At 37.3% G+C, this 144,179-nt stretch overlaps 1 protein-coding gene, 1 long non-coding RNA gene and 1 pseudogene across 3 annotated transcripts; 2 read left to right on the forward strand and 1 right to left on the reverse strand.

The window, feature by feature from the left end:
* The first annotated feature begins 1,970 nt into the window (after positions 1-1,970).
* TMX3 (thioredoxin related transmembrane protein 3) lies at positions 1,971-44,332 on the forward strand. Its single transcript, XM_032470647.1, has 16 exons — positions 1,971-2,213; positions 3,197-3,251; positions 8,916-8,955; positions 10,161-10,284; positions 19,009-19,054; positions 20,399-20,479; positions 22,517-22,616; positions 23,376-23,453; positions 25,066-25,132; positions 28,070-28,168; positions 30,982-31,039; positions 31,236-31,289; positions 34,336-34,392; positions 38,027-38,156; positions 39,401-39,469; positions 40,916-44,332. The coding sequence occupies exons 1-16, from the start codon at positions 1,973-1,975 to the stop codon at positions 41,168-41,170; spliced, it is 1,554 nt and encodes a 517-aa protein (XP_032326538.1). The 5' UTR covers positions 1,971-1,972; the 3' UTR covers positions 41,171-44,332.
* On the reverse strand, positions 23,625-87,946 carry LOC106730651. Of its 2 annotated transcripts, none has more exons than XR_004316253.1 (3): positions 87,834-87,946; positions 73,115-73,186; positions 23,625-23,719 (listed from the first exon to the last, which is right to left on the reverse strand). It is a non-coding gene; the product is annotated as an uncharacterized LOC106730651 (long non-coding RNA). The 2 variants fall into 2 exon arrangements; XR_004316252.1 differs by lacking the exon at positions 23,625-23,719 and adding an exon at positions 45,147-45,327.
* A 6,627-nt stretch (positions 87,947-94,573) lies between these two features.
* On the forward strand, positions 94,574-95,464 carry LOC116660611 (annotated as a pseudogene).
* Positions 95,465-144,179: the final 48,715 nt, after the last annotated feature.

The following is a 144,179-nucleotide window of genomic DNA, read 5'->3' on the forward strand; positions in this document are numbered from 1 at the left end:
TGTCCTCTACCTGCTAATTTAAGCTGTGATAAAAAAATTTTTAATATTTTCTTTTATATGCTGTAGAAGACAATTTTAAAATGGATAAGAATGAGAATTTTTTTAGTCTACTTCTTTTGAGGGGATATCTTTGAACTTTTCTCTCAATTACGCTGTGAACCTAAAACTGCTCTTAAAAAAGTTAAGCTTTTTTTTTTTTTTAAAAAACAAAGTGCAACATAGGAGATTCTGGCTGAGACAGCAAACATGCTGATGGTAGATCCATTCAGTCCAATGGATGAAGACTATTTTACAAAAGGTACAAGGGATGAAAATAGCACCACTAGTTCTGCAAAGAACAGTTGCTAGAGGTGCATAGTTGGGGGGAGGGGAGTAATGGGAGAAAAGTTAGAGAAAACCTCAGACCATCAGACATGTGTAGATCTATGATTTTGTTCTGTAACCCAGGGAGTAGTGGTAAAGGTTTTAAAGTAGTCTGATTTTGTATGAAAGTTCTGATTTGTATTTCTGAAACACCAAGCTAGTGAGTGCACAGGGTGACTTAGAGGTGAAACTAGAGGTTAGGAGACCAATTAGGAGGCTTTTTCAATCATCCAAGCAAAAGAAGAGAGAACCTGACCTGGGGGTAATGGAGATGGAGAAAATGGGGACAGACTGAAGAGATATCTACGCGATAAAAGCAACAAGATGGGGTGACCAACTGGATATGAAAAATATTCAGTTGGGAAGCACCTAGCATAACTCCCAAGGAAATCAGTCAAATATGTGTACCATTAGCCAAAATAGGATGACTGAAAAAGGAGACAGAGAAAAGGGACGGAGATAACTCTAGGGCAGAAAGAAATCCTATAGGCAGTGCCTTCTTACAGGAAGAATGCCAGCTCTGGAGCCTGAGACTTTGTTTCAAATAGCAACTTCATCATTTTACATTATTAAGCAAATTACCTTCTCTGGGTCCCTAGATCCCCATTTATAACATTTCTTACTTTGAGAAACTTCATGAGGATTATATATATACGTTAAACTCTTAGAATAAAGTACACGCTTAATGTGAAAATACACATATTTGAATCCCTTGAAGGCTTGCACTGGATACTAGACACGTGTGCAATAAAAGGGGTGAAACTGAGGGCTTACTCTCAATCAGATTATACCTTAATCTTCTAGTCATTAGGAATATTGGTGTTTTATGAGTTTTACCTATTGGAATTTTGAACCTAAGGTGAATGGGCTGACATCACAATCCATCTCTGTCCTCATAACACGTTCGATAACTGACTTAATGTAAATCCTCTGGCATTCCATCTCCTATACAAATTTCATCTCAATCGGATATGGTTCTTGCAGCAATCACTATGGTATAACACTATATTGCTTTATAAATTTCGTTCTGTAGAAAAACAGATAGCAATATAAATATTTTATACTAAGTACTTATTTCAAAAATCAGAAAACAGGAACAAATCATCCAATCAAACCCCATGATCTACTTTATGTGTTCAGGTTTCAAGGCAAACAAGTTTTTTTTTTTAAAGGGACTCATGTTTGGCAAAAATGCATTAATGGAGCTTCCTACCCTAAGGCATATCTCCCATTTTGCTAAGACTGTCCAAGATTCCAAATTCATTCTGGAAACGTATGGAGGGTCACGGAGCTTTCCCGCTTCCTACCCACTACTAACACCCACCTCTTTTCATGAATTTGTGCTAACTGCACAAGAGCAGCAGGGGAAAGGACTGGCAGAACTCGACCTCAAATGCTGTCAGTCTACCTCATCTTCCGCCCTAAATTCGGCGGGCATCCAACTTCCCGGAAACGCCCCCGCCCCCTTGATCCCGACACGGTGCTCCGCCCCCGCAGGCAAGATCCCTGCACAGGTTCCCACGCTCCCGGAGGCAGTTCCGGGAGCAAAGGCTTTGGGGACGCGACCGCGCATGCGTTCCCGTCGCGCGCAGGCGCCGTAGTTCCGCGCATGCTCAGAGGCGGGGGTCGGCGGGGTCCTGGGAGGGTAGCGGAGGCCGGCTTGCCCCGCCCCCGCCCTCAGCGCGGAGCTTCCCTTCCGCGCCCAGACCTGCCCGCTGCCTTTCCGCGAGCGCAGGCGGCGGCTGCTGGTGTGTCTTTCTCTCCCCTCCGCAGAGGCCGCTTTTGCAGCTCTTCCGCGGCGAGCATGGCAGCTCGGAGACGCGGGGCCGCCCTGGGACTCTGCGCCACAGGTAAAGGCCGCGCGGGGGTGATGCGGACGGGCACTGGGACCCTCCCCCGGGTGGGGTCGGATGCGGGGCGGGGGTCGGGAGGATAGGGAGAGGCCTTCGGGACCGCCGACGTACCCTCCGGGCCCTAGGCCCCCTGGCTGAGCGGACGCCGTGGGGTCCTTCCCCGGGGCCGCTTTGCTGGAGCCCCGCGACTGCCGTTGGTTCTGGTCTCTTGAGGCAGGAAGTTTCAGGGGCCCAGCTCCATCCGTGGGCAAGAAGGATGCCACCTTCCAACTTGTGGCCAAACCTTATTTTGGCTTTAGGTTCTGAGTCGTGTCACCCACGCGGGGGCTAAGAGAGAGGGGGGCCGAGGGCGGGTCGTGGTCAGGCCCCGGGTCGGGCGGTGTGAGAAGTGACCGGGCGTGTGTTGGCCTTTCCCGGCCTCGTGCCGGCGTCTGGCCCCCTGGTTCTCACGGTGATGAGTTCGTTTACTCAGCAGCGATGTCGTCCCCACTGCGTGCCAGGTGCTGTTCTGCTGTCAGGGTTAGAAGTGTAGCTCGCGTCATTTCTATCAGTTTGGGCGGGGGCGGGGGGAACCGCTATTTTGAACGGCGCTTGAAGTTTATACTGTGGAGGTAACTGGCTACTAGAGAAAAAGAAATAGGGAAGAAGTTTTCGTCTTCTACTCCAGAAGGATGGAGTGGTAAAAAGGAAAAAACAGGATGAAAGTAAAAATATATTTAAAAACAGTTTCTGCGTCTTACAGTTACTACTCTGCATATAATTTGCTACCACAGTGTGGCTGCATGCAGAGTAAATATTTGTTACACAGACGAACTACTTATGCTTTTGCATCATTTGTGCCGTGGGATGGATAAATGATGAATTTTTTGGTAGGTTGTAAAAAAAAAAAACCCAAAACATTACGTAGGTGACTAAGCATATAATAAAGCCAAAAAATAAATCAGCATTTATTGTGTACACATTTTGTCTTTTTTTTCCAGTTTTTTTACTAGCTATGGCTTTCTGTAAAGGATTTGTAGAAGACTTAGATGAATCGTGAGTATATATGTTTTTAAATACTGTCTTAACTTCTTCCAACTGTGATGTTACCTGAATATTTGTATCAATCTAGTATTTTTTAAATAATGCTTGCTTTATTGAGCACTTAATATACGCTACATAGTTTACTTACTCCGTGGGGAGGTAGTTTTTTTTTTTTTTTAGTTGATTTACAATATTATATTAGTTTTAAGCGTACAGCATATACGACGTAGTGTGAATTTAATTTTTTAATAGAGTCAGTAATGGCCAAAGCTAATAAAGCACCAGTTTTGTTTTAGGAGTTGCTCTTAAGTGCTGTATGTGTACAAAATGGGATTGTGCTCAAAAGAGTTTTAAGAACAGTTATAAGATCAAAAAATTGGCAACCTCTCCTATTTTACCTTTACCTTGTACATTTGTTAGTGTTTTGGCTTTAGTCACTACTGAGTGGGTGCTAGAATTTGATAACCATATACATCTTCATCTTCATAGTCAAAGCATTAATCACAGGACCTTGCTTATAGTAGGTGAGGAGTCCTGCTTCAGACCGAATCCTGTGTGTGATCTTTCAGACAGTAGGCAAGTACAAGGCGTTTCTTGGTAGCCCTCCAGGGGGAGTGCCCTCCCCACCCCGACTTGGCCCACAGCCAGTGCACTGCAGTCTGGAGGGAGTTGCAGTTGGTCTTAGACTCAGACCTGGGCCAGCCATGCTCACCTGCATATCTGCATTCTTAGCCTGGTTGCCTTTTTTGGCGGCCTCCTTATGGGGCCTCACCTAAGGACTTTCCTGGGATCTCTGCTGAAACCTCCTTATTGAAAGGCTTGGTTGCACTTTTCTCCCCTGGGACTCGGTACTTTTCCATGCCTATCCCTTTTCCTTGTCTGTCCCTCTGCCCACGGGTCCAGAGAGAGGCAGAAGCCTTTGCTTCCATGCTCCTCAGCAGAGAGATGAACTCCTTTGTCTGTGCTGCATTCACCTGACTCTCGCCTGTTCAGTTCCACTCAGAAAAATGGAACAGTGAGGAGCTGGCACCTTTACTGATTTGCCTCTTGGCTTGTATTGTCGCAGTAAGAGAATAAAGCTTTGATTGTTCCTTTCAGTTTGGCTTGTCCTAAATAACCACCTCTACACAACAGAGTGGGTGCACAGCAGGGTGGTCAGTTGAGCTCAGGGCTGCTCTGGAAGAGCAGAAAGCTCAAGAGTTCCCACAGGGCACCCACCAGCCTTGCCAGCCGGGTTGGGGAGCACCAGTGGATTGTTGACAGACACTTTTTGATTCTGAAGGAAACCACTGTTAACACAGAGGTGATTTTGTTTAACTTAGTGGTGCCTTGGAGGGTATGTCACTGCAGACCTCCTCCTTTAGAATGCCCTAACAGCACAACTTTGCTTAGGAGGAGGAGGAAGGGGGATGAGCAGGCACAGACACCCAGGACCCTCACCTGCCTCAGCTGGGTGCTATATGGACTAACAGGTTTGGCCCACCTGTGATGAGTTTCCTGTAACCAAAAAAAATGTCTGCCCCCTTTCCAGAGGCCCTAGCGGCCCTGCAAGCCATCCTGGTGATCTCTTGGGTCTGCAGGGGAGGATTAGGAACAGTGGATAATGAGACTGTTAACCAAACTCAGATTCCTAGGTTTGTCCTTGCTCCTCCTGTTTGTCACCTGACCCACTTAAGCCTCCTCATGAAGTCAGGTCGGTCAGCCTGTGACACAGTGCATGTTTTCACTGACATTTTTGGACATGGAAAAAGCAGTCACCATGAAGAGAGTGAAGATTGACCAGCACAAAGAATGACCATGGGTGGGAACTGGGTACCCTCTCCTCGGCAAGTCATGCAAGAGCCTTTCCAGAAAGATCTCCAGGTGTGGTTACGCAGTAACGGGGTCTCAGGGAGGAGATGGGTAGGCTCCTCACTGTGGGCCCATGGCCAGGAACCCACCTGTAAGGAGTCTGATGGACACTGACCTGGGGTCAGCACAGTGACAGCCCTGTGACTATTAGAATCAATCTGCCAGCCTGCCCAGTGAGTGGAGACAAGTCAGACAGCCCAGAACCTTGCCCCAGACCCTGACTAGGTGTCAGGCTGAGGCCTTTCTCTCCCCAGGGAGGCTGCCGAGTTCACGTTCACCGGGGAGGTGGGGAGAACTGTACTTCCTGGGCCCTCTGGCTATCAGTGAACAGGTGAGAATGGGCCCTGTGGCCCCAGCTCCCAGGAAGAGGAGGACACGTACAGCGCTCCTCGGCTTTGAGCCAGTGCCGACCAGCACCAGCAGCCTTGCCCAGGCCCTGTGCTGGGTGAGCGCACTTCTGGACCCTGACTGCCCAGTGTGCTAAATTGGTACAGATGTATTACCTACATGTACTTCTCACCTTTGTCCCCAAGCCCCCGTGGGACTGCTGTCCTTGGGGCCACTTTGCAGAGCATGTGGAGAACTGAACCTACTGGGCCATCAGCTCTTAGTGTGATTGTGTCCCAAAAACAGTACTGGCTGCCTGGCGAGTAAAAGAAAGAACTGAACTGAAGGAAGCCGGAGTGCCCTGTGAGACTTTCTCTCTCAGTAGCCGCATCTGGCCTGTGCACAAGGCCTGGGCTGCCGGGGGACTCAGCACTGATGGGAGCCCGGTGCCGTGGTGCCACCCTTGACACTGGTGGTACCTGACATCAGGAAGGTGCTGCTGGAGGGAGCTTGGTCCGTGGCACTTGTGATTTCACATGCCAGCATCTCCCCCCACCGGGCTGATCAGGATCAGTTTCCTTCATTTGGAATGGATTCTGTCACACCTTTAATGTCTCTCTATGGTTATCTGACTTCCCTCCCTGTCTGCTCTCAGTGGGTAGGCCATGACCTGGAAACACTAGAAACATGGTCCCCGTGCAGCAAGGACTGGACACCGTGACAACTCTCAGCTGGCACCAAGGCTGGGCTGTTACTGCCAACAGCACACCAGGATCTAGTACCCAGCTGGTCTTCCTGGTGTAATCTGGGACCAGCGCAGCATCTCGCTCTAGAGGAGATCGTTACTAAACCTTTGGCCCTTTTTCACCCAAAATAAAAAAGGCCCAAGGATTAATGGACTTACTGGGCTACAGATGCTTCATATAACTCATGCAGGGATCTGGGATCCATCTCCCAGGTACCGGAACGGCTGCTGCCTTTGAGTGAGGCCCCAGCCGACAGGATGCTCTGATGGTCCTTAAGCAGGCCACGAGGCCTCCCTTCTGCTGGGCCTCACTGGTGCCCATCTGCCACTTGAGTTGCACATCTAGCAGCCTCTCAGTTCAGTGATTGGAGCCCATGGCAGAAGGACACCACCACAGACCAGCATTGACCTGAGAAGCACCCCAAGTTGGCTGAAAGATATACGCCTTTGGAGAGGCAGTGACTGGCCTGTTGTTGGACCTCGGTGGATGAGTGCAGTAGTAGACTCACTAGTCAGGTTGCCGAATGCTAACACGGATCTGGTGAACTAGGAACGACACATCCAGGAGCTCAGCTGGAGTCTTATGACTCAATGAAAAGGTACCCCTCCACCTCCCGGCAATGACACCCAAGGAGCCACTGCGTCCTCTGGCACGAGGGGGCCCAGATACAGAGCCCTCCCATATCACCTATGGGCCTGGTTCCCCTGTGGCTCCTGATTGTTTTGTACTGGATGGAATGGGTACACCTGCCATCCAACCTGAAAGAGACCTGTTCTTTGCTAAGCATGATCAAGGACCTTTGCACAGTGGGTGGCTTCATGCAGTGTGGAAGGCTGTAAGATCATCTCCTCTGCTCTTCCCCCATCTCCTGCCCCTTGCTCCAGCCCCAGCAAATGAGCCCGGCTATATTTTCACTGACTTCGTGGTCTGTGGCTAATGACAACCATTGGTTGTGTGGCATACAAAAGAGATGCCCTGTGAAAATGACGTATCTGCATAAAGGTAGGTTCTGTGCCTAATAAGCGATTTGTTCCCTCTGTGCGTGCTGACCAGGAAAGCCCCTATGCTGACAAAGGGAAACAGCCAGCTAGCATTCCGTGCTTGTCAGCTAAACCGGGAGCTGAACTGTCCTTCACCCCAGAGCAAGCAGATGTGCAGCTAATTGCCTCCTGCTGCCACGAGAGGATGGGCCATGGAAACTCAGACACCTCCTTAGGCTGGGCTGGCATGTGTGGATTACCACTGTTGTGAGAAGACAACCAGCAACGAAAAAGCTGTCAGATCCTGGTCAAGGCTGAAAATGACTGCCAGGAATAGATGACTTCATGTTGGCGGGCCAGGCATTTTCAGCAGACAGAAGACATTGGGCACCTCACCCCATCCATAGTGCCCCTCCCGGACTCCGACTGCAGTGAACACTCCCTCAGTTTGGTCCAGCCATCCCCATACACTCCACCGACTCGAGCCACACTCATGCCTTTTAAGACCACGTTGGTTTCCCATTCAGGCTTCCTGAAAACACTGCATCTGATAACAGCCTGGATTTGTGGCCCAGGCTACACTTCAGTGAGCTTCGTCATGGGGCATGCAGTGGACTCTCTGTATCACCCCTCATCCACAGGGGTGGGTGAGCATTCTAATGAACAGCTAAAGGACAGGGTTAACTTGCTGATGGGGGGGGGGGGCAAGATCACCACAAGCTGGGTTACGCGCCTCAGGCCAGCAGTCTGAGGGCTCAGTGCAGCTCTTCCCCACCTGGGTACTTCTCCGTAGCCCTGCATGTTTGGACACGTTGTCTGCCCCCTTCCTTTAACTGTGTATCTTTTTACATTTATTGACACTTTCCTTTCCATGTGGGACCCTGTAAGGGACTTCTGTACCCTTTAACTCCTCGCCAAAGACTCAAATTGATGGGAGAGAAGGATGGCTATTAAATATCAGGGAGTGAGAGACAGTTACCTCCTCCGTTTGCCACTGGATACAGAGCATGGGTTTTTGCCTATATGGACCTCAAGAATAATGACCATCAGTTAGAGGGCTTTAGTTCAGTTTGCTTAAGGTGGCCATGCTGCTATCCTGGGTATCCCTATGGGATGAATATAGAACTTTTAACTATAAACTGCAAGGGGAGCAAAGCCATAATATATGGGTTCACCAAGCTGAGGGATTGATTAAGGGTGCTGTCTTGCCCATGGCACACAATAGACTGTCACAGTTGGACAGATGTGAGCACCTTTGAACCTGAGAGCTCAGATAATGGGGAATATGTTGTCTAGGTCTCATCTGTAGGATTAAGAATCTTTTAAAAATTTGCCTGTGGAGAACTTCTGTCATTCATCCAGTGCAAACTGAACATAGATCCCTGTGCTAGGCACTAGGAGATGAAACGAACATACTCCTTCCTCGGTTAGCGTATCTATGGTTGGAGAGTATGTAAATAACTACACTGTGTGGAAATTGTTGAGAATCATAAAGAGGACGAAGACAATATGACAGATTGTTTCTCGCTTTGAAGAATATCTGTTTCTACCAAGTCCTACTTTAATTGTTTTTGGATTCTTTATTCCTGATTATTTTATCATTTCTCTACTTTTGTTAAGATGTTTAATGGATAAGATTTAGAGGTCACTGAGTAAAATAAGAATTTGTTTTTTGCTCCTGTGTTTGTCTATTTAGTATCTTCACGTGTGCTGTTTAGTTGTAAAGTGGAAACCTATAATCAAAGATCTGTTTTCTTGTTTTTGTTTTTTAGGTTTAAAGATAATCGAAAAGATGACATTTGGCTTGTAGATGTGAGTATGTAAATTTTTATACTAATTACCCACCCCTGCCATTTTTAGTGTTATTTTCTATTCTCCTTCACCCGAATATGGCAATATACAGTTAGTAGTAGTGTGTTACTCAGTTTGTTTTCTCAGGTAGTACTGTTTGGGTTTTTATATTAAACTGAGCCCCAGAGCCTGAAGATTCCTGGCAAGGGAGCCTGTTTTTGATGAGGGTCTAATGATGGCCACTTGTAGATTTATGTCTGAGAGAGATCATGGTGTGATTTTATTACATAATTCACTCTTATTTTTTCATGTTATCCAGGAGATTGAATATATTAATATCACTTGGCAGTCAAAATCGCATTTTCATCTTAGTAGTGAACAAAATCAAATTTTCGTCTTCCTTTTCTCACTTTTGATGTTCTGAATGTATTTAAACCTTCTGATACCTGGGATTCATTTTAACATGCCTCAGTGAAAAGTAGAGTGACAGAAGAGATGGAATGAGAATGGCAGAGCTGACAGTTACTGAAGCCAGGCAATGAGGCATGAAGGTCTGCTGTTTCATTCTTTCTCTCTCCTTTTGTATATGTTTGAACATTTCCATAGTATAATAACAAAAAAGGATATAAGTCTTATTTCATAAAAGTACAACAAGCAATTTGTTACATCATTTAACTGGAGGAGCCTAAGTACCACCCCAGCCACCCGGTGATTCTGAAGAAGGAGGAACTGCGATTTTAGCTTCATCAGCCTGACTTGTCACTGTGCCAACGCAGTCGTCCAGGTGGCCTCCCATGTCTTAACTAGTGGTTACGCTTGCAGTAGCAAGGGCACCTACTCTGTTGGAATTTTTGTAATAGAAATAGATTGATATTTATCATTAACATTTAAGGGGTGTGCATATGATGTATGAAGTGTATTTGGTGGTTTTATTTTTAAATAACATGGACATCCTCACTTGTGAGCAAAGATGTTTTTATGGTAGTCATTTAAAAGAAACTTAAAGTGGTGTCAGTGTTGAGGTATATCCTAGGAGTTGATCTATCTAGGTTTGTATCTGTGTTCCTTTATTTTGTAACCATTTTAAAAATTATATTTAGACATTTTTCCTAAAACAGATTGTTATCTGATCATTTGTCGAAAAAGTTCTGTTAAAATTAAGATTGGTATCCATAGTAGCATGATGTCTTAGTGGTTCTCTCTTTCTCTCTTAATTTTTTAACAAGTTTTATGCACCATGGTGTGGCCATTGTAAAAAACTGGAACCGATCTGGAATGAAGTTGGTCTGGAGATGAAAAGCGTTGGTTCTCCAGTTAAAGTTGGGAAGATGGATGCTACTTCCTATTCTAGTAAGCATTTACTGAGTTCGTTGTTCTACTGTCCTCACAATGAAAACGTTTTAATTACATGAAGCAGTCCAGGTAAGAGAAAGAAATAGTTTTTTTGCTTATGGAAAATTAAGGTTATCTTAGAGATTTCAGACTATTTTACGGGTTAGATGAATTAATCATTGAATGTGTAATATGCAGTATGTGTTAATCTTACACCTAATACAGATGTATAAGCCACTGTTCCTACTTTGAGCCCACCTGAGATAATCAGTTGCTTGGGACAACTACAGAAATTTGAGTGTTAAGCCCTTGATGAGGCTGTGTAGACTTAAGAATGAGAGTTTGTTGTCTGAGCAGCCGTGGCGGCCTGGTAGAGGAGGACACGGGAGCTTGCAGGGTGAGTCGAGTTAGGATAACTATGAGTGAACATCAGGGAATTACGCACATTAGAGAGAATATTAAAGCAAAATCCTGGAGTGGAAAATGAGTTTAGTAAGTGTGTACCAGAGACTAGAATGTTTCCAAGCAGAGGTTGGCAAATTACAGCCCCTGAACGCAGCCCGGCCCCTGCCTGCTCTGTAAGTTGGGCTCTGCTCAACAGTTGGTCTCCTTTGTTTACCGTTGTAACTACAGCTGCTTGCATGTCCCAGTGGCAGAATCGAGTAGTTGTAACAGAAACTGTAGGCCCCACAAAGCCTGAAATATTTATTATCAGATCCTGTACAGATACAGTTTACCAACACCTGTCTTAAAGGATTTGGTAAAAGGCAAAATTAAGCTTGGGGAAGCATGAGGTATCACATAGATTTGGAAAGAGCATAGCCTCAGAAAGTAGCTCACATCCTGGCTCCGCCTGCTACTTTTGCCCTGTGGCACAAGGGCAGTTTCTTAACATCTCTAGGCTTTGATTTTCACACTGGTAAATATTTAATTGTAATGCCTCTTTTATTGGTAGTTTTGAGATTAGAGTGATGTAGCACATGTAAGGTCCCTTGTCTTCAATAAATGTAGGTTCCCTTTTTCTTTAATGAATGAAGAAAGTGGAAGTATGAAATGCATATTTCATTTTAGGAAATCAGCATTGCACTCTGGGAGCGCTTTGGAACAAGACAGCCCTATGTTGTAATCTCAGCTTGGTCATCTCCTACTTTTGTGGCTTTAGGGAAGCACTTAAACTCTCTCAATTTTTGTCTCCTTGTCTGTAAATGAGAGAGTGATACTTCTCAAGGTTGGAGAACTGTATTAATACTTCCTACTCAAACCCCCTAGCTCGATGGTGGACACATATAAGGAGCTAAGGGGTAACACCAGAAGTTAAGAGCCTCCCGAGTGGGACAGGTGTTTGGGATTTTATCAGCTGTCAGTTGAGAGGCGATGCACATTTTTGAGAAGGCAGATGGTTTGACACAGATGTTTCTGGCAGACAGTGTAGGATGAAAGATGGGTGGTTAGAGGCAGAAAGATCATCTCAGGTGACGTATGTATCATCCTGATATTGGACCTTGGGAGGCTGCACTTGGGGCTTTGGCAGTGGAGTGAAGGGGGAACAGTCATCCTTACAGACACTTTCAAGGGTTAAATCACGAATGTGATAGATTGGCTCTGTGGTATAAAGAAAAAGAGTTGAAAATAGTAGTGTAAGATTCTTAGCGTAGTTCATACTGACCTACATCACCACTAGTTTAATGGAAAAGATGAATACATTTATTTTGTGTGTTTTCATGTTAGCAGCTGTTTTTGAGTTTGTGATCTTTCGCTTTATTGATGTGTGAGAATATAGGGAACTAGAGTGCAGATGAGATGTTGGAGCTGGAATTACTGAGTTCACAAGTGTGAAATGCTGGGACTGAGAGAGGAAGAGCTCGATGGCAGGGAGTTAACGTAGAGGGAGAAAATAATACGCTTGAGTTGATGTTTCTTAAAATAAGCTTTTGTCAATGTTTAAGAAATTATTCCTTTCAGCCGTTGCTCATGAAGGTAAATTCTTATGTCTAGTATATATTGACTAATGCATCCATATTTCATTCATTCACTTTATTAAGTTAAACGATAACCAATAAACATTGGTTAATTGGTGTTTAGTGTTTGATGTCAATGATGGATGCATTTCCACTGTATTATAGAATTAAGTTGTTTTATGTATGTGCTATGGAGAAAAAGAGAGATATCATCTTCTAAAAAAAGTTAAGTATTCAAAAACTACTGTCTAGACATTACAAACACATTTTTGGCATGTAATTCTTAAAGTTTTCCTAAATTTTTCAAGGCAGCTCAGATACAGCCATTTTAGTAGGACTAGGAATCAAACAGGCGAAGCTACTGAATTTTTTTTCAAGCAGTCTGTCGGCAGTATTCTGCATCTAACCGTGGAATACTAAAGGACTGACTGTTTCGTACGTGTCTCTCACGTCCCTGTAGGCGGCTTTTCAGGCACTCACAGCGTCAGTGTTTCTCAGCGTTCAGGCTGCAGGCCACCTGCATTAGGATGCCCTGGGGTGCTCAATATAAATTCACATTCCAAAGGTCCACACCAGCTCTTCCAAATGAAAGCCTCTGAGATTAGGTCATGAGACTGTGTTTTTAACATGAACTTCAGGTAATTCTGCTGCACACTTAGAGAGTCACAAAGTAAAGTATTATTTTGATGGATAATTATTTATAGGATTTCAGTTTAGGGTGGGATAGGATTATTCAGTAACAAGTGTAGGAAATCTCTTAGGCTGTTTGAGGATGTCTTATGTCTCAATCATGTAGTTGCAGTGACTGAAAGTAAATGCATCACACTCAGTCCAACAAATCCAAATCTCTGTGTAGAGAACTTTTGAACTAGAGAGATTTGAGCTGTCTTGATTTATCCTGCCCGTATATTTGGAATTGTATCAAAAACTTCTTTATACATGGTTTTAATTAATAAAACTATAATCCAGTAACATTAGAAAGTTGTATAATGTCCAGCATAAATTCAGATATTATATTTGCCTTTGTTTTCGTACATATTCCTTCAAAAATGAGCACAAATATTGTTTTTCATTCAGAAGATACACTGTTACTTGATATTACTTGTAATCATGTACTGATTTCTACTGTGAAACCACTGAAATTCCATATATTCCTCAACCTAAGTGTGACATCATTTTATCGTAAAGATCATATTTTACTTCTCTCTGATGTATAAACTTTCAAGGGCATTTGGCCAGTAACATTCTTATTCTGATTCCTTGATCCCAGATATATTTGCAAATCAATCTTTACTTTCTAGATTGTAAGCCCTTTTAGTCAGTGAGTATATTCAGGGTTGCTCATACATGGCACTGTTGACATTTTGGGCCAGACAGTTCTTTGTTTTGTGGGGAGAAGAGTTCCTGTGCATTGTAGGATGTTTAGCAGAGTCCCTGGTCTCTACCCACTAGATATCAGTAGCACCCTTCTCTCCCAGCCCCCAAAGTTGTGACAACAGAAATGTCTCCAGACATTGCCTAGTGTCTCCCGGAGGGCAGAATCGCCCCTCATTGAGAACTTCGGCATTATTTTATCCCTTTCTCATGTTAGACTTATAGTGACACTCATAGTAAATGCTAAGAAAAATAGTATTTTTGAGCTGAAAAGGATTTCAGAGTGAGTCCTACTCCTTACTTCTTCCCTCCTTTCATTGTGTAGATGAAGTAACAGAAGGTAATTAGCAGTGAAATGACTTTGCGTAATTTCAAACACCAAAGTTAGAGGCAGAATTAGGCCCAGAATCCAAGGTCACCGTGATTCAAGATCAGGCCTGTTTTGACCATCAAGTTGTTACCATTTCAAGGAGAAAACAAATGAAATAGGGGGCTTTGTGCTTAACTTCGTTTTCTGAACATTTAAAATTTTAAAACTTCAGGGCAAATTATTCATGTTAGAGACAGATTCTTCAGCTTGTAAAGGAGTTGATTTCAGGTTTATATCTAAACCATTCTTCTCTGATACAAAAAACACAGAACAAAAAATTTAAACTCAGACTTGCATTTCACTGTGGGCTCTGCTGCCTAATCACTGCTTGCTTTGTAACAAGTTACTGAATCTTCTGAAGTATTCGTTTATCTGAAAGATAACATTAGCACCCTTCCCCTGCCACAGGATTGTTTTGAGGTGTAGTTGAAGGTACATTAAAGCCAGTTGTAAGATACTCTAAGCATGTTAATTCTTACTAATATCTGCACATTACTGTGTCAGCAGATAAGTACTTAACTGTGAGGTCAGGATCAAGAATAGAAGAAAATGGGCCATTTGAGGATCTCTTCGTGCCAGACTCTGTTAGATTCTTTTCCACATTTACTCGTTTTTAAATATCACCCATATCCCTACAAGATGAATGGTATCCTCAGAAGGGAAACAGAATCCAGAGTTAAGGAGCTTCTGCATTGCTGCATAAGTGAGAAATGGAGAAGTTGGAATCCTAACCAGGGTCATTATGTGTCTTTGACTCATGCTTTGCTTGTGTGCTTTTTAATTATATTATCATTTCCATCTAGAAAAACTACCTTTGAAGTTTTAGGGGTCACTGTCAATTGACACTCTATCAGAAATGAAAGTTAATGCTCAAGGAACCAAAGGGCTAAAGAGTAGGTGGTATCATCTCCATCTTATTGATAAGAAAACTCCCTCACACTATATATAAAAATAAACTCAAAATGACTTAAAGTTAAATATAAGACAAGACATGATAAATCTCCTAGAAGAAAACACAGGCAAAACATTCTCTGACATACATCTTAGCAATGTTCTCCTAGGGCAGTCTACCCAGCCAATAGAAATAAGAGCAAAAATAAACAAATGGGACCTAATTAAACTTACAAGCTTTTGCACAGCAAAGGAAACCATAAGCAAAACAAAAAGACAATCTACGGAATGGGAGAAAATATTTGCAAATGATGCAACTGACAAAGGCTTAATTTCCAGAATGTATAAACAGCTCATGCAACTTAACAACAACAACAACAAAACAAACAACCCATTCCAAAAATGGGCAGAAGACCTAAACAAGCAATTCTCCAGTGAAGACATACAAATGGCCAATAGGCACATGAAAAAATGCTCAGTATCACTAATTATCAGAGAAGTGCAAACCAGAACTACAATGAGGTGTCACCTCACACCAGTCAGAATGGCCATCACTCAAAAGTCCATGAATGATAAATGCTGGAGAGGGTGTGGAGAAAAGGGAACCCTCCAAACTCCTGGTGGGAATGTAGTTTGGTGCAGCCATTATGGAAAACAGTATTGAGATTCCTCAAAAAACTAAAAATTACCACATGATTCAGCAATCCCACTTCTGGGTAGTATCCGGTGGGAACTCTAATTTGAAAAGATACATGCACCCACATTGTTCACAGTAGCACTATTTACAATAGCCAAGATATGGAAGCAACCTAAATGTCCACTGACAGATGACTGGATAAAGAAGTTGTGGTATATTTGTACAATGGAATACTACTCAGCCATAAGAAAGAATAAAATAATGAATGCCATTTGCAGCAACATGGATGGACCTAGAGATCGTCATTCTAGGTGAAGCAAGCTAGAAAAAGAAAGAAACATACCATATGATATCACTCATATGTGGAATCTAAAAAAAGGGAAAAAGAGGACACAGAACTTATCTACAAACAAACAAACTCACAGACATAGTAAACAATCTTATGATTACCAGGAAAAGGGGATGGGAAGGGATAAACTTGGAAGATTTGCAAATGTTAGCCATTATATATAAAAACAGATTAAAAAAAAAACCAGGTTTCTTCTGTATAGCACAGGGAACTATATTGATAGCTTGCAATAACCTGTAATGAAAACGAATATGAAAACAAATGTATGTATCTATATGCATGACTGGGACATTGTGCTGTACACCAGAAATTGATACATTGTAACTGAATGTACTTCAATAAAAAAAATTAAAATTAAAAAAACAAAAAAAAAAAACAAGAGAACTGAGGTCAGGGAAATTAAATGATAGGATTCTGTGGAGCTGGGATTTTCTCTCTGAAGTCTGTTATGAGAACCATAACATCAGCTATAAAATACCACCACTGTTTTCTCTTTGATTGCATAGTTCATTTTCTTTATTTGATTTGTGTATAAATAAATTTTTCTCTAATTTATATAAGGAATTGCTAGTGGAATGTACCTCTCTCCCACTCTCCAGTCAATTATATTAGTCTTAATACTTTGACAATTTTTAATGAGTTTCATTTGAGGATAATAAGGGCTTATATTTACCTGCTTCTTAATTTGGGATGGGGAGCACTGAAAGTGTACTTTATTCACATACTCTAGGTTTTTATTTGGAAGAGGTTAGTGTCAATTACAGCAGTCTTCAGTTAGAATATACTTGACCCAAAAATACTTGCAAATGATATGACTGATAAGGGATTAATACCAAAATATATAAACAGCTCATACAACTCAGTATCAAAAACAACCTGATTGATAAATGAGAAGACCTGAATAGACATTTTTCCAAAGAAGATACGCAGATAGCTAACAGGCATATGAAAAGATGCTTATTGTTAATTATTAGAGAAATGCAGATCAAAACCATAATGGGGTATCACCTCACACCTGTCAGAATGACTCTCATCAAAAAGTATACAAATAACAAATGGTAAGACTGTGGAGAAAAGGGAATTCTAGTACAGGGTTGATAGGAATGTAAATTGGTGCAGCCACTATGGAAAACAGTATGGAAGTTCCTTAAAAAAACTAAAAATAGAGCTACCCATGATCCAGCAATCCCATTCCTGGATATATATCTGGAAAAAATGAAAGCTCTAATTTGAAAAGATGCATGCATCCCAGTGTCCATAGCAGCACTACTTACAATAATCAAGATGTGGAAACAACCCAAGTGCCCATCAACAGATCACTGGCTTAAGAAGATGTGAGATAGATAGATATACACACACAGTGGAATATTTCTCAGCCATAAAAAAAAAAAAGACAAGTTCTACCATTTGCAACAACATGTATGGACGTAGAAAGTATGATGCTTAGTGAAAAAAGTCAGACAGAGAAAGACAGATACTGTATGTTATCACTTATTTGTGAAATCTGAAAAATAAAACATGAATGTATATAACAAAACTGAAACAGACTCAGATAAAACAAACTAGGGGATACTAGTAGGGAGAGGAAAGCAGGGAGGGGCAAGACAGGGATGTGGAATTAAAAGATACAAACTAGGATGCAGAAAATAAATAAGCAGTAAGGGAAATATGGCCAGTATTTTGTAGTCACTTTAAATGGAGTATAATCTGTAAAAATACTAAATCACTATGCTGTACACCTGAAACTAATATAATGTAAGTCAACTATACATCAATAAAAAAAGTACGTGTGTGTATATATATATATATATATATATATATATATATATAAACACATACATATACTTGACAGAATTAAGTTTTAAGTTAGAGATGGGCACAGATTTATGTAATTGGTCTAAGTTCACGTGACTATTCGGAGGCAGGACCTTTATTTTCATACATACGTACGTGTGTGTGTGTGTGTGTGTGTATACGTATACATACACACCAAGTTTTTATTTTTATTACCTCTGTTGTTTGTATTGCCTCTAATAAAAACCAGTTGATTACTGTCTAGAACCTTCTGGTCAACTCCCTCCATGAGTTTAAGGGAGAAGCTCTAGAGTTGACCAAGGAGAGATTCTGTGTATTATTTGCCACAATTCACTTTATCTTTATTCTTGTGTATTTTGGGGAGTGAAGAGAAACCAAAATTAATGACTACCAAAGTGACCGGTGGTTTGGAACCCACATGTAGAGGTAGTTTTCTTATACCCAGCTGTGATAAGAAAATATTCTGGAAATAAAAGAAAATTAACAAAGGGAGAGATCATGTGAGTAACAGTATACTCTGCATATACTAGTATAGTTGTGTACATACGTTGTATTTGTCTACCAACTGAGAATATTTTATTTCTTCTTTCCTGTCCTAGTTGCCTTGAATCCGTCAGGTAGTACAGTATTAATTTCCCACAGTGATTCCTGCACCTATTAAAGTCCTGATTCCTGTTTGCTTATTTTCATCACTATTTCTTACTTCCCTCAAGAAGATGCCATTGTAGGGACTATCTCATATTCATTAACATGACGCTTTCAGAGTAATCTTTAAAATAACTGGAATTACTCTAGGTTACTACAAAAGCAGAAACTTTTAAAACATGTAGATAAAATTATGTTTAGATTATATATTGACTGCAAAAATTAACTTTGCAATTACAATTTATGTTTTTAAAATTAAAATGCAAAGCAGTTATTTAAAGCCTCAAAACACTAAAGGAAGAGATGGGCCTTTTTCTAAAGAAATATTTGTCCTGGAAATGAAGTCAAATGAGAAGTAAGACTTTATATATGCGTGTATGTATAAATATATGTATATATTCTTTAAAACAAAAAATATCTTTTAAAATAAATACTTCAGAGATAAAAGTTTATTTTTTTGGCATTTATTTTTTATTTTGTCATAGTAGTTTGTGCAGACCATAGGTTGGATTATTAAGTAATTATTTTGTATGAGAATGTCATTTTTTTCTTTTTTGTATGTGTTTATATTATTTTTTAAGAATTAAAAATATGTCTATATGGGTTTGTATAAATATATCTTTTTTTTAAAGTAAAAGGCTCATTTATTATCTAGTTTCTCATTTAAAAAAATTTAGAATTATTTATTCTTTTTCTTATCAAGGCATTGCTTCAGAGTTTGGAGTTCGAGGTTATCCAACAATTAAGCTGTAAGTTGAGTGTCGTATGTTTATATGTGTATTTTTATTAGTTCACTCTACTTACATTTTATTACATCATTTCTAGTAGCTTCCTTGGACCAGGGTTGAAGATTTGGGTTCAGCAGTTCTTTCTAGGTGCAGTGTGTGGTCAGGGGAGATGGACTGCATCTCTGTACTTTTCCTTGTACTTAAGTAAATGGTGCTGTAAGGTTAAGTCACCAGAGGTGTTTTTAGTTTATTGTGACAGGCACTGAGCAGGACGAGGTGTACAGTTGTAAAGTAGGAATGGTCTTTTATCCTTGAGGAGCTCAAGAGTGTTTTCTAACTTGTGAATCCTGTCTCCTAACAATTTTACTTTTCTATAATTAAAATAGACATATTTCATTAGACATGAAAAAACAAAGAAAATCAAATTGATGGTTGTTAATCCTCATCTGTAGATACTGATAAGGTCTAATACAGAGTGTATAAATGAGAAGAAATAGTGTGATAATTCTAAAGGGCTTACTTTATAATCTTGATTTTATTGAATTTTCTCATCATGACTTTGGTCCTGATCTCATTCTTATTTCAGTAATGTGGAGAGTTGAGGAGTTATTTTGAAATTTATTTTTTTACTAAAATAAGGTTTTACTTTAGTATTTTAAAATCTCAAATTTTAAAATTTGACTAATTTTAATTTTCTTATTTCTTGGGTTTTGTGTTCACCTCCCTCCTTCCCCCGCTGTTTAAAAATGTTTGCTAAGCCTCTTTTACTTTGTTGTGTTAAGTAAATTATCTTTTCTGTTCTTTCTGTTTTATTACAGGTGTTCTGTTGTACTTTCATAATTTTTTTTTTCACTTTCAGTTAGTTGGACACATAATTCATTGGTAGGCTTTTGGAGAATTATCTAATTTTCTAGAAGAGGTGTTTTATGCATTGTTTTTACTCTGTAATCTTGGAGCATCTGTCAGGTTACTTTGATGTTGTATTGCTTAAAATTGATTTTACCTTTACCAAAATACTTTTAATTCTCTATCCTTTCACGTACCTTTTAGTAGAGACGATAGTGAGAATTGTAATACTTTGACAGGTTCTTGGCTGTGGGTATATTACTCAGTTTTCAGAAGGCATAGGCACAATGCAGCTGTCAAATACAGAGTGAAATATTTCCGTGTATTCTTTATGTTTTGAGCTGTTGGTTCCCTGCAGCTAGTCACCTGCTGTTTTTCACGTGATTATGCAACTTCTGAAACTCCACTGCATTTACTGTTTTATAGGCTGTGATTTGTGTAACAGTAGAGAGTGATTAACATTAAATACGAAAACACTTGAAACAATCTAGACTCTTACCCGTTTTTTTTCTTTTTAAGATTGAAGGGGGACTTGGCCTATAATTACAGAGGACCGCGAACTAAAGATGATATAATTGAGTTTGCTCACAGAGTGTCTGGGTAAGTTCGTATTATGAAGGCCCTTACATGTATTTTAATAGACCATATAGAACATACATATTTTTAGGTATTTACCCTAAATATAATTTGTTTATTTTTAAGGAAAGACAGGGTTGTGTAGCATATGGAAAGAGATCCTCTAAAGAAACAAAAGGGTCTGTAATATGTGTTAGGTACTTGTTAACCTCACAGTGAACTTCATTTTGTGTATAGAATTTTTTCCCAGTGGATTTTTAAATACATTTTCAAAACTTGTTTACTTCTGACAACTTTGTGAATCTTAACTTTTATTTTATTACGATTTTGCTTTGCACTGCTTGGTGTATATTAATTTATTTTTCTTGTCTAATTTCAGTTAAGTCTACCTGTTGTGAGTAGACTTAGGATTTAATCCCTAGCCTGTGATACTAGAAAATGTTTTTTAGATGCAGCTAAAATACTTGCCCTCGTCTTTCACATGCTTCTTCATGCCAGCTGTGAGGTATCAGTGTACATTTTGCTTAGCATGTCACATACTTAGAACCTAGAGATCTTTTTAAGTTACAGATGTCTGAAGTTTTACTGCTAAGAGAACAGAAATTCTTCTGTAAGAGTTTCCTGTCGGTTTGAATGTGTTTTTTTTTTTTTAATCTACATCTTGCTAGCTTATAAAGAAAGTTGATGCTTATAATTAATATGATTATGTGTAGCTTCTTGAAGAGAACATTTATCAAGATAGGTACTTTGATTTTGAAAGTATAGGCACTTATGAGTTCGACAGGATGTATTCACATTGATAGCTTTGTATAGTTTTAAGGTAAATTGAAATATTGGGATGGATTTGTTTGGTTGCATGATACTATCTAGCTTAAATTATGTGAGAAAAGGCACAGAATTAGGGATGATCTTTGTATATTAAAGTTTGCAAAGCTTTATAAAGTGTAATTTTCACTGAATTTTTTTATTGATTACATATTCCATTTTCTTTGTGAATAAATAAATTTTGAGGTATCTTTATATTATATGAGGGAGTTGCTAGTAGAATCACATAACTCCCCCATGTGTTTATATTAGTCTTTATGTTTTGGCAATTTTTAATGAGTTCTAGTTTAAGCTTAAGGTGGCCTTCTGATGTGTCTTAGGAGTGACTCTATTGCGAAGGAAATTTCAAGAATCAGTTCTGGAGTTGCGTCACTTACAGTTAATTACTAAATATTAAAATAGAGGCTAGAGTGATGCAATGTATTTAAATAATTGTGCGTTTTGAAAACGTTTGCCTTCGCAAAATACATTTTGTTCTTTTTGCAAATGTGGTGCAGTAAAAATCTGATTATAGACTGCGTTTAAAAGAAGACTGCCTCTTAGCTTTTAATATTTTCTAAGTCATATTTTGTAATATCCTTTGATGTAATTCATTTCTCAGTCTATTTGGCTTTGAAATATGAATTGTATAATAAAACTTTTTGTAGTTTTGTTTTCTCTTCATGAGATTCTCATATGATATCATGACTACCAGTTTCCACTTTATTTGTTCTGAAAAGAATAATATACTTGTGAAACATTTTAGATTTTAATCTTTATAGGCTATTTTAAAACTAGCATTTAAGTGGACAGAGTAAGACTTAAATATTCTAAATACAGTATTATAAACTCCTGGGATCGTATTTCACAATGTGTGTGAATGAGCTTTTAAAAGGGAGAAAAAAAAATAATTCTCATTTGGATTGTTTTGTTTTTAGCTGACTGTTCTAAGTGGATTATAATTCCATCTTTGCCTTTCAAAATATTGGTTAAGATGAGACTCTCTAAAGGGGTGTATTTAAAGCTTATTTTTTAAACTGGTAGATTAAACTGTAGGTACTACATTTTTATTATATGGGTATGAGCTATAGTTTATTAGATTTATGTGGATTGAGTGATATACTTACAATGCAGTTCATACAGTATTAAAACTTTATAACTTTAGACATGATAACTGTCATATAAATAGGAGTAAATTATGTACTATGTTTAGTTCAAATGCAAGTTTCTTTTTTGGTTTGTTTTATTTTCAAACAGAGCTCTAATTCGGCCCCTTCCAAGTCAGCAAATGTTTGAACATGTCCGGAAGAGACATCGTGTATTTTTTGTTTATATAGGTGGAGAGTCACCTTTGAAGGTATCAAATGATTTAATTTTTTAATCCACAAACACAGAGATACTATAATTCAATTTTCTGTATAACTAAGACTTCACCAAAAACTCGAGACTTATTTCACTCTTACTAGAGATACTTTAGTTCAATCTAAGTATTTTTTAAATAAAGACACTTTGTCATGTGTCCTCTGTGGTGTTTAGCTTCATGAAACAGAACTGAGTAAAAAGTGGGTGGATGTTGCCTGCCTTTGTATTTTTTCTGTTAGTGACCTGAATAAATTTTGTGTTGCTTTTTAGCGTTTTGAGCCTTTGAGACTGCAAAATGTAGTTTGAGTGTAAACGTTTTAAAGGCAGAAGCTCACTGGCTTAAGATTATTGTATAGATAGATGTATGTGTGTGTTTGCATGTGTGTAAACACCCACATCTCTCTTCCTATAATCAAATTAAATTAATAAATACGATTTGAGCTTGTTCTCTTCAGTGAACGTTACCAAAGGAGTATGAAAGCAGTTAGTTACGATGGTCTTTTGCTTTAGAAACAGTTTATTGCATTTCTTTGTATTTCACTTTTTCACCTGAAAGGACTTAACGTAGCAACTACCTAGCAGTGATACTGCTTTCTCTGAATGTTTAATAAGGAATGAATTGTGATTTTTTTTTAATTGAAGTATAGTTAATTTATAACATATCAATTTCTGGTGACTCACAGATACAGAAAACAAATTTATGGTCGATATTGATTGATACTGAAGAGTCACTTTTTTCTGTTTGTATCTTCAGGAGAAATACATCGATGCTGCTTCAGAGTTAATTGTTTACACATACTTTTATTCTGCCTCAGAAGAAGTCGTTCCTGAGGTAATATTTAAAGTTGGATTTTAAATAACGTATTAATATGTACATATATTCAGCAGCTACTTATTGTCCTTTGATCGTGTGCCATACACCGTTATGAGCCCTGGGTCATTGATGACAAGATCATCAGGGTCCTGCTGGGTGGAGCTTCCATTGTCGTGGATGGAAGTGGGCTGAGTTTTAGTGTTGTAGATGCAGTCTTCTCTGGGGCCCTCAGACTGAGGTGGTGGTCCTCAGTAAGCAAGTCTACAAACAGAAGATCATAGCTGCTATAAAAAAAAAGGAGCGGTGTTATAGGAGGGACATTTAGAGGGGGATGGCTGCTCTTGGTTGATTGATTAGGAAATGCCTGTCTGAGGAGAACACAGATTTGAACTGGGACTTACAGGTGTGAAGGAGCCACACACAGAACAGGTGTTACAGATGTCCCAAGGGGAGAGCCCGCCTGGCGGAGTGGAGTGAACAGCTTGGGAATATTGGGGAAGGGACAGTGGCGGGGCAGTGATCAAAGAATTGTTTATTTTAATTTAAGTTGATGCATTAGACATCTAAGAACAAGCATGAGATAAGCAGTTGGGTATAAGGGTTTGGAGCTAAGTCAAGGCTGTATGAATGAACTTAGACAGGGGATGTAAGTATTGGGGGAGGTGAGAGGGCCCGAGTCCTAAGCACAGCAAAGGATCCAGAACGCTGTAAAACACTTCAGGCACCTTTGCGGCCGAGCTGCCAGGAGTGGGGAACAGAGGCCGGCCTGATGAAGGAGCCTGGCCCCGGTGCTTTGCGCCTGCCCGTAACACGGTCACTGTCGCGGGGCTGTAGCAGTTTCCAGTAGCAATGTAACCAGGTCGTTCTGTATTACCTGAGACATGCCTCCCTCCCTTTTCAGTCTTTCCAAGACAGCTGGCCTTATTTTTATTTTATTACTTACCATTGATTTGTTGTAACTTTCAGTATTACCACACTTGTGCAATAATTCTGCATGGCTTTCCCAAATTATATCTTTTCTGCTCTAATACTGATTTCTCTACGGTAATTTTCCAATTTTGAAATAAGTACAACACAGGTGTAAGAAGCAGGTACCTACTAAATGAGTCTCTTACTATTAATTACCATTTATAAAGCGGTTTGCAGCCCAGGCCTGCTCCATGTATGTTGGGAGATCTAATTCTAACTCCCCAGGCCCAGTGGGTGGGTGCTCGGTGTCCTCGATTTATGGGGAGCCAACTCCCCAGGTGAAGTGCCAGGCTCCTTGTCACACAGCCTGGGTGACGGGTGCTGCTACCTTAGCCCCGGCTCTGCTGCTGTTTCAGAGTGCCTCCTGTCATTTGCTTCCTGTGATACCTTTGGGTCTGTTCACCAAAGAAAATTCCATGTTTTCACCACAGCAGACAGTACACTGTGCCCGGCGATGTGTAACGAGTCATCAGGCCCAGGCCTTGGATGAGCTTGGGATTGACTCGACTCTTTTAAATTGTTTGTAACTTTTTTGTTGTTATTATCATTGTGGTCCCCCCACCCCCCAGTATCTTTCAGTACTTTTGAAATCATGGCTACTTTAGAATCTTTTTAATGGTGAAAGTCACCTCCACTTCTGATTTTTTTCTGATTTTTGTAGTATGTGACCCTGAAAGAGATGCCTGCGGTGCTTGTTTTCAAAGATGAAACCTACTTTGTTTATGATGGTAAGTTCCAAAGTTTTAACTCATAGAAAATATTTTGTAAGTAAAATGTTGTGTCTGTTATGGGCTTCAGTGTTGATGAAGAGTTGGTAAATGTAGCTACGGCTTGTGATTTCCATTGGTTGAATGACTGCCAGGTATTTTTTACCCTTCAACTTCAGTTTTTCCATTCACTCTTCTTTAATTCTGAGTTTACCTATGGTGAATTTCTTTTTTTTTTTTTCCTTTGTCAGATCATTTGCCTTTTTTAGAAATGAGCCCTATGCAGTTTCTATACATTACTTTAAGATATTCAAAATTAATTAAACCATCTTCAGTAGTGACGCAGCCCTGGGTATTTGTCTCTAGCTTCATCTCTCCCTCCCTGACAGAAGTAACCAGCCACCTGCCATTCACCATTTATTTGTTGAAACAAACCCTTAGTCTCTTTTGATCATATCAGACACATATTATAGTAAAGACAGTGCTAAAATAATGAGACTCTACATACGTACTCATCAGCGAGGTGAGACAGTTACTAAGATCTTACCACCTTTGCTTCAATAATTTTTCTTTTGTTGATGAAGTATTTTAGCAAATCCCAGTAGCAGTTGACCTCTGTGTAATAAGGGTACTTTAGAGAGAAGCTAAAGCAGAGGATATGGGGGAGGGGTCTGTCCCAGGAGGCCCCATAGCATAGGGTCCTGCTCTGTTACATCATTTTATGATGGAAAAGGAAGTAGAATTGCTTAAGAGGTATAAGCTTTGAGTTGCTTAAATAACTCAAAATGAATGTAATATCTAATAAAAGGAATATTTTGATTATTTTGTTTTAGTAAAAGGAGCCTTTTAATTGTTTTGACAGTAACATTGTGAAGACTAAGCAGATCTAAAATCTTACATCTTCACTATCTTTAAATAAATGTGAGGACTGAATGCTGCTTCTTGCTATAATATAATAATCACTGTTTATTTTCTGTGTTTTATACAGCAGATACTACCTGTGTACTTAACTTGATATTTTTATTTTACCCTCACCATAATCAGCGATGCAGGCAGTAAGGCAGATAAACTAATATCCTGAGATTACCAAGGAGATAACTAAGACTGTTAGATGAAGAGAGATAGATACGTAATTAAATTGTAGGTTCATTCATTTGCTCATTCACTGGATATTTGTTGAATGGCTACATGAGACATTGGGCTTAAAAGGAGGTTAAGAGGAACTTGCACACATGAAAACGTGTTACGGAAAATACTCCCCATCTGCATCAGTTCCATCCACTTCCTCTCTGACTACTACACTCCTTGTGTGATAAGCACTTCGTGTGTATTGTCTTGTTTGGATCATTATCTCTTGAGATCAGCATTCATACTGTTTTACAGATAAACAGGATTAAAGAGATAGCTTTTGATTTTTTCCAAGTTAAAACAGTCAGTGGCATCATCAAGCTTCAGCCTTCGAGTCTCTTGTTCTAGTTCCGCTGTGAGTTTAGAAACAACTCAGCTGCTTCGCTTCTTTTGGAAAAAGCCTAATCCTATCTGTTTAGACTTAAATGTATTCTTTACTTATGGCTAAGAAAGTGCCCCTCATCTGTCCACGTTTCAGTGTGGCCTCCCGTGCGTGAGAAAGACGGGAGTAATGTGTTGAGTACCTACAGCTGTTGGGAAGGCCGGCATTTTCTACCATGCACTAGTCAGCACTCAGAACCTGCCTGAAGTCTTCCTATAAAGGGTGTGCTTTGAATGCGTATCCTGTTTTCCTTGTTAGTAAGCTCAGCAGCATTGGGATGAAGCTCAGGAGGACAGTTTATTTTCCAGTGAGTTTTAGACTTACCGCTTTTGTGTATAATCTTTAGAAAATTTGCTTTTGACCTGGAGTGGAGATTGTGGCCCAATAATCAACTTCTGGTTTTATGTTTATTTTTCTAATTTGTGAATTCTAATCCGTAAATACTTTTAGATTTGTATATTACTTACTTTATATGTTTGATAACTTGAAAATATTTTGTTAAGCAATGAAAGTGACAGAAAAAGCACATCTTTCAAGAAATCAATAGAATCCAGTCTTCAGCCAGATGTATTGGCAGGCTCCTGCATCAGCCTCCTTTCCACACGCTTGTAATAGTTTTTCAGAATTACATTTCTAGTCAGGACATAATCCTCTTGGATATTGTAAATGTTTCCTATCTGCTATCAGAGGAAGTATTTGATGTTAGAAAAGGGCTAAGTACTGTGGCTTTATGTGTGTGTTTGTGTTAGTTTTACATATGAAAAAGGGTTGTAAACTTAGGGCAAAGTGTCATAAAATAGAGAAAAGAAAAGAAATTGCAATAAAAACTACCCATAGTGCCATAATCCAAGAATAACTATCAACCCAGGCAAACTGTTTAGTAGGAGTTAGGCCCTCATTTTGTCATTCTGTTATTCTTTTCATACTTTATTTTTTTATAGTTACAATGATGTCATAATACTGTTTTACTACTGCTTTACCACTTAATGATTATAATTTTTTATCTATAAATGGTCTTCAGTGTGTACCATAATGATTTAAATTATTTCCTGTTTATATTTCAGTTATTTCCTTTATTTTTATTTATTTTTTGCTATTTTTTAATGATGCTATAGTGATTGTTTTGTGCAGTAATCCTCTTTTGGGGGGATTGTTCGTTTTAGGGGGTAGGTAATTAGGTTTATTTATTTATTTTTAATGGAGGTACTAGGGATTGAACCCGGGACCTTGTGCATGCAAAACATGCATTCTACCACTGAGCTATACCCTCCCCCCGGCATTAATCCTTTTTTTATATTTGATTGTTTGCTTTGAATAGCTTCCTAAAAATGAAATTTATGAATTTAGGATTATGATCCTATGTTAGACATTTGATACATGTTGCTGGATTAATCACAAACATTTAATGTATTTACACTATCATTTATCAACTTTGTTTTGTTTTAAAGAGTATGAAGATGGTGATCTGTCATCTTGGATCAACAGGGAGAGGTTTCAGAATTACCTTACAATGGACGGCTTCCTCTTGTATGAACTTGGAGACACCGGTAACAAGCATGCATACAGCTCTGCATTACTCTACACTAGCTTCCCTTAGCTGATCACTTAAATCTGTAGGATATGAGTTTTTAAGTTCTATTTCATAATTTCATTCCTTCTTTCATACTTGAATGCCAACTCAGCTTTATGAGACTATAGATTAATATTACCAAAGAGCATACTTATGTTGAGTAAAGATCAGCTAGCAAGGGTTTACTAACACAGCTGATAGTGGCAGGGAAATTGGAGTCTGGATAGTCAGGAAATGAGAAAAAATAACCATTCAGGAAGCTATAGTCAGGAGGCTGATTTTGTAATAGGAGTGGGAATACAATTTATCATACCCTTTGAAGGCCTGCTTTTACTTGGGAAGAAAATATGGGCATCAAATTGACATGGTTTCTTGGAGTTACATGACTGAAAATAATAGGCAAAGCAAATATAAATATAGATGCAGAAAAGCTGTAAGAAGCCAGCTGAATGGTCTCAGATATAAACTACTAAAATTGTGAGAAACTAACCATGTAAGTTTTAGGAAGTGTTTTGTAAATTTATAACAAATTATGAATAAGAAATAAATCATAGTTATTGTTGCCACATTTGTTTCCATTCAAAACTTTCTAAGTAGGATGAAAGTATAGTTTTAGATTAAAAGAATGGGAAAACGTTACTCAAGGCTAAGAAGTAACAGGCAGGGAGCTTCCTCTTCATGACTCCCTGCTCTTGACTCTGATGAGAACTCAACTTGGAAGTGCTCTGACACACACACCTGTTACTGTGTAATTGTCGTAGGATGATAACTGTCTGGTCCTGAGCCGGCTGTTCAGTGTTCTGTGACTGGTGACGTCTGTCTCTGCTGGCCTTACACAGGGAGGCGAGTACCAGCTCAGTACTGGAAGCTGATGTGGATACCTTCTGATTTCTTTACTTTCTGATTCACGGTGGCCCACGTAAAGGGAAAGGAGAGAATGTGGGAATATGTAGTTTTGCCTTCAGTACAGTACTCGTAGGAGACAGCTTGACCTCGGGGTAGTTAACACAGGCGGCTTCGGCTGTCTTCAATGTCTTCTCCCAGGTCAGTTTGGAAGGAAGCTGGCTATGGCAGTGTGTCTGTGTGCCCAGCAGAGTTGCCCTGCATGGGGGTCAGCTTCGGCTGTGCCCTGCCTGTTGTCCTAGCAGGACACTTGTCACGTAAGCACTGCTGCCCACTCATATAAGCACTGCAACGGGCTGCCGGCTCTCGGCAGCTTCAGATTCTTCATGTCTTTCTCAGAAGTTCTGGCAACTGCAAGTCCCTGCCCCTCCTTTCTAGACACATCTCTCTCCTCTTTCCTCACCTGTCCCTTGTCCAGCCACACTGACTGTGGAGTTTCTTAAGGGGGCTGTGCACCTTGCACCAGCACCATTAGACATCCTGTTTTCTTTGCCTGGAAATGTGTAGTGTATTTATACTCATCTGTCAAACTCAGACCAACTGTGTCTTCCTTAGGAAAACCTTTTACTAACCCCGTCAAACTACATTAGCTACCTTGTAATATTCTTTTATAAACCTGTGTTCCCTTCCTTCCGAAGTCTTCTAATTATTTTTTTTTTCGAAGTCTTCTAATTGTTAACCACACGTCTCTGTGTGTGATTACTGTCCCCGCTAGACTGTGCTTCCCACGGGTGCAGTGCTGGGTCTGTGTGCTCCTCACCGCGGCCTCAGGAACTAGCCCGGTGCCGGGCACATTGCTTGGTGCTCAGTAACTGAAATTAATGCATGAGAAGCTGCCTGTGCTGGCCTGTGGGGAGATGCTGGACATGTCGGAGGCATTTTGAAAAAAAACTCATGAAGCACTTGAAAGTTAAAGAAGCACAGTGAAAACCAAGCACTGAACAGTAAATGAAGTAACATTTCGGGAGGGGAAATAAGCACTGTGAACTAATGTTTTTAGCTGAGAGTTAAAGAAGAATCAAGATTGTGTAGAATTTCAAGACATGTTTGTGTAGAATTTAAGCATGAAATCAGAGAAAAAGCATTAAGATGTGGTAGTGATATTGAAAGGTTGTTGATTTAATCTTATGTTTATATACCTACTCTCAGCCAGAAAGTGTCCCGGTATTTTTGTACATGTCAGCTCATTCAACTCTCCCAGTAACTGAACTAAATGTTACTTTCTAAAATAAATTGAAGTCTACTGAGGTTAAGTCACACAGCTAATAGACAGTGTGCTTCACTGCTGTTCTCCCAGGCATGGAGTGTAATGGACACTGTTGGGTTAGTGTCTGGGGCTCTGACTCCAGTACCAGCGCTCTGGTTATAATGTCATGCTGCCATCCTAAAGAATATGAGAGATGAATATGATTTATGTTCTGTTTAGGGTTAAATAAACTTGCGACAGTTTTATTTTATGCATTATTATTAGCAAGCAGTAGCCCTTGGTACCAAAGAGAATAACACTGTAAAAATGACTTTCTTATTGTCCTATACCATTCTTTTCGCACTGCAGTCATTCTTGGTATATTTCCTTTATCAACTTGTTCCTAATGGTTTTAGTTTTCAACAAAATACTTAGTTTGTGGGTCGTGTGAAAAAATACAATCTGAGTATATGAATTATTAAATATTTACTATTAGTTACCCTGGGGGGGTGGGAGGGAGGGGGGAATTTGTCACTTGGAGTCTTCTAATTCTCTGGTTCACTCTACTAAGCATAGCATGTTTAGATTAATTGGAATTAAACTCTAGAAATGATACACTAATTCCCTATTCATAATACAGTAATAATTGAAAAGTCTGTGTAATGACGGCTACTGAATTTGGATGTCATTCTTCATTTCAGGAAAGCTCGTGGCTATTGCAGTTATTGATGAGAAAAACACATCAGCTGAACATACCAGGTACAGTGCCTTGACACACATTTAACCTTCAGATGTCATCCAGCTCAGACTTTACGTGGCTTCAGATACACTTGAATAGTATTTTACTTTTCCTGCAGTATTAGATATTAGATAAGACAGCAGAAATTATAATTGAATAATTACATTTTTCAGGTTGACGAGATGGAATATTCATGTGATTTTTGTTCTTTCACAGATTAAAGTCAATTATTCAGCAAGTTGCTAGAGATTATAGAGACCAGTTCCACAGGTCAGTGTGTGCATTCTGGAAGATGCCATTATCATTGTTTAATTATGTTTCATAATATAGTAAAGCAAATGTAGGAGTAATTCATACTTTCAAAGATGAATCAAGGAGCTGAAGTGAATTATAGCATGTTTCATTTCGGTATAAATTGTCTGGACTTGAAGTTTGTTGATATATGTCCTACAAGTTTAAAGAAAAAAAACAACTTTTTTTCTTACCTGCTTCTTGATGGGCTTTGGGATGAGCTTGTGTTGAGGAAATACACGCACACGGGCACACACACCTTGGAGGTGTTGCAGGTCTGGTTCCGGACAGCTGCAGTACAGCGTGTCACAAAAGTTTTGGTTTCCTAGTGCTTATAAAGTGTACATACTCTAATTAGAAATTTTTTTATTGCTAAAAAATGCTAACCATCATCAGAGTCTTCAGCGAGTCAATCTTTTTGCTGGCGGAGGGTCTTGCCTTGATGTTGGTGGCTGCTGACTGATCAGGGTGGAGGTTGCTGAAGATCAGGGTGGCTGTGGCTTTTTCTTAAAATACGACAGCAACGAAGTTTGCCACATTGATTGACTCTGTCTCTCAGGAATGATTCCTCTGTAGCATTTGTAGCATTTTGCCCACAGTAGAACTTCCTTCAAAATTGCAGTCAGTCCTCTCAGACCTGCTGCTGCTTTATCAACTAAGTTAAATCCTCTAAATGTTGTGATTTCAGTAGTCTTCATGGCTTCTTCACCAGGAGTAGATTCCATCTCAAGAAACCATTTTCTTTGCTCGTCCATAGGAAGCAGCGCCTCATGTTCAGGTTTCATCACGCAGTTGTTGGCAGCAGTTCAGCCCCATCTTCAGGCTCCACTTCTGATTGCAGTTCTCTTGCTGTGTCCACCACACCTGTGGGTCCTTCCTCCATGGAAGTCTTGAACCCCCCCCCCCACCTTAAAGTCATCCACGAGGGTTGGAATCAGCTTTTTCCAAATGTCTGTCAATGTTGATATCTGACCTCTTCCCATGAAGCACGGATGTCCTTAATGGCATCTAGACTGATGAATCCTTTCCAGAGGTTTTCAGTTTACTTCGCCCAGATCCATCAGAAGAATCACTGTCTGTGGCAGCTGTAGCCTTCTGAAATATATTTCTTCAAATATAAGACTTGAAAGTTGAAATGACTCCTTGATCCACGGGCTACAGAATGATGTGTGAGCAGGCAAGAAGACAGTATTAATCTCATTGTACGTCTCCATCAGAGCTCCTGGAGGACCAGGTGCATTGTCAGTGAGCAGTGATATTTTGCGAGGAGTCTTTTTTTTCTGAGCAGGATGTCTCAACAGTGGGACTTCAATATTCAGTAAACCAGGTTGTGAATAGATGTGCTGCATCCAGGCTTTGTTGCTCATTTATTGGGCACAGGCAGAGTAGGTTGACCATCATTCTTAAGGGTCCCTAGGATTTTCAGAATGGTAAATGAGCTTTGGCTTCAACTTAAAGTCACCAGGTACATTAGTCCCTAGCAAAAGAGTCAGCCTGTCTTTTGAAGCTTTGAAGCTGGGCATTGACTTCTCTCCAGCTATGAAAGTCCTAGACAGTGTCTTCCAGTATAAGGTCATGTCGTCTACACTGAAAAGCCGTTGTTCAGTGTAGCCACCTTCATGAATGATCTGAGCTGGATCTGCTGGATAAGTTGCTGCAGCTTCTACATCAGTACTTGCTGCCTGACATTGCACTTCTGTGTTACGAAGATGGCCCCTCTCCTTCAACCTCATGAACCAGCCTCTGCTAGCTTCAGACTTTCCTTCTGCAGCTTCCTCACCTCTCAGCCTCCATAGACTTAAAGAGAGTTAGGGCCTTGCTCTGGATTAGGCTTTGGCAGAAGTGAATGTTGTGGCTGGTTTGGTCTTCTATCCAGACCACTAAAACTTTCTCCATATCAGCAGTAAGGTCGTTTACTCTCTTACCATTCGTGTATTCACTGTGTATTCCTTTAATTTCCTTCAAGAACTTTTCCTTTGCATTCGCAATGTGGCTAACTGCTTGGTGCAAGAAGCCTGGAATTTGGCCTGTTTCAGCTTTCAACATGCCTTCCTCACTAAGCTTGATCTTTTCTAGCTTTTGATTTAAAGTGAGAGACGTAGGACTGTTTCATTTGAGCATTTAGAGGCCATCATAGGGTTATTAACTGGCCTAACTTCAATACTGTTATGTCTCAGGGGAGGGAAAGAGATGGGGGAACAGCTGGTTGGTGGAGCAGTCAGAACACACACAACATTCACTGCTTAAGTTTGAGGTCTTGTTTGGGCATGATTCATAGCATCCCCCGAACATCACAACAGTAGCATCAAAAATCATGGCTCACAGATCGCCATAGCAGATAAAGCAATAATGAAAAAGTTTGAAATGTTGTGAGAATTACCAAAAATGAGAGACAGCGATACGAAATGAGCAGATGCTGTTGGAAAAATGGTACCAGTAGACTCGTTCAACGCAGGGTTGCCACAAACCTTCAATTTGTGAAAAAACACAGTATCTGGGAACTACAGTATAGCAAAGCACAATAAAATGAGGTTGCCTGTCTACTCATACCTCTGAGTTAAAGTTAAATGAGCAATCACAAGTCAGATGCAGAGAGATGACAATTTTAACAGGAACTCAAAGAATAATGGAAAATAAACAATAGGTGCTGTTTTTCCTGTATGTTAGACCAGCTTGTTACTGCCATGGGGGACAGTCAGGACAAACTTGTTACATTACTGAATTGTTACTCCCTTTTTATTCTGAGTCTTCTAATGATGCATAACTATATATTTATATTTCTAGTGTTACATATTACAAAACAAAATAGAAATGTCTTAAAATTTGCTTAATTATTGAAGTGTGTTTGCATCTCAAAACCCAGTAGACTTCACTCTTTTTCACATGTATTGTATGTGATTTATATGTTAAAAGTTTACATGCTTACCAAGCCTTAAATTCAGTTCTCTGTATTTATCTTTTTTTTTTTTTGTATTTAATATTGCTCTCTTTTTTTTTTTTTTTCTTTTTGGTTGGTGTTGATTAGGGATTTTCAGTTTGGCCATATGGATGGAAATGACTATATAAATACATTGCTGATGGCGTAAGTAAAATGCTAAATGATGAAATGATTTTGCTACCCATTCTATCAGTTTTTAAATATCTGTTTCTCAGAGGCAGAAGGACTCACAGCTGAAGAAAGTGAACCATTGGTATATGCTGATGCAGACATTCTCCCATTAAATACGTTACTTTAGTTTTTAAATCTGTATTTGAAACCTACTAAACTTTAATACTGCTCTAGACTAAAAAAAACAGCCAACTTAATGTTGATAACTTAAAGTATTTCGGAAAGAAAACATCATTCAAAAACTTGTAAATTTTGTAGTTTCTGTTTACTACGCACCTTGAGTTCAGTTTTAATGAATAAATGTAACTTAAGTGGAATTTTTTTAGCATCCAAGAATTAACTGCTATTCTAGAAGAATTTATTTTAATAGACTAACTTTGTAGGGAAATACGCAATTTTTAAATATTGCTGATTATGTTTATGATGTGAAGACCTGATTTGTCACTTCAGAAATTTGATATTAGAAAACATTTACCATACCTATACTGAATTAATAAATTTTTTTAAAGAAGGCCTGCTATATTCAGGGGACATTTAGTGAGTATTTGCTGTGTGTCATACACTGTTGATGCAAAACAGTGAGTAAATTAGAGTCCCTGTCTTCAGGTACGTACAGTCTGCTGTAAGACAACGTGATGATTACGGCACTGTGTGAGAAGGTCTGTGTGGTACAGAGCTCTGGAAACAGAGAGACCCCCAGGCCAATCACAGGAAGGCACAAGGACTCAGAAGACTTGCCAGAGGAGGTAGTAATTAGGAGAAGTTCTAAAGAAAGAGAAGTTAGCTGAATGAAGACTGCAGAGAGTGTAATAGCAAACATAAGAGCGTTTGGAAAGTGGGGCTTAAAATAGCCTGGATGTGAAGACAGGGAAAGCCCAGTGGAACTTGTCCAGCACCACTGAGGGCCCTACTTACAGACCAGTAGTAACATGCACAGTCTTCAAGTAAAAGCGCAAAACTATGAAGTAGCATTGCTCTCATTCATTTACATTCAGTTAGTTGTCCTTAATCCAGTAAGGATTTGAAAGGGTTTACCAGAGATACAAAGTACCAGATACAATATGTAATGAAGAAATCAAGACAAAGGAAGATAAAAGATCTCTAAAATTGTTAAAAGCACTTAAACAATTTAAATTTTTAATACTGAAGACAAAGTAGAAAAACATTGTTTATTTGTTTCCCATCACCTATTAAATAACTTGCTTATAGTAGTATAGTTGCCCTTGTGGAAACCGAAGAGAAATTGCTATGCTGTATAATTTCACAAAGGGGAACACATTATAACAGAAATGTGTTTATAATAGGATTTTTACAGGATACTTAGTAGGGACTTAGACACAACCATTTTTTATAACGTCCTTGGAGGCAAACCAATATAATGATGTCTAAAACATTGGCAAGAGGCCAAAGCAGTTTGCATCCGATAAATAACTGCTTGATGCAGAATAACACTCAATTTCTGGAGATGGATGGACATTCCTTCATGAGCATTGTATCTAGTGTGAGTTGTGTGATAGAAATTTTGCAACAGTTACGATGAAAGAATGATCTCTACCACCAACCCCTTATTGTGTGTGGTTTTTTTTTAATTCATATTTTGCCTTTCTTTCTTTTGAGAAGACAGAAGGCATATAATGATGACTGGACTAAGAGGTCAATGTATGTTTTCTGACTTTTACAGTAACTCAGTAAGGTGTAAGTACTACTATTACTTCCATTTTATATAGATGAGGAATTTGAAATTTCTTAGAAGAAACTCAAGGAAGTTTAGTAATATGCCAAAGGATGCCCAGCAAGTAAGTCAAAGAGATCCAGTCCTCTCCTCCAGATCTCTCACCCTAAAGCCCTTAAAGACTCTTAACCATTACAGCAGCAATACTGACAGATAAATTAGTGGAATTTAGTAAGTATCGATGCCTAGCAGTTTTTAACTTAGGGCATGTACATGAGATTGTATAAGATAATCGCACTGCAGCGCCGACTGTGTTGTTCACTGTTTCTCAGAGTAAACAGGGTGCTCCCAGCCCTCTGGTGTGGTATTTGCGGGTACAGCTAAGAGGGAGTAGGACGAGGTGTATTTTTTGTCATTATTAACATTGAATTACTTCAGAACAAATTATTTCTAGTTCAACTGTACATTGTATTTAACTTTTTCATAAGATGTATGTTTGTAGGAAAGCTAGGTTCTAATCCATTCCATAAAAATTGGATTATTTTTGCTACTGATGCAATATGATGATAACCAAGAACTAAGCTGCTGTAAGTCAGAAGTTGCCTCGTGTTTTTATGAACAAGAATGAAGCTAAGATTTTTTTTTTTTTTTGTATTACACAGTTAACTGTTGCCTAATAATCATACTAGGTAATGAACCGCCCTGATACCCAGTGGCGTAAAAGAGTGATCGTGTATTCTCTCTCGGCTGTCTGGGCTTGGCTGACTTTGGCTGGGCATAGCCAGGCACGGCTCCAAGCTGCCAGTTAAGTTCAGGTCTACCCCACATGTCTTCCATGTCCTTGACCCTGGAGGGTTATTTTCCTGGGGGATTCTCTTCTCATGGCAATCACCGAAACACAGGAAGGCAACACACTTCATGCCTCTGCTTCAGTCATTTCTGTGCCTTCCCATTGGCCAGCCCACGTGGCTGAGCCCAGCATCAGGGGTCAGATGAGCACATTTGCCCCTTTGGGAGAAGGAGGTGGCACGGGGAACAGTAAAGAGTTATGAACAAGAAAGCAATCTGCTGGACTGAGTTACTTATGTGGTGATAATATAGTGGTGTACATTGTTTCTACTGTAGAGTTTTGTATTTTTGCATAATACATTCACCATGACCTGATGTGTAGTGTCATACAGAATTAAGCACCTTCCTTTTATGATTATGTAAAAATATTAAAAATTATTTCAATTAAATGACACATTAGTACTATTACAGTTTTTGTCTGCAAGCTGAATTGACATCTAGAATCTCACTGAAGCACCCGTGAGGAGGGGGTGATTATGTTGTGGGGTAGTGGAAGTTCAGAGAATTTGGAATAGTATTTATTGAACGTAGTATGTACAAGGAATGTGCTGGATATTTAACTTTAGTTTTCTCATTTAGTTTTTAAAACAAGATAGGTACCCCCCACGCACCTTGTATTCATTTATAGATTAAAACCATTAGGCTTAAATGAAATTACGGGGACGCTGCAGATTTGAGCACAGGCAGTGTGACTCTGGTGACCAAGCTCTTCTCTCTCCACCTACCCGATTTCCATTTAACTGGGGTGGCCTGTATGTAATTAACAGTGTTAGTGTTTAAGATAATTGTGGCAAGGAACAATATTGCCCAGAAATTGACATTTCATACATAATCATTGTTATCCTTAGGTTTAATTGTGAATCCTTAGCTGTCTGATACTGTATACAATCGTGTGTTTTTCATAAATCTTAATTTAGCTCTTTTTTAAATTGATGCTTTAGTTGAAGTTTTCTTCATGTAGACAAAGGAAGGGACAGCCATTACAGCCCTCCTTTTATACTTAGTTATTTAGATATAATACAGACAAATATCAGAATATTTATCTCTGTGTTTAATGTACATTTTGATTTGTTTTTCTATTTTCAGTGAATTGAAAGTCCCAACTGTGGTTGTACTGAATACTTCAAACCAACAGTACTTTTTATTAGATAGACAGATTAATAATGCTGAAGACATGGTCCAGTTCATTAATAACATTTTGGATGGCACAGTCGATGTAAGTTGTTCACTTTCATTTCAAAGGGGTGATGGGAGGAGGTGGAGGAGAAATGAGTTTTTTTCTTTTCTCCTGATTCTGAAAGGAAGAGTTGGCCATCTCCTGGGGTGAAGGGCAGGCCTCCATCCTTGCTTCTCTCACACTGTAGACAGAGTCATATTACTCAGGACAAAGGCTGAGGCTGCTCAAAAAGCAGAGGCTGCTAGGGGGTGGAAATGTGTCTTCAGGGGTTATCTGGAGGGCGTTTTAGGTTGTCGTCGCGATTGAGAGGTGCTGCTGGCACTCAGAGTCAGGGGCCAGGGATGCTGAGACGTCTGCATTGTGCAGAGCTCTCTGACAGTGAGCTCTCTTGGCTTAGTACCTCCTGGGGTTTAAACATACAGTTAGATCAAGTTATCCGGATTGGTTTTCTAAGAAACCTGTGAATAATAAGATAGCTTCTTAAAAGGAAATGTACTGAGAATATGTAGACCGTATTGTGTTGTTTTTTTTTTTCATTGAAGTAATCCATCTTAGAGGGTCATGAAACCTCTTCAGCAGGTTGTGACCAACATGTATGTTAATTCAATAGATTAGAATAAAATGGAAAAGAAAATACAGGATTTCAGTGCTTTCATGAAGTTTAATTACTATTTTGTGAGACTTGTTTCAGCTTTACACAAACTATTTGAAAGTTGGCTCACAGAGTAACAAGTATTTCTTCTTTGGAAACACCCTCAGTCGCATAGGGATTTTTGTGAAAGTAACACTTACTGAAAGAATGCTCCCTGTACGAGTGAGAAGCTACTTGTAAGTTAGTGAAACTCCAGGAATGAGCCAGACTTTGCCGGTGGCTGAATGCAGAGATTTGGTTGATTTTCATCAAGAATTTTTCTCCCTCTGCCTTCGAACACTTTTCTCTTTGAGCTTCTTCGTCAGGGAAACTCTCCCTCTAGGACAGCAGAGATCTCCTGTAGCCACTGTAACACTCCGCTGACCTCAGAAGCGGGGCCGGCCTGCGCTCAGGGTGGGGAAGCCTTAGCCCAGCTGCTTGGACTGTGGCTAGGGAGGTTGAGGCAGCCGGTGCACACAGGAAGCCAGAAGGAAGGTGGGGCAGGAAGCCAGTAAACACTTCCTCCATGGCTCTTTCAGGCGCTTTACGTGATCTGTCGTCACCCCTTGACCTGCAGTTGTAAGATTATGTAACAGAAAAGCGAAGTCGTAGGACTTAAATAACAATTTGTTTTTTCCCTGTTAAATTTAAGGCCCAAGGAGGTGATAGCATTTTGCAGAGATTGAAAAGAATGGTTTTTGATGCCAAATCTACTATTGTGGTAAGTTGTGACAGATGTCTTAGCATTATTGATAGTTAAGAATATATAGGTATATAGGTTATGTCTAAAGTAAAATCTGGAGTTCCGGAGGATTTGTTAAAAATACGTCTTAACTTTCAAGATAAGAGCTAGTCCGTATTTATGTTAAGAAGAGGTACTCATCAGGTAGAAATTGTTCTTTGGTTATTCATTTCTGTATGATTGGTGAGTTAACTGGAATTCAGAATCACTTAACTTGACTGCATGACTCAAAGTGTTTTTCAGTTTCTTTCCTCCTCTTGCCGTTTTCAGTCCTTGGATCTGTACCTTTCTTGCTGAGAATGCTAAGAAATCTCTCTTACGATCCCAGCCTCAGCTCCCAGGCGCCTTGACTGCAGGCAGCCCTAAATCTGTTGGAGCCTTAAGCTTAGTTCTGGTGGTCTGTCGAGGTGCATCACGGCTGTTTTCATTCATCACGGCCAAAAGCTTAAGTAGACCTAACCTCCTGTCGGTGAGAATTAGATGCTGATAATCTCAGACTTATTCCATGCACCCTTCAGTTTCTCAGTGACCTTTATTTCGTGGATTGGGCCCTTATCACTTTATGACTGGCTGCTGCTCTGGCCTCCACCTGGGTTCCTCACCTCCTTTTGCCCTGTCTCCAGTCCATTCTGTGCATCTCTGTGTGATTATTGTTACTAAGATACTCAGCTTTGATCACTTCCCTTCCCTATTCCAGTGATGCCCTGGATCTGAATTCTCTGTTCATCTCACATAATCTCTAGCTCAGCCTTTGCGCTCACGCTGTACCTTGGCCTGCCTAATTCTTGCTCATGCCTAAATTTCTGCCTCCAAATGCTTTTTTTCAGTTACGTCTTCTATTATCTCAGGCCAAAGTGACCTTGCTCTCCTCTGAATCTGTCTGCTTAGTTCTTCAGAATTATAGTAACAACCCATAGAGTGTATTATAGTTGAAAAACCTGTTCAGATTGCTTTTGCTTTTCTAGGAGCTGAGGAGACAATATATAAGCTGGGAGAAATTATTACATTAAAGTTGCTTTACTACTAACCAGATAAGTGAAAAAAATGTCATGTGAAGAGAGTGTTGCCTTCTTTATGGTAAATAACCACACAGCCTTCTGGGTGTTAGATTCCCATGGTCAGGGGACAGGTAGAAAGCTTCTGGGCACATAGTGGCCGCCTCAGAGAGCTCCGTGAGTTACGTGAGGAAAACATGTTTTGAAAAGGTGAGAGAGTATTTGGGGCCCCCCCGCCCCGAATATAAAATTTCTCTTATACAGTGTCTTTGACACGGTAGTTACCACAGAAAGACTGACACTGATTCGTTGGAACTATAAGCACGTTGGATGGCGGCAAGAGGAAGAGCTCTGTAGTGGTTTTGAGCTCCTGTGTGCTTTTTCTGTCGGAGCGCGGCTGGGCAGCTGAGCTGTGACCGTCTCTCCACAGTCTGTGTTCAGGAGCTCTCCGCTCTTGGGCTGCTTTCTCTTCGGCCTGCCGCTGGGGGTCGTCAGCATCATGTGCTACGGCATCTACACGGCGGACGCGGACGGGCACGACGAGCGCTACGAAGTGGTGCGCGGTGAGGGCGGCGGCGCCGCGCTGCCGGACGAGGGCGCGGGGCAGCCGGAGCCGAGCGGCGCAGACCCGCCAGCGCCTGCGGCGCAGGAACCCAAGGATGTGTTAGAAAAGAAGAAGGATTAAGACTTTCCCGGGATGAAATACTTGATAGGATTCAAATTATTAAAGAGTCTATTTATTGAATTCAGACACTGAATCATGACCTTCACAGAAGAGAACATGGTATCTGTGTTCTGCTAATACCAACTGCATGGGTTAAAATAGTCCTTTCGTAAGTGGGGAGATGTTGGGAGCAAAGAGCAAAATCAAAACACTCCATCAGAGTTTACCTTATAGATGTTGTTATGCCACATCAATTCTATTTGCATGTTTCTCTATCTGAATATTCTGTGACAACATTAAGGTTCTTGGGCAGAATATTTAACTTGGCCAGTCAGGTAGAAGACACATGTGCGAGAGAAGAAGAGTGCCTCCCCCTCCCAGCGTCCGTTTCTTCTCACGTTTGGATGAGATTTATATGGACAAAATTAAGTCTTTAAAATATAGGCACTTTAAGGAGAACTAACAACTTTTTTCCAAGGATCAAATTAAGATTATGATTTTGTATAGCATAGTGATTTTATTTTGTTATTATTTTTAAAGGAGAGGAAATGTTACTTTTTACCTTTATACTCAGTTGCATTATAAAACTTTCATATGGGCCTATATAAGTGGGGAAAAAACAGTCTTATGTTCAGTTTTTGCAGCATAAATAGGATTTACTGGGAGCAGTGATTTAAAACCATGCCCTGGACGCTTAGTAGGGGTCTCAGCCAACATGGCAGGCAGGGAGGATCTCTGTTACTCCTGCCCTGCTTTATCCAGAACAGCCTACTTTTTCCTCTCTCTGTTTTATATATTGGGATTTCTTCTAAAATTTTTCTTTGATAAAAAGCTCCTCCTGCTTTTTAAAAAGTAATATATATCATATTTTTGTTTATAGTGTAAGTTTATGGTAACTTAGGATTTAATATGTGCATATGTATATCTATACGTACACATACACAGGAAGTGCATTGGCATACACTTGCCATGTGGTATTATGGGTGTGTCTGTTCACAATGAGTAATGAGTGACATCATCAGCCTGTTAACATTCACGTCTGGTGATTCAGGAGATCTGCCAGTTCACTTCCCCATTGTCCCAGTGTGTCATCCAGTTCAGCCAGTGACCTCTCATCTTCTCCCCATAATAAAGTAACGTAGGAATTCTTTCCCAAGTAATGTACAAAATTGGTACTGTTTTAATACCAGTATGGTATGTTTATTGTAGATTAGTTTATTTTTTGAGGTCTTCATTTTAGCCAAGTTTAGGATTTAAGGTGACTGTTATTTGGGTGGTTATTCATTGAGTTATTAGACATTTTTAAAATGTTTCATCACTTTAAAAATACATAATTCATGGTCCTGATCCTGTAGTTGTCCAGGGCTGTGGTCCCAAAGGTTCCCCAGTGGTTATTTCTGATGCCATTCTGATCACTACTAACCTGATTCACTCTTCTATCTTAAGTTCTAAGGAGTGACTGGTAATTGCTCTCTTGTACCCATGTACTCTTTTAGGATATAATAATTACTTATTCTTAGTGTTTGGCACCCCATTATAATTTTTATAAGTGAAGCACATATGCAATCAAGTGAAACTTCAGGAAACACAGAATGAAATGTTATTCTTAAATGGGAATTAGGAATAAATGCTGTTAATTTGACAAGGAGATGCCTCTCTAACGAGTAAGGAGAGATTCTTTTGGAAGGTCAGTATGAGCGATGGCCGCGGTCGGGCTTGTTTGCAGCAGTGAGAAGCTCAGGTGAGTGCAGGTGCCTCGCGGGAGTCCTGACCTCCAGGGAAGGGGGTCTTAGCTGCCACCGTGACAGGAGGAAACTGGAGTAGCAGTGTCACTGCTTTTTTCTTCATGTTTATCACTGACAGATGTCTGTCATCTGCATAGTTTCGTCTTTTGTCAAGTGCACCGATAAAGACCAAAACGGGGGGAAAAAGGTAGAGCTTAATGTGTATCAGCGAAGTCCAGTGATCTTTGTCTTCTGAGATCTCCATCTCTTTAAGATAATGCTTTAGTTCTCTGCCACCGTTTTTCACAGCTCTATACTGTTGCCCCATATTCTTTGTGTGTTTTCAAAATGTATCTATTAGGAAAACAAAATGTATATTTGGATTATAAGTGGATTATTTTATTTTTTTTTTGTATTAAACATTTGCTTTTTACTTCTCTCTACTTTAGGATATTGTTACAAAAACCTCACAAAACAAATGTAAAACTTTTGCTCACTAGTATGGTTTTCCTTTCAATATCATATCAGAGTTTTCTAGAAATGCTGTTTTCATTTTAGAAAAATGGCTTCAGAATAAAGGTAGGTTTCTTAATCTGGTAGGAGGACACAGATCCATCATCCTAACGCAGGGATGAGTCTTGTGCTGTGATTACATATCATTGGGGGAATACCCTTCAGTAAGTTGCAATTTTGCAGTTTCAATAAAGTTCTGTTTCTGACTTTTCAAATACAGGATCCTAGATGCTTGCTCTTGCTGAGTCTGGTCCTCAGACAATTTTCAAAGATATTTCAAAGAGAGAAAGTATGTATTTTTATTGAGCTGTGCACCCCATTATAGCTTGTAATCCTTTTTGTTTGTTTCACTGTCTACATTAATCTTTTTCTAGCTCTCTGAAACTTACCTGAGGTGCATTAGACCTGGAATTTTCACTTTCTTCTTCATACCTAATGCTCCCTGGTATCTGATTTAGAAATAACATTGAGCCAGATGTCTAGAGGCTGAAGGAACGGTTTATATCAATAGTAAAATAATTAGCTATATTGTTTTTGTTTAGTGGATTTTTGTTCTTGTTGATGCTTCTTGTGTTCTGTTTAAGGAGCTTTTTGGTTTGGATTTTGCAAAAAGTAATTTAAATATTTTCATAACTGTTTCATATGATATGGAGGTAGGACAGGGAAAAATCACTCATCTTATTATGCAGAAATTGTTCAAATAAGTGCAGGATGTTAAGACTATCAATTGGTGAGGTTAGGTTTACCATTTTATTTTTATAAATATATATTTTTTCTGAATGTGTCCGAGTCCAAGAGTGGGCAAAAAATAATTTTCTACTTTGGACTAATCTATAAAGGTTTTTGAAAGTCTGTATTACTAACTTGTTGAATTCATGATATCCTGCCTTAAGGCACCAATTGTAAACCTTTGTTTTTCTAAAATAAATTAATTGAAAACATGTAACCGTTTATTATTTTTTACTATTTATCTTTTGGTTGTCTGGGACATAAATATTTCTCTGTGCAAGCGAAGAGGACAGCTAAAACTGATCTTTCACAAAACGCTTTTTTTTTTTATCATTAATTGTAAGTTATTTGTAATTGTGGAAACAATTTTAAAATTTAAACAGACTAGATTGTTGTATTCTTTTATATTAAATGATCAAGAACCTCAGCTTCATAGGCTTGATATATTGTATACTGGTAAAACCTGATCATTTTAAATATTAATTACAGTTTAAAGTTAGAATAATTGGATTTGAGTCCTTGATCAACTACTGAATTGTGATCTTGGACACAGGACAACCGCCTCTCACTGTCATTGTCAGTAAAGCGGTTTTCCTTTTTAAAATAGCGTCAAATGGGGAGAGTATGTTACTGGAAAACAGAGCTTTATACAACTATTAATTTTTAATAATTTATTTTTCACATTTGATACCATAAGCATATCTTTAAGTGAGAATTGCTCTGGCACAGGAATAACAGCCACAAAATCAGTCCCACACAGCTTGTGGGTGTGTACAGACTGGCTGGTTAGAATGCATCTTCTGATAAGAGCCCTCAACTTTTCTCTAAGTCCATCTCTTGTAAACTGAAAAAGTGTTTTAAACAACTAGCAAAAAAGTGGCAGTTGTTTTCTTGCAGTTTATTCTTTCAACAGCTGTTTATTAAATGTCTTCTATGAACTACTGAGGATATAGCAGTGAAAGGCTGTCACAGCCTCAGTCCTCGTGGAGTTTTTAGGCTGTAGTAACTGGTACTCAGGTGTTACTTACAATGCTCAATTGCAAGTCTTCTACTTCTCTGTTTTTCTTGGTTTCCCTTCTCATATAATTTGTTGTTCAACATAAAATTATTGCTGTTAGATCTTTGGGACAGAGGGTAAGAGACCAGGACAATCCAGAAGACATCAGTATGAAGGGGTTGGATTTACTCAGCATGTCTGCAACTCTGACAGTTCTGTGGGTAGATAACAGAGAAATGGAACAACTCTGACTACTGTGGGTGGATAACAGAGAAACAGAATAGAGTTCAAGGTGAGGGAACCCTTAACGAAAGGGAACTCCAGAGACAGAATGGGCTACCTCGGGGGTCAGAGTTCCCACCTTGAAAATATTTAAACATAGCCAATATTTCTTTCTGAGAATGAGTTCTGTGAGGCAATAAATGCAAACACTAAAGCCACACTCTATGCCCATGTTTACAACTGTCCCTTCTCTTTCCAACAAAAAAAACCCAAAAAGAATTTTGGCCAGCTTTTATATATTAAATTTTTGTTGGGTGGACGAAGCAGCCAAGTGAAACTAAAGAATACGTAGTAGGAACTGAGGATATTTTTCCACTCAGTCAGATTTTTCATATGAATCTTTGCATCACTGTCTTCATCACTAGGCCACTTAGGGATTTATGCAACAGTGGTTTTCCTGCATCAAAGCTGTTTGATATACTGCAGTTTCTGAATGTATGTTTGATGTAATCATCAGAAATTCTATTATCAGCCCCAAGAACCCAGTCAAAAATACAGTAAATGATTAGATGACATTTAATATTTTGAGGTTGTATACTCAGAAATAATGTGTATAGCTAATAAATCTGTGTTAAATTCTTCTCTTTATTCTTAAATTGATTGTTAAGGGAACTTTGTAAGGTTCTGAATTGGCATTATTAAGATTTCAAGATATGTGACTTCTCCAAACAATACTTTATTGTTCTAAATCAAATAATTGAGAGAGTGACTTAATACTAAAGATTTTTGTAAGGTAAAAGATGACTCCCTTTTTTACAAGGGGTGATTTTGAAAGGAGCAAAAGAACTCACAAAAAGCACCTTCTATTTGGACATAAGTTAATACACATTAGTTGAAGCTAATTAGGTAGTTTAGCTTTAAAGATTATAAAAAATTATTGTGCCAAATTATTACCCTTAGTACAATCTATTTCTCTCAGTTTTTTGATAGATAATCTCAAATTTTGAATTGCTGGCTTTGAAAGTAATGAATGTTTCTCTAGGTCCTTGTAAATACACAGAATCATTCAAATATTACTGTGTGAAGCATAATGGTAATTTTCATAGGTGCCTAAGGACCTGTATAGAAAGATATACCAGGAACATTTTTTTCCCAAGAAGATCTAGTTATTTATTAAATTATGAGGTATTTCTCAGATATATTATGGAGGAAAATTGTCAATGATTAATTTTTAAGATTGATAATATGAAGCATAGTTCAAAAGAGCCTTTGGAGATAAACTATAGTTGCGATCTGAGTAGAATCACTCAATAATTGTTTAAATCTGAACAAATTACTTAAACTCTTTCTCATTACCTTGCTGATGGGAGGCAGTGACTTGTCCCTTTTTCCCTTCTCAGCAGTGATGTTGGGAACCTGAAACTGTTAAACTGCTGATGGTGTCATGTGCATGCGTAAAAAGGCTGAAACTTTACAGGACTTGGTAGGAAAACGTCAAGATAGTAGGTGGTGTTGACCACTGCCTGGATCTTCAGGGAGGTCCTTACAGGAAAGAGCAATGGGCAAGCAGGAAGGGAGCGTACTGCGTGGCTAATAAGAGAGCCTTCTGCCTGAAGCCTGCAGTACACGACTGGAGTAACCATTTTCCTTTCCCACTTGCAAAAGCCAAATTCCGTGCTCCGAGATTAATTTGAGTTAAGAATCCATCATATATAGCTGTAGGGATAGTTAAATGAGCGTCTCCAGACAACATTACTCACTCTACTGCCCAGTGGTGATCTCCCAGCTCTGTCTGGTAACACATGGTATTTCTAGGAAGCAGTAAGTGCTGTAGTTTTATCATCTAAATTTCCACAGGGAAAAAAGATTTCAATAAATAATGCTGAATCAGTTGGCTATCCCTGTTGAGGGAAAAAAGTGAACATTGGCCCCACCTAACACCATACATGAAAATTCAAAGTGGATTGTAGACCCAAATATGAAAAATAAATTTCTTACAGAAAATTCTCATGACTTTTTGGTGTAGAATTGCTTAAAATAAGACAACTAACCATAAAAAAAAAAAAAAAACAGTTGAGTTTCATTAGAGTTAAGAATTTCTGTTTATCAAAAGACAACATTAGAAAGTGAAAAAAGAAAGATATTCACAATACTTAACTCTGCCAAAGGACTTGTTTTCCAGAATATTACAAAGAACACTTGCAAATCAGTAAGGAAAAGACAGCCCAATCAATGTAAACAATGCACAGATGATGGCAACAGGAACTTTACAAAGAGAATCTCCCAATAGTCAATGAGCCTATTAACAGGTGCTCAACATCATTCCCCATTCGGTCTCTTGATTTTAAAAATCTAGGTGAGGACAACACAAATTTGTATCTCCACTTTGCATATCTGACTTGACATTGCTACTTGGGTATTTAATAGGCAGCTTAAACAAAATGTCCTAACCACTTTGATTTTCCACCAAATGCCTGATTTTGCACAGTCTCATCTCAGTAAAAGGTAACTTTGTTATCCTAATTACGCAGGTCAAAACCCCTGGATCTATCCATAATTTCTTTCTTTCAACCCCCGATACCTAATCTATGAGCGGTTGTTAGGTGTACCTTTAAAGAAGCCGCACTTCACACCACTTTGCAGCTTAGCATCTCAGGCTACCATATCCGTTACCAGGCTTCACTGCTTCCGCCCTTGACTGTGTAGTCCACTGTCACAGGAGCAGCTAAATGGATCGAGTCCTCTTATAAAGCAAGGCGGATCATGACATTTATCTGCTCACAACATTCCAGTGGCTCCTTGTCTTACTCAGCATAATCATGTTACTGGTTATATTATTAATTGAAAGGTGTCCCCCAAAATGCATACATTGAAGTTCTAACCCCTAGTACCTCAGAATGTGACCTTATTTGGGAATAGCTTTGTTACAGATATAATTAGTTAGCATAAGGTCATACTGGAGTAGGGTGGATCCTGACTCAGTATGACTGGTGTCCTCATAAAAAGGGGGAGTTTGGAGACAGACACACATGCAAGGAGGATGCCATGTGAAGATGAAGGCAGAGATTGGGGTGACGCTCTTACAAGCCAAGAAACTCCAGAGATTGCCAACGAACCACCAGAAGCTGAGAGAAAGACACGGGACAGATTCTGTCTTGCAGCCTCAAAGAACTCGCCCTGATGACACCTTGATCTTGGACTTCCAGCCCTGAGAACTGAGGTAATGGAATTCTGTTATTTCAGCCGCGCGGTTTGCGGTACTTCGTTGCGGCAGCCCTAGCAAGCCAATTATCGCGCGGTGCTCTTCCGCAGTCCCGCTTACGACACTCATCTCCTGCCTGCCTCCCACCTGCTCTTGCTCTCTCCCTAACAGCCTTCTGCCCTGGCTCTTCCCGAAAGCCACCAAGCAAGCTCCTTGGCCCTTGCCTTCACTCTGACTGGAGTAAGGTTCTCCTGGATGTCTTCATGGCTCACTACCTCCTTAGGTCACCTAGCGGTTAACACCTTTATTAACCATACTGTATAAATTATACCTCCTGGCCTCCCACTCTTCCCAACCTCTTGATTCTGCAGCTTTATTTTGTATAAGCTCTTCTTTATGATATTACATGTTAATTGTTTGCTGCCTGCTTACCCCCTCAAATATACAATAAATATAAGCTCTGAATGGTGAGACTTTATTTTTTTCTCAAGGCTATACTCCCAGTTCCTAAAACGTGCTTGGCATGAAGTATGCATTCAGTAAATGAATGAATGAGTAAATGAATATAGTGTATTTATATAATGGTGTATTTGTCACTAGTGTGTTGAAGGTTTCTGATTTTTAAAAAAAAGCATATATTTTATTTTAGTTGAAGACTTTAAATGCCTGTTCTAAAAAGTAAATGCTTAACGATTAAGCAATAAAAAAGCTAATAAGCATGAAAGAATCATAAGCTTTGGAAATATTTTTCTATTTATAAAACATGTAAAATATGTCTTAATATAGAAGATTTTTACATTAGCTTAGGATCTAAAATCTTAAAATTTATACAGTCATTGAAAATAGGAATAGAGGTCAAGAATTATTAGAAACTTAGGAAATCAGATAGTCTCCATCTCTCAAATACTATGGAGAAATAGTCAGCTCTTTTGCAATCATCAGTCTAAAATTGTTAGCCTTTGTAACAATTACTGTATTTTAAGTCAGGGATTCTTAACCAGTAGGGCTTATCAAATTACAAGAGCGTCCACAGCCTGAGATGAAATGCACATAAATCCTAGAAAATCTGTTTAGTTGGCCTTGGATGAACTTCTGCTTGAAGCTTGAACAAAAAGAGAAAAAAAAACAAACAAACAAAAAAAACCCCAGTTGATGGCCTAAATGATTAGTAGGAGGGGTGAAAACGCCAGTGCCTCTGAGAGAAGTTGTACTTTTTGTGATTGCCTCGTGAGCATTCAGAAGTCAAAGAGCACAACACGCTGCAATAGCCCCGTCGCCACCCCTCGACCTCGGCCAACAGCAAGCCAGCCTGCCGGCGCAACAGCAGCACCTTCAGGAAAGTGGCTTTTATTCTTGTAAACGAGAAAGTAGGTTATGTCCAGCTGGGATTATTTACCTCTCACTTCCCCGGAAATGAGTGGTGGCTTGGGGACTGAAATCAGCCTTTGCCGTTGGGGACGTGCGAGATGCGGGGAGCGCTAAGGTTACGACCATCGAGGTTTCAAACGTTCTGGCTTCATCCTCATGCATCGTTTGTGTGGAAAATGAAATTTAAAATGCAAAGGTGTATTCACAGTTTTGCTTCTGTCTTCTACACTACCTAATGTAAAACAAAATTTTATGTGACCAGTAACTGGTCCCAAATAGAAAATGTGTGCCAAGATGCCCATTTAGTAGATGACCAAAAGCCAGAAATGGCCAAAGCACAGGAGGGCATTTCTGCTCGAACACCTTAGCATGCAGTTCGTTTTGCGATCAAGAGCAGTTTCTTTCCCAGGAAACTGGATTGTTTAACTTCAGGCTATAAAATAAGAAGAAGAAAATGAGAGGAACTAAAATTCCCAGTCCTCGTGGAGTGATGCCCATTAGAAAGGGAAGAGATGGCACCATGGGCTTTGCCACACTCATTCTGCTTTTTGGCAGTTTTATGTGTTCTAGTTTTTTTTTTTAAACATGTTATAAAATTTTCTTACTGTATATCTTTAGAAAGAAAGATAGGTAAAGCAAATGTAGCTCAATGTTTACAACTGGTGACTAAGTAAAGGACATATATATGGGTGTCACATACCCTTAACCCAGAATCACCAGTTGTACTGTTCTAGCAACTTTTATGTAGGTTTGAAATATTTCAAAATAAATGTTAAGGAGAAAAAAAATAAAGAAAATAAGTATTATGGTAAATTCTTTTGATAATTTTGGAAATAACAGCCAGAGACTTTTTTTTTTCCAAATAGTCATAAATTACCTTCCAACACTTGTTTCAGCTCAGGTCCCAAGTTACAGTAAAATTTGCTCCAAAGTCCTCACAATGCAGAAACATAGAAATATTTTTTTTAAAGCCCCACAAGGGGTCAGAAAACTTTTTCTTTGAAGGGCTAAATAATAGTTTAGGCTTTGAGGACCACATATAGACTCTGTCACATATTCTTTTTTTTTTTTTTTAAACTCTTAAAAAATGTCAAGATATTTCTTAGCCCAAGGCTTCTTCAAAAACAGGCTACAGGCTGCATTTGGCCAGCACACCATGTCTTGCCCGGTAGAGAAAAAGTATTCCGCTGATCCATGGCCCCACAGCAGCTGCAGGTGGACGTGTTCTGTGCTCCAGCAAAGAAAGCCCACCTGGGGCAGCAGCTGCAGGTGGAGTCGCCACCTGATTAAATTTTCAATAATCTGCTTTCATTCTTCAGCACTCATCTGTTTCCATACAGGCACAACGGGCGACTTGAATGGAGCCACCACCCCTGCATTTTTTTTAACTCCTTGACGATGGCAGTCATTTCTGCAGCCTCCCCAGGAATGTGCGATTGCCTTAGGTTTACTATTTTCAAAGGCAAAGCCTGTTCCAGTGGCTTTTCCTTTTAACTCCCCCTGTCAGAGCCCTCACTCCCTGGTCAGGTAGGTAACCTGTGGAAACTCTGCAAGTTGCACTACAGTATTTCTAATTATCCATTCTGGAACCAGGAAAATAATCACAAGGAGCGGAACTGTGAGATGGACTCCAGACCGAACCCCGTGGCTTATCTGAACTGTTAGCTCCCTGCTCTGACTGGTGGACCACCGGCAGTACTGTGAGCTTTGAGCCAATGCCCGTAAATCCTCAATATCTGATAATTTTTTCCTCCTCAAAGCTTTCATCCTGGTATGTGGCTGCAGAACCTTTAGAGGAGGGCAAAGAGGATTATTTACAGTGTAACTTCTTTTTCTTTGTTGTGTAGCATCTTGGCCTTCCCTTCACGTGAGGGGCTCTGGAGGTGTGGGGACTGATTGTGGGCCGTGGCTCTGTTTTTTGGTGGTTCAATTCTGACTTCAGTTGACCAGGCCCACAGCTTTTCCACTTAACACAGATCAGGTAAGGCTTTACTGGACTCCCGCTGGTTTCAGCTCTGGTCTGACTGGTTGGTATCGAGCTACTTGCCATGACAGTAACCACGCTCACCTCACCTTTGGGGATTAAGTCCCTCACGTGGCTCCAAGACCCTGGGAACCCACCATACACATGTGTTAGCCCACTTCAGTGGAGCAGTTGCCTTGTGACTTGTGACTCATGGTGGAGAGAGACCACATAGCTCTTCAAGACTGCTGGAGCGCCTCTCATGAACTTATTTCTCCAGCTGTGTGTCCTGGGCCTTCCCAGAGCAGGTCTTACATGGTAAATGCACCCTAACATCCCGATGTCCTGAAACCTCTTTATTGGACAGCTTTATTGAAATACATTTCATACCCCATAAAATTCACTCCTTTAAATGGCATTATCCAGTGGGTTTTCTTTTTTTTTTTTTTTTTTTAATATTTTCACATAGGTACACAGCTATCACCACTAGCTATTTTTAAGGCATCTTCATCACATGGAAAAGAACCCTGCACGCATTAGTCATCATTCCCCATTCTACCCCCTCCCCAGCCAGCCCTGCTCAACCACTAATCTACATTCTGTATGAGGGCTCCACTTTCTTCAATTCCTTGTCAACACCTGTCTTGCTTACCTCTTTTATTTTAGCCACCTTCCAGGGTGTGAAATGCTATCTCACTGCATTTCCTTCATGACTAATGATGCTGTCTTTAGTGTCTATTCATATGCTTGTTGACTGCTTACATATCTTCTTTGGATAAATGTTCATTCAGATCTTTTGCCCATTAAAAAGAAAAACTAATTATTGAGCTTTAAGAGTTACTTACATATTCATATTCTCATACAAGTCCCTTGGCTTCAGTCAATATAAACTGGCAAAGTCATGCGATTCTTTCAGTTTGCATTGCACCTTCTCGTGGGTCATGCTTAGTTTTTCATGACTTAAGAGTCTGTGGGCCATTACAAGTTGTTCAGGCAAAGAGAGATTAATCTCAAGGAGCTGGAAGGGCTGCTTCCACGAGAAAGAGGGCTCGGTGTGATTTACGTGTTAGAGGTATCCCCTTCCATCAGAATCAGCCCACATGTTCTTATGCCAGTTTTCAGGATTTCATTCATTTCCAATCGATATCCTGACTTCAACGAAAGAGGTTCTGCAAAGTTGAGGATTCAGTTTGTTTAGCAATCCAGCCACGTGCCATACAGAAATTTGGCTTGCTTTTTAGAAATCTCAATTATGTGGCTACAGGAAGCAAGGATTTCTTTCAAGACAGACATACAAGTTTTTAGGTTTTCTGTGCAGACACTGAGCTGGGAACTGAAGGCCTTGAGCTCATCATTTTCTTTCCCCGATTTACTCAACATAGTTGGAAGTGTGTGTGTGTTATAAACTTATTTTTCATGATATCTCTATGGCATTTATACCTTCTTTGTGTGTTTTGGAGTATGATAGTCTTATTCAGTATAGTAATTCAATTCTTATGATATATATTACATACCTACCAAATGAAATCTATAATTTCTAACATGATTACTAAATTGCTTCTCTGTTAAAAATTGGGAAAGGTCTGGTTATAACCAGGGATTGAAATAGTGCATTTTAGAAAGCCTCTAGTACTTGAAGCTCCACCATAAGAATTGTGTCTATGGACTCCTACTTGTAAAGTCATATTTCACAGGAGTGAATCCCTGTTCAATTGCTCCCTAAGTTTTACTTATCTGTAAAATGGAGGCAATTCATATTATGGGCTTGAGAAAAAAGTGATAATACAATGTATCATTTAGCATTCAGTTGGCACAAATTAAAGCACTTGATACACATTAGCTGCTAGGATCAATACCATCGTTTTATTTGCTACAACTACCTCTGCCTAGTCAGCTGTAACTTAAATAAAACAATATATTCTGTCAATTCTCTTAGAAAACTTAAGGAAATATATAAAAATGGTCATTTAACTTTTGTTATTTTTGCATGCCTGTCTTTGATATTTAATGTGACAATTAATGTGATTAAAGACTTTTAAGAATAATTTACTCTTTTCTCTTTTGTTCAGTTTAGCTTCTTTCCTGTCCTCTAACTAGCTTACTTCATTTGATTTGACTTGTTGTATAATTAAGTTGTGCCTGAAAATAGAATCAACACCCTGGAATTAAAACTATATTTTTTGCATATCAACTTCTAGCATTTATGTCCATTACACCTTGTAACTAATGTTGCAAGGAGGAACTACTAGCTAAAATTTTAATACTCTACTTTTCCTAAATGACATAGAATTGCAGTATGGTAATATTGTGTACACTTTTCAGGTCGATGGATTTCATTTCTAAAACCAGTATTTTGATAGCTTCTTATTGGGGAATTTTCTTTGATCACATGTTCTACACCCCTAGGCAGTAGATGGCAGCTACTATGTATGTGTGTGAAGAAACTGAATTTAATTAAAGTTCATTTCTCTAGTGCTTAGTACAGCTATTGTATTTGAAGAGACTAAAAAATGCTCTGTAAATTGAAAGACATATGCAAAAAGGACACTCAGAGCCAAGGATCAAGTGACTCTCTAAAACCAAAGTACCTTAAATTATAATTTTATTTAATTAATGCATATGTCTTAACTGACTCTCATTTGTTTAAACATGGGAGACCTAAAAGGAAGGACACTTCTAACAGAATTCTCACTCTTAAGTGTGTTAGAATCTGAACGCTGATGTTGCAGGCTCATTGTTAGGGTTACCAGATTTGGGAAAAAACAAAACAGAATGTCCACTTAAACTTGAATTCCAGATAATCCACAAATGTTTCAGTATACGTATATCCCATGCAATATTAGAATGCATTAAATAAAGAACACAGAAAAATACGTATCCCACTGGGCTGACTCCCTCACCAAGCCATGGAACGGCTCTCCTCAGGACTACTTGCTGTGAGATAATGCATTTTTCTCATTGTTTAAACTGGCTGGGGATGTGATTTTCTGTTACTGTCAGCTATATGCATCTTAAATCTTCCATTATCTTCAGAGGGTTTATGAAAAACATGAAAGAGCAAATAAAACCCAAACACTTGTTTCTGAAACTTTCTAAACCTATTCTCACTTAATCTCTGTTTTCTTGTATTTAAATAGAGACGGGGAAAAAAAAGTCCTGAAGCCTGGCATGTTTAAGAAAATAACACTTTTATATTCTTACTTGTAATTTAGGGTGATAAGGATGAGTAGTCAAGGAATTGCTTCACAGGATGGAGCTATAAGCAGTCACTGTCATACTGATCAAGGGAGACACTCAGTATGTATTCATGGATATGTTTCTGCTTTGCGATTCTCCAAGATGAACTGGCAAGCTTAGAATTCCTGACAACTGAGTCAAAGCTGAGTGATTCTCCTAATATGCATATGAATAAAACAAGTCACTTTCCAGGAAAATAACCCATTGCCTAACATAATCACTAAATGTCTAGCATTATTTTTCCAGCAGATCTTTTAGAAGTTAGCTTTTAAGCAAATCAGCCCTTCCTCTGGTCTTAGTGGAAGGCAGAGACGAAAACCCTAATGCCTGTGTGTGTGAATGTGTCTATCTGTCATTGCTGCTAATGTAGTTTCTATTGGTCGGTTATAATTATTTTGGATATATATAGAAGTATAATGTAAATTATTCAGTATCTAATTTCCAAACAGTTCTGCAGTCTATTTTAACAGATTAAAAAGAGTCATTTTATATTTTAATACACTACAAAATGTTATTTTTGAAAATGAAGCTTAACTTGGAAGTATATAGAAGTGAATTCAATTTAACCTTTTTGAGAAAATAGGTGAGTGCCATTTAAGTACGTATTTGCCATGTCCTGGTTAATGCCAAGGGAAGGGGCCAGGATTTGTATTGTTGTGTTCCTCTGAGTTAAACTGAGACAAGATATAGCCAGGAATCAAACCAGAGCAATAAGAAACAGAGTTACATGAAATGGATCAAGTTAGGATAGGTATGGAAACAAGGAATTTGAAAACCAGTTTGTAACAATTTCTAAAAAGCCTGCAAACAGGAACAAGCTCAGGTGTAAAGACGGTTGGACACAGGAGAGCTAAGGAAGTAAACATTCCATGTTCACATGTGGAAACTGGAAGGGCCACGTGGAACCTTCACGACCTGCTAAACCTGGTTTTTGTATCCTTCATCTGACCCAAACTCAGATGTTAACCTTCTACACAACTAGTTTGCCAACTGTCTTAAAGTCATCAACGATTTATTCTTCCTTGAGCCTTCTCTGGATGCCTTAATGAAGTTTTTGTAATGAACTGTTATAGAGCAATTTTAGGTTTACAGCAAAACAATGGTAAGCACGGAGATTTCCCATATACCCTCTGTCCCTGCAAATGCATAGTCTCCCCTATTATCCACATCCCAACCAGAGGGGTACATTTGTTACCAAGGAGGAACCTATGCTGACACATCATAATCCCCCGAAGTCCATAGTTTCCATTAGGGTTCACGTTTCCTGTGTACAGTCAATGGGTTTGGACAAATGTATAATGACATGTATCCATCATCATGGCAGCATATAGAGTAGTTTCACTGCCAAAATCCTCTGTGTGAAGCCTAGTCATTCCTTTTTGCCCTGAAACTCCTGCAACCACTGATCTTCTTACTATCTCCATAGTTTTGCCTTTTCCAGAATGTTATATAGCTGGAAGCATAAAGCATTTTCAGATTGGGTTCTTTCACTTAGTAATACACATTTAAATTTCCTCTATGTCTTTTCACGGCTTCGTAGCTCATTTCTTTTTAGCTCTGAATAATATTCCATTGTCTGCATGTAACACAGTTGATTTAGCCATTCATCCACTGAAGGACATCTTGGGTTGTCTCTAACTTTTGGCAATTATGAATAAAGCTGCTGTAAACATCCACGAACAGGTTTTTTGTATGGACATAAGTTTTTAACTCCTTTGGGTAAGTACCAAGGAGCATGACTGCTGGATCATACGGTAGGGATATGTTTTATAAGAAACTGCCAAACTGTCTTCCAAAGTGGCTGCACCATTTACATTCCCACCAGCAGTGAATGAGAGTTCCTATTGCTCTACAGCCTCACCAGAGTTTGGTGTTGTCAGTGCTTTAGAATCCACGCTCTAATAGGTGTGCAGTTTTAATGTTTAATTGTTTTAATTTGCATTTCCCTGATGATGGTATCACACCGAGTATCTTTTCACATGCTTATTTGCTATCTACATATCTTTTTTGGTGAGGTGTCTGTTCAGATCTTTTGCCTGTTTTCAAAATGGGTTGTTTGTCTTCTTATTGTTGAGTTTTAAGACTCCTTTGTATATTTTGGATACCAGTCCTTTATCAGATATGTCTTTTGCAAGTATTTTCTCCCAGTCTTTAGCTTGTCTTTTCATTCTATTGAAAATACCTTTAATGAAGCAGACGTTTTTTACTTAAGTCTAACTTACCAATTCTTTTTTTTCATTAATTATGCCTTTGTCTTGTACCTAAAAAGTCATTGTCATTCCCAAGGTCATCTAGATTATCTCGTATGTTACTTTTTAGGGACTTTATAGTTTTGCATTTTACATTTATGTCTGTGATCTGTTTTGAGTTCATTACTGTGAAAGCTGTAATCTAATTAAACTTTAATAGAAATTTTTGTATTTTATTACATGGAATCGTGACAGATCTCTGCATAGTTTATTTGGTATAAGGAAACTGCTTTTTAGAAAACATGCTACATAAGTAAGAGATAAAGGTTTAGTTTTTAGTTACTCATAAAGGAAAGTCAAGACCTTGGTACCTGCAAAATGCTGTCACTTTATTACCTCATCAGATCTGATCGTCCTAGTTCACTCCTTCTGAGACTAATGATTTAGAGGAAATTCTCCCATTTATAGAACCAATAAGAGAACTTGCTTTTTGATAACATTAAGTTGCTAAAAAATGTTTCCTACTCTTATGAACCAGGTGTATTATGCCTTTTATAGATGAGGAAACTTGAGTAATAAGAATTTAACCTACTTGTGCAAGGTCTCAAAGCTAGAATGTGATGGTTACCAAAACTTACAGTTTTCCCACAGCTTCCCAATTGCTTTCAGTGTAGCAGGAACTTGGGAGTTGTCGTGTGCAGACCATTTTCAAATTCCTCTATTTCTTTTCTTGGCTAATTCCTACTCAGTTGTAGTTTTTCTCAGTGTATGCAATCTTCTTTTCAATGATTTTTATTACTACTTTGTCCAAAAACAAGTTTTCATTTCCATCACAAAAGAGTATGCTTGCTTTGTTTATTTACTCCTCAAAATCTTTTGTTCCAGAGAAAAAACTCTCTTAAACAAATCACTCAAATGCTTTAATCACTTCTGAAGAAAAGAGGTAATGAAATGTCAAATGAGATCCATCAAGTTAAATTCATTTGTTAATCTAACTATTTAGTCATCTACTTGAATGACTAAGAAAAAGAACCCATCCGTCTCTAATCAAATTTCACTGAATCAGGTGTTTGTCCAGCACTGTACTTACCACATGCTGTGCAAAACAAAACAGAATAAAATTTCTGTACAAATTTTTTAGCCTCGCTAAGTTTGCAATCTATTCTGGGAGGTAAGACAAACAGAATACACTGTTTTTCAACGGCTAGGTCATATGCATAGACCACAGGTGTAACAGTGGCATGTGGAAATTTAAAAACAATTTATATGTTATAACTTTTGATGATTACTTGTTTTGATTTACTTCATTTTAGAATAATTGTATACTTGGGAACTAGGGGTAATTACCATCCAGGTTTTCCAAATGAGAAATCTGAGGCTAAGTGACATAAACGATGTGCCTAGTGTTGCAGGAGTAGTGAACACTTTAGCCAGGGCTCAAATGCAAGGCTCCTCATTCTGTTTTTCATTACATACTCCTGAAGAAATCTGCGGATTACCATAGTTGGAATAGGTTCTTGAAATGAATATTGGATATGAAATGATTGTTGGGATTTAAATGAGCATTGGTAACATGGAAAGAAATCCAAGATCATAGAATAAAATCAAGGCAGGTGATGAATCAATGTGTTCTAGTAATAAGTGAATTAGTGTGCACAGTCGGAAGGGTTTATGACTGAGAGTAATGGTGAATAAAATACTGTGCTGTACAAATACCAATCCACGCTGGTTGTTGATTTGCAGTTTCAGTTTGTAACATTGTGTTGCTTACTGCTTCTGAATGCCTGAGATTTATTGATATATAATCTGAGTATATATAAGCAAATGATGGTGAAAATTGCCAAAGGCAGTATGATTCATAGCTGATATATTTCTGAAACAGTGTAATTATTGAAAGCCCCCCGAAAATCTAAATGTACATTCTATATACCCAGGTTTTTATTCTTTCTTTAGTTGAAGATGAAATATGACTATCTCAAAAGACCCAGAGCATTGTGATATAAATGAAGACAAAAAAATGTCACATAACCTGAAAAATCATCAGTGATTTACTGGCAGGTCTGATTTGCAGAAAGCTGGCTTTAGAAAGTTGGGTATCTTGGAGAGGCTTAGCAGTTTCACATGAATAATAATAAATCTAAATTATAGGAAAGTAATGGTGATTTAATTCACATTATATTATTTATTCCAAAGTTTTCCACTTGGTTGAAATATAAAACTCTGAATAAAAACGCTCAAACTTATATTGTTCAAGGACATCCCACCTGATCTCTTATTTCTCCTCCTTGGTGATGTATAGAAGCAACTAGAAGGTAGTAAAGTACATTTGAAATATGGTTGCTCGTCAAGAGTATGATAGCCAAGAAAATAAAAATTATTATAAAGCCCTTGGGAAGTCCAAAGCCGAGTGGCGAGACAAAGCCTGCCAGGGTGGGTGACTGTAATTTGTTAAGCATTTCAGAATGTATTTCATTCTTTAGGAGCCAACCAAATGGGCATAAGTAGTTGAATTCAGAGTATATCAGAGGGCTATAAAGAGTGGATGTAGGGTATGTGTGCATGCGTGTGTGTGTGTGTGTTTGGCCACACTGATGAAAATGCACAGAATAGAAACAAACAATTTCAGTTATTTTATTTTAAAAGTCTGTATCACGAGTAAGGTGGGTAGTTTGGATTGACTTGAATTCAGGTAGACTTTATTCATCATCCACTATACTGCAAATGCTATTTTGGTAGCTAGAATTAAAAAAAAAAAAAGATTTACACATCAGGGCTCCCTCTCAGTCTTGAGGGGAAGACATACATGGGCAAACTATACTCAAGTGTGGTGAGGACTGTAAGATGACTCGCAGCTGTGGAAGCACAGACATCAGTACAACGGCCCTGACCTACCCCTGTGCCCGCCCTCAGGAGAGTGAACTGGGGTTGAAAGTTGCTTTGGAGTTCGTTGTTATTGCGGTGCTGTTTTCATGAGCCCTTTATACCATCTTTAGTTGTAATTGTACCTCTGTGATCATTTTAAAGGTAAGAAAATACTTGCCATAAATACGAGAACAAATTGTGAGAAGCTTACATTTACAAATAGACCCAGCACCAAGAAAATCTGGAATTGTAAATTATTAATATTCTGGTTGCTTATGTGACTTAGAGGCGACAGCTTATCATAACTAAGCATTTTTTAAAAAATAGAAAGGACTACCTAGTCCTTTTTTCGTACACAACACAGAGGATACTTTTTGCCGTATGAAGTAACTGGCTTTTTTTCCTAGTTACACCTTCTGCAGACTAGTACACTGACATATTACATAGCTTGTTATTAACATGGCTATTGAAACAGGATAAATAGAATTTTCTCAGCCTTCCTTCTGGAAAGGGAAATAAAACATTTCAAGGTAATTCTTTAACACTTAACTAAAAATCTCCTAGTTGCTAATAAATGATAAGCAATTTTTATAGCTTGTCACATTTCGTATTTTTCTCTGCACATCCAGGAATCTGACTTTATAATAAAACAGACTGTTGTTATCTTATAGTATAATTAATAAACACATCATATAATTTTAGTCTTTTGTCATTTAAAGTGACCAAATTTGATTACTCTTTCATTGGTCTGAAATTATAAAGAAATTCATTCTAGTAACTTTCATACCCTACTCTGTGCAATTATTTCAGTCTTATCATTTGCCACGCATTTTGATCCTACTTGAAATTTTAGGATCAACTTTTGGTGTCTGATTAATTAAAAACCAGAGATGCAGCTTATGTTATTTTCAAGAGGGAAGGAACTGTCTGGTGTGCTAAAAATTTCCTCCTGTTGTTTACACTTATTTTTAAAAATGGAATCCTGGCAGCAAATAATGCCACAATCTGTAAGTAATAACCTGCTGGGAAGGCTGGAGGGGCAGCAAATTGACGACAACCATTGTAATCAATAGTGTGGGAGTCAGTAATGTTACATGAATTATTTAGTTTTATATTTCTTCCTTATGAACAAAAAAGTCCAGTGGTTGAGCAAACAAATGTTCTCATTACATCCTGTCACTCATCTCTAACCACACATTATTGGGTGGTTATTTAGAGAAAGATTATATCTGGAGGAACAAGTACCAACTCTGACTTTCCAATAAAACACAGCAAAACTTTGAAAGAGCAGGTTTCCAGGGACAAATCAACCCCCTTGGCTCCTCAGTCAAGTTTATTATCTCTAAGCCATGCTGAGCAATATTTCTTAAATAAAATGGTGGCCCTGCATAGAACTTCTGGAAAGAGTAGGCAGAATCAAGCCAATGTTCTGACCTATGGGTGACCAGCTCTAGTTAAGATTATGAACTGGGGGAGGGAGAGAGCCACAAACATTCAGACTGTGGACCAAGCATCCAAAGGCAGGTAAGGGCAAACTCTGCCTGCAGAGTCAGTCAGCACTGTCTGACAGTGGAAACACATTGACAGGGTTTAGAGAAACGGACTAGATGTATTCCCTTTTCTGCATTTGGATGAGGTCAGCTCTCTGGAAGAGTAAAATTTACAGATCACCATGTTTCTGCAGATGTGATCAAAGTGACATTGTTATAGGCATGGAATAGCCTTTTCCAACTCACCTCCTGCTGACATACCTTGTAACAGCATATTTATTCCATGATCAAACTAATAAGTATTTCTGTCTGTTTCACCTAAAAATCAGTCTCTGCTATTATACACAAATTCTTATTTAAATGTCATGATATTTTTACAATCCAATGTAATATGGTTGATGGCACATGGATAGGCTGTTTTTCCATGACAACTGGTAGAGATGATTTTAAGAGCTGTTTAACTAACATGTTAAGAAACATACTCCCACTAATTTTCTGTAAAAATAGCCACTATCAAGGCTTATCCTAAAATGTTAACCAGGTAAATCATTTCCATGTTTGAAAAACAAGCAACCATGGTTTTAAGAGAAACTGAAAACTGAATGTGAATTCATTCTAATCTATTTAGCCTATGTGACAGCATTTCTTAATTCAAATATTGCTGAATATAGTTAAGTTCTGAGTTTTGATATATGGGGGGGATAGCTGAAAGACACTCATTCTGTGTTAGGAGCTATGAGTCTAAATATAAAAAGCTTTAACTGTTTTTCAAGTGACTTCGTTGTTTTAATTATTCTTTTTTCAGTGGGCATTTGTGCTGGAGCTACATTTTTTAAAAAAACTAATCCATTGACTAAGGCAGTGTGAATGTAATTGTTTTACAGGATGCTAATACATCTTGCTTAGCAAAGGGGCCTGTGGTCAAAAATATTTGGTAAAGAGGTTAAACATATCACAAAATTTCTTTTTTTAACTGCGAATTTCATACAATTATTTACTAATATGAACTATAAATTCATAAAATATATACATACATTCTTTTGCTTTTATTTTAAAACAGCTTATGAAAGAGATGATTTCCCACACTTTTATCAAAAATAGATACTAGCTTTTTAAAACAGTGTGATCTAATATAAAAAAAGTAAACTTCATTTGATTTTGCAAGTGAGGTTAAATATCACTATGCTTATTAGCCATTCTTATTTCTCCTTTTAAACTGTTCATTTTTCTATTGGCTTGTTTCTGTTTTTCTTTCAGTTCCATTATTTTCAGCCTTATTATATCCTTCTGATTTGATGCATCACTGTAAAGGGAATGCAACTGAATATTTTACCCCTGTTTGATAATCCATGTCATTTGATATGGTAATTTGATACTTTTACATTTATTAGATTAGTGATCATCATCATTGGTCTTTTGAATTTACTTGATATTCTCTATTTGTTACACTTTCTTATTTAATATTTTTCCTTTTATTTCAGCCTTTTGATCAGTTGTTAGAGTTTCCTCTATTCTTTTTGATACTTCTAGTGATGTTAGTAGACTTCATTCTATTTTAATTATTTTAGAATATGATCTAAAATTTTTAAAAGCTGATTTAAACATATTTATCTATCAAATAAAGAGCCACCTGGGATTTTAATCTAAGTTATTTGTTTTTTAAGGAATACTTTCCTAACAATTGCAATAATTATTCCAGCTATTATTGCTGTTGTGATATATGTTTTGTGTTATTTGTCATGTCTCATGCCTTCCTCTCTTGAAGTCCTTTCTCATTTTGCTAAAACATCTTCAAGTTATTGTTCCCTTTTTTTTTTTCCTGGAATAGGTTAAAACATGATGATCTTTCTTAGCCTTTTATATCTGAGAATGTCATCATATATGAGTGAGAATTCAAACACAAAATTCTAGATTAAGGATTATTCTCCTTTAGATTCATAAAAACATTGCTTCCTTTTTCTTAGCTTTCTATATTAGTGACAGAAAATATCATTCTTGTTCTTTGAAGTAACATCTTTTATTAAACTTTTAATTTTGAGATCACTGTAGAGTTGCATGTAGTTGTCAGAAATAATAGGGAGATTGTGAACTTTTACTCAGTTTCCCCTAAAGATAACATCTTGTAAAACTATAATAACCAAGATACTGACATGGATACAATCCACTAATCTCCTTCAGAGACCCTGTCTCACTTGTTCTCATTCATGTATGCGTATGTGTGTAGTGCCATGCCATTTTCTTACATGTGTAGTTTTACATATAAACCGCCACAGTCTAGGTATGGTCTGGTTCCAACATCAGAAGGAACCCTGATATTGCTCCTTTAAAACATACATCCCTACCACACCCCCCACCCTATTCGTAACCACTAACAACCATTAATGTGTTCTCCCTTTCTTAATTTTGTCATTAGAAGAATGTTAATATAGCCTATAACCACTGGGGACTGACTTTTTCACTAAGCATAATTCTCAAGAGATTATTCAGATTATCACTTGTAGCAATTTATCATTGAGTAATATTCTACGATATGGATGCATCACAGTTTTTTTAACTATTTACCAACTGGGGGACATCTGGGTTGTTTCTAGTTTTGGGCTGTCATGAATGAAGCTGCTATGAACCTTGGTGTAAGGCTTTTGTATGGTTTTATTTCTCTGGGAAATAAAGAGTGCAACCTGTGGGTCATATGTTAGTAGCATGTTAGTTTTATGATGAATCGCCACCCTATTTTCTGGAGGGTTGTGCCATTTTTGTTCATACCAGTAATGCATGGGGGATCCAGTTTCTCTGCTTCCTCATTAGCATTTGATGTTGTCACTATTTTGAAATGTTTCTAGGATGTCTTGTGATTTTAATTTGCATTTCTCTGACACCTAATGAAATTGAACATCTTGTCATATGTTCTCCTGTATATTCTTTGGTGAAATATCTGTTCGTGTCTTTTGCCCATTTTCTAATTGGATTTGTTGCTATTTTTACTGTTAGAGTTTTGATATTACATATTCTAGGTTCTAGTCTTTTGTCAGATACGTGGTTTGCAGATAATTTTCTCCAATCTGTAACTGGTCTATTCATCTTCTTAACAGGGCCTCTCGAGGAGTAAATGTTTGAAATTTTGATGAGACAAAACGTTACAGTTTTCTTGATTACTGTGCTTCAGGTGTCAAGTCTAAGATCTTTATGCCTGGTCCTAAATCATGAAGTTTCCTTCTATGTTTTTTCTAAAAGTCTTATAATTTTACATTTGGCCAGGATTCATTTTGAATTAGGTGTTAAAATATGATAAATAAAATGTGCTGAATAAAATATGAGGTGTTTTTCGACGTAACTTTTTTTTGGCTTATGGATGTCCTATTGCAGTAGCACCATTTGTTGAAAGGACTATTCTTTCTCTGTTAAATTGCTTTTGCATCTTTGTCAAAAATCACTTGGGCACATTTGTGTGGATCTGTTTTTCAATTGTCTATTCTGTTTCTGTTTCATTGATCTTTGCATCTGCCAACACGACACCATCTTGATAACTGCGGCTAAATTGTAAACCATGGTATTGGGAACAGTGACTCCTCCCACTTCATTCTTCCATTTCATGATTGTTTTAATTATTCTAGCGTTTGTGCTTTTCCAGGTAGATTTTAGAATAAGCTTGTCTATCCCTACGAAATTGAGTAACAGACTTTTATTTCTCACCCACGTTCCGTGTGTGGGTGAGGGGAGGGTGGGGTGCTTTCATTCCCATGGAGCTCATTTAACCAAAGCTGCTAAGCTGAGTTGTTCTTTGGAATATAATGTTTTCATACACTGTTCATTTCTGCCTTTTGTTTCTCAAAATTCACTGTTTTTGGAAGGCTAGTTTAATGGAATAAAATGTGAGCTAACACTTTGGATGTAGAATTTAAGTTCTGTATGTCATCATCATTATAAATGTTATAATCAGTTTACTTTCCCTTTTCTCCTTATTAAATTGCCTTTTCCTTATTTAATCTCATTTTTTCTCTTTTTTATCTTCTTGATCCCACTTTAGAAGGATTAAGTGAATAAGAAGTTAATAATATTAATGATGATAATAATAATGATGATGGTTATAAATCTGTGCCAATCCCCGCTTTGGTTTTCTACACTGCTCTTTTTATGTCCTGTAAAGTCACATCTTTCAACATGAAGTGCTTTTCTTGTGCGGTTTCATATGGGATTTCTATCACACAGTCTAGTTTGTGCCAACTGTATAGATGGTTGTCACTGCTGGGGAGCCATCAGGTAAGAGGGCAAAGCAGTTCACACGGCGGGGTCCTTCCTACCTGCTTTGCTTGTGGGGACTGGAGAGTGGGGTGGTGTTGGGGACTCACAGATCCCTCTACAAATGTTATTGTATATACCGCATAAGTTGTCCTTGGAAATATTTTACACTCTAGCCCCTTTTGCTTTTTAAATGCTTTTTGTGTATGTGGTTTTTTTGGGTTTTTTTTTTTTTTTTTTTAAACAGCCTACTTCTGCAAAGGCCGACAGGGGGCAGCAAACCCTCTTGAGAGAGGAAATCAGCCCCAACTAGTGCTCAGTGTCTGTTAGCAGTTTATGGGTCTTTTTAATTGTATTGACATTTTAGTTCCTCTCTCCCTATTTTTAAAAATAAGGCTTGAATCTTTAAAATGATCAACCTCCTTCCTTTCCATACATGATAATTTAAAATCTGCAATATTAAAAACTGTGTGACTGTTTTCTACAGAGTAGAGGTGAGAGAATTGACAAATTTGGATCTTGGAATTTGATCAGGATAGAAAAAGTTCAAGTATAAGCTATGTAGATAATTTTCTGTAAAACGACCTTTATTTTAGAGGAAAGCTTTGACTCATAGCTACAACTCTTCTAAAATTATAATGCTTGGATAAAATATAGATTCATGATCTAGATTTCTGGAAGAATACTTTAAATAAATTTAAGAAAAGACATTTTGGTTAATTTAAAAAAAGGAGGCTAATGTTTCATTTTTCTCTTTAGCATAATATGTTTTTTGCCACAGGTTTTATTATTTTATTAAAAGGAAAAAAGGAGACAGACTGACAGAGTGAGGGAGAATGAGAAAGAGAAAAAGAGAAAAGAAAAACTAGTCCCTGACAAATACTTAAAAATAGCAGATTTGGTAACATTATTTCATAACATAGGGTTTGATATTAAAAGCATTTGAAAGTCCAGAGAGATATTTCATATTGATGGAGTATAAACTCTGACAAGGAAGTATAAGTCAGCAATGTTTACGCACATTACAAGTTTGAAATATCTGAAACAGAAATTGATGACAATACAGGAGTTTGAGAACAAAGTGATCAGGCTAGGAAACTTTAAAATTTTTCTGGGCAGTTGATAAACCAAGTAGAGAAGAATTAAGTAAGGATACTGTGAATTTGAATCATGCAATTAAAATGCTTAAGCATTTATAAAAACAAACATCCAAAAGAGATTGCGTATTATTTTCAAAGATAGATGACAGTCACAAACATTGACCCTGTATTAAGCCATAAAGACTACCTCATTAAGCCCCCCAAATTATGCAATCACTATCTCTATCATGAAATCAATTTATAATCAACAACAAATAAATAATAAAAATAAAGCCTACGTACTATATTTAAAATACATTTCTAAAAATACTGTTTTATAGAGTTTATCAAATTCAAAACTTCAAGCTATTTAATAACAGACAGTAGTGATAGGACTACACATTAAGAATTGTGGACTGTGATATTGAGAAGAAATTGTACAGCCTTAATTTTTTTTGAAAAGAAAAAAGGGTGAAAGTATATAAACTAAGTGTTTAATATAACAAACTAATGAAAGGATAAGGATAAATCCTAAGAAAGTAGAACATCTAAATTAATACGGAGAAAAGCAAAAATGAATGAAATAGAAAATTTTAAAAATGCAAATAACAAACTTTAATTAATTAACTAACTAATTAATTTTGGTAAGAGCGAAAAATAAAAGACCTTAAAATAATTGAGTTGAGGAGAATAAATAAAATGCTTGGAAAGTGAAAGATGTTAAATTAAATGTATGATTATTTGAAAAAAAAAAGGATTAGAGAATCTTATCTTGAATATTATACCAATACATTTGGAATTTTATATTTTTAGATCAGGATAATTTCTAAGAAAATGCAAAGCATCAAAAATAGAATATAATATGTCAAGCTTATTGAGCCAAAAATCAGAAGATTTTTAAAAAGTATTTTAGTTTCATCTATAATTATGGTAACTGGCTCAGCTAACTTAAAAGGAAAGTTCTATCAAACTTTCAAGTAAAGTTAATTCCAATGTTACTCGGTCTTCCAGAAGTTAGAAAAAGGTAGAAGTTTTCTCAGTTTGATATGTGATGCTGGCATATCCCAGTCCCCAAACTGAGCCAAGGACAAAATTAACAATAAAAAAGTGCAATCTGTACTTAATTCTAACCAAAAATGTGAATTCACTCATGCATTTGAAGACTTACGTAGCTGCAAAATAACGTTTATCTCATTAATCATTTCCTTCTCACTTCCTTCAATTACCTGACCTTTTGTAACTATTTTTAAAAACTGTCCAATTCTACGCCCCCCACCCAGTGATTCTTTCTCACTCTTTTGTCATGAATCCATGTATGTGTTTGCCTTCATAATCACTTTCTTTTATCTCTAAATGGTAAGTGATGGAATTTACCACTATTTGTTTTATTTTAGATGATATATATGTATATTTGTCTTCCTGAAAATACTGTATTCCATTTGAGGATAAAGATACATTTCTATATGCTTCTGAATGACTTAAGTACCTAGCGTGGGATCTTGTACAGAGCAGGTATTTAAGTAACGGCTTGCCACATTTAAAGTTGAAAATTACCAAAAGGAAGTAAGGAAAATATGTAATAAAGAATAAGTCACTGAAATAATAAGTCACAGAAAAGAAAAGGAGAAGAGAGGATAAGAGTTCATAACGATGTTTCCTAAGATTATGGGATGTAAGCGTGCACCCTCAGTGCCTGAAACTTCATAAATGTCCAAGTGAATGAGTGAACATTATGAAAGTTAGAATTGTTTTCTCCTTTCCTCATTGCTTACAAAGCATTAGCTACAACTAAAAGCATTGTATCTTTATGTAAATATTTTATTAGAAGGTTTTGCCATTGTTTTCTAACAGCATGGAAATAAAGAAGCTGGAACATGTGAAAATGGCTGGAAAACAAGATATATTCCTTTTGTTTCTGAGTGCCATTACGGCTGAGGTCTACTAAATACAAATGAATAGGAATCTAGGCACAAAACCCAGCTGACATGATGTAACTTCCCACAAAGAACATGACATTTGGTTTCAGTCCAAACCTTAAAAAGTATTTCTTTCATTGTGCTATGATCCTATGCAGTTTCAAAAAAAAAAAATATACTTTAATTTTGGGGCAGTTTTAGAATTACAGAAAAATTGAGCAGGAAATTCAGTCTCCATATACCCCCTCTCCACCACCACCGTCTAGTTCCCCCATTATTAACATTGTGCATTAGTACAGCACTCTTGCTCCAACTGATAAGCTAATATTGATACATTATTATAAATCAAAGTCCATAGTTTACATTAGGATTCATTCTTTGTGTTTTACATTATATGGGTTTTGATGAATGTACAATGACATGTATTCACCACTGTGGTATCGTGCAGAGTAGCTTCATGCCCTAAAAATCCTCCGTGTTCTGCCTATTTATTCCTGCCCACCCCCCTCAGATCCCTGGCAACCACTGATCTTTTATCTTCGTAGTTTTGCCTTTTCCAGAATGTCGTATAATTGGAATCATACAGTATGTTGCCTTTTCATATCAGCTTCCTTCACTTAGCAATGTGCATTTAGATTCCACCCCCTGCTCTTTTCCCCCCATGGCTTGGTAGCTCATTTCTTTTTTATTGTTGACTATCCCATTGACTGGATACATCACAGCTTGCTTATCCATTCACCTACTGAAGGACATCTTGGTTGCTTTCAAATTTTGGCAATCATGAATAAAGTTGCTGTAAAATTTCAGCACAGGTTTTTATGTGGGCATAAATTTTCAACCAATTTGTGTAAATACCAAGAAGCACAATTGGTGGATCATACGGTATGAGCATATTTAGTTCTGCAAGAAACTATCAAACTATCTTTCAGAATTTCCCAGCAGCAATGAATGAGTTTCTGTTGTTTCACACCCTTGCCAGCATTTGGTGGTGTCAATGTTTTGGATGTTAGCCATTCTAATAGATGTGTAGTAGTATTTTAATTCTGCTGTAATATGCAGTTTCCTAATGCCATATGATATTCAAGATCTTTTCATTTACTTATTTGCCATCTGTAAATCTTCTTTGGTGAGATGTCTGTTTAAATCTGTTGTCCTTTTTTAAATCGAGTTGTTCATTTTCTTATTATTGGGTGTTAAGAATTCTTTGCATATTTTGGATATGGGTCTTGTTTTATTACAGATGTGTTTTGCAAATACTTTCTCCCAGTCTATGGCTTGTCTAGTCATTCTCCTAACAGTATCTTTTATATAGCAGAACTGTGCATTTAAAACTAAATTTCAAGACTTAACTTTTTAGAGCAGTTTTAGGTTCACAGCAAAATGAGAGGAAGGTACAGAGATTTCTCATATACCCCCTGGAATTGTGTAATTCTAAATAATACAACTTACAGGCAAATAGACTCCAGACCCAAGGTTGTATCTCATAGGCATGTGATGTGGTCCACCAAGTCACTCGGGTGCTGTCTGTAGAAGCAGTGACCCCATGCTAATAGCTATGCATGTCTGACTATTTTTCCCTTGTTTGGCTTTTCCTTTGTCAGCAAAATGAACTAATTAGGGTATTATTCTAAAACTGGCTTCAAGCCCAAATTTGTAAGAGATTTTTGCTTGCAATTTTACTGTTTCCTTTTTCTTACTTTTTTTGGGGGGGATCCATTCCAGGTGAACTTTTTATGCTGATTAACTCTAGGTGTGACTGGAAGCAGAAAATACCTACAGGAAAAAGACCTACTAATTCTCTTCCTATTCTGCCATCAGCAGAAAATGTCGTGTCATGTGGCAAACTTGAAAATTCACATTCGGTTGTGAGAAGACACTTACTGAGGTGTATCAGTGTAATTGCACCTGCATCCTATCTAAGAAACCAAAGATTAAACTATCTAACTCTTAAGTATTAAAAACATGCAAAATAGAGCCAGCAACATAAGTGAGTCCCTTCCAGCCAAATGCATTTGATTTGCAAAGTGTATAAAATATTTTCACACTCTGAAATCATTTTCAGATATTATATTCAACAATTTTGTGAAATGGTTAGCAGTTCCTTTAAAGAGATAATCACCAGCCCTTGAGCTGTATGGCATAAAAATATGTATATACAAGGACTATTTCAAAGGGCAGAATACAAATAGACTTGCTTGTGTCCCACACATCATCAAACAATTGCTTTCTCCTAATACACATTCTCCTACTGGGGAAAGGCACACACTCTAGTCTGTTTATTATATATTTCGGGTGACTCACTCCAATCTCATCTTAAAGCTTCTGAAATGAATAATACATATAAGGGCAATTACAGAAGTAAATGTGTACTTGTACCATTTAATTTTTGTTACAATGTGTTGAGCTTGCTGTTTAGAAATGACATGAAATAGAGTCCTTCTTACGATGCATGCAGTAACTAACTCTTTGTTTTATAATATGAAGATGGCAAAAGTCTCCTGAAGTTTCCAGGAAAAATGCATCCACGTGAGCAGAAGTGTCCCTAACATGTGACTTATCACTAAACAGTTTCTGTGTTTCCACATCTACAACTACTTTTTAATAATTACGCTATTTTCTATCCCTTATTGCCCCTACATGAGTATCTGTTTTTTTTTTTTTACAAAATAGTATAGATGTTCATTTTTTGTATGATTTACTTTGCTGTTTTGTTTTCTATAGAAAAGTATATTCTTTGGAAAGCTCTAGTAAACACAAATTTAATCTTTTTACTTTGGGATATAAATAGAGCTAAAAAATTAAATGCCCAACCCTCCCCAAATAGTCTTTTAAAATTGTTGAATCAGTGTGGATCTTGTTCAGCAATTTAAGGCAAATGACTAAATACAAAAAATTGTTGAGTAAGTACCACACAGGAAGCAAAAAGTCTTAATACTTTGGGTAGCTTCTTGAAAATCAGAAAAACTAATAGCATTTGATTGTACCTTCAAAGTTTTACAAGCAAAACATTCTCAAGCAATGTCGTCATATGTAATCTACGGTTGTAATCTAAATTTCAGAAACATTTCTGTGCACTGTATATAAATACATATCACAAAGGTACAATTAGAATTAAACACAGAATATGTACAAAATGAACAAGGAGTCTACAACATGGTGATCTGATATATGGAAACCCTATGACAGGAGCCCCGCATGGAGTTAACGAACACATCATCACTTCACCTATTTACCTTTTTTCTTTTTGGTTCTTGTTTTTGGTGAGAACATTTAAAGGCTACTCTCTTAGCAAATTTCAGTTATACAGTACAGTGTTATCAACTACACTCGCCATGCTATACATTAGATCCTCAGACCTTATTCATCTTATCACCAAACATCTGTACCCATTTAGCAACCTCTCCCTGTTCCTTCACCCTACCCCGACTCCCAGTGCCTTTTTAGATTCCACATGTAGGTGACACCACTCGTATTATATTAAAACCTAAGAAGTAGACACTAATGGCTTCCTTTCAGAAGAGAAGAGACTGGGCCACAGAGAAGCTGAGTGGCTCATGCTATTTCACACAGAGTTGAGACTTGAATTAGGTGTGTCTAAACCCAACGCCTGCGCTCTGCCTAGTAACACATATTGTCTTCTCCTCTGTTTTGTTTGGGGGGGGGTCAAAAATATGGATTTGAAGAGAAATTATGTAATTGTGTTGTGTTAAAACCATAAATCACTGCACAAATGCAAAGTTTCATAGTCCACAGTGTTACACAAAGTTGCCAAATGGTTTTACCAGTTTGTATCTGACTTTTAGCTTTGCCTCTGATGCTTACTGCTCTGTGAAGATTTTTTATTTTTGAATTATGTAGCCACATTAGCTTACTTTTTCTCTTATTGCTTCTAGTATGGTGATACTGACTTAACCTGTGGAGAAACAGGCTTTTCGGAACATGATGTAATATTTAAAACTTGAAATCAAGTTGAAAACAACACAAATACGGATAAAAGTTGAGTAGAGTTTGAAAGAAAAAAAAAACCTGCAAAAACCCACAAAGAGAGTTACTTACTTTCTAAGATTAGAATGATGTGGCAAAACCAATTTGGGAGTGAACCGTCCTTGCAGCGCTCAGCAGAGAAAAATGGAGTGAAAATACCAACAACTGTACCTCCGAGGCTCTGTGCAGTCAACGAACTGCAGCATATGTTAAAAAGATAAATCACTCTACGCAAGTAAAGTGTTATAACTCACCATGTCAGATGAAGGTGGTAACTTGAGATAGATCTGCTCGTGTTTCCACATGGAGCTGATCCGGCATTTCCTCTAAAGGAATAGAAAATAGAGACAGAGGTAAATTGCACTCCTTCCGTGGTATGTTTTTGTGCATCAGTCAAATCTATTGAACTGAGTGCAGTGAGAGGCCATATGCACCACAGCAAAGGAGTAATTGCTATAACTCGTTTATCTGAATTCCACTTAGAGGGAGAACCTGTGGTATGGCTTCACAGTTGTACTGCAATAGTCATACTCAACACGTGTGCACATTTTATTTCCAGCTTTAGCCTTGAATGCATTTTGGTCATCTTCAAAAATCGCATCCACTTTCTGAAGATGAGAATGCTCCAATTTCAGAAATATCAACAAAAAAGTTGTACAAATTGTGAAGAAATTGTCCACTGAGAGTTTGAAAAATGAACAACATTGGAATATTTGAAATACACAAAGGACTTTCCAAGACTACAGAAGATTACTTTAAATTGAACATTTATTTACATATATAACTGCTCTTTTATTTACTAAACACTGAGCTTTCAATCAAGCATAGAGAATGCAAAAACAATAATTTAGAGTTGAAAATTTTGTGCAGTTTGTTCTGGTATGTTTATGAACATTCTTGTATGTATGTTTAAAAAAAAAACCCTCTTGCTACATTATGGTCAGTATTCTGGGCAGTAAAGTAAAGCACACACAAGCAAATTTCTGATACTATTGTTAGCCCTCTTACTTGCCTTCCTAAGCCTTATTTTGATATCTGTAAACTAAGGTTATTCACAGATTGGTTTTGAGAGCTACATGAGATGATATAATTAAACTCCTCATCCCAGTGCCAGGCACAATGTAAGCACTTAATAAAAAACAGTCTCCAATCTACTCATTTTTCTTCTTAGATTTTTTTTGTCACAACATTTTCTTATCCACTCATAATTTTGTGTTCACTTTCTTTAGCTTTTGACAGCAACAAGTAACTTATCCTTTTGATGGTCTCATATATACATGTGCGTATATGTATGTATATCATCACCTTAATCATTTCACACAGAACTTAACATTAATTCATTTCCTCAGTACATGTTTAATGAGCAATCATTTAGTGTAAGAAAACCTTACATATATTACATTATTTAATCCTCTCAAGAAACCTAGTAATGACTTCATTTCACAAGTGAAGAAAGTGAGCCACAGAGAAGTTAATTGACTCGGCCTCATTTCACACAGAGTTGAGAAATTAGGTGCATCTAACTCCAAGATTCATGCTCTACTTAGTACAACATATGGCCTTCCATATTGTCGCTGTTTAGTTGGGGGTCACGTCAAAAGATATGGATTTGAATAGCAGTTTTGTAATTGTTCTTTTGTATCTCCCACTAGACCCTTAGTTCCAAGAAGGCAAGAATGTTTTATATGCACTGCATGGCCCCTAACTCCTCAATAAATATCTGTTGAATAAATACCTGGAATTTAATAGGAAGCTACATATGATCCTGAACTTTTTATGAAGTTGATATAAAACCCTATACTATAAGGAATTAAGAGGAGGTAGGGATGAGAATAACGCCAGTTGATGTGTTAAGAAAAGAGAGTATGAAACAGGTAATGGGACCTGTTGATTGAGTAGGATAGAGCAAGGAGAAGGATGGAGAGGACTTTCCATGAACGCATGTGCAAAGGCAAGGAACTAGCAAGGTAGACTAGATGGCTTGAAAATTCCTGCACGTGGCTAGAGAAAATAATGTCAGATGGTAATCTGCAGTCCAGTTTCTTGAACATGAAGCAAAGGGGGTTGACATTACCCTGCAGAAGATGGAGGGTGGAACTAAAAAAGGAATAGGGAGTTTAATGGTCATTCAGAGCCGTTAGAGCAAGCTTCTCTCTTTGACCTGCTGTGTATTGTGTCAATATAATCCAGGAACACTGCCTATACATTCTAGTAACACATATGCCCTGTACCATCAGGAAATACAGCAACATGGAATGATGCAAATGTCTTCAAAGAAACCATGAAAGGCAGTGGTTTCCTTACTCCATGCAGAATTATCTTTCTTTCCAAGGAGAAGGATTCCTTGCAGTTACTTAAGATGGAGATTTTCTGAGGAAAGACTGACCGCAAGATCAAACCCTCACATTTTGCTGGGCGAGGCACTGCCGTCAGGGGCTGTGCTGGGCCTCAGGGCCTTTTTCACATTCACAGGAGTTAGGGCTCTTTGCTCGCAAGAGTGCTGCGGCACCGTTTCTACAGAAGCATAGCGATGAGCCTTGGCAAGCACCTGTTCTGAGTGGAAAATCAGGATGGAGAAGTGTTATCTTTGTGAAAAATGCAGTAAGTTACACTGACTGCGAGGAATATAAGGGGGTGTAAAATCCTGAGCACGAATTCATTTTGATTTGTTTGTACGTTTCCTAGGGCATGTTTAGTGCCTCGTGGCTGGAATATTCTGGGCTACTCAGTGATTACAAATTGCGCCGTTATATTTCCTTAACTTATTTGCTTGTCTCTTCTATCTTAATAAAAAAAGTTCCTCCGTCAACTGTAGTTTTTGTCCAACTAGACTTCTCTCACTCCTGCCTTCACAGTCAAGTTCATGGTAATGGAATCGTTCTTCACTCAAGAATGCACCCTTTCAACACATGGCAGTCGCTAGTCATGTGGCACTTAAGTGGAAACAGTCCCCTAAGATGGCTAGCCGTCTCTCTCCTCGAAGCCCAGTAGGCAATTACCATACTTAGTTGACCTCCTTATAGCATCTCCTGATTCTTCTTTTTTATTCTTTTCTCTCGGCTTCTTTGTTGCCACAGTCTCCAGGTGGCCCACATACCTGGCTACTCTTTCCCAGCCTTTGTAGGTGCTTCTTTTCTGCCCACCCCTTCAATGCTGGTGTTCCTTAGGATGCCCTCTCTGAGTCTCTCACTCGTCGTAGGTAATCGCATTCCCTTCTGCATGTTACTGACTTCCAAATCACTACTTAGACTCCCAATTTATCTCTTAAAGTATCACAAACAAAGGAATATAGTGTTTCTAAATTTTGGCTCCCTTCTTCCCCTTCAATCCAGCTGACGTTCCTTTTCCTAACTCATTGCTAATATCTTCCTAGCTGTGCTACACAGATCCTAAGAATCTTTTTTAACCCTTTCAATCTCTTCACCCACACACCCATCCCCTCCACATCCCATCACGGACTCAGCTAGGTGGAACACCTTTCCAACGCATTTTTTACACTACAGCTAGACTTAGCTTCCTTTTTACTGTTATCACCCAGCTGTAAAATCTTTAGTAGCTTCCCTTTGCTTCGGGATGAGCCCCAACTCCTTAAAATTCCTTCCTTTGCCCATCCTCACATTTCTGATCTCACGTTCTACATTCTGGCCATACTGATCTTCTTTTAACTTCACTGCATGTTAGTCTACTTCAGATACCTGCACCTCCGACCATTACCCCTCAGGTTTGTGTCAGAAGCCTTGACATCGTGATGTTCCCCTTCCTGAAATCTTGCTGGCATCCTCCAAAGCCATGCAATTTGGGGGATTTTACCTAGATCTAGGGTTGGACCCTGATAGATCTAAACTATTGTAGTCCACTCCACAGGGAGTGCTCCATTGGTCAGCCATAAAATAAATTTAGTTTGTGGTGATCAGAATGTTCTAAAAATGAGATAAAATAGAAAATACAGATTCTATTATCACCATACACCACTTTGCTCAGTGTAGTCTGTGATAACTGCTCTTCTGTTTGTCTGTGATGTCCACCAGCTACAACACAGTGGCTCTTATCTTGCATCATACACAAAAGTTAACTCAAAGTGGATTTAATATTAAGTATAAGACACAAAACTCTAAAACTCCTAGAAGAAAAATAGGGGAAAGCTTCATGATGCTGGACTTGGCAATGATTTCTTTGATATGACATAAAAGTATGGGGACAACTGGAAAAATAGACAAATGGGACTATATCAAACTTAAAAACTTTTGTGCATCCAAGGACATAATCAATAGAGTGAAAAGCATGTGCATCCAAGGACATAATCAATAGAGTGAAAAACAATCTATGGAATGAGAGAAAATATTTATAAATCATATCTCTGATAACCGGTTATTATCCAAAACATATAAAGAACTCAAACAAGTCTATATTAAAAAGACAAATAATCTGATTTAAAAAATGGACAAACAAGTTGTAGGAACAATTCTCCAAATATACAAATGACCAACAAGCATGTGAAAAGATGCTCAACATCACTAATCATCAAAGAAGTGCAAATCAAACCCACAATGAGTTATCACTTCACACTTATTAGGATGGCTACTACAAAACAAACAGAAAACAACAAGTGCTGGTGAGGATGTCAAGAAACTAGAACCTTGGTGCCCTGTTACTGGGATTGTAAAATGGCGCAACCAGCAGGGAAAGCAATTATAGACATTCCTCAAAAAAACCAAAACTGCCGTATGATACATTTACCCCAATTTTGGGTATGTAGCCAAAAGAATTAAAAGCAGTCTCAAAGAAATATTTGTACATCCGTGTTCATAGAAGCACTGCTCACAACAGACAAGATGTGGAAACAACCCAAATGTCTATTGATGGAGGAATGGATAAAGAAAATGCAGTATATACATACAGTGGAATATTCTTCACCTTGAAAAGTGAAGTAAATTCTGTCTTATCCTACAACATGGACAAACCACCCTGAGGACATTATCCTAATTGAAATAAGTCACAACAAGACAAATAATCTATGGTTCCACTACTCTCTAGTCCTCAGATGCCACTCAAGTTTTGCCTTTTTTTGCCATACTGCTCTGCATAGCAACAGGATCCAAGTCCAGAATCTTGTATTTGTCAGTTTCCTTTAGTTGCCTTCAATTTGTAACACTTCCTCGATTTTTCCTTGATCTTCTTGCCCATGACACTTTAAGATTACAGACTAGTCAGGTTATTGAGTGTTCCTTAGTTTGGCTTTGTGTGACGGTTCCTTATGACAAGATCCAGGTGATGAGTGATTTGCAGGTAGGTCAGAGAAGGGATGCTGCGGTCTCCTTGTTACACCCTATCCGGTGACACACATTTTGATTTGTCTCATTATAGCAGAACACCTGCTTAACGTGATTTCTGCCCAGCTTCTCCACCATGAAACTACCATTTCCCCCTTTTTAATTAAATAATTATTATATTTGCTTTGAGCAGTGCTTATTTTTTCACTATGTATTATATTGTTAACAATTTTTCATGACATTAATATTCCTAAATTTTTTAATGCTGTATAACATTCTATTGTATAAATGTATCATTGTATGTGTGTGTATTACAATCTATATTGTTTTTAACTTAACAATGTATTATCACTATTAATGATAGGGTGTTGAACATATTTTTATATTTTATTGTATTATTTAATTATTTTATTTTGGCAGGGGGGTGGTAACTAGGTTTACTTATTCTTAGAGGAGGTACTAGAGATTGAACCCAGGACCTCGTGCATGCTAAGCATGCGCTCTACTACTTGAGCTACACTCTCCCCTTGAACATATTTTTAATACTGATTTTTATTCATGATTTCATTTTAAAGCAGGCATGTTTTTAGTCTTAGTTTTTCTGTGTAAAGTGACACAGTTGCATAAAGATACTAAAATGAATTAATGGGTAGTAAAAGTAGAATTCTAAGGACTGTTAAAAGCTTTAAAGTTATTAGATATATGAAACAGTACACATGATTAACATGCTTGAATGATTAATTTTTCCTTTACAATATACCCTCCAAAATATTAGGGAAATCCACTTAGAAAAAAACAGTGGATAGATTCTTAATTCAAAGAAAAAATAAACCTGTATCAACTTAACATTATTAAGAAGGTATGCCACAAACCCTTTATTTTCATTTTTCAGTCGTGCAAATATTGGCTTATACAGGAGTTTTGCAGACTAAGGTTATATGGTGGGGGACTCTCATGTGTGGGTTTGTCCTCACCAGAATCAGAAAGCAGTTCTGTGTACCCATCTCTTGGTGTTACTGCACTAGCTTACAGCACTGCTGGGAGCTTTTCATCACCTAAGACCACTGCTGAGTTATTAACTATTGCCGCAGGCCACACGCTAAATGAAATGGTTCTATCTCGGAGGTTAACTATAGAAAATTTTAGAAACGAAGGGGGTTGCAGGATTTTCTTTATGAAAATCACTTTGCACGTAGAAGTTTTTTGTCTAACAAAGAGCAATAAAAAACTGGGTATTTCATAAAAAGATAGAAAGATTTATGTATGAAAAATAGCATTCGGTTTACGTTAATATAGAAACAATACAAAGGAGAAGAATAAGACTATTATTTTTAACCTTTGGAATGCTATTTATGATTTGGAATATTATATTCCTTTTGTGCATAATACTTTCATACTTTTTTCTTGTTTTTTCATAAATGTAATATACACATTTTTAAAACCAGGGCACTTCTATCTGAAACAGCACAATACACAATGATTTTTTGTGTACTGGTAAAAGAAAGAGAGAGCAATGAAAGGATCTGTTTAGAGGGTTATACTTAGTTTGTATTTTCTGGAAACCAATCTGTGTGAGAAAGTCACAAACGTTTACAAGGAAATATTGGAGGTCTCTATTTAAGCTGCTACTACATTTTCATCTAATATGATTTCACACATTGTTCTGATCCATAACATCCAAACATTTCTTCATTTATGCTTCTTGTAACTACCCAGTGAGAGCAACCTCTCACTGGAAATCTAGCAGGTAACTATATTGTGCAGGTATTTTTAAGTATTTGACCATTCAAGCTTCCTGAACCAGACACTTACTTTTCCTAATAAATGAAATAAATTTTTCTGAACCACAGTATTAGGCCTTTTAAGTTTCTGCAATAGAAACAGATCTTGTTCTGAAATATAGAAAACTATCTGTTTCAATTGCTGGTGTTTGCCTTTGAGAGAAGTTAAAGGTCAAATTAATCTGGATTTGGGTATAACCTGCATCAAACATAACCCCTAACTCATTAAATACATATATGTATATATTTTCAATTTATATAACTTTATTATTCTTGTAGGACTTTTGTTAAACTTACAGACTTTTCCTGTAGTTATAAATTTCACTTTAAAAGGCCATCATTAATTTCAGCTGACCATAAATATTTGGGGCTAATTCAAAGTTATATGTCACTGGAGTATAAATAACATACAGATGTTATACTTCTCCCTGTACTAATTAACACATTTTTGAATAAATAATCTTCCTTTCCCATATCCCTATTTGATACAGTGTCTGAGAAGCAAAATTAACAACAGAAATATACAGTATAATTAACATTCAGTTTCATTTGCTTGAGTAACTTTTTTTTTTTTTTTTGAAATTCAGTCTTTTTAAAAAAATTTAAATTTCCTTGAGTGGGAAAGAATAATTGTGTTAGAGAAATTTCTGCTCCTGTGTTAATCAGATAGGTGGATCCTACAGCACATTTTACCCCAGAATGGTAACAGGTCTCAGGAGACTCCTTTAATACAACTATAGCACCTGTATGCTGGGCTGGGCTGGGCTGTTACCAGTTGCCTGGGGCAAATGTCACCATCAACTCATTTAAAATTCGCCTAGTCCAGGGCATTGTGGTATGTGCTCTTTAAACAGGTCACACTCTAATGATATACATGGTGGATATACCACGATGGATATACAAGTAAATCAAGTAAATCGTAGAGTGTGAATTAAGCTCCCCCAAGCAATCCCAAGACACTGATTCTCATTCTCCTTTAAGTACAAACTCTTGGTTGTCTGCAAGTTAATATTTAAATCTACTTCTCTATGTTTAATTAATGCTCCATTTTAATATTTTAAAGTGACATTGAAATAAAGTTAAAAGCTCCAGGGGTCTTTTGTAATCAAATGCCTTTACTTCCAGGAGCAACATTTATTTTATCTAATGAAATGCAAGTCTCTGTAGCAACAAAATGTTGCAAGAATTCTATTAATTTCCCAAGGAAACTTCCCCCATTCTAAGCAGAGGTTTTATGAGTAGCCATGGAAATTTTATCATGTACTTTCAGTACCTATTCATATCATCATATGGTTTTTCTTCTTTGATGTGTTTTTGCGGTAAAATGAGCTCAAACAATTTCTAACGTTGAACAGATCTTGCAGACCCGATGCAGACACTGCGTTCGTACTTCTGTGCCTTCCTGGATGTTTTCCCTAATATCTGTTTGTTATATCTACACTAGCTACTCTTGAGTCAGATTAGGTTTTGGTATTACTTTTGTCAGGTTTGGGGTGTGTTATAGACATGAAATAAATTAGGGATTTTTAGTTTTTTTCCATGGCCCAGAATAGTGTAAACAATACCAGAATTATCTGTTCTTTAAGATATAGGAAGAAACTCATTTGTGAATCCGTTTGTTCCGAGTGCCTTTCCAATGGCAAAACTCTAAAATCTTCTAATTTTGTCATTGGTAAGTGTCTTACTCACCTTCTTCTAATTTCTAAATTTGATTTTGGTAACTTGTATTTTGCTAAGAAATCGTATTTTTTTCTCAATTTTCCAACTGACTACTATGTCGTACACTTAGTATGTGTCTACAACCCCTCCACTCTCCTCCACATCTCCTGTTCTGATTTCCATTCCATTACTGGTCTTGTCATTTAAGCTCACTTTCTTTTTGCCTTGGTAAGGCTTCGTGGAGTTAATCTCTTTTATTAATCTTTTCAAAGTATCATATTTCAGATTTATTTAGTTTTTCAAAGGGCTTTTGTTCTATATTTCAGTTTGCATAAGCTTTATCTTTATTAGTTTTCTACATCTAGTTGCCCTTGGTTTTTTAAATTGTTCTAATTTCTTAAGATAAAAACGTAACTCCTTACTTTTCATCTTTATTCTTTACAGATTAAAATATTTGTGGTATACAACTTATTTTAAATTCAGCTTTTTCTGGATATTTTAGGCTATGGTACTAAGCATTCTTCCTTTTAATTTTTTCTTAATATTTGTATGTTCTATCAGCCATTAGCATTAACTAATATGTTTTGAGTTTGCATTAATATTCAAGGTAGATATTTGCCTTATTATTAGCTATTAATTTTTGAAAATACAGTTTCACTTCATTCCTACATAGTTTTTCTTTGTTTACAAAATTTGACTATTTTCTGACAGAGTAAGTATAAGCTTTAGTGAATATTATTTGCTGCATTTCATTCCTTTGTTCACTTCCCCTTATTTTTCCTGCGTTTTAATCACAGATCTATACTTGTTTGCTCTTGAATCTCCTGCAATTGTACATAAAAGTAAAAGTTGCTAACACAGGGTACTTACTAAGGCCTGGATTCTCTTCTAACCAAAATGCTTTCATACCCACACCATGCACAATACTCTCAAATGGGTGTTATTATTACTCCAATTCACAGATGAATAAACTGAGGCACAGAGACATGAAATACGTTGTTCAAAATCACACCATTAGTCGCTCAGTGACAGAGCTGAGACCAAAACCCAAGTAGTCTGGCGCTCAAGGCTGCGAGGAAGTAGCTTCTGTGAGACACAAATTTTAAAAAATTGTCAGAAAGCACACACTAATGTATGGAAATGAAGGTAAGAAATTCTTCTTTTTTGCTTTTGTTTTTAAATTTTACATATAGTAGTGACACAAATGTCTTCCTTTTCTAGCATCTCAGCTATGGTGTGTTGTGAACGTTCCTGTTTCTGCTTTCTTTGCACTTGATGCTCTAAATATACGCTAATGGATCTACAGCTTACGGTGTCATAACCAACTGAAGTGCAACTATCACAACGTATAACATTGAGAAGGGTTAGCGTTTCGGGTGCGCATTCTCTCATACCTACGACAAGCAGGACAGAAATTATCCAGTCCTGAGTGGGTCATCCCTACTTTTTACTCTTCCGATCATGTCACTTCTCCCTTCTCAGCTTTCATCACAGGCCTGCTCGTGCAGGCTCCTAGTGCTGCTGTGTTGAGTGAAGCCCGGATCTGACCTTCTTGGTATCCAGGTTCTCTAACTCCAAGTGCCTGACAGTTACTCACTTTCAAAGGTTTACGTATTTGGAAAATGTCATTTATATTAAAAAGAAAAACATAATTCGAAATAATTTTGCTTTAGAAATGATTTGAATCTTAAAAGTAGAAGCCAGTCTTAAATACAGTTTTATTGTTTTACTGCTTCTCAATTATTTTAGAAAGCTGCCCTCGGTCCTGGGCATTTCTCTTTAACATAGAAGTTACTATGGTCTCAAATCCCTTTTAAAAAGAGAGAGACTTTTATCCATTTAGTGGGTGAAAGAGTTAGAGTTTATGCTTAAAAGGATAAAATATATTCCACTGTTGTATAGACAAATGACTACTGAAAGTCATATTGGAAGGAGACATTAGAGTTCCTTTTTCATGTGTACTTGAAGTTCTGAGGTATATTCCTTCCTCATTTTCCCATGAAGTTACCATCCAACCTACTCTGTGAATGAAAAGTTGGGTTCTATGAACTGACATAAACAGTTCCCTTATTCCAGACTTTCGGTAGGATTTGGCCACAGGGACACACTGGCAGAAGGCTGGAGTACGGCTGGGAAAGTGGGATCAGGGTATTTATTCCTACAGCTGCCTTATCGCCAAGCCAAATCCCATGGCTCCTATCAGATGGCCCACATAGGTCTCGCTGAAATCAGGTAACTATCCCTCTATTTGCCCTTTCAGTTCTAGGTGACAGCTTCTCACGTTTCTAGCCTTAGGATGTGCCATCCTAACGGTGTGTCTGCTCTTTTTACACCTTTATATTCATAGTCACTGAATTAAACTGTTGTTAGTCACTAATTTTTGGTTGATATATACTTCCTGCTGAAAACTTAAGTGATTAAAATAACAGGTACTAAGAGACCATAGCGGGGAGCACGGGAATCTCAAGGTGAAACTGGGATTGAGTTGCACAAATATTTAATAAGCATCAGCATGTAGATAACTTACTAACCAGGAAAAATGAGTCAGTGCCAATATATGTCATGTGGTACCGTCAATAATTACTCGGGTTGTCACAGTTGATAGCATGGGCTGGGGCACAGGCAGAGGGCAACAAGAAAAAGACAATGTGGTTTAGCACTTCTTTGTTACAGTAACAATATTATCACGGTGTGATGTGGCTAGCTGTCTCTAATGGCCTAGAAGGAGCACACAGAGAAAAAGACACATCGAGATTTAAAAATGTTCCAACATGCAAGAGGAAACAGGTAACAAGAGAAAATCAGAAGTCTTTACGGCAGCTTCAAAAATGCCCTTAACTCATATCGCCCCAGGGAAGTTGCCTTTGCGCCCCAGGCTCAGGGCCTGCCTGAAACTGTTGCAAAGCTTTAGCACAGGTTCATGCACAGCATCACCAGGCCTCTCATAAGGGCATTAGGAGCCTCGGTGGGTCAGAAGGGGACACCTAAATCACGAGATGGGGAATGCAGGAAAACACAGGAAAAACTGAAAACTCTGAACTCCCCCAAATCTTAAATCTCCCTTGCTAGAGAAAGCTACCTAGCCCCCTCTTCCAACACTTCCACCCTCTACTCTTGTCTGAAAAACAAGAGCTCAGCTTCTCAAAATTGTCAATGATTACATTTGGAGAGCAGTTTCACAAAAGGATAGCAGTTGTTTCAGGGCTAAATCCTCCCTCCTCCACACGACATTATTTCTATGGACACCAGAACTGTCCCGCTCAGCAGGACCCGGTGAGAAGGGAGGCAGCTTATGCACTGCAATAGCCACAGAATCTTGCCAGTCAGAAGTCTTGAGCACTATATTAATGAGAGTAGATTCTAAAGGCATTAAATTAAGTAATCTAAGAGTAAAACAACTGAATTTATTGACACAGGTCTACTCTCCGGGGATGCAAGACTTAATATTTTATTTCTGAGCACTGGCAGTATCTCTTAACAGTTTGCATGGATAATTTATTGAAGACATGTCTCAGGAGGACTTCTAATTTCCTTTCTCCTTTATTTAAATGTTGTTTCAGATTCCTTGTATGTCAAGGAGACACTGGGAGACTTTGGTATCTATTTTATAGGTTAAAGTGAAATACAGAGTACAATATTAATTCTCTCTCTATAGCATCTCAAGATAAGCCGTCTATGTTTTGGAAATACAATTATTTATATTCATGTACGTTATTAAGATTACACTGTTATTCTCCTAAGAAGAAAGCAGACTATTTCCTACTCCTTTAAAAAAAAAAATCCCTGCAATCTAACATCTTCTATAAACAAAGTTCACACGAAATAAATATTGGTTAGTTGATTGTTTATTTTGAATCTAATCTCCAAATTCTCTGATTTTACATATGCCTGAATCACCTTCATTTTTCTGTCACAATTGACATAAATTTATTGGGAATTGTCTCTACCCCTCAACAAGCTTGTATCCCATAAGAGATAATACATTTGCATAAAAATCAGTATTATGGGACAGCATGAGTAAAAGCCAAATGAGCATGGTAGACAACAACTGAATAGGGGTTTGACAAGGGAGACATCACTGTGGTCATAACCCTCATCACAATGTGGGAACTGGTTGGAAGGAAACTAAGTGTAGAGAGAATGATTATTTAAAGCAGTCAAATCGTGAGGATCTGGAAAAATATACAACATTGTTTCAATGTTTGCTAAAAGACCAGTTCAGAAGTATGCAGATTTCTTATAGGAAACTAGTAGAAATAGTTTAGCAGGTAATTTGTTACTTGATCATGGGATAGCCTTAAACATCTACCTTGCCAGTTAGAACTGTATTTTATAGGTAATAATAAAGCATGAAGTTCTAAACCCAAAGATTAACTGGGACAGAGAGGTATTTTAGGAAGACCTCTGTGGCAGTAGTGTTGAGAATGAATTGAAGGATGATGAGCTTGGAGATAAACAGATGAGGAAAATGCTGAAATGTGGGCAAGAGATAAGGAATGCCTGGACTAGGCTGGTGAGAACAGAATTTCCTTCTCCGGTCTTCCTGAGAAAGGAGACCTGTGTGATGATGACAGACAGTAACTGCTGTCTGTCTTCAGAATAATATTCTTTGGCATACCTCAGTACTTCCAAAATTTTAGAGTGAGATGAATTAAATTTAGGTTGACAAATTTAACATTTACGATATGCTAGAATTGTTAGAGATCTATATGACCATTAAGAGTTCTCTGATTTTGTGGATGGAGGCATGTGTGGCATCAACTGTAGGAAGAGAGGGTTCACTATCATCATCCAGGGATCTGGAGGCTCATGAAGAGCAGTTAGAATGGAGTAATTACTCAGAATGGAGTAATTAATTAAAGGAAAGATTGAGAGGTTGGAAAGATACATAGGGGGGTTTAATAGATGTGGGTCTTGTGTGGTAAGCAGGAGAATGTGAGAAGTTGCAAAGCAGTAAAAATGAGAGATCACAATACGATGGGAGCAGAGATAGTAAGAGGAAGGAGGTTAGCGATTGACAGGTTTCTCTCAGCTTTATGCTCTGAGCTAATTACATCTCAACTTTTGCCATTAAATCTCTTGCAATAAATTTTAATTGGTAGGAAACCCCTCAGTCCATTTTTTAAAGTATTGGTTTTTAGCTATGCTAAATGTCTAATATATGAAACACTTATCTTAAAATAGCCAACTTAATGTATGCAGCAAAGCTTAAGAATTTTTTTCAATTTTATCAAAAAAAAACTTAGAGGTTACAAAGATCAAAAATAGCATCTTACTTTTAAAAAATGTAAATGCTTTACATTTTTGCATTTTCCACTCTTATCTATGACACACCACCGAATGTAATGTAGTGGACCAAAATGTCATTTATTTAAACATTTTCCATTACCAGGAAAAAAAAATACTGAATTTCATAATTTGATGAATGAAACTCATACTACACAACACTTAGAAGCAAATGAAATTCAATATAATATGTCAGGTTTCAAGATTAAATTAAAGATATGTGGAATTCAGTTTATTCCTTGTATAGAACTATAGAACACATATCAAAAAGCCAAAATGAAATGAGTAAACTTAAGATAAGAAATTTTAATACATAGTCTAGCAAGAGACACTTTATTTTGTATTTTTCTTTGTACTTTTCATTATGACATAAATGATAGCTCAAAACTCATGCTTTCAAATAATCATCTTTTCTCTATTTTCTTTATAATTTTAAAATTAGAGAACAAATGCTGTTTTAAAGCTGTTAGTCAATACAGAATGTTGGAAACAGCACAGGCTTTAGTGTGCTGATCCCTTCTCTATCTATATCATATTATTATATGTCATTATCATAACTACATAATATTTATTGATGTATGTTATATATTATATGATATAGTAATATAATATATAACATAATATATTATGTAATAACATTATATTACATATAATCATTATATATATATATTATATATATAAAATCTTGCAAAATTTAATTCCAGTGCTCTGAACTTTGCAGTCTCATCTCTGGATGAGTCCCAGTACCAATGTGATAAGATTGTTGTAAAGATATAAGAGTATAGTAAAGCACCCAATTCAAAGCATTAGCAAATGCTAGGAGCATGATTAGTGTCTTTTGAAGATTCTTATATTTTCTTCTTGTTCAATTAAATCATACAGACATTGTTGCAAATAGTTTTCTCTATACACTAACAGAGAGAAAAGGCAAGTAGCAAAAAGGCAAAAAGATAAAGGAGGTGAGAATGTTGACTCACGATCTTGGGTGAGCTGTCCATGTTAAAATGCTATCTGCTTTTGAGAAGGAACCTTCCTAGTCAGTTTAACCTTTGATCTCCAGCTGGTGTGCAGTTCCAAGAGTCTGGAGGAGCCCTTTTAAATTGGGGGATGTGGACCCAAGGTTCAAGTCCTGGGTGGTGAGGAGAACCTGGCATAGCCCCTTCGAAGGAGTTCAAGGGTAGTCTTTTTTCTTAGTGATTCTAAATCAGAAGGGTGGGAGAAAATTGGAAACATTTGTAGCCAGATACTTGAGGAGAGTAGAATTCAGGATCCAGTTCAGTTTATGGATACCTGACAAAACCTCAAAGACAATGAACAGGACTAGAATCCAGTAGTCACAGGTTGTGCTATAATTTTCAACTGAAACATAGTTTTTTCCTCTATCTAATCTTCTTCACTTCTATCAGAGGTAATCAGAGTAAAACTAATTTGTTTGCAGAATAAATTGAGTCTCATTAAACTTGGCCTAATTATGTAAGTGCAGCATGAATAATGATTGACCATACAAAGCTTTTTAAAAATCCACTTTGCTGTAACTTCTCACAAGGAATCTTAGATTGGACTTTTGAGACATGTGTAATATCACACACTCATAACACACAAACCTAGGCGTACAGAAACATAATAGATCAGAGATCTCACAGCTTGCTTTTTAAAATTTTAGCCATGAGACTGGGATGATAATGCAAAACTCACTGCTTCATAAAAGAACAGTGTAATCCGAACTGCGTTTCAGGCATGGCATAACTGACCTGACTGGATGCTTTAAACTTTGTACTAATATTTGTGGAAATTTTTAGGACTTTTCATTCACCTAGTTTCTAAATAGCCTTTTTCCTTTTTTTTTTTTTTTCTTTCTAATAAGACCTGGCTTTCAGTTCCTAGAGAACAGTGGGTAAATCATTTACATCTCAAAGGCCGAGGGGAAGAATGCAAGTTCCTCCAAGGTCCTTTATTTCCTAAATCTAGAATTTTACAGTACCCACAAGCCTTCTGAAATAAATAGGAGTGATTTTGGGATTGATAAAAAAGAAAGGTGGGCTTTGAATTGTTTCTAGCGCTCCATTTCTGTCCTTGTAAAGACATGATTTGTAAGACGAGTACAGTTATTTTTAATTTCTCAATGAATTGGGCTGCAAAGTGAATGCTATCTAGGCTGACACAGCCATCCAACCAATTATCTTCGGTTTGCTTCTTTATATCGGAGAGAAAAATCTTTAACTAAGATGGAAATTGAAAGATTCCTACGTTTTAGATTTAGATATGTTTGTCTTTGGAATGTATTTCTAGCTCATTGGGTACCTGGTTTCATTTTAACTTAGGGGAAAAGGTCTAAAAAAAAAGTTTCCTATCAGGTTTTGAATATCAATTTCCAATTTGGCCGATTTCTGAACTTAGAGCTATTTAGAAAAAAAATCCTTTTAAATATACTGTCAGGTTTCAGCCAGGACAAACAATAAATATTCCTGGCAGTATTTAATAAACCCCATGGACACCGGAAGTATCCCAAAGAGGATGCAAAAGATACCATCCTCCCAAGATCCAGAATCACTTTCAAAAATAACTAAAAGAAATAAAGACACAGACAATTCCCCGGGGAGCTGGCAAAAATTGGTAGGATTCTAGCTCCAAATGGGTTGCAACCTACATTTCTGTCCAGCCATTTCCGGAGGCCACCAACCTGACGAGGTCTCAGGACATAAAGCAAGACAAACAAGAAGGCAACCGCTGCCTTTGGGAGAAGAATGGACAACCAGTGAGCACCCAAAAGCAAATTCATGAGTCACAATTCAAAGATGTAATTCTTAGAAATGTTTTTTGCCTGCCAATCTGAATTTGGAAAGGAACAATGTGAAATTTTACCTCGTGTCTCACGGATAGGGCTCTGAGACTTCGGTAGGAGTTCTTCCCTTCGTTGCTTCGCCAGTTTCCCCCGGATGAAGTCCGCAGGCTCAGGAGAGAGTGGCGTGTCCCAGGGAGTCTCACTTGATCACCAGAAACCAGAGGAGGAAAAATAATTTTCCCTCAGCTCTTTATAGTGAGTGCCTGGCTGAGGCCCCTCGAGGGCCCCTCCTGAACGGACACGCTTTTCTAACTTAAACGCTCTCCACTGTGGCCACTGTCATTCGAGACCGTCTCTGGTGTAACCTCTGTTCAGCCTTCAGGTAAACTTTAATTCACCTGAGGCCACACACCGGACCAGGGCCGCTTTCAGTCGGACCCAGCGCGAACCCCGCGCGGTCCCGTTCTTAGGTCGGAACCAGTCTGACCTGGACACCGTCAGACCTGACCCGGACCGGTTTCCCAATTGGACCCCAGTTCGACCCTGGACCCGGTCGGTTTTTTAGGTCGGACCCAGGTCAGCTCCAGCTGGTTTCTGGACCCAGTTCAGAAAAAAGAAACGCTCAGAGTCTGAAAGCTCATGATGCAGAAGCTTCCAAAGCTGCTCGAGAGCCAGGAGCAGGCGGAGGGGCGGTCGCAGTCTTCCCGGAGGCCGCGGGAAGGAGCCGGCAGACAGCGAGCTCCCGGGCTCAGCAGGTACCTCCTCTGACGGGCTGCTGGGGCTCCTGGGGGCCCTTTGGTTTGTTTTTCTGTCACCAGGACTTTTAAAAGATAAACTGAGGCATATTAAAATTCGTAAGAGTTTATTTGAGCAAAACCTCATTCTAATCAGGCAGCACCAAACCGGAAGTGGTTAGGAGCGCTCCTCTGACAGGAGCGGGGAGCGCCTTTTGTGGAGAAAGTCGCGGGAGCGACGTAAGGAAATTATTGGTGGGCTGTAGCGTAAAGCCTCGTTGGCTGCTTGTGATTGGTCGTCCTTAATTTCCTAACCTTGAGGCGCTCACAGGCTTAGATGTTGGTTTGCTTAGGTAGGCCGCCCGGGTGTTAGGTCCAGCTTAGTCTAACGGGTCCTTGTTCAACTAACTTAACTGATCCAAGCTGTGTGGTTCCAAAAGCTGACATGATTTGGGTGTCGTCTTTAAGAAAATGATACATATTTTTGAACACGTAAAGGGCACGTGTAACGCGGCTTCTGAAGCCTAAGTTTCCCGATCTTCATATAGTTTCATCAGGGGATTTCTGAGGCAAAGCATGACTTACACATGAGAAACAGCTGTGGGTGATGGTTCAGCTAATTGAAGTCAGTATTTCAAAGCTGAGCGCCGCAGACCACTGTTTTAGTTAGGGCCTCCTTTATGGGCAAAGCCTGACACTTTTCTGGGTGCTGGGAACTTCAAGCAAGGAGACTTAGGAAGTGAAGATGAGGACTACTGAGTGGTGGGGGAGGCAGTTTACTGGGTGGTCACCTCCCCCCTCCCTTTTCATTGTCTCTTGAAGTCCCAAATTTTATAATCCTGTATCTCAAAGGAACCCAGTTGTCATGATTCCACAGTGTATCTAGATTCCTTAAGAATTACTTCTTATAACCAATTTACATAAGCAGACACTTTATTTAAGGGATTTTATTCTGTTTTGCATAACAAAGAAAAAAGTGTGATTCAACTGATAAAGAATTAAGAAGCGCTATTGTACTGTGTCTTACTGGGGCCTCCCTTGCTATTGATGTCTGGACTTCCTGCTGTTCTGCTTCTTGCTTTGATGGTCTGGTACCATTTTATTTTGATGTTTTCATCCTCCTATTTGGGGCAGTTTTGGCAGTCAAAATATAATTAAGTAGATGCTTTTCATATGCAAATATCCATGTGATTACTACATCAGGCTATTATATTTATTATGGAAAGGAGTGAAAAATTCAAAAGTTTGGAGATAATAGCAAGATTTCAAAATCTCTCTTTGAGTAAATTAATTTTTTAGTGTAAAGATACCAATTGATAAGGCTCTTTTCTGTCTCAGAACATTCCACCTAACACCACCTTGTTGAAGTTCTGTTAGAAGTAATGAAAATTTAAGGGACATTCACTATACAATTGTGTATCTGGGCAAATACGTATTATACTGTTGGTCCCCACAAAAGACAATATTATTCTGTGGTATTTTGTGTACCAAATTTATACACTTAGGTTATAGACTTAGATTAAGTAGAAGGTTAAAGAAAAGTTAAAGTAAAACAAATTTTTTTTAGGGACTCGATCTTGAAATAAGATCCCATTTTTTTTCTTTAGTGTTTTTGTGTTTCTACACTAGCAAAATGGAATCTCTGTGTTATTGTCATTTCAAATTATAGTAAAATATGGTATCTTTTTCCTGTTTTCATTATTCCTATTTCCCCTGTTCTATCATTAACAAATATTATACAGTGTTTGATCTGTATCCTTATAATTGCATGTGTCCTTGAGAAATGTGGTAGCATTCTGTGTGTCTTGTTTTAAAATTTGTTTTGTTTATTTGTAAAATTTACAAAGCTATGGAGATGTTGAAAGATGAGTAAAATGAGGAACTTAGATTTACAGTTGTTAGCATGTTGCCTCTTCTCTCTCATTCCCTGAGTCTCTCTCTTGTTACCTTGAGAGTTGCAAAACAATTATTTTCTATTATTCTAGCATTCATCTGTGAAGAAGAGTTTTTCTTCTCTCTACCTGCCTCCTCTTTTGATACATTCATTTTTTTTTAAAGTCCATTATGTCAAAATCCATTGCTGTCATTTTTTTCTTTTCTTAATGTTCAAATTCACCTAAGTTTGGAACATGGAATCCCTTTAGGTGGCTCTTAGGTGCTTTTGATATGACCTCATTATCTCTTTAAGTGCGTTCTGGTTCAACAAGTTATTGTATTTTCCCTTATTTGCCTTGGACTTTTTCTAACCCAGATCTGAAATCATTCCAAGGAGCCTTGGTTTCTTTTGGTAGGAATGCACATAGGCACCAACATCTGGGTCTGTTCATGGCTGCCAAGATCTTCTCGCTTCTGGGGCATTTCTGTCCCAACACAAAAATAGACACATATTTTAGAAAATATGAGTTCGTATTAATACCGCTAATTAAAATTCAGTACCAAATTCTTCCTTACTGTTTTCCCTTCTACATTTATATCGTCCTTCTCCCCCAGTGAAGAGTCTCACATCCTACTACATATTATTCATTTGCTCAATAACACAATACAGAAATATAATTTCAGAATCACAATATCACTGCTAATGCCTACTAAGTTCAATGTTTCTTTGCAATTTGTGTTGTCCCACCCAAGTACAAGGTGTCCATACCCATTTGTTCATGTTCCTTGAAGCTTTCAGGTGTGTATTAAAGTTTTCCTTATGTAAATGTTGATGTGTGTGTATTTGTAATTAAAATACATTATTGTGGTGTAGGACTTACTTTGTTTCTTACTTTTTCCAGACAGGATTGTATTAAAATCATTTTACGATCTAGGCATGTTTCTGGGTTCCTCTAGTCCATTGCTTCTAATTCTTTCATGGTATGTCAGACTGTGCCCCCAAGTCCTTTTACTTTAGCCTTCCCCCCCGAGAGATGGACAAGGAGATTACCTCAAACCTCCTGAGACTGCATACAAGACTGCTATTAACAGGCCCATAGTGTCTCCTTATGAACCTCCCTGAGAATTTCTCTGGAGTATACACTCAGGTTTGGTAGATTATTAAGTGCATATATATTTACTTTCACCATCAGATTATTCTCTAGCATTGATGTTATTAACTTGACTCACTAGGTTGCTACTCTAAAATATTTTCATTTCATTAAAGTTTACAATGACATATCAAGTTTTAAAAATTATTAAAGTATTGGTACTGCAAGAATAACACAGTAAATACTTTTTATATGATTTTTAATATATTTTAATATATTTAATTTATTTAATATATTTTAAATATATTTTAAATATAATTTATTTAATATATTTTTAATATATTTTAAAAATCTGATGCTATGCCTAAATACTTGACATAGAGTCTTTTACTTACATGTTTAATGTATCTAAAAAAGATATTCAGTAGAAATCTTATGTGAATCCTATTTACTCAATGTCTTTCTTATTTGAAAAGTGGTTTTGTTTGTTTTGTTGTTTAAATAACAGAGGGCAAGTGATGGAAAATCTCTGGTGAGACTGAAACAGTAGCATTTTTAAAGAGCCTTAATTTCTAATTCAATGTTGAGAATAAACTAACATATATCATATATACCTAGATATAAGGTACAGTTTCTTTTCCACCAAACTTCCCTTGGGAAAGAGGAAAGTGTCTCTTAGGAGAAAGTCCTCATAAAGTCATTCATACTAAAGAATGAACTGTCATAACTTAATTGTTAATAACAAAGTACACTCTGGAGAAGACAAATTAGCCCAAAACAGTCTCCATAGTAATTTTTGGTTGCTTGTAAAGGTCACTTGAATTAATTGGTAAAAATATGACACAGAAATTTAACATAGACTTAGTGTTGTATTACTTGGAACTTGTTCTGAGGGTAATAGAGCTTGGAGGTGATTATGATTTAGAGAATGGTTACATGGAGATTGTGAGTTGGATAGGGGAGACTTTGGCTTTGGGTAAAACTTGCAGTGACAGCACCCATGCCTCTATTCAAAAAGTTATCTTGACAACGTATATGGAAATAATGGTGATGTGCTCCAGAAAACTGGGTTAGGTAACTCACATATTTATATTTAGGAATGAAAAATAGTCAGTGTGAAAGATACATTTGGGGGCTGACGCTGATGCCAAGGGTATCCTGTGGGCTCTATGGGGGTGCACCCATCCTGCAGCTCCAGGGACCTATGGGGCCCCTTGCAGCCCCACGCTGCACAGATGGCCCTGCTCCCAGGGCTTGGGCGGGCCCTCCTTCTCCTCCTCCTCCTGACCGCCCCTTTCAGGTGCCAGGAGCAGGCACAGACCACTGCCTAGAGGGCCACTCTGAAGACCATCTGGAAGGGTGTTCACAAGATAGACACATACCTGAATGCTGCCTTGGACCTCCTGGGAGGTGAGGACAGGCTCTGCCAGTGGAGGTGCAGGGATCTAAGCCTTTCCCTCATTGTGGTTATAAACCCTCCGGATGTGGCTCTTCACTGTTTACTGTTCATCTTAACATCGTCATCGCTTCCCTAACAGAATGTTACAACCAACAGGACAGGTGCTATAAGACCTGCAGCAAAAGCAAAACCGACCAAGGTGAGGAGTTCCAGTATGACCTCTCCAAGGTCTGCTGAGATGTGCAGAGAACTAGGACCAGCGCAGACGGGCAGGCTTGTGAAACCACAGTGGAGCTCTTGTTTCTGTAAACCTACCTGGACAGACCAGGAGCCGCATACAGATGTTACTGGGTAGAAAAAAATGGTCTTTAAAGAAGGTGCTGACAGATGGTGAAAGCAGAGGAGGACAGAAGAACATAAACTTTGACAAAGTACTAATGTTTTTACAGCATAAAGCTGCCTTATTTTGTGAAAGGATTATTTTAAGACCCCGTTTCAACATTAAAACTTCAGACTAAAGGGAAAAATGAGGGAGGTTATCTTCCTGGACATTGTGCCTCAGTGTGTCAAATGATCTTGACCACTCTCAGAAAGAGATGCATATTAAGGGGAGAATTTTTTAAAAGGAAGAGTCTGTAGCTCAATTTTCACAACTGTATTTACCAAAAAAATGAAGTCAAATGTAAAATGTATTATAAAGTATGTTAAACATTATCTTATCTGGAAACATGGGGAAATCTTTATTTCAAAGTGTTTATTTACTGTAAAATTTTAAATATACATTGATGCTTGGGGAGATCTGACTTTTTTTTCTCTATTTTAATTGACACGTAATGTACTATTTTTCTATAACCCATTGAGCATATGAATACGTTGTGCTTCTGTTAATGACAGGGCTAGTTACAAGGACAACGTTTCCATGTCTGTTTCTTTTGTAAAATTGGAATCATCTGCTAGGACCTCTTAGGGAGTGACACTGGGATACCTTAGGTATTAATGCAACATGCCTAGAAGGTGAGGTGAACAAAATTCAGAAGCACAGCCACTCCCATTTTATGAACCACTCATATGACGAATATTTTTCATATTTTTCTATAACTTTTGTCTAAATTGGAAAAAAGATGAATTTAATGAGACAAAAGAAATGTTTAGCAAAGACATCAGAGCATTAAATGCAGTTTTCCTTTGGTGTTTATTCTCTAGTCCTGGTTCTTCATAGTAGATTCTGGGGTAGTTTTAAAAGATTATAAAGCTAGTGCCCTTGAATTAAAAAAAAAAAAAGGAAGATGCATTTAAAGAATTATAAATAAATTATTGCACAGATAAAAATAACTTTCATATTAATGTATTATTTTCCATTGTAGGTATATATTACTAAAATAATACAGCAAATACTATAAGGTGGCATTAGATACTTTATCCACATCCCTAAAATTTAATCTGTTCAGATTTATCTGAAAAATCTTCTCATTGAGGAAAGAATGGGTCATCTAATATTCCTATTATATTTAGCCATGTAATGGAGATGAAAATGATATGCTAGTTAAACCTTAAAACTTAATATATTTAATGGGTTGTAAGTTTGTTGAAAAGCCATACTTCATTGAAGGTATAATATTATTTTATTGTTTCAGATAATTCTTTTCATCTATATTCCAGGGATTCATCTTTTTCTCATCACTTAATATTATCTTAGGGCAGATTCTAAAATATTCTAGTAATTTTTGGTTATTAAAATTTCATCCAGTCTAGTTTGAAATTTCTGTTTCACATTCATTTTGGAGTTCCTTTTCTCTACTCCCTTAAGGTAGGATTGAATTTCAACCCTTTTGTTTTAGGTTGAAGTGTGTGTGAATGTGTGTGTGTGTGTGTGTGTGTGTGTGTGTTTGTGTGTGTGTGTGTGTGTGAGAGAGAGGGAGGGAGGAAGGGAAGGCAGAGAAAGCATACGTTTTTCTAAGTGAAAGAAGTTTAAGAGTTCCTTCCATTATCATATCCCACATGGAATGTTGTTTGTGACCTGAAGAATAAAAGATGGAATATTCAAATTCAAGGACCCTGCAGGGTCAAGTAAATAGAAACATACCTGATTAGGGTGAATAATTTAAAAAACAGCTCATATTAGGAAGGAAGGATACTCAGTGTAGATTTGGCTTATGGTAAAGTTTGAAGATTGAAGAAGCAGAATTTTAAAACTTAAAAATAATTGCAGACGTATCTTTCTAACTACGTAACAAGAACTCTTCTAATGCATTTTACTTACTCTAATCCTCTTTAAAAGTCTTTAAGATAGATAATCTTATTTTCTCCTAATGTTTCAGATTAGGGAGCTGGCATGTAACTTGTTAAAAAGTTAAAAAGTGGAGGAACTGGGATTCAAAAGCTGATGCAGTATCTCCTGAAAGTATGCTCTTAATCACCGTGCAATACTGTCCTTTGGTATTCTGGAAAGTCAGTTAAATGAGACCATACCATGTAGAATGACATGGGGAAAACGTTATTGGACACCAGAGGTAGAACAAAGCAAGGAGAAGATTTCAGAAAAGAACTGTTCTCTTAGGGTCACACTGCTTGCCTGTTTCCTCCCAGCTCAGAGCTTCCCTGCTCTGAATATTAGAGCCAGCTCCCAGAGTATGGGGTTGTTAATGCTCCACGTGCTTAAAACTTTTACAGCACGGTACAGGAGCCAATGGATATACACTTTTTCCTTTTTTTCTGCCTCCAAACAAAAAGTCCTGGAACACTTTTTACATAGCTTTGCAGATGGTCCCAAGGAAGTGGGTAACCAGTCACCCATACAGGTGTCTGCTTTAATAATGCATCCTTGCGTAGGACCTTTGTGCTTTCTAGCTTTGCTCACTTTGTCCTTCACTCCAGCTCCCTGGGATCCACTCCTGCAGTAAATTGCTTTAGCCTTTGTCACAGGCACTAAGGGAAACTAGGAAATGTGAAATGAGGTTCAAGTGTATCAGTAGAAAATGTTGCAAAACAGAGATGAGGTCAGATGATGCTGGGAAGTGAAGGAAGTACAACCAACAACAGGAAGGAAGTGGTTCATTAAAACACAATCACAGTGTGAGAAGACAACCTAAAAGTTTTGCAAATAAGCCAGATTTCTCTCTGCGTGTGGGAGGCTCAACCATTCCAAGGGTAGTTGTAGAATCCCATGGGAGACAAGGCTCTCAGGTCGGGATGAATTGAAGGCAGTTTCAATTACAGTGTCCCTTGACTTGTTGCTGAGGAAGGCAGCTAGCTGCCCATGAAGAAATTGGTGAATCGTGTTCTCCTTGTGTTCACTTCCTCAGTGGAAGTTTGACACCTCACAGCTACATGCTGCTTGGAATAGAAGCGCCAGCCAGGAACCAAGTGGCAAAGCATGGGCCCCATGTGCTCAGAGGGGGAGAGGTGTTTGGGAGAATCCGGAAACTCTGCCTGCTGAGGTTCAATTCATACTTTTAATTAGTTTCCTTTGATGGAAAAGGCTTTCTTTTTCATTAGGAAGAAGTTACATTTTTCTAATCCATCACCTAGATACAACTTTGTCTTTACACATTTTCTTCTCTATATTCATGGCTTTCTCCATTCACTCAAGCAATGTTAATTGACTTTTAATTGTTTACCAGTTGTGATGGTTAATTTTATGTGTCAGCTTGACTGGGCTACAGGGTGACCAGACATTTGATCATACATTATCCTGGGTGTGTCTGTGAAGGTGTTTCTGGGTGAGCTTAACTTTTGAATCAGTAGACGGAGTATAGCAGGTTGCCCTCCCCAATGTGAGTGTGCCTCCCTGAGTAAGAGAAAATCCCTGCCTGACTTCCTAGAGCTGGGACATTGTTTTTTTTCCATCCATTGGGTATAACTGAAATGTCTGCTCTTTTTGGGTCTCAAGGCTACTGGCTTTCACACCCAAACTTGCACCGTTGGTTCTCCTGGTTCTCAGGCCTTTGAACTTGGATGGGAACTATGTCATTAGCACACCTGTGTCTCTGGAGTGATTACTGCAGATCGTGGGACTTCTTAGCCTCTCTGACTGAGCATGCCGATTACTTTTAATACATTTCCTTCTCTATAATATGCACATTATATTGGTTCTGTTTCTCTGGAGAACCCTGACTGATACACTAGGCTTTTGGTTAGATGTCAGGAATAGAGCAGTAGACGCTTGGCCAAATCCCAAGCACTTCCAAAGTAGTGAGCTTACCAAATAATTACATAAATTCAGAAGTAATTTAAATTTGCCCCAGATGCCTAAAGGAAATTCACAGATTTATATTCATTTTTTTTCTCTTTCTTTGTGTAACCAAGTGGGAACCCATGGGGCCTTCCCGGGACAGACCCCTCCCCCATACCCTCTTCTGCAACTCCTCTCTGGAGTACCCAGATGACGGTGTCTGATGCACACTTCCTGAGTTGTTTTACAGGAGCTAAACCGCCGACCAAATGGAAGGACTCAACCGCTTGATGACCTTGAGCTCCAGACCTATGGGTGCCTAAGGAGGATGGGTAATGTTAACTGCCCTGTTACCTCAGCATCAGCCACTCAGAGAATTGTGCACCAGCTGATCACATACCTGGAGACGCACCCCCCACCCTGCAACCTCAGCTGGCTTTTAAAAATGCTTTGCTAAACCCCTTTGGAGAGTTTGGGGTATTCTGAGCACAAGCCACCCGTTCTCCGTGCTGGGAGAACTTTCTTTGCTCGAAACTTCGACAGTTCGCTTTGTTTGGCCTCCCTGTGTGTCGGGCACAAGAATTTGCCTTTGGTAACATTGTCAGGAGATAACGTTTTAGAATAATGGCATTTTTCTGGCTGATAGGGATATTTTAATACATATGAGTTACCAAATATTCTCTACCGTATTCTTTCTGTATTGGATATTTAATCCTGCTAATTTGGTTTGAATTTCCCCAGTTTTGAATTTGAAATAATATTTTAATCCATGCATTGACAGAATAATTCTCTATCTTAATGAAAATTCAGATTTGATGCTATTTTTAAAATGGGAATATTTTAAGTTTACATTTTGGAAAGATACGGCCCTAGAATGAGCAAAACCAGAAAAAAAATGGAAAAGCTTTCAGACTTCCATATGACAAAAAATAAGTTTAAACTATAGTTCAAATCCTACTGTGATATTAGCCAACTGGATAACCTTTAATAATTCACTTTAAAAATTTTATTGTAATAGGATTTTACTCTTTTCTCAAGTATTTTTTTTTACCCCTGACTCAAGAAGGCAGACTTACTTCCTCCTCTGTGTATTTCTGTACTGCTTATTAGCTTTGATAATTAGAAGTCTGTGTTTATGTCCTGTGTCCTCCAGGAGGGCTGGGGCCCCTCTGGGCAGCCAGCACTCACTCTCATTCTCCTTTCTACCTCCTGTGACCAGCAGAGCTTGGACCACATTAGATGTGCCAGACACGCTGGAAGCACTAATCTGAACACTAAGGTTCCTTTAAGTCCTAACACTCAACGATATTAGGACTGACAAAACAGTTCAAACTTAGCAGTAGCATCTCCCACTTCTCTGGAGGCTGAGGTCCTCTGGATTGCTTATAAATGTTGTATGTTCTTTCTGACCCTCTTTTGTTTTGATTATCGTTTTGGCACAGGTGGAACAGTCAGAAAATAATTAGCTGGGAGCTTTTCATATGTAAATATCACAGTAATTACAATACCGGGCTTCACTGCCTATCATAAAGAATGACTCTTTTGTACATGAAGATTCAAAGATTAAAGTTACTATGACTTTCAGATTTCTTTTATTCTTGACTGCAGATAATCCTATCCTCCCATTCCCCCACCCCTCTTTTTTTTCCTTTTGGAAAGACATTCTACTTTGTAAGAAAACTCGTTCCAGACTCCTGGCCTTTCACATCTTCCCTTCCTGTGCTATCTGAGGGGCCATCTGCCAAGCTGGATGACAGTGCTAACGGAGCTTCCTCTGGGCCATATGGTTCTTTGTTCCTGAGGAATCTCATACTTAAAACAAATATCCTGGTACAAAATAATAGCAGGAGAAGTTTCAAGAATGAAGGAAGGCAGTGAATTTTATAAGTAGCTGCTGATTCTGTTCCCTTCCCCGCCCCCTGAATCAGCTTTTTCACATAAATAGTACTGATTACGCTAAGTGAAACAAGTCACGGAGGTCGCATTGACTCTGCCAAGTGGCAAGTATTACTTTGGGTATGCTACATGTATTCATTCGCTCTATCTTCAAAAGCTCTAGCCTTTCTCTAAAAGTACTGTCATTAGCTGCAGGTTAGGAAATGAAGGCAGAGTGAGGCTTAGCAACTCTGCCAAGGTGATATCCCTAAAGCGGAGCCTAACAGATTCAAACCCTTAGTGGTAACTAACGTTTACAACCAGTGCAAATGCATAGGGAACCCTGTATCCCCACACCCCTTGTGTTGCAAGCCTGTTGTTCATCAGCATTTATTATGCATCTTGCTTGCTCACCCTGGGCGGAAGGAATGTCCTCCATCCAGGACGATGTGAGTCCTCCTGAAGAGGAAAGAGGAATTCACAGCAGTGAGCCGGCTCCTAGAGCTGCTGCTCGGAGGTGACACACATTACTTAAGTCCACATTTCTTTTTCCAGAGCAAGTCACATGACCACTCCTGAAGTCAAGAGGTTGATCATACGTTATTCTCCCTTCAGGTAGGGTGCACACGACAGGGCCAACCAAGCCTGATGCCTGGGCGAGACTTGCTAAGTCACATACCAAACCTGACATCAAAGGTGTAGGTGAGTATAGTCCTCTTCCAGAAGGACAGGTGCATATTTTGAACAGAACATAATTTGTTATTCTTATGACATTCATGTTTATGAAACAGTAACTCATTGGATATCTTTTATATGTGTAGTGCCCATTAGAATTTTTTCTTTTGTGAATGGCCGTGGCATATCATTTGCTGAATTTTCCATTGGTTTGCCTACTTTTCTTATTGAAGATCTAAATATACTTTTCTATTTTATAGCAAAAAAGGCTACATTTTAAAAATGAGGACAATAATGAAATCAAATTATATGGCTATAGTAAGGAAGATAAGTGAAGGAATGTGATCATACTTGGCATATGGTAAATACTCAGCAATTAAGTTGTTTTTTAAACATTATCTAGATTTCAGGTCAGCAAACTACAAGTTGTGGGCCAAATCTGGCCCTCTGTCTATTTTTGTAAATGACATTTTATTGGAACACAGCCACACTCATTTGTTTAAATATTATCTATGGGTGTTTTTGGGTGACAAAGGCAGAGTTGAGTGACTATATGTCCCACAAAGTCTGAAGTATTTACTATCTGTCCCTTTACAAAAAAAGTTTGCCAGATATAGATCTACGCCAATGAATTAAATGGAGCTGTAATGGACTGCCTCACTCCTGTACCCTTTAAGTCCTAAAGGCTGGTTCTAGTCCCTAATGTTGATTCCAAAATGCAATAAAATATTTGAATTACTATCTTGGCAGCAGAGGGTGGGAATGGTTTCAAAAGTACCTGGTCTTTCCCACCATGAGAAGTATTAATCAGAGCAAGCCAACTACTATGTCCAGTCCACGCCTAGAGTACCTCATCCCAGGGGGCCCAGTTGTCCATTTATTACCTGGCTCACATATGTCCCCTATACTGTCTCACAGAAGGACGTGATGATGCTTTGTGTTCCCAAGTCTTAATGACTACTCAGACCCTCTGCCTAAGAGATCTCAAAATGTATGAGTATTTCCGGATCTGATGCTTAAAATGCTGTAAGACAATTGCTCTGATCTCCCTTGGTTTTCACTAGCCCCGCATCAACAATGCCAAATTCTTCAATAAGACTTAGATACTGTTCTTAGGTCAATTCATAACAAGAAGATTATTCTTGTAATTGCATTTATACCTTGGATTAATATAATAATGTTCTTAGGAAGATAGTCACACTTTTTGAAATATTACCTCATTTATCTTCCCAACATCCCTAGAAGGCCAGAGTTAATCCTATTGCTTTCCTTTATATGCAGAAACTGGCTCACAAAGTGTAGAAGGAATTTGCTGGGAGTCACAGAACAACAACAGGTGAAGCAGATTTATAGTTCAAATGAGCAAATCATCTTTAATCCAAGATGAAGGAACTTTTCATGTACTGAAATCGAATTTATCTTCACTATTATTTCTGCCCTGGCCAGGTGTTTAGCTATGTGTCCACATCTTTCCTAAAAGGATTCAGCCCCTGACTCTGTCCACACTGCCTTTTCCCACAGCTTAAATTTTCTCTATCTTCCCCTGAAATAAAAATCAGTGGCGGAAAAAGGCTTGTCTCTCTGGGCATTAAATACGAGTAAATAAAGACGGAGCTGTCATTCCATGGGGGCTGCGTTTTAGTTCAAGTATCCTCTGTTAATGCTCGAATAACTCCATCAAGCTTAAGACAACATGTGACCAATATCTGGGACTAGAAGAGAAAAAACTGTCACAGTAATGAAAAATATCATAGGAGTTTATACCAACAGGTCTTTCTATGCCCCTGTTTCCTTTCTACCAACCCAGCCTCTCAAATCCTAGGTTCTGCTCTGTAGGAGTGGCTGCCCTAAGAGCAATAGCTAGCACTCTCTGCATGGCCTTCTTTGTTTTCTCTTTGATTAATTTTCTACGAGGCACCATTATATCCACTGTTGGAATTCACAAATATTGGTAAATGCTGAAGTTGTGAGGTCAGAGGTTAAATGTCTTGAAAAATGAGAAGTAGAAACAGACAACTTCCCCAAGACCTGTTGAAAAGGTAAAGAGAGAGAGATGGATGGCTGGAGGGACCAGTAGGATTCAGGATTCCTTTTTGTTTTTAACATGGAAATGTCTATAGAGTGTTAAAATATAGATGAAAAGAAAGCAGTTCTAGAGAAACGGTGAAGATGTATCCTGACATCCAATTCACATTGTTCACATGTGAAAGTAAATTTTTGAGAATCCAAACAATGAACTTAAAGCAAGTTATTGATTGGCTCATTGACATAGGTATTGGCAGTTCCCAGATAATTTATATAGGTGGTCCTGACCCAGAATTTTATAACAGAATAACACTGGAGATTGACAAACCCATAGATGGATACATATTTGGAAAGTGTTTCCCATTTGGTGCTGATGTGCACCCTTGATTAAGAACCACTGCTAAGATCATGTTCGACACAGATCTGAAGTCTTTGATTCCTACTAGTCGCTATTTAACATGACAATTTTAGTATAAAAAGGAAAAATACAAAAATAATAACATAAAAATAAAAGCCTTAATTAAAGGAAGTGAAAAATTCAGGGAAAAAAGTCAGTGGTCAGTTAATATATTTGTAAACATTAGATTGCAGTTATTTTTCTTTGTAAAAGCAAACTGACTCATTTTCTGTTGTTCTATTGGGCTTGAATGTAGCTGTCAGCTGTTACTCTCTTGAGAGCTTTGATTTTCAAGGAAGAAAGCATGTGGGAGTGTAAACAGATCTTATTTATGAGAAGCTTTTTACTGATGAAACTCATTTGCCTTGCTGAGAAATTAATTAGAATCTTCCTCACCAATATCAATTATATGTATTTCTTGGCTTACTTTTCTATCTTGGCCTAGATTGAAAAAGTTAGCCAACTACTTAGTTTTCTTACTCAGGCCCTAGGTGGTAAGTGCTTTCTATCTACCTCTTGTACTGTGCATTGGGGTGTATACATGCACTGTGTACACCCCACATTTGCATATACAGTTGACCCTTGAACAATGTAGGGATTAGGGATGTGGACCCTTCCCGCAGTAGAAAATGTGCCTATAATTTATAGTTGGTCCTCTGTAGCCATGGTTTCTCTGTTTCTGTGGTTCCACATCTGACAATTCAACCAACCTTAGCTTGTGTAGCACTGTAGTGTTTACTTTTGAATAAAATTTATGCACAAGTGGACCTATGCAGTTCAAACTCATGTTCAAGGGCCAACTGTACATGAAACTATTCAATGCTAATTTTGTAAGGAATAAATATGACAGTAATAGCATGAGCAAAGCCTGATTGGGTCTTCTAAAGATGGAAATAGGAAAAAAAATCTTTCCTATAAGTCTTAGAGAAAAAAAAATTAAGGGAAATGTGTTCTACAATCCAAACTTCTAAGATAATAAACAACAGCATTGCCCTTATTAAATTTATTCCTCTTTAAGTTTTAACAGAGAAAAATATATTTCTACTTTGCAAGGAATAAATAGATTATAAAGTATGAGTCTTAAAATCTAGGAAAGTTATATAATAATTAAAGGTTATTGTTTCAGTTAACTGTAACATACGATATGAGCTTACTTAAAACTTTCCATCTTTCTAGTGTTGATTTTCTCCAAATTAGATTGTTATTTTTCTGTGTTTGTTTTGGTAAGTTAGTAGAGATAATTTTACACAAACAACAAAGACAGATTGTTGAAATTCTAGAAGTGTTTTGACTCTTAATTCTTATTGCTTATTACATTTGATTACATCTTGTCCTCCCAATTGGACTGTAAATTCCTAGGGGATAGAAATTATATTTTGTACCTGACTTTACTGAAAAAAATACAGAGTTCACTTCTCATCTCTCAGTTACCATATCCAATGGTCTTTTATAGATCTTTGATCATTTTTTCCTCTCAAAGACACTGGACATTGATTACCACTTCCTCTTTTTTAGACTCTCTTTTAACTTCCTTAATCCTGTATTATCCCTTTACCTCTTTGAACTCTCCTCTGTCTTCTTCACTGACTCCCGTTCCTGCTGCCATACCCTAAACGCAGGTGTTCTAGTTCTCAAACTCATTGCACATCTAAGATGGATCGCTCCTGTGCGTGCTCCTTTATTGGTGCTGTAATGAAAACAAGATGAACAAGACATGCCTTTGGGTCAAGGGACTTGTGGCACAGTGAAGACACAGTTCACATCCAATGTACAAAGTTGAATTCAAACATCTAGTATCAGCTCAGGGTTCTCCCGAAATGCACCCTTTTCTAGCTAAAAGCATTTAATTTTTACTTTTTTGTGAATATGGGTTTTTTTTTTTTTTGTTTGTTTTTAATGCTGTTGGCCTTTTATTTGCCTAGAAGGATTCTCAGTCTTGCCCATCTTTTCAAACACTATGTCTCTGGAGTTTACTTGACCTGCCCAGGTGATCATAGCAAACAAGTAATCAGGAAGGTGGAGGTTCTTTGAATTAAGTCCATGCCACCATGAGGCACTGACCGAAATATAGCAGCCCACTGAGAAGGAACAGACCTTGAGAATCAAGGTGACTGGTCTACGTCTTGGTCGCTGAGCAAATTGAACCAATTCGCTTATCCTGTTTGTGCTTATTTTCTTCACCAGAAATAATCCTTAATTCAAATAGTTGTGAAAGTTAAATGAAATGATGTACATTTTTTCCAATTTGAGGAGGTATATTTTTGTTCAGTTCTGGAAAATTCTCAGCCAAATACTGACTCTATTTTATTCTCTTTTTAAAAATTTATTTTAGATACATATTGAAGCTTTTTGAGCTAATATTTCTCTAATCTTTGAAATTGTTCATATCTTTTCTCATATTTATGTGTGGCATTCTAGTAATTTCTTTCTATCTACCTTCTCTAAACTCCAATTCTCTCTCTTGTTGCTAGCAAGTAACACATATTACCAGCTTTGGGAGCGGGGCTTGTGTGTGCGTGTATTAGTTTATAACTTTTTCCAGGAACTAGGAAAATGTTGAAATCAATTTAATCACTTCTACTACTTACCTGGCAGAAATCACCTTTGAAAAGCAGTATTACACCAAGGAGTCCTCAAGCATAATTTGTTAATCTCACATCATCTTGTAACAAAATTGAAAAAATGACAGGAAAGCTACCATTATCTTCATTTTTCTAGGTAGTAAATTATAAATGTATTTCTTAAAAGAATAAATTTTTTCTTTATCCAACACAACCAATTATCTGTGATTAATAGAAGTTCAACATATATCATACTATCTATGGATAAGTGATTTGTAAAACTTGTAAAATTTGTAAAAACATAAAATAAAATATAGAAAATAGTAAAATGACATTGAACATGATTTCTTCTTTCTTTGGATATTTAGAAGGTATTTTGTGATAATCTGGGGCCTCATTGGCATCTTCAAGAAAAAGTAATTTTATTGACTCATTATTGCAAAAGCAAGGTTAATAGATTTTTGACTGTTAGACTGACAGACAACCCTACCTCTTTAATTTTGACACCTCTTGAGTTGACTGTAGGGTTCTTTAATTCATTGTTTTCTTCATCTCTGCAAAAAGCTCACACATAGTGTAAAGAAGTTTCTAGGGAAGACTGCTCCTTCCAAGGGGTCAGTATTTTCTCGGGCAAGGAAGTGGCCACACTCCACAGTGGTGATGATCAATTGGAGTGCAGACACCTCTCTAATAGACTCTGTGCTGACTCTCACTCCAGGGACATGTTTGGATGGAATGCCTCATGTGGATGACCAATTGAGTTAAATGATACACTCGTGAAATTCTAGATGCAAGCATCTTCTGGCCAATGCAGTGCTGGTAAATGTTTAAGCACCACGAGAAGGAGGTAAAAAAAAAAAAAAAGGTTCTAATTGGTAGGTATGATGATTTCCATGGTGTAATTACTCTCATAGCGGCCAATTTCAAATACCAATGCTTTAACAACCAGTTTGCAAAATTCCTGAAAATATAATAATTGGCTCTAGTGAGCCAGGACAAGCCGATTCCAACACTCTGTTGAAGTTCTACCATGTGTGACAGTAATAAAATAGGAGAAAATAAGGAGGTTTGATGTGGACAGATTCCCTCAATTAACTGGAAACCACTTGAAAATAAGGACTAAATTTTGTATCCGGAAAGGCTATATTGTCACAAAAGGACAAAGATGAAAAAAAAAAACAAACCATGCAACTATCATACACATGTCCTTTGATTCACAGTGGCTTAATGTGCTTTGTTTTATTGCTTTTATTGGGATTTATGGAGAAAGAGTATGGGTGTTGTGTATTAGAGTGTTTTTTTCAGTACCTAAAGGAAAATTCTACTTCAAAAGGGGAAAATCAACAGAATTCAAGAGAATAGATATCATTCCTTTCTACCTCATTAGCTTTAATGGCTCATAGACTGACAAAAAAAAAATGTTTCTGCCAATAATTAATTGATCTGAAAATATAAATACATTAAAAAAACAGGATTATATGACATGGTTTGAATTATGACAATTAAATCCATTTTTTTTAAATTTCAGACAATACAGAAAACCCACTTCCTAGTAATATGACATTCCATCTTGTTTAAATTCTTCCAAGTATAGTAACAGAATAGTTCCAATATTTCTACCATTTTAATTTATCAACATTTTCATTGTTAGGAACAATTCTTTAGTAGCATTAATTAAAATGTTAAGACATTTATTCATAATTTCATCATTGTAATTAGATATTACATATTTCTCTTTTGTCCTTCTAAATGCATGTTTTTATATTGCTGTACATGTCATTAACATTGGATCACTGAACTTTTTTTAATATTGTTAGTCTTCATATGATTATCATGATTCATAACTATATATTACATTGAGTTGATATATATCATGACTTTATTACTTATGGTTGATTGTTTTAATATTATAAATATACTGTAATGAATATTATCCTATATGGTATAGATTTTAAGGTAATTTATTTTAATTTCCCAAATGGAATTATCCAGACCATAGTTTGTCATTGTATAATGAAGTCATTCAGTGTCATCTGTTTATCAGCACTTAGGTAACAAAACAGATAGTTTTACCAAGTGTGAAATAAGTTTTCAGAATCATATTTCTGTATGCATAAGATAACTACATATTTTTTCAAGAGGCATTATCTCTTATGCAAAGTTCTTCCTCAAAAGCGTGATTCTTCTGTGAGTCATAAAAACTTATAATCTAACTTAGTTAAAATATTAAAATAAATGTTTGAATTAAAATAATACCCAGATAAAATATTTTAGAAACGTCACTGGATATTCTTCCATTTTAAATAACAATAATGATAATAATGTCTGTATAAACTTAAATTTATTAGTATTTTACCTTTAATTTTCACCATAATCCTATGAGGTGAGTCCCTAATGTTTCCCCTAATTTACAGATGAGAATTCAGAGCCATGGAGCAGTTAATTAACATTGCCCAACGTTACAGTTAGCAGCTGGCAGAAACAGGGTTTCAGCCAGTTCCTCTCTTACACTGGGAGCTTTATCAGTCCATGTTGCTTCGCTAGATAGCTGTACAATGAAACAGTCTCTGAAAACTTACTACTGAAAGTTTTCATGTATTTTTGAAAAGCTGGAAGTCAAAGACCATAAATGTGGATGATGCGCTCATTTGATGTTTTTCTTTTTAAAATTTTTGTTTGATGGGTTTGGATTTTTTAAAAATATGTATTTATGGATGTTTGGGAATTCCTAGCTGTGTTCTATTCTACTAAGATGCAAGCCAAACGCTGCTGTAGATGAGTGTTGTGACGCTGTTGGCTAGCGTCCCAGGGGACCACATTTTGCATGCGTGTTAGCAAAGATCTTTCCAACTGAGGGATTCCGGTTTCACCTAGTTAGCATCTCACCTCTAAATAATTAACTAGATTTCTCTTCCAAACAGTCCCAATGTCACCCCTATAAAGACATAAAATATACAATAAGTCGGCCTCTAAGAACTGAGTTTGAGAAAGAACTGTTTTATTCAAAATTGATATTGAAGAATGGCACAATTAATGTTTATCACTGTATTCCTTCTCATTTATAAATTTTATGAAGAGGGGTGACTTTCCTTAAAAATACAGTTTTTAACACTTATAAGGACTTAGATTAGTTTCCATATGGAATCTTTGGACCACAGGTTGATTTATAACTAAGTCTTTGCTAATTAGATTTATGCTAATATCACTAAAAATAATTAATCGCTGTTAGTCCTGTATTGTGTTCAACTTGTGTATTCAGCTTTCTTAAGTTAACCTTTTCCCTGAGTTGCTCTGAAAATTATAAATATTTCAGAGCCCGAATCCTTCTCCAACTTGTGCTAGGCCCTTGACTGACCTGCCATAATTTCCTAACATAATAGCGTTAATAGGACTTGTTAGCTCTGTGTTAGTAAGTATTCCATGCCTATTTTAACTTTAATAATTATTTATTAAAAACATTCACAGTAAAAAGTACATGTTGGCTAAATAATATAGAGTTTATTTGTTGTCCATGGCTTCTATCTGTTAAGAGACATCACAGCTGGAATAAACAGTGATAGGTCGGGATTGCATGAATTAAACATCAGGTTTTATTTTTTCTATTAACCTTTTTTTAATTTAGAAAAACATCAGGTTTTAGATACTACATCAACAGAAAGTAAAAAAGATAAAAGAGACTTTTTCTGTAACTTAATAGCAAACTTGCCCATGAATCCCTAATTCAGCGAGTAGTGTGGGGTTTTTTTTGTATTTGAAGAATAAAGCTTGTGTATTAATCTAAGTTTAAACCAAAAGTGACCCTTCTTGTGTCACAATATTCTCTTCTATTATCAAATCACTACACAGCCAGGGGTTAGTGTGTGGCACCTGTGGAGATGTTTTTGTCTGTACTGTACAGAAAGTATAATGCATACGTTTAGTTCTTTATTTTCTGTATAATATTCCATAGCATATACACGTAGAAATGTTATTCTTTATTGTGTGAAAGTTAAACATGAGGCATTTTTGGTGTGTTTTCACAAGACACATTTGAGCTAATTAGTCTCCTGAGGCATCTTGAAATTTCACATGTGTAAGCTCATTTTAGGTGGTTTAATAATAACAAAGCAATACAAAAATATCAGAGATAATAAAATTGTGTAGAAATCTGACAAGGGAAAAATTCCTTTTTGCAACTTTAAAAGGAAGAAAAATAACAAACCAGAGTTAAAAATAAATCAAGCATGAAAAGTTAAACAGGTAGATTTTTCATTTCTAATAATTCTGAGATATAATATTATTCCCAAATTACTTCATTTTATTTTTTAAAAATACATGTTTATTAAAATCTCACTTTCTTCCACATTATTCTACTGAGTCCCTTGGGTATCAGTGATATATAGACCATTAGAATATGATCAACCACACTAATAGTAGGTGTGTTTACAGCTGAGCTATTTGTTCACATGTCTGAATCCTTTCTTCTTATTCCTACAACATGGGCTTCTCTTGTAGATTAAATAAAGTGGTTTATTTAGCTTCATGTCTGTTAAAAATCTTGGTTACTACATAGCAGTTACTCAGTAAATATTTTGATAATGAATGTTCTATTGGTAAACATTTCCTGAAAAACTGCTATTAGATAAAGCAGAAGAGGTATACTAAGGCATTTTCTGAAATGTGGGCAAGCTTTCCTGGATCAGTAATTTTGATGCTATACAACTTCCCAAGAAATAGCTGTCATCTAGCTGTACGTCCCTTTAGAATTCTTTAGAATCCCTTCAGATTGTAACGCCTTCTTGGGTGGAGCAAAACTCCAAGTCTTTGGAAGACTAAGCTAGTCATCCCAGTGTTAGATGCCAACAATTTTCCCCTTACTTGAACTGCTGGTTTTAATTTACGTAGTTCAGTTATATCTCACTGTACTGCTTGCTAACGTTTATATCTGTGTTATCCTGTATGTGTGCGTATGGTGGTTATTGTAAACAAATCACCTCAAATGCTAATTGAAATTAGGTGGGGGTAATTTCTAATAAGTAAATAAGCACTGTGATAAAGCCTGTTGAAATTTTTAGAAAAGAACCCCTATTTGCCATTAGTTCAATGGCAATTAGTATTATTTTAAAGACTAAAATGTCAAGATTCTTCTATATTTTGGGGGGAATTAGTGTCAAAAAGAATCAGGATTATCAAAACAGCCAGAATTGTTTCTTTTCTTATACATTGCAATGTGGTTTCAATTATGTATAAAGAAGTGGATAGGGTACAGACCTATTCCTGTATCTGTACAAGGAAATGTAACTCTAGTTTTGGAATGGGAATAAATATGGCAAACTTCATGTCGGATGGAATGTTCAGTTAGCATAATCATTTTCTGTATAATCTCTGATTTTGTATTGAATTATCTCTCTGGACTTAATTACTGGATGTTTCTTTGCATGATATGGGAATAAAGATAAATAGCTTAAACAATAAAAGCTGCAACCTATGTTATTCTTTCAAGTTCAAAATTTCAAAGATCCTGGAGAGAAGTAAGACTTCCCCAGTGATTCTAGCTGAGAAATTTCTACTCTCACTCAAACTTATTTCTACTCATTACCTCTCATCCTTTTTTCTTTTACTCACCTAATACAAAGCCATTTCTCTTGAATGTAATAATTTAGTTTTCAGTGAAAGAAATTTAACTTTCTTTTCCTTGCATTCCCAAATGGAAACTGAACCTACCATCAGTTAATCTTTCACCCATTAATAATCCAGGTATCTTTTTTCTTCCTTGTATAGAATCAACCATCTACTTGGTTGAATTTAAAGGGAAAATTCCAAATAGTCAGTTTCAAAAAATACCGTATTTTGTACTAAATAAGCCCAATTAGGGCAAGATACTCAGTTTCAATGCAGTTCTACAAGACTCTTATCAAAAAGTTATATTTTACCATAGTAACCCCAAGTAGTAATCTACACATTCATTGTTTATTTGTTTTTAGTTTGAGCGAATTCCTTTAAAACAGAAAGCTCTACCTTTTCTTCACATAATACTAGAGACCTATTTACTATACCTAAAACAAATTTTGTGGTTGTCCATTTTCATTATTAATCATTGCATTAAAAATTATGCCTCAGTTTCTCATCTATAAAAGAATTGGGTTACTTGCTTTGAATGATCTTTAAGTTTACTTATAGTCTAAAATTATTCTTTGTACTGTGTGGGTGGTTAAAGACTACTGTGAGGATAATACAAGATCCTTCTTAGGAAATTAAAAAAGCAAGGCTTAAGACATTTTTTAAGTCTAAGTGCTTAGCAATAAAATGAGTGGAAAAACTTAGAGAAAATCTAGTGTGTATGTGGAAGGGAAGAGGACAAAGGACAGGCAGGCTGTATGGGCTTTATCACACAATGCTCGAGTGCTACCCATTGCTAAATCCTTGCTAAGCTAACAAAACAGCCGTCTTCACGGATGACTCAGCTGAGTTAAGCTGCAAATATTGGAAATGTTGATGACCCTCCATTTCAGGGGACAACCCATCTCCCTTTTCTAGCTTTGTCTTCCACAGTTTCATAGACTCAGTGCTCTGGCAGCACCAGGGAACATCCTGTTCTAATTATATACTCCACACATTTCATCTTACCTCATGCTGTTCCCTTCCTTTGAAATCTGCACTCACTCTGTCCCAGCCTTTCAGATTTCTAGCCACCACCCAAGGCCTGGCTGAAGTGCCGTCTTCTTCATGAAGCCTGGCTCGATATGATTTCTCTCTCAAGACCATTTCATGCAGCTTTATTTCATAGTTATTCGTGCCTTGTTTTTATTCCCCTTCTTAAAATTCAGGTTTTTATCTCACTGGGATTATAGTAGTGAATCTTGCTCGGTTTTGTTTTCTGTCTCTCCTCCCTTGCAAAGCAGGTAGATTTAAGACTTGTCAGAGAATATACATCCCTCAAATCATCTCTTCTTTAATGAATTTTTTTCTGCATATTAGAGGTATGTGAGAACATAGCAGGGCAGATTGCATCCAACAGGGATGCAGTGAGTGGCTTGTATTTTAACATGTTCTAGAACTAACTATATTTTCTCTAGTTAGAATGTGTTTTCCAGTTAACATTACCTCTTACAGATCTTTTCATATAGATAATGAGGTTTTTTTTCCTTCTATATTTCATGGTATGATTAACCACATATTATTTAAAGATTCTGCTATTTATACGTGTAACTTTGAAAATTTTTGATATTATACGTCATGTAAAGTGAACGTTTTGTAGAAGAGATTTCTAAAACGGGACATAGCGGATCAAAAGTCATATATGATTTTTATGGGCAGATTTTGTTAAATTGTCCATTCAGAAGGCTTAACAGTGGTAGATGAAAATTCCCATTTCCCTACCCTATTGCCAATGCCAGTTATTATCAGCCTTCGTACTTTGTTCAGTCTGATAGATAAGACATGGTGTCTCATTGTTGCTTCAGTATACAGTTGTCTGATTACTCATGATAATTATTTCTTTTTCTGAGTTGTTCTTGTTATGAATCTTCTGTTGTAACTTTTGTCATTTTTCTTGTTGACTTTAAAGATTATTCATCTACTATAGACATCATTATTTTTTGTTACATGCTTTGTACATATTTCTCCCAATTTTCTCTTGTAAGTTTATAATGTCTTTGGTAGCATGGGAGCTTCATATTATTATGTATTTAAATTTGTCAATATTTCATTTATGGCTTTGCCATTAATCTTCCATATAATGATAATGGATTAGACTAGCATTGTTCTATGCTTTCATCTAGTTATTTTAGAGCATAAAAATATTTAGCTCATTATTCTGCCTAGAATTCGATTTTGCAGACAGTGTGAATGTATGATTTAAATTTCATATGTATATAAAACCTTCAACTATCTCAATCCCATTGTTGAAGTCCACTTATCTGAAATTACATCTTTATGTACAATAAAATTTCATATATCCTTGGGTCTGTTTCTGTACTTTTAATTTTGTTACATTGATATATTTGTCTAATTTTGTACCAATATCATACTTTAACTTTTTTCAATAACTTTAGAGTATATTTTAACACATGTTAGGATAAATCATTCTTTATAGCTCTTACAAAATAAAATGGATAGTTCCCATTTATTTTTTCCAAGTGAAATTTGAGATCATCTTGCCAAGTTCTGTTCTAAAAATTCTTTGGAGGTTTTCACTGAATGAGTAAATTTGGAGATTGAAATACTCATCAGGTTGAGTCTTTTCATTCACAAATATAATATTTTTTTCTTGTATTCAATACTTTAAAATTTTCCAATGAAGTTTTATAATTTCCTCATGAAAGTCTTGAACATTTCTGGTTTTATTCATTCCTCTCTATAATTTAATTTATTTACTATTGTAAATTGAGGTTTCCTTTTTATTGTTTTTCAATTAAATATTGCTATTTTCTAGGATAGTTATTGAGTTTTGCCTGTTGATTTTGCATCTAGTTGCATTACTGAATGCTCTTTTTGAATTTTTTTCTATTTATTTTTATTGAAGTATGGTTGAATGGCAGTGTTGTGTTGGTTTCTGGTATAAAGGAAAGTTGAATGCTCTTGTTTTGATTACTGTAGTTGATTCTCTTCGAGTTTTAGTTAGACAGTTAAAATATTATCAGTAATGCCAGTTTGGATTATTTTTTCCAATAATTTAGATTTTTACTTCTTCTTATATTCATGTTGCATTCACTGGAATTCTAAGGAAATTCAAGATAATGATGATAATAATGTGCATTCTTAATTTTTTTCTTTAACTTAATAAAATTCTTCTAATCTCCCCCAGTAGTTATATTGTTTGTAATTGGCAAATTAAGGAAACACTTTTTTTTAGTTGGGAATATTGGTTGAATTTTACCAAATACTCTCTTGTCCCTTAGGGAGAGTATCATATGTTTTTCCCCTAAAATTGGCTAATATAGTAAAATTACAGTAATAAGTTTTTTAAGCCTTTAAAATGTCTTTGTATTTTTGCTTAACTTTTTCAATGCTGATTTTTTTTTCTTTTAATATGTTCCTGGATTTGATGTGTTACTGTTTTATTTAGGATTTTTGCCTCTGTATTCATAAATGAAATTTGTTTAGGGTATTTTGTGTGTGTTTGTGTGTGCCATTATTGCTTAGTTCTGTGCCAGAGTTTAGTGAATCTTATAGAATGAATTAGAAGGTGTTTATCATTTTGTAGGTTCTGATTTGCTTGTTTATTAGCCTGGCCGAAAAGTACTTGCTTCTGTATATTAAAATCTATCATGGGTGCATTAGTTTCTGTTTCCATGTCATCTCATAATGCTACTGTTTCCTTAGCTGCATATAATTATAGTCAATGCTGACTGGTAGGAATGTACTTATGTTTTACACTTAGCATAAAATTAACCTGCTTTTTAAGAGTTCCAGACATCAAATTCTAGATTACTTGTTTACAAATAAAAAGTAATAAAATTAACATTTTGGCCTAATGTGCTAATTTAGTTATTGCATATATTATATTTAATTGTGATATTTACAAAAGTATTGTATAACACTGTAAAATAAGTTTAAGTTGATATGTTGTGCATTATCTTGCTTTGTGGTAATGTCTTTCTGTCTCCCTTTTTATTGTTTTTCTCTTTAAAGTCAAACAGAGGTGATGAAACATTTAAAGATTTAGCTGTGCTTCTCAGACTTGGCTCTACATTGAGACATCTCCCTGATGTCTCTAATTGAGTTGCTCCTGGTAACCAACTGTCTGACTGTTTCCCAGCATTGTAGGGGTAGCTTTCCTTGGAATAATTTATCTAGGTGCTAAGTCTACAACCACAATGTGATGGTGATCTCATTGATTTCGGCTTAATTTTTACCTCCCCTCTGCTGTTTTCTCCCCATTCTCAATTAGAATCTCAGGTGGGAAGAGCTAAGTGCACAGTTTATCATCAAAGGAGAATCTTCCTAATTTGTATTGAATATCTAAGTTATAGAACCAAAAGTAGTATTGATTTCTGTATTAATTTACATGTGTAAAGTAAGAGAAAATACAAAAATTAAAAATAGCATTTTAGAATTACTAAAATATTACATTATTAACTAACTAATTAAACATAATTAAAATAAAATATCTATACATATTAAGTTATAATAAATTATATGTGACTAATAAATTAAAAGATTTAATGATGATTAGATACAATCTTTAAAATCTATGATAACTAATAATAATTAAAAATCTATATGAACTGAACATTATGGTGACAGTTTCTGTACAGTAAAGAGCTCTTGAGGTGAATGAGACACGCTGAGTTATTTCTTTGAATATATTTGCCAGCATGCAGTTAATAGTCAAATCCTACATTTTATCTTGGTATTTTATGTTTCGTAAAGTCATATATATGATTTCACCGATAAATACTTGATGGTATATCTCTAACTTATAGAAGTCTAAAAAATAAGATCATTATAGCACCTAAAAATAAATATTAATTCCTAATATATAACTAACCTGCATTCAGTATTCCCTCATTCCACAGAATGTCTTTCATCATTGGTTTATTCAAATCAGTGATAGTATTTTGAAGGCTCTTAAAAAATATTGTCTTCCAAGCAACCTGTGAGCTATGCTATCTAGAAAGCTACTTCCTAGGAGGCAGGGCTGGGACCAGCCTGCGTTCTGTGCAGAGATCCACAGCTTGTGAGTAGCTAGTGCACGCAGAGGTATGTTGACTGATTACAGGATGACCATATAGCTCTCAGCCAAACTTCTGCCCAGAGGAGGCCATGTAGGAATTCCGAGGCTGCTCAGCTGGAGGAAGACAAAGTTAAGCCAAGATTTGGGCTCCATCGTACTGCTTCTGTGATGTCAGCTGATCTAGGTGGTGCCAGCCCACCAACACTCCCCGTGTTATTACAGCAATTCCGTGTTTATTGAACGTCTTGTCGGTGTGAGATATTTGAGCTATGACAGCCCAACAGAACCTGTAGCTACCAAATCTCACAGGTCACGGGGCTTTTCCTTCACTTGCCAGTGGCATCAGTGAGAAATTTTTAGTTCATGTCTCATTTCTCTATCTTCTTTTGTACTTCCCTTTGTGAATAAATACAGCCCCAAGCACTTCTTGCAATCATATCTTACGAAGAGTACGGCAAGCTACCTACGTCCAAGGAGACTAATAAAGGGACAGTGCATAGGGACTAGCAGCGGATCTGGCAGGCCTGTAATGGAGATAAGAGCCTGTGCATTTAGCGGGTGAAGCCTGGACTCCTTTGCATCCCCAAAAGCAGGTCATGACAGGAAGGAGAAGGCTTAGATTAAGTGAAATGGGGATGGGTTGTGGCATGCCTTTGTTTATATATGTCGGAATCTTCGGACAGATCCTTGCCCTTGACATAGGTATATCATGGAGGCTTCACAGGGTGCCTGGCACATTCCAGCTATGCTGTAATGTTTGACGAGTTGAATTAAATTGAACCAATCAACTCAAGTCAGTCAAATGAGAAGTTAAAGCTGACAGCACTGAAGAGAAACAAGATATGGAGTACGTGACAAGATTTCCTTGAGTTCTTCAGAAGAGTGCATTGGGGAAATGAGCAGAAATGATGCTGATGAAATGGTAGCCTGGAGTTTAGTAAAAGGCCTTGATAGCCATACAGCTGTTAGCATTTAACAGGATTTGCAGTGGTCCCAGGACAGAAAATTTGTCATATCTGTGAATCCATTTCTCTGCATAACTGATGGATTCTACAAAGGATATGAAAGGAGGCTGCGACGGTGCAGAGTTGTGGGTTTTTCCCCTGTCAGAGGCTCTCTGATGGAGAGGAGCAAGCTGCCAGAATTTTAAAAGAGCAACATTTTCAACAAGAGCAATCTTTGCATTCTAATCACTCTGTTCTTCTGGGCCTCCTATTAACTTTTTCTTTTCAATTATTTACTAAGTGTGTTAATAGTAGTCAAAATATGGACATGTGTTTCTAAAGCATTTCTAAGCCAAATTCTCCAGGCTCCCTCCTCAGGAACTTGTTCACAGAATTGATAACCAAGCATGACTGTGGGAAATGTTCACTCTCCTTCAGGCACTGGGCGTGTTTTACAGATGGGCCATCATTCCGAAGTACAGTATTTCATGTCTTCAATAGAAAATCATTGAGCATGGGATAAAGAAGTTGGGGATGCTGTTTTTAAACAGAAATTTGTATTTTATGTATAAAATTTAAATATAATGAATGTATTGAGGTTTTGAGGGAAATTAGCACTATTTACATAGATTTAACAGCCTGTCTTTTAAATTTTAAAATAGACATTGGGGTTTTTTTGCATTAGATATCGTATTCAGATTATAATAGATACAAAAGTATCTGTTTACTCCTTTAATGCTATAGACAAAATTGGTTCTAATTAAAAAGTGAGATAAGGCAGATAATTTAAGATATTAGCAAAAATCAACTAAAATCTGAGTGAAATGAGGAGCATGATTAGTTGTATAAACTTTTTTTTCCTAAGTACAGAAATTTATTTATTTATTTTTAAAATTTAAAAAAAATTTTAACTTTTTTTATTGAGTTATAGTCATTTTACAATGTTGTATCAAATTCCAGTGTATAAACATGTTTAAGTGAGATCATTCATGGTGACAGCTGAGATACGACGGCCTGAAAACAAGGGCATTTAGTTTTATCTCCAGCTCTGCTGTGTGACGGTGGAAAATCTCTTGTCTGAGTTTCCTCATTTGTAATATTAGCATAAAATCAGATTCACAAGAATGGAATGAGGATCAAATGAAATAATTCATATCCCTCAATGTATCCGAGGCACAAGTTACAATTATCCATCATCGCAATATCCTTTCTAACAATGCATTTTGCCTTTAATTTGATGTGGGGCTATGTAAGCTACAAAGTCTCTCCTCCATCTAATATTCTAAAATTGTAATGGGACTTCTTTTACATTTGTAAATATATTTTAATGTATTTCTTTTATATTCATGTATAGGATTCTTACGCATTATGATTCACTAAGAACAGCACAGCAAGTGTTTGTGGAAGGAGCAATTCTAATAAGATTAGAAATAAGGTTCTCTTTCCTACGCTGGTCTTCACTTTTGTCATGTTCTCAGGACATAAAGGGTGTTTTCACAAGGAGGATGAATAACATTAATCGCAAGTTTTCACAAAGGACTTCTGAGGGTGTCATGCTTTACTGAGCCTACTTACGGCAATGCAATCACTGTGATGAACTTCGGTATTTAAAATTACAGAATGAAAGTAATGACTTATTTGAAGGTCAATTTTATTCAGCAACTTAGAGGAGAAGATTATATTTTAAAATACATTTTAAACTTTCAAACAAGCTGGGGAGTTTGTGAAATAACATACAAAATATATACGATAAAACACGAGGCATAGGATCAGTCTCGTGACTCTGAAAATGACAGTCATCACCAGGCTTCCTCCTCCAAGAGCAACTTTGGAATAGTCATCCAAAAAATGGTGACTAGCAATTAGGCTTCTGAATTCAGCTTAAGATTTCTTTGTGGTTCTATTAACTCTTAGATGGTATTTCTCCAAGGGTCTGCCATCAAAACAGTGTTTGCTCAATTTACTTGACATCATATATTTTTCTGGGTTGTTGAGTTATCAGCTTCATATTCAGTGAGTTTTACTCATTTCAGTTCCTTTTCAACCCATAGTGATTGAGTTTCTCCATTTCTTTTTATTTCTTAAAAACATAAACCTTTTATACATTTTGAAAATAAAACCATATCCACAAGGTACATTTAAGAGAATTCTCACTTCTAGTTTGTCTTTTGCTACACTTCTTCTCTTCTCCTTTAGGGAAACATTTTATAGATTTGTGTTTCTCCTTCCAGGATTATTTTCAAATATAAGCACTGCTCTGGATTTTGTTGTTTGATTTTTTTTTTTTACTTAATGTTTATGGTCTTGATGGCGGTTGATAAGTAGATGGGTACATATTTATCTTCAGGTTCATTGAGTTGTAGACATTAAATGTGTATAGCTTTTTGTGTGTTAGTCATACATAAAGTGGTTGAAATAATAATAATACAAAAGAAGAAAAATAGTAAAAGATTTCTTAAATTAAAGAAAATATAGTCTAAAGATCACTTTGTATCAGCATACAGATATTTTATCTTTTTGAAGCTACATAGCATTCAATCATAATGAGGTTCTATATTTTACATAACCATTTCCCTATTAGTGGACATTTTAGTTTTTTCCAATGGTTTGCTTTTGGAAATACTACTATAGTAAAGTCCTTGTTATTTCATACTTCAGCCACATTATGTTTGGGATTGTTGGGTCAAGGGGTACACGCACATGTTTATCATTCCCTTGGGGTGTATAACAGTTTCTTCACATACGCAGTGATGCCTGAAAAATGTACTATTTGTTTTGGTGGTTTTGATATCTATTGATGAAGGGTGTCAGACTGTTTTAAATATTTTAGGACATTATATTAATAAAAACTCATCTTGTGATGAGTAGTTATAGTTCATTTGTTTTTGTACTCTGAAATATTGTTGTTATGAACATTCTTGTGCCTCTGTTTTGGTGCATATTTTCAAGAATTACTGGGTGTGTGTGTGTGTGTGTAGACAAATCCTCTTGTACACAATGTAACCATCTTCTGCTCGATGTCCAGTAATGATAGCTTACTGTCTACCAGATAAAGCCCAAATTACAGTATGATAGACATGTCTGGGTATTGTTTTCAGCCGTTTCCCAATGAACAAGCACTGGTAAACTTTGCCACGCTGTCTCCCAACTCTGTTACTTGGGACAAGCTAGCTCCTTTGCCTAAAATACACTGAACCTCAGTTAATACTCCTCTTCTACTCATCTTTCAAGGCTCAGTTCAAGTATCTCTTCCACTGTTCTCAATGATGAGCTACTTGTCTTTCTTGACTGTTCTTGTGTTGAAACCCTTATTTGAATACTAAGCACCTTGTGTTAGTTGTTTGTATATGTAGCTGCCTCTTCCACTTAACTGGAAATCACTAAAGGGTAGAGCACTTTCTAGTCATCATTGTATTACTAACATGTTGCATAGTGTCTGGCTCATAGCAGGCACTCGAAATGTGTTTTTAATTGATGATTCAACATTTAAAAAAATATTGAATTTGCACTATGTGGCGTAAGTCTTAAGTTTTTATCTGAAAATTTCTCTCAATTTTCTGATCCTGAGAGGAGGCAAACACCCAGAAAAGAGTTAAATATTGAGCTAATACGTTAACAAAGTTAGAAAACAGAACCTTTCCTGGTATATCAGGCACCTGCAAAGTGTGGACATGAACTGGGATTTTGAGAGCAGGAGGGCAAAAGAAAGAAAGAGGTAAGGGTTTTGGTTGGGTTTTCTGATAATTGTCTTATGTCCAGTTTAGAACTTTGAAACTTAAAAAGGAGGACTGAAAAGGTAGAAGACATAGAGTTAATATAGTAAGTGTTAGAATGGAGAATAAAGAAAGATGCTGGTGACATTTCTCCAGGAGGACGTAGCAAGGGTTGGAGGTGGGTGAGAGTGTTTAGATGCAGTTCATTCCTCCTTTTCAAGCTTCCCAGTCCTTTAGCCATACAATAAGCACACAAGTTTTTCTTCTCATCACTGTCATTAGCAGGTGCCATCTGTTCTTGGTATCGTCTAGGAGAATGTCATGTGTTCATGCCCCAGGCTATCCTCAACTCTGAACTGGACTCCCACTTTGTCAACAGTCTGAGACATTATTAAATAGTCTCCACTTTGCCCAACTAAAGGCAGAATTCTTGACATCTAGAAGATCAGTGTCTGCATGAAAGAAAATAGCCAAACGTGAGTGTCTGGAGCGAGATTAAAAAATAGGGAAGGACACCTTTACAATAGCCTTGAGAAATTAGTATTATTACTCACATCTTGCAGATGAGAAACCTGAAGGCCACTGGGTCAAAGTCACACATCTAGTAACTGGTTGAAACAGAAATTTAAACTCACTGCTGTCTGGCATTATTGAGGATTTGTGTTAAATCCTCCCCCTTGAATTGAAAAAGAAAAGGGCAAGTTATTAGTCTGACCATGCAACCTTCTTCCCTGTCTGCCAGGGCAGACTGACCACTGCTTATCCGCAGAGGATGAGTTCCTGGTTGGCAGGTGAAGTGTGACGATTTATGTATTTTGCTTCAGACTTAGCTGCCTGTTCCAGTGACAGAAAGTGGCCTATCCTATTCCTTTAGATATGGGTGTATTAAACAGGGGGAAGAGAAGAGCATGGATTTAGACATTCGGAAAGCAGAGTGAGTACCCTACTGATCTGGCTTCTCGTGAGCTGAGGGACACAACTCTGTTTCTCATGCTCTCCGTCCAAAGAGACGATATGACATGAATTGATTTTACATTTTTGTGATGGTCAAGTGAAATGGTGTCTATAAAACCACTGCAAAAGTAAAGCCATGTATTACAGTTAAATAGATTAAATTCATTCAACACATTTATTTAGCTACATATATTAATAAAATATAAATAGGAATCATGTATGTCATCCTCAAAATACTTTTCTTCGTGATGGAGTTAAGACATGCCCAAAATAACTATGAAAAAAGATGAAAAGTTGAAAAAGATGAAAGAAAATAAATTATAAATAAATAAAATAGAGGTCAGAATAGTCCTCACAAAACTGAAAAAAAAAATCACTCCTTATAATGTAAATGTTGTTAGCATTTAAAATATCCATGAAGCGAAAGAGCAGAGATGTGAGTTTACATAATAAACGGACTTCAAAACAATTTCCCCTTATAAAACTGATGGGAGTCCAACAGTTGCCACATCAAAGAAATGGCATGGTTTATCCGTCTTACATTCTTGGAATAGCAATCCTAGGAGATTCCTACTCTTAGTGTTATTAACAATATATAATAATGGTAATGATATTTTAAATTAAATGAACCTACCCATTTCGTATTAGCTTCTACAAAATTGACAATTTGCAGGAGTGACAATTTACTTACATGTCAATATTGCTGTAGAGAAGGCAGTGAAGTGTTCTGCTAGGTTTTTAATAGAACATATGCAAGTGACTAAAGTACTGGTGGTTAAAGCACAGTATCCCATCTCCTTCATGGAGAGGTTTTGCAAGTAATTGATTTTTTCAATCTTATTGGTAGATTTACTTTGAAATCAAAGCCAGGATGTGTGTGTGTGTGTTGCACTATTGCTGAATGGTAAGGGGGATAAGAGTAAAAGTAAAAACAAACAAACAAAATGGTGAAATTTCAGCAAAAAGTGTTCATCTCAGTGATTTGAATTCAATTCTCACCGTGTACCTCTGAGCTTGTGATAATCCCAGTGGCTTTCACCTAGCTTCTCTACACCCACGGGTAGCAGTTGTAGCATCAAATGTGTTGTATAATTAAAGACAATAAGCCAATAAAATCAGCTAAAAACAAAATTGCTATTTCACTTGGTAAAATTTCTCTTGAGGAATCAGCAGTCGATTTTATAGAACTCTGAAAATTCCAACCCATGCCTTTCTTTTGACAGAAGCCTAAGGCTTCTTTCCCCTGTGTTACATTTTAATTTAGAATCTCATGTCTGAGAACAATATTAAAATTCTGTGACTACTGTAAAATTGCATTCTGTCATTTTAACTCATCAATTTAGTGTGGGTGTATTGTGTGTGAGAAAGAGAAACCCATGTACTGACCTCTGCATGATTCTGCATAAATCCTCACAAAACTATGTTTTTATGGATTATCATTTGTAATAAACAGATTTATAAGTTGGTTTTCCATTTCTGCCTTAAAAAGCTTTGATTCAAGACTTAGAAAGTCATTTTCTGTGTTAGTTTTCTCACCTTCAATATGAAGTAGTAATTTTACTAATCTTATCTTGATTGAATTCTTAGAACAATACGATTTATGTATACAAGATGTTTTGAAACTTCTCAAGGATAGGATTTCATGGTCACAAGATATAATTTTATAATACTTTGCGTTGAAGTTTACCCATTACTTAAAATACTCTATTATATTTTTGAGAACAGTTCTATTTTCCTGTCACTTGTTAATATATTATTTTCCTGGCATAAACATTTCTATGGATTATATTAGTAAATACCTTATTTTATGCTTCAGTTGATATTTTGTTCTTTTTGGGAAATAAAACCATCATTTAATTATAATTTAAAAGAGCATATTAAATATTTTCTAAGTATACATTGCAAAGGAAGTATTTGGTGACAGCAGAAAGCAGAAAAACGTGATTTTTAAGAAGAGTAACAAATAGCTTAATGCAAAAGATAAGTAAAAGAGCATTTATCTTGCACTAAATGTGGTTCTATCCTGACTACGTCAGCAATTTTCTCAGTAATTAAAAAATCAAAGAAAATGTGATTATTCCAATTTTGGTAGCAAGAGTGATGTAAACAATAATTTAATAAATATTAATAAACATAGCAAGGATATATTGTATTCATGCTAGTGATTAATATGGTCAAGTGAGACAGTGTCTCTGTAATATTAGGTAATATTAATAATTTTAATAAAATTAAATATTAATATTAATAATTTTAATAAAAAGAAGAGGCATGCTAGGAAGGAGAAAATAATATCAAAATCTAAATTCAATCTTGATAATGGGTATTAGGAATTGAAGAGACAAAGAATTTAGCAGTATTGTCTTTTCTGGCTTTTTAAACAATCAGGAATCATGGGTACTTTAAGACAGGAAAGATGTCCCTTGGAGATTCAACAGGAGGTGTTTCAAAATTGCCCACTGCCGGCCAATAGCGTCAAGGTGAGGCTGAGGATTTGTCTCTTAACACGTGCTGAGAATTCCAGCATTTTCACTGTGTCTCTCAGAGCTCTCCCTGGCCCTGAGTAGAACCGTATCTGTTGTTTTGCCCCACAGTTCAGCTGCCTTTGAAGCTCTTGGCTACTGTATGGTATTGCCGTTAAGGCAAGTTACCCTGCGCCATAGGTAAAATAAACTCCGGGAAACATGCAGGCTGTATGAAATATGTTCCAAAACTGTTCCCAGTATCACTTACTCTACCCCATTTATTTCTTGGTTGACTTTTTGTTGATTCTTATTTCTTCTTCAGGTTGTATTTTGCCTATTCATTTCATGTTAAGGTGACTCCACAATGAAAGTTTATGTTTTTTTTTTAATTAATTAAACAAATGGAATTATTTTTATCCAGCAAAATTATCTATTAAAAAAACTGTGAATTCTGCCTCTGGGGAGATGGCGTAGTTGTCCTTTTCCCTACTTCCCCTAAATACAACGAAAAACAGGGGCGTTTTATATAAAACAAACATAAGGCTGAAATGTGGAGAGAAGGAGGCAGGCTGGATAAAGACCCCGGAACCTGAGTGACGACATGGTTACTGTTGTCTGGATTTTATGAGACTCAGAGTGGACGAAGCTGACGACCAGAAAAGACAGTGGATGCGGGCAGGGGAGGGGCAGGAGTGAGAAGCTTGCTTTCTCTGGTCAAAGAATCAGTAAATGAACAAAATAGCAAGATGGACAACTTTAAGACAACAACCACTCTGTTCCAATCAGGGAACACAGGAAAAGTGTGACCTTACCTCACTCATGCCAGGATAAGTAGAGGAAAGAGCCTCACGTGAACATTAACAGATACAGTATGTAAAATATATGAGGTACAACATGCATATGTAAATCTCAAAGCTTTCCAAATCTGTGTGTCTACGTAAGTGTAGGTTTATATATATGTGCGTGTGTGTGAGTGCACACGCATGTAGGTATATGTGGAACATTTGTTTTTACATATGTATTTGAATGACTATATATACACACACACCCATATTCAGACAAAATATCCAAGGGAAAGAAGTTCAGATAATTTTTGGATTTGACTCAATTATTTTTATGCTGGAGTGAGGAAAAAATAACATTTTAAAACACTTAAGGAAAGAACATGAGGAAAAAGTAATCATTTCAGTAAATACATATCAGACAAATGCAAATCAAAAGAGCAACACAGATCACAGTCTTGATGACTAGATAGAACTGGGGTCAAAATAGCATTGTATAAGACAAAGAGGTACAGTTTATAGCACTACGTGTACAATTCACATGGAAAATAAATCCATTCTCAACATGTATTCATGAAATAACACAGCAGCCACATGCCTATGATATAATTGAAGGGCTGAAGGAGAAAGAAAGAGATTGAACCACCGTCAATAACAGGATTTTAACATACTTCTCACAGACCTAAGTATACATTGGTGGACAAAAATTTAGTACGGACATGGAAGACCCAAATAACTTAGTCAATAACATTTGATAAAGAAGGTGAACACACACACACACAAACACACACACACACACACACACACACACAGAAAAGGCAGGGATGAGAGAATGAGAGACAGACGAGTACTGTGAAAAAATATGTATGTATATATTTATTTAATATAACTGGGGAAATTTAATTATGGGCAGAATTTTAGGTGCTGCTTAAAGGAATTCTTCATCTTGTTAGGTGTGAAAATGACATTGTGCTAATGTGTGAAGGTGTCTCTGGTTTTCAGAGATGCATTCTGGAGCAAGTATTGAAATCACATGACAGCTCCTTGAAACTACATTTCAAAAAAGACGTAGCTAAAACAAATGTTCAATTATTGATAACTCTTTTACATTGGCTATATTGGGGATTGCTGCACTATTTAAATTCCAGGTCTATGTCTTTCTAAGACCTTGTCTGTCAAACTGTAACCTTATTTACACTCACCCTTCTAGACTGAATAATGGCTTCAATATAAATACTCACCCCATTGGAGTGTTGGGGTTGCTCTGTTAGCAGGTTACCTGCTTACTCGGTACCTAATGTGATTTGCTAAGCACATTGCTTTCTGGTGAGAGAAACTGCCGGGAAGGAAGAACATCAGGCTTCTGTCTCAGGTTGCACCATGGATGTCTCTCCATTGGCTTTTCCTTTGTATTAATATAACTTTATTAGATTCATGAAAATAGACACTTCAGTGCCGTGACGTATCCCTTACCTTCCAAGCGGCACAGCTCTGTAGGTGCTTGGCCTTGCATTTTAGTAGCCAGAAGACGCCTCAGAGTGGATCATGAAATTTCTGCCCCATTTCAGAGCTGAGTACGTCAGCCCTAGAGCTCGCGTTCTGATTACTGCTTTGTTTTTTCTTTCTTTGCTGCTGCTTCTTTTTTTTTTTTTTTTTAATTCATGAGAGTTTACATTCCTAGAGAACAATGCGTAGTATCTGATGTAGGTCTGGGATTAAGGCCAAGGTTGCTAATTGCACCGGGTCTTCGGGCAAGAGCCAAAAAAAAAAAAAAAAAAAAAAAAAAAAATCTGAGAATTGTCATCCTCTAGGGCTATGGCTAATATAAAATTAATTACCAGAGACAGCCCAGCAAGGAGAGGCAGACTCACCTGAGCTGGGACATGAGTCAGTCAAGCCATTCAGCTTAGCGATGACCTGGGACATCCTGAAGATCACTTCTGAATGATAAAAAATAAACCCCACCCATTTATGAAGTGGCTGCAAACAGCATAAAGGAAACTAACAAAAGAAAATAAGAGCCCCGATGTAATTTGCTCTGAAAATATAAAATAAACTGAGCAGAGTAATCTAAGCATGGCTTTAAGAGTGGTCGGTATCCTTAAGGAGATAAAATGCAGAACAGATGTGATGAGATGATAAACGAATGTAAAAACAACCAAATGGAATTCCTGAAAAATAATGTTTATGTATACCTAAATTTTTCCATAGGCAGGATGCACTCGGAGTAAAGTTAAAGGGACAGGTAGTGAATTTGAAGGAATTAGAATGAAATTTATACCAAATAGGGGTGAAGATGGAGGAAGAGATCAAAGTATTGATGAGTTCTAAGGCTGGGGAGGGGTGTGATACATGGAGAGTCTCACAAGTCAAATGAAAGTTTAAGGAAAAAAATAGATTAAAAAATTGAAAAGAAATGGAGATTTGAAAAAAGCCATGGTAAAACGCAAATTCTCCTTGTGGTTTTGGCAACATCTCATATAAAGTAATTCCTGTCCCAGTCCTGCTAGTCATTCATCCAGAGACAAAGGGACCTGCTGGTTGTGACTATGTGTAATTCTTAATTTCAAGACCTGCAGAAGTTTCCACGCATCTGTGTTCCCTTGCCTCCTGTAAGGCCCATCAGCCCTCTTACATTTCAGCAGCATCTTTAACTAGCATCCATATCCTCTTCTCTTGTCTCAGGGTCCTTCATGATATATATATGTATATATATACACACACATATATATATACATACACACACACACACATATGTGTGTGTGTGTATGTAGTGGTTATCCTGAAATGCATCCCATTTTGAAATTTGTCAATTTAGATTTTTTAAAAATGGTTTTGAAATAAATGATGCACTTTTAGAAAAGTGCTCCAGATTCCAGAAGCATCAAATGAACAAATAATAAGGAAAGGACACCACTGTCAATGTATAGTGAAAATACACTTACATGTTTGCTTGCTTGCTTATTTATTTATACGTTACCCGTTGCACCAAAGATTTAAGGCAGCTGGGTCAAGTTGTATGTACATTAGAGGAGGGTATTTGAGCTTCTCCCAAATGTCATTTATTGGAACCAACTGGAGTGAACATTTTAGCCGGGACAAACTATTCTCATTGGAGAAAGTAAAGCAACTTAACTATTTTGGTGTTACGTTGTGGCAATTTATTTATTTTCTGGTTAAGAATGATCTTCATTTCTTTCTTTCTTTCTTTTCTCTCTCTCTGTTTCTCTTTCTTTACAACTAGTAAAAAGTTGGAAGAAATAGCTTTACATGTAATAAATATTCTCTCTTCTGCCAAGTAAACATTTTAAAAGCCCCTCTTACTCTTGAGAATAATGAAGGGAAATGGAGTTTAGTTTCCTTAACTAAATTCTCAGGAGTAAGGTTTAGGGGAGCGGTGTTTTATTTCACATGTTCAGAAGAATTTTTATTACTCTTGAGAGTAAGGGGAATGGAGTTGGCTAAGAAAACCAAACTCCAAGGAGCTAGCAGGGACTTTTGTTTTTTATTTTACCTGTCATGGGAAGGGTTTTTATAAGTTGAGGTATTGCTTCCAACTTCTTCCTCACTGATCCTTTGTTTGAAAAGCAAGTCCTCTGGGGGTTGGTGAAGTAAGGAGACAACCTCGGTTGATTTAGACTCGTCCTGTGTCCACTTAGCTACACTGGAAATGCGTTTTCCAGAATTCCCTTCTCTTCAAAGTCCTGAGTAAACAGGGGCTACATTCTTCCTTTCCATCTTTTGCATCAGATTTGGAAGGAAGCAGCACTGGTATTTTGCTTCTGTGCTGGTGCCGAAAACGAGGCGCTGCTGCTGCTACTCACACGTTGCTGTCTGTCACTCTTGTCATTTGTCACCTTGGGCTGCCTTAGCTCCCACGAACCCCCCTTTCCGCCTGTCTGATTTCAGGGCCAGGAGGATGATGTGGTGCTGTTGGAGGCTGTGAGGTCTTGAGAGGCCCACTTACGTTCATCCTCTTGGTTTCTAGCTCCTTTTCATAGTTTTCTGTTGGGGAGAAATGTATGTCTGTTATAGATAATTTAGAACATACAGAAAACTTGTGAAATATTTATCTGTGACCCCAGTGCCCCATAAAACTTGTCTTAATGCGTTCATGTATATTGTCTTGTCAATTATATATATATATGCACAATAATATATGTAGATACTCATAAGTACCCTTATTTAATTGTATAATACATAAACTAGACTATATACAGAAATACATGTTTACAGATTCAATTGTATTTTACATATTTAATATAGTATATTATAATTACATATTGTATAATTTAAATATATATAAAAATGAGACTATACTCATATAGGTATGTGTATGAAGTTTCAAGAAATTGGGGGTTCTATTGCTCATACAGTTATTTAACTTGCACTTTTCTCACTGCAATTTATTATTAGCATTTCCCCAATTCCTTAAATATTCTAGAGTATAGTTAAATAACTATCTCACTTCATCTTTTACATACTCAATTATCAAGTGGGTATTCATGCTCTCTTTTTTTTTTCTATTATAAGCAGCACTGTAATAAGAAAATTTTTACTTAAAATTTTATGTAGATTTGTGTTTATTTCCTAAACATAACTTTCAGGACTTAGGATTTCTGATTTAATGGACATTTTTTTTTAATTCTCTTGATACTTAAGGCTAAATTGCCCTTGTTATAGACTGAATGTTTGTATTTCCCTCAAAGTCACATGTTGAAATCTTAACCCCACAAGGTGGTGGTATTTGAAGGTGGGACCCTTGGAGGCAATTAGATCACGAGGGAGGAGCCCTCAGGAATAGGATTAGTGTCCTAAGAGAGACCCCAGAGAGTTCTCTAACCCCTGCTGCCAAGAGAGGCCACCAGAGAAGATGCCTAGGAACCAGGAAGTGAGCCCTCAGCCAGGCACTGCGTCTGTTGGCAACTTGATCTTGGACTTTCCAGCCTCCAGAATTATGAGAAATAAATGTTTGCTATCTAAGCTACCCAGTCTGTGGTGTTTTTGTTATAGCAGCCCAAATGGCCTTCCAGAAGTTTTACCAGATTCCATCGCATCCAGCCGTGTTTTGACGGTTTTCCCTTTCCTAAAACCCTGGCCAATGCTGGTTATGGTCAGTGGTGTTTGCCTGGCTCACTCTGTGATGGTGAGGGGCCTGGGCTCCAGAGCTAGGTGCCTCTGGGGTTTGCATCTCAGCCCTGCATCCTTTGTGCTCTCCAGTGGTTCATTATCTTCAATTCGTGTTTCCTTGTCTGCACGATGGGGACAGTGATGAGAGCACTATGTGCTTAGTGGTCATGGGGAGAGGACTAGAGAGTCCGTGGAGAGCTCTTAGAACAGGACCTGGCACAAAGCCCTTGTCAGTGAATGCGATGGAAAATGCTATCTTATTATTTTACTTTGCCTTTGCTTATTGTTCACTCTTTTTTTTTTGATAATTATATACACATCTCATTCTCTTTTGTATTGTTGTGTCCCTTTTATATCAGAATATATCTTTATACAAAGAAAGATGCAAACAGTCTGGTTATCATGTATTACGTTTTTACTCACTGTGTCCTTTGTGCTTTGCTTTGGTTAATGTTTATTTGATTTTATTTAACATTGTATTATTCTTGTTGGACAAGTAACAAACTAAAACATAGTAAATTTAAATGTGTAAAAAATTATAAAAATGAACAAAGATTATAGAATATACTATTACTTTTTAGAATAAAAAAATCATCTGTTATGTATTTTTTCTAAAATTTCTTCCTTTCTTCCTCCCTCACTCCCTTGATTGACAGGATGTGTCAAAGTAAATCAAAATATTTATTACATGAGAATTAATATGTGGTGAAATATAGATAGACTTTAGTACTAGAAGTTGCAATTGAATTTAAAAATAGCTTGACAGAGATCATATAGACGTAAATACTTGGAGGGTTTAAGGTTTGTGCTGAAATTATCCTAGTCAACAAGATAAGAAGAAAGAATAATTGGCTGACAGAAAGTGAGATAAAGACTAAGACTCAGTTAGGCTTGTGGATAAACTTAGGACATTACAGGGTTTCAGTCCAGTGGGAGCAAGGTTCCACAGGATTAAATTGTGAAGCCTCCAATCCAGCTGCTCTGGTCATGAAGTCTTGTCCTCAGGATGATGACATAAAATGCAAATGAGGTCGAGATTAAATGCATTTACATAGTGCTACCTTGAGGAAGTATTTCAGCAAGTTTTGTAGAGGAAAATGATTTGAGGTTGAAAATAAAAGATAAAGTACTAAGCTATATATTCTAGACCTCCTTAAAATCTTGGGCAATGGATGCAAAAGTTAGAATAAATGTTTCGTGTACACAGGCTGCCTCACCTGTTCTGCTTGGTGTGCATGGCTGCACAGGAGAAAACCCCTTGCCTGGGGTTGTCCCGTCTGTAGCTTGGGTCCTTGGATTGTTGGCAAGGATAGCAGTCTCCTGCTGCTTCTGCTTCCGCAGCCTGCTTCCCCCAAGAAGAATCAAATCCCTTAAAATGGTGAAGATTTAGTCAAGTAAGTTAACAATACCTAGCAAATTCTTATTTTTCCCAGCTTTCATTTGTTTTTGACTTCTTTATAGTTTGGTAGCTGTTTCTTATTTATTTATAAGTTTATTGTTATATTTCAGCTGTACAGAATTTACATGTGTGGTCAAATTTTTCTATATGTTGTCTTTCTCTATGATGTCTTTCCTTGGTTATATTTTTATACTCTATGAGCATTTAAATTTTAGCCTATAGTCATCTCTACGGTTTCTATTTATATAGCATCTCTATATATTTAGTTGTGTATTAAACTTTGAAGTCTTTAATACATCTGGAAGTTATCTTGATAATAATCAAATAGTAATTTTATTTTACTCCCTTGTATATCAAGTTGTCCTTAGCATTTTAAATGTCATTTTTTGTTCACAAATTTGAGTTGACACTTTTATCACAAATTAACATACATATATACTTTGGTATTTTTTTCCCCTTGTTTTGTTTCCTCTTCTGTTCCTTTGATTTTTTCCCATTTGTATTTTACTACTGCACTGGAATAAAGAGGAACCCCTGCTTCAATGTTTTAGTTGTGTAACCAAAGGAAAAAAAAACAACTCTTTTGAAGCATACCTGGTTTTTCAACCAGGTTCTGACTTATCCTCCTCTGTTCTTACATACTTGGGTCTCACACAGAGCCAGACCTTTATCACAGAATGGAATGGCCTAAGGCTGAGCTTCTCAAATATCAATGAGCTTAGAAATTATCTTGGGTGCACATAAAATGTGCAGATTCTCAGATGAGTTACCAGGGATTCCTAACCAAAGAGTCTAGGATGGGATGGGCCCTGAGACCTGCACTTTTAACAAGTATCCAGATGATTTTGATATGGAGGTTTATGTGACCAAACCTTAAGAAACTTGTGCCAAAATTTGACTGATTTTTAAATATTCAAAATATCTACTGAAAAAAAATTGACTTTATTCTGAAAACCGATTTTATGGATGAAATCTGACAATAGAATTATTTTATTTTCTGACTTACTCTCTTCCAAATAATTTGTTTTTTGACATAAGGCATATTGGCCAATCATCATTCTGAACATAAAATTGGCTCCAAGCTTAAATACAAGCTCCCTTGTTTCTCTACCAACAGTGTTAAGGCCTGCTGATTTTAGTATATGGCTGGAGGAGTGGATAAAAATAGCTAAAATACATCCTCTAGCATCTTTTATTAAACGTTATCTATAGACAGTTGTGAGAAGAACCCATATGAAATACAAGCTGGGAATGTTGGCCTCTGGGAAGGAATTTTAGAGCAGCTGAAACTCCTGAATGAGGTGCAGGTGGGTAGCAGCTCGAAAAAGATTGGTTTTATGATTGTGACTGTGAGCCAATGACAAAGTTAGGTTGATGTCAGGCAGGTAGAGATTTCCATAAAAAATTTACAGTTTTTAGACAACTTAATAAAGTGACAATATTCTGTATGTGAAATAGGCAAGTAGGCCATAATTTAGGCCATCTGAGACAGTAGAGTTGCCGAAGAACTACTTTTCACAAAGAAGTTCAAGAGAAGAAATCCAAAATTAATGAAAGACAGAGAGACAGAGAGAGAGACCGAGGGGGCCCACAGCAGGTGAGAGAGCCCACTCAGAGCAGGGAAGCTGGAGACATGCCCGGTCATCCCTCAGTGAAAGGCAGGAGTAGACGGTCCAACACATACTATCGTCAAAGCAAAGTTACACCAGACAGAGTTAAACAGTCCAGAAGGACTCCTGCAGTAGGTGTCAGGATTGTTGCAGTATGAGGGAGATGAACTCTGCTGAAATAAAGCAGGAGCATTTTTAAGTGCTGGAAAAGTCCCAGTGGATGTGAGGAGGGAGCTTGGTCAATGTGATAAGGTCATCTGTGTTTGCTGTGAGGTCCTCCCTGGCCCAGAGACTGGGGGGTGGGGCCCCATCCTTCATTATAATGGCCTCTTGGAGCCACACCTCCAGGTCCTTGTGAAAGGTAGTTTTCTGGGTAATACCACCACCAACAGAAAAAGCTTGATGTATAAATGATGTATTTTGCATTTTGCCATATACCTTAAGCATCTTTGCAATCGGCATTAAACCTTAGTTGCCTTTGTCTCTGTCGCTCTCCTTTGGTATCAGGTGTTGTGCTAACTGCTTTCTGTGTTTGTGACTTCTCCTTGTCTTTCTTGCCCTCTTCTCTCCCCTGCCTTCCCACCCCCGTCTACCTTTATTGCAATATTGCATTTTCTTATCAAGTGCTGTATTATCATTTCTTATATAGACTCCAAAAGGTTATCCTTCCTTACTGCTTAATTATCTATGCATTTAAAACAAACATTGTAATAAGCAAGTATCTGATTCATAATCACCTCAAGTTCACATCAGAAAAAGAAAAAATTCTGTAGAGTCATGTACCTTTGAGATGGGAGAAAAAATATTTGCCAAATCTGTGTAAGAAAAGTTTTTTTGAATAACTTTATTTCCATTTTGAGAGATATGTAATGTTGTTGAAAGAATAATGATTACTGTAGAGCACTTTTAAATACACTTGACTCTTAATAAGCACCTGTTTTTTGTTAACACTAACCTTGATATCTCTTTCAGTAATTTACCAAAGGATTCAGTGCTTGATTATGGAATGAGGGAAGCATATCTTAAATGCATCTGAGGGATTCTTAACAAATAACAAACAAATGAGTGACAGGACACATCTCAGTTGGGATAAGTACAATGCTTAGAGTACAATGACACAGGATAAATTAATCTTAAAGTTTCTTCTTTACTCTGATTGCCTCATTTTCTTTCATCTTTAAATTTTCTACCTTAAAAAAGTCACTTGAAAAATTGCAATAAAAACACTTGCTTATTATAGCAACCTAAGCAAGGAAAAGATTAGTCTCTTTTTATCAGTCAGACATGCTTTGGAATGCAAATAACAGCAAACTGAACTAATAGTGATGACTAGAAATTTATTTTTCTCATATAAACAGAAGCTTTTATGGAAGCAGTGGCTGGTCATGATCAGATCCCTGCAGTTCTTCTGGGATGCTTCTCATGATCGCAATACGACTGCTGAAGCTCCAAGAATCATACCTGAGAGCGTAGTGGAGGAAAAACAGTTTTCCCTCTGCTCTTCCTCACTCTTGGGAGAGACCCTTGTAATAAAAAAACCCCAGATAAACAAGATGAAAACAAATAGAAGTTTATTAACACATGTACTTCATGTATCTATGGGAGACACCTGGGGGAAAATGAGTAACTCCTCAAGGTGATCTAAGCCACTGGTTTAAATAACATCTCAGTTACTGGCAAGAGACAGAAAAGTGTGGGGAGTTGACCAGGAGACGCAGGGTGAACGTGGTGGGCACGTTGTGCAGGTTTAAGGCTCTGCCTTCTCCGCTGACAGGTTTCTTGTGATGTCGTCGTCCTTCTCCTCCTGGTCCAGGGAGGGGCCCGCTTACAAATGGAGACCTCTCTTACAAATGGAAATTTCCCTTTCAAAAGGTTTGCTTCTACACTGTTTGCCGAGCTTCTTCTACGTCGGCCGCTTCTCAAAAGAATCAGCTCGATAATAATTCTTATGAGTCATGTTTTGGGGTGGCCTGTTCTGCTACCCTCCAAGTTCAAGGCAAGAGACGAGGGAGGGGAAGCAGTGCCAGCCACCTCTGTCCCTTTCATTCCGAAGGAAGAAGGTTTCTCAGAGTCCCCCTGGCTGACCTCCCTTGCCCCGTTGGTTGGAACTCGATTACATGGGCAAACCTGACCGCAAGGCCACTGGATGAGTTACTACCTGACTTTTCCAGTAGGAAAATACCTGACTTTTCTAGTGAGAGGAGGCAAAGGAAAAAGGTAGGAATGACTTTTGGGAGACCTGGCCTTCATTCTTTCAGTCTTGCTCTCCTGGTATCAACCTTTTAGTGTGTAGCCCTCTGCTTATATGTATATATGAAACACACACACACTTCTATACATTATACACATACATTACATTTTATTAACAACAAAAATGGGATAATGTTTGAGACTTGACTCTGCCACATTTTCCTTTATGTAATGTCTTATCTATATAATATAGATAAGAATCTGCAATATGTATAGATGATATATATTATATTATATTAACAAATATATTAGTATAGTATGTAAAATATATGATATAACATGCATATATATGTATCTCAAAGCTTTCCAAATCTCTGTGTCTACATAAATGTAGGTTTATATATATGTGTGTGTGTGTGTGTGTGTGTGTGTGTGTGTGTGTGTAGGAGCATGTACATATATGTGGAACCACAAACATTTGTTTTTAACGTATGTATTTGTGTGAGTATATGCATATATATTATATACAGATATACATACATATACACATACATGTATATACTTTTGTAGATTCATCCATATGTGTAAATTTTCCATTTCTGTAAGTAAGATTCACTACAATTGTATACTTACATCAAAATGCATAGATATTGTTGCTTCTAATAGATACTAAAAAAGATTTTAATAAGTTCTACCTCCACCAGCACTGTATGAGACTTCTAGCTCACCGCACTTTTTGTCTGGTATCAGACAGTCATGATGTTTTAATGGTTGCCAATCTGATGAGGTACCGCAACAGATTTATTATACGCGTGTACAAGTGATGGAACCAAAGTTCAGTGAGGATGACTGACTAGCTCAAGGTGATAAATAACTGAAAGTCAGGAAGTTCTTTGTTTTATTTTTTTTTCATTTTTGAATACTGGCCCACTCTGTTGCTAAACAAGTGCATACCTATAGTTATTTTAGGTCTATATCTTGTTCTTTCTTTACATTTTTATTTTCTAAAGAACCGTAATTTATTCCACTCCCTTTTTCTCTCGAAGAACAGAGCCCATGAGGACTCAGCCTCTCCTCCCTTTACCCAAATCCTCTTCTCCATCATGGGTATGGATTCTTGTCTTAATTTTGGTATCTGAGAAAGGCTGGGTGTGTACTCCAGCCCTGTCTCAACTTATAATGTTACTGTTCTGTGTGCAGGTAAAAGTGACTTGATCAGTTTCCATTAGGTCAGCACACTCTCTGACTCTCTTTTGTGATGTGTAGAATGTTTGAACAAGTTTCTCCCGCCCTTCAGGGGTACACTTGCTAGGTATTTATAGATTAAAACAGCTATATGTTGTTAAAGTTAGTGATAGAATAAATAGGCTGACAGAGTATTGTTTTCCTGGTCCCAAGGCCTGACACCTGTAGATTATAAAATGTTGTCAAGTTGCTAGTTTGTGTGCAGATGTGTTGTGTGCACAAGGACTTCTCCACAGGCTGGAGATTTAAGGAGAGAGCGGTCCTCTGCTGCTTTCTACAGATGCGAAGTAACTCAGCTCACTTAAGATTTTCTTTCCTTGCTTATATGATGTTGCAAATGAACCTATTTTGTAGTGCATGCATGCCCTATGTATAATTTTCTGATATATACTATTTTATTGTGAAAAATTATTTACATAAATGTCAAATGCAGGTTTTTGTAGAAGTAGCCACCTAAGGTTGGAGTCACTTTTTTACGTCTGGATTCCTTAACTTGTCTATCGGTTTTGTGAGATCATAAAGGTACCAATTTGCTGTTGCTCCACCTCCATCTCCCTAGTAACATCATCACTCACTCAGAGGGGGCCAAGATACTGGTGGGTTTTATAAGCAGTACGATGAAGTAAAAGTTATTTATTAAAATCTGGCATATTATGCCAACATTATTACATCATTGAAAGTTTAGATATGTATTAGAAAATAAGTGTTTTTTACATGTCAAAATATTGATGCAAAGATTTAAAAAATTAAAATTCCTAAGTTATCAGTGTACTGTTTCTTTCCACTCTGTAGGAAAACAAATAAAATTTACAATAAATGCATTTAAGAGTTCCCTGTTTTTATACAAGTTTACATAATAACTCATGAGTATAATTTTATACCTTTTCATAATGAGGAAAATGTTTCATTTCACAAATACAATATGAAAAAATCAATATCCAATTTATTTTCAAAGTGATACATGAAACGGAGTTTCAAGATTTATAGAATTTTAAAATTCCAAGTTACATTAAACCCCTCAAGTCTAATGATCCCCATCCAAAGTGGAATTTTCTCTACAGTGTTCAATTTCTGCTTGATTATTTTTAGAGGCAGTCTTTATACAGCAGCTGATTCCAATTTCATGAACTTTAATGTGTTGGAAAGTTTTCTTTTTTGCTCTGTCAAAGTTGGCTTCACTGCAGTTCCACACATTGGTCCTAGTTCTGTTCCCTGGAGCCTCACAGGATATATTTCACCCTCTTCCCTATGACAGTCCTTCAGATATTTGTGAGTAATTCTTCCCATACAATATGTCTGCTCCAGCTAAACATTTCACTTAATTAAACCTTTCCTCATATAATAAAGTGTCTAACTCTTTCATCGTCATGGTTACCCATCTCCGCACACAAGCTGATTTTTTCTTTGAACGTTATGACCAAAATTCTTAAGTGATGTTACTGATTTTCCTCGCGGAATGTGAAACAGGCACAGTGTAGTGAATGAATCTAGGCGTGAACTGCTAACAACACTTCAGATGATATCCGACCAAAGAGAGTATCCCAGACCAACAGCTCCCTTCATCTGAACGTTCTGCTTTGATCAGTGTAGCCCAAGGCTGCTTTGGCTTTTAGAAAATCAACAGTAGAATGTAAGTTTGTACTGAGTTTTCAGTTGCCTAAGAGCTGATATTTAACGTTCATAACTCAATGATAGAAATTATACAGGACTAACAATCATGTTCTAAATTGCAACTTATTTACTGTATAGAAAAATCAAGGAATTTACTTGATTCCTGTATATAAATGCACATATGCAGTTCCTTTTCTCTCTAAATCAGGAAAACATCATTATCTCCACATTAGTAATTTTTATTTTTGATTAAAATAGAGGCTTTATTCTGTCTTTTATCATATATCCATTTACTGCTTTATTTGACAGATATTTATTGAGGTGTCAATAATTTATTTATATGTCAGATTCTCTGACTGATGCTGGGAATATAATTGTGAACAAAACAGACATTATTCCCTCCCTCAATAAACTTATATTCCAGAGTATGTGTGAGCAGACTGATATTAACTGAGATAATTACTGATTGTCTTAAGTGCTGTGCAAGAAATAGAAAATGTGAGGTGACTGGGAATGATTCTAATATACATATGCAGAGTTAAGTGCCACCTTCCTAGGCTAACAGAGAGGTCACTGATATTTTTTCATGATAATTAACATTAAAAGGGAAAGGATGTTACTTATGCAAAAAGGCATCTAAATTTAAGGTTAACATTTTGTTTAAAATTATGTATCTGCAAACTCTTTGAAAAGTGGCAAAGCATTAATAATGTTTTAAATAAACATTTATTTATTTAGGTTTATTCAGGTAAAGCAGATGGCAGGAGAGTTTGTTGTATCCTGTAACCCATAATCACATAGCACTGAAATGATCATTTAAAACCTAAGTGTGTTTTTCTTCTTTAAAACTCACTGGTGGTGACGTCAGCAGGAATGGAGGAATGAGGATCTTCAGAAATCCTCTCCCCCATTAAAGCACTGAGAATACAGGCAAGTATTTCAGAGTCAATGGTTTTTAGAACTTATTTTTTTAAGAAAAACGTAAAATCTTTGTAACACGGTAAGTTTTGTAATGTTGCAATTTGCTTTACACTCATCCCCTTCTCCCCAGCTACAGGGTAGCTTTGAAACCCACAGCCCACAATCATAGCAAAAATTACCAACCTGACATCCACTGGTAGGGGCAGAATGGTTTTGGAGGTCCTTCAAAGCCCTACTTCAAGAGAATTTCCCTTATTTGGTTTCTCTGGTACTTCCCGGGAAGACCACACTTGCAAGTCCCTTTTTTATTTGATCTAAGTTAGAGGTCTACCAGTGTGAACAGACTTTTCCCCAGGGGGTCACTTGTAAAAAAAAAAACCAGTGGCCATTATTAACATCTGAGCTGCCTGAAGCAGTAGATAACAGACAATAGGCTAACCAAAAAGTTGCAAAGGAAAATCTCTGGGATAAGATGCTTGCAGGAGCTTTGAAAAGCTCTGACTTATTTCTGGAAGTCTAGGAGGTCACATATATGTATAGTTATACACTTGCCCTGGACTACATGCACGTTCAGGAAAAACTTGAGAAGGCCATCCACTTCTTTGGCTGCCCTTGGGTCTTTGCACAAGAGCAAGAAGTGAAGGTGAAGCAGTTATCAAGTGTCTGGCTGTGTTAGAGGCATGCCCCACCACTCACACAGAGCCCTTGGCAAAGACTGATACTTACTGGATCTAGACATTTAAGGAAGTCACTGTCTAATAATTAGCTGACACGAAGTGAATCAAGCAGATACTTCATTGACCACAAATAACAAGGAATACAGACTTCACAGAAGTGTTGTGGAGAATGACTAACAGAACAGGTAGCGACCACCAAGACAGCGACACCAGCAAAAACAACCCACCCTGGGAACTGGAGAAGATCTTCACAGGTTTGCCATATTATGCTATTTAAAACGTCTAGTTTCCAACAAAACCAACAAAAAAGTGGCCTGCAAAACAGGAAAATATATCCCATGTAAAGGAAAAAAAAAAAGAAATTAACAAACTATTTCTGAGGAATTCTGGATATTGGATTTACTAGACAAAAAACTTTAAATCTGCTGTTTCAAATGTACTCAAAGAAGCAAAGGAAACCATGTCTGAAAAACTGAAACAACTTATGAGAATGATGTATCACAAACCAGAGGGGAGGTTGAGCCAAGATGGCGCCGTAGAGAGCCTCACAGCTCGCCCTCTCCCACAAATGCACCAAGAATTACATCTACAAACCCACCAAATAGCACAGAACACCTGCTGGACTCTGGCAGAGTGTCTCTCGCTTCACAATACAGGAAGGATTCTCACAAAATCCGATAAACAACAAGTTCATACTGTATATCACAGGGAACTATATTCAGTATCTTGTACTAACTTACAGCGAAAAAGAATATGAAAATGAATATATGTATGTTCCTATATGACTGAAGCATTGTGCTGTACACCAGAAATTGACACATTGTAAACTGACTATACTTCAATAAAAATTAAAAAAATAATGTACTGAGATTCACAAATGCAAAAAAACCCCTACAGAATATTAATAAATAGATATTATAAAAATAATCAAATAGAGATTCTAGAGTTGGAAAGTATAGTATGGAACTGAAATTAAAGGAAAAAAAAAATCACTAGCAGACCACATAAGCATATTCTAGCAAGCAGAAGAGAGAATTGGTGAAATTGAAGGTTAGTCAATTGAGAATATCCAGCTCGAGGAACAGAAGAAAGAAAGAATAAAGAAAGATGATCAGAGCCTTAGAGACCAGTAGGTGCCATCCAGCATAGCAACATAAGCATGATGGGAGTCTCAGAAAGAGAGATGAGACAAAGGTGCAGAAAGAATATCTGAAGAAATACAGTCTGACAAATTACCAAATTTGATAAAAAAAAAACCCCTGAATTTACAGATCCAAGAACCTTAACAAAATTTAAGTAGAATAATTGAACAACAACAAAAAGATCCACTTCTAGACACATCCTAATCAAAATGCCAAAAGCCAAACAGAGATTCTTGGAAGTAAAGAGAAATGAGTAATTAATCATGTACTAGAGATCCTCGATAGATTAACAGCAGATTTCTCAGAAGGCCAAAAGACAGTAGGATGACATACTAAAACTGCTGAAATAAAAACAACTTTCAAGCAAGAATTTCATATACAACAGAAGCAACCTTCAAAAATGAAGGAGAAATTAAGATAAACAAAAAATTTTAATTTGTCACTAACAGAATACTGAAGGCCGAAAGGAGGATACTAAAGAACAAACCCCTGTGCTGAAGTAACCAGTAAACATAACGACATAGATAAACATAAAATGCAGCATAAATGTATTCATTACCAATATACATCTACATCAAAAGACACACACATTATTTCGTTTTAAGAGAAACTAAAAAGATGGTAGCAAGTTAGACCTCTCTCAGCACTTTATGTGACTTTCTATTTCTCCACACTTTGTCTAGCATTGGAGAGTAGTGATAGGTTATTGATTGGCAATCTGATGAAGGACATTAGAAGGTCATATGGTTGGAATCATACATTATGTAGCATTTTCGAATTAGCTTCTTTCAGTTAGTAATATGCATTTGCTTCCCCCATGTCTTTCCATGACTTGATCATTTCTTTCTAGCTCTGAATAATATTTCACTGTCTGGATGTTCCACAGTTTTTATCTGTTCACTTACTGAAGGACATCTTGCTTGGTTCCAAGTTTTAGTAATTATAAATAAAGCTGCTGTCAACATTAGTGTGTAGGTTTTTGTGTGAACATAAGTTTTCATCTCATTTTGGTGAATATTAAGGAGTGCCACAGCTCTATTATATGGTAAGAATGTGTTTAGTTTTGCAAGAAACTACCAAACTGTCTTCCAAAGTGTCTGCACCATTTTTGGGGGGGCTGTTGAGGGGAAGGTAATTAGGTTTATTTATTATTTATTTTTTAATGGAGGTACTAAAGATTGAACCTAGGACCTTGTGCATGCTAGACATGCCCTCTACCACTGAACTATACCCTCCTCCTGTGTCTGTACCATTTTGCATTCCCACCAGCACCGAAAGAGAGTTCCTGTGGTTCTGCACCCTCACCAGCATTTGGTGTGAGTGTTTCGAATTATAGCCACTCTGACAGGTGTGTAGTGGTATTCCCCTAACGACATATGATGTGGAGCATCTTTTCACGTACTTATTTGCCATCTGTATATCTTCTTTGCTGGGTTGTCTTTTCAGATCTTTTGCCTGTTTTTAAAATTGAGTTGTTTGCTTTCTTACTGTTGAGTTTTAAAAGTTCTTTAGATATTTTGATGATAGTCCTTTATCAGCTCTGTCTTTTGCAAACATTTTCTCCCAGTGAGTGGTTTGTCTTCTCATTCTCTTGAGTAGTTCAATATCTTAATTCCGCATTTTAAAACCCCACAAATGAGACACTATTGCTACTATCACTGTTATTACTGTGTTACAAATATTTGTTTAGATTTATCTATGTGTTTAACATTTTCTGTGTTCCTCGTTTATTCTTGAATCTCAGATCTTCCTTCTGGGATCATTTTTCTTGAATGATATTCATTAGAGTCTCTTATAGTAGATATTTATTGATGGTAAACACTCAATTTTGCATCTACCTGACAGTATCTTTATATTCCTCTAGTTTCTGAAAGTCAGCTTTGCTAGGCAGATATGCAATTCAAGGATGATAGTCTTTTTCTGAAATGTTTTGAATGACATGTTTTTATGTGATATTTTATGTCATCAAGTACTTCCAGACTAATCTTGTTATTCTCGGTGATGTTTTGTTTTGTTTTGCTTTTTGGTTCCTTCAAAGTTCTGCTCTTTGGCTTTGACATTGTAGTTTCACTACGATGGGTCTAGTTTTTATCTATTGGTTTAAAAAACTCTGATGCCTTGTGCTTCTTGTCTCTGTGACTTCATGTTTTTGATATTTTGGAAATTTCTGCTTTATTATAGATGCATATGCTATTTGATCCCATCCTAACTCCTTCCTTCTACAGGACTCTAAGCAGATAAATATTTGACTTTCTTGTTCTCCAAGGCTCTTAACTGCCACTTATATTTTCTTTTTCATAT

The sequence above is a fragment of the Camelus ferus genome, chromosome 30 (genome assembly GCF_009834535.1).
Source record: "Camelus ferus isolate YT-003-E chromosome 30, BCGSAC_Cfer_1.0, whole genome shotgun sequence".
NCBI classification, from domain to species: domain Eukaryota; kingdom Metazoa; phylum Chordata; class Mammalia; order Artiodactyla; family Camelidae; genus Camelus; species Camelus ferus.

Excerpts from the sequence above, each read along its gene's own strand:
- TMX3 (XM_032470647.1), top strand. The coding sequence starts at position 1,973 with ATGCTCAGAGGCGGGGGTCGGCGGGGTCCTGGGAGGGTAGCGGAGGCC. Across the intron at positions 2,214-3,196 it reads CCTGGGACTCTGCGCCACAG|TTTTTTTACTAGCTATGGCT; the intron begins GTAAAGGCCGCG and ends TTTTTTTTCCAG. Across the intron at positions 25,133-28,069 it reads AACCTACTTTGTTTATGATG|AGTATGAAGATGGTGATCTG; the intron begins GTAAGTTCCAAA and ends TTTGTTTTAAAG.